Source organism: Dendrobates tinctorius, unplaced genomic scaffold, assembly GCF_039654945.1.
Source record: "Dendrobates tinctorius isolate UK_male_01 unplaced genomic scaffold, ASM3965494v1 ptg000470l, whole genome shotgun sequence".
Classification (NCBI taxonomy): Eukaryota; Metazoa; Chordata; class Amphibia; order Anura; family Dendrobatidae; genus Dendrobates; species Dendrobates tinctorius.
In genome coordinates this window covers 324,419-468,597 of record NW_027362132.1, presented here as the reverse complement: position 1 = coordinate 468,597, position 144,179 = coordinate 324,419, and the positions used below count along the sequence as shown (strand labels likewise).

The window sequence follows — 144,179 nt, the reverse complement described above, 5'->3', positions numbered from 1 at the left end:
AGAAAAACGTAATTCTGGCGTTTTGATTTTTTTCTTGTTACGCCGTTTAGCGATCGGGTTAATTCTTTTTTATAGTGATAGATCAAGTGATTCTGAACACGTCGATACCAAATATGTATATGTTTTCTTTTCTTTTTATTTTGAATGGGGTGAAAGGGGGGTGATTTGAACTTTTATATATTTTTTTTATATATTTTTAAAAACACTTTTTTCTTTTTTGTCATTGTAAGACATACAGCATTGTATGTTAATTAACCAGACGACTATTTTTAGCAAACAAAGAATAATAGAATGTTATCTGTATGTTGGCTTTCAAATTTAAGTGTTGATTTCTGGTTGGTCAAGAAAACAGACTTTTGTTTGTGTAAGCCGGTGATATTGACTTTTATTGTGCGCTCATCCTTGATCACTAGTGATGATTGCTGATATGCTAATTATGCATTGTGTTATGGAGCCAGTTTGTTGGCTTCTAAAGCAGAGAGGGAAAAACTATGCAAATAGTTAAAATAATCAAGTAATGCTATAATAATCTCATCTCCATTCTTACCCTTTATGTAAATACTGAATGAGGGACACTTGTTAAGTCTAAAAATAGGTTACATACCTCTGTATAAAGAGTAAAGAGACAGAGAGAAACAGCCAGAGAGATTCTGCCAAGACATCCATACATCCTAAAAGGACCAGAGACAGGACAGCAGACATTTTACATCATGGCTACATTATGAGGGACACAGATCTATCATTCTATAGGAAACAACCTAGGGGTTTTCAGCCTGGGTTAGAAGAATACAGGTCTGCTCTATTGACCATTGATAAACCATGGATATGTTTGGAGACGGGTTGTGATCCTCAGATCAATTGGCCTTGTACCTTGTATGGACTCAATGGACTGCCATCTTCCTACACTTGTTGTCACCTCCTCTCTGTGTGTGGGCCACAGGTGGAGTAACCGACCCTGGAAGATGAAGCCAGGTTGTGATACTCGGATCAACTGGCCTTGTATGGATTGTCATCTTCCTACGCTTGTCGTTACCTCCTCTCTGTGTGCCACAGGTGGGGTAGTGACCCTGGAAGATCTGTAGTCACAGCTGCTATTATCCCAGCGGGTCAGTGGAGGGTGAGACTCTGTAATGTGCCCCATCTTGGGTATTTTGCTGGGACTGTTCTATGTGTTATCTGCCTGTTTTGTGGTACAATAAAGCATTGCCCACACTGTTTTACCCTCACCCTGTGTTGTCTGAGTAGCATTTTGACCACGTTAAAATGACAGCGGGAGTTTGGCAGGACGATCTTTGGTCCATGTGGTTTCGGCTAGCGGACCGGAGCACCCACTACTTCCCCATGTCTCTACAGGCATGCTTCAATAGTGTCCATGGGAGATTAGAAGCTGCCATAACCCTATCGGCTCTGCTACATAGAGGCAATGACCAGATCTCCTGTGTGTAGCTCACTTGCTATGAGCGCCAACCATATTGTCAGCGCTCATAGGATCCAGCAATGGCAAAACCATAGAGGTCTTTTGGAGACCTCTAGCTGTCATGCCAACCCAAAGGTGACCCGCGATCACATGACAGGGTCACCGATGGGTGGAATTTCCGGTCCATCATGTGCCGGAAAAAAAACATGGGCTCAGTGCTGGAGCCCACATCAAAGGGAGGGAGTCCGACATCAATGTACATTTACACCCAATGTCGGAAAGGGTTAAAGGGGATTGTTTTTACAGAGACAGAAGTGGTAATTAATCATGTATACATACAAATAATTACAGAAATACACAGCTTCTAATGGTAAATATTATAGAGTTACCACAAGAAAATATAATTTGTGTAAACCATGTGTAGATATAAAAATTCAGGTAAATGTCAAATGTTGTAGCGCCATCTAGTGGCCATGTGCGAAAGTGCCATCATAGAGTAACATGTCTCCTAAGAGAGTGTCACTATCAAGGTAGAGATGAGATAAGTGCACCGTATTTATTGAGTATAAGATAAATCCATACATAGATATATGGAACCGGATTGTAGATCTGTCACTGGATATCAGTGTATAAGGGGAATAGATCCTGTGCACTTCCCAGGTCAATACGATTAGTCCCCAATCCCCACAATTTTAAGCGTGTCCTGAAAACGCATTTATTCAGACTGGCCTATCGCCTCAACACATTAACCTAACCTATCCCTGTGTGGCAGAGCCAAAAGTTTTACCATAACCAGGTTCCCCGCATCATTCTCCCACATGCTTTATGCATCCATTAGCCCTCTGTGTCCGTACTGTCACACACCTAACATTATGGCTGGTCCATACAATCAGGGCAACTGTTACCACCCACCTTTCGTGTCTACCTCTTTCCTCATAGACTGTAAGCTTGCGAGCAGGGCCCTCTTTCCTCTTGGTATTTGCTATAATCTACTGTATGTGATTATTGTTATGCTGTAATGTCTATTGTCTGTACAAATCCCCTCTGAAATGTAAAGTGCTGCGGAATATGTCGGCGCTATAAAAATAAAATTTATTATTATTATTATTATTATTGAGTTAAATTGAGTTCTGTCTATGTTGCATTTTCTTGTTGAAACTTATCTTTTCTGTTCCCTTGAGAACCGAAACCAGATAACAGATAAATTCCTCTCTCAGCCTCCATGGCTTTCTCTGTGATTGAAACAAGCTGTGAAATCATTTTTATACTGCGCATGTCTGTAAATACTAAAATTCTTTGCTATAAAAGATGGAAGCCTAACTGATAAGCCAGAGGCGTCTTGGCAGGCATCCCGAGTTGTATCATACAGCTTGTGTCTGTGTAATTCTTCTCGACGGAGCTGATTTAATCAGAGACATATGGTGTCCTACACCCAAGAACATCGGTCCTTCGGGTGAAAGAAGTATCAGAAGGATCCCGACAGTTTCCTGGCGCCCGAACAGGGACCTGATATAGGCACCTCTCCAAGATTACCCGACCTCCGGACCACACCGGTTATTGATGATATTGTGAACAGCAGACCTAAACATCTGGCCAGGTAAGAGATCATTTTTCTCTTCTCTGCTCTTCATAATATATCATTTTAACTAAGGTCCGTATCAAGGGGAATCTAGTAGAGGAGGGGGCCGTAAAATCGGGTCTGTATAAGAACTCTGAGGAAATCGGGTGTGACATACATATGTAACTTTTGCTCGGATGAGAGGTTATTGCAGATTCTGCCTGTGTACTGCTATTTTTAGGAGAAGAACTGATGCAAATCATAACGGGTATGGTGATTGGACATTTGCAGGGACAATCCCAGACACAAACATAAGAAAGTTTCATTATGTCAAAAAGGGAGAACAGTGGTGGATATTGTTAGCATTAAATACATATATCCCATTGAGTAACACGTTGAGAGGTCAGACATTACGGAACCTAAGACTAGGTGAACAGTTCATACTACAAAGCCCAGACGGACAAGTTTTTCACAATAGACGGTTCCGCATTAGGAATCGAGGAGGTTGTTGAGTGACTACTTTGATTTGAAGGATTGTGGAAAGTAGAAAATAAGCTGCACAGTAGGTATCCGTTCAAAGAGTGGTGATATTGCCTAACTGGGTCATGTGACAGCGTCCTTTCGGGGAGGTCACCGCCTAAGCTTAAATCAACACCCTTTACGAATAAACCTTGTGACAGATAAGAGTATGATTGAATGAGCACAGGATCACAAAATAAGCCTGTGACAAGATATGACTGAAGAAACCCAGTGAATGGATATCCTGTTCACATCCCTGTGTGTTGTGGGAGTGCTTCTGTTTGCAGCATATATAGCGTACAAGTACACGAAACGCGTAGTACAAAGAGGAACAGAAACTCCAGTCAGCACCTTAGGAAGAAGGTAACGAGGTATAGTAGAGCTGAGTCTTGAGCTTACCCAATACACCACCTAAGGCGGGGGACTAACAGAAGGGATAAGTGATACAGGATAAGAAAATGGGAAACAGTCAGGGGAGAACAGCGGAAGAAGGAAAATTGCTATGTGAAATAATAAAAGATAGATGTGGAAGTAGTGCAGCAAAAGACTTAAAGGTGGTACTAAGAGTTTTTAAGCTAAAAGGTAAAGAAGCTTTAGACGAAGAAAAATGGAAGGAGATAAAAGACACAAAATCAGGAAGAATTGCAGACAACGGGTGGGGTGAACAGGTAGAGGCATGCATTAAAGTATCACAGGTCGCTAAGCGAGAAAACTGGGTGTATAATGAGAAAACAAAAAGATGGATACGCCCCAAAGAATTTAGCCCTGTGCCTGAGAAACAGGAACCACCACCCTATCCTGCCCCAACCCGTATAACAGCCCCACCTACAGTGCCGGTTATACCACCGTCCACCGGACTGTGCCCTGATGTACAATCACCATCACCTGATAATGGCAATCCAGGATGGATTTGTAGTAATTGTGGTCAACAAAATCCAGACTGGAGAGATACTTGCCTAGCCTGTGGAGCACCCCGTTATCACCACCCTAGCAGGTTAGCCCCTGTTAGGACTCAAACACGCCCTTTTAGGGAAGTAGATGAACAGGGTGTTACCCACACCAGACAGATTCAAACTAATCTTTATACTCCATGGTCTGCCCCAGAATGTATGGCATTATTGTCCAATGCTCCAGATCCAACTACCTTTCCTATGGGGTTTGCCCGATACATAAGACAAGTACTGACCGTACACAGAGGGACCTGGTTGGATGGGGAAGACCTATGTAGATTAAAATTACCTATAACTACCCAAGGGGAGTTTTCACAGACTATTGGACCAAATAGACCTGCTGATAATGACCAAGAGGGTAATCCTCGAACTCAGGCTTCAAGAGAGCCCTTTTTAACTGCCCTTGACAATTTTATGCAGACAAAACAGACAGAGAGGTAACATGACAGCCATACCGCAGAAACCGGGACAATCAGTAATCGATTTCTTCCGGATATTGGAAACGGCTTTCCAAGATGAGGGTCTTGATACAAATAATGAGGGAGTATCAAGACTATTGGCAAAAGCCTTCATGGAAGGGTTACTCAAAGAAATACGAGATCCCCTGAAAATAAGCACCCCTGATTGGAGGTCAGTACCTGATGCCCATGGATTAAGACAAAAAGCTATGGGAATCGAATTAGATGTGCAGGAAAGGAAGAATGCACCACCAGCAAAAACAAGGGTAGCGGTGACCCAATTTGACAATCAAGGAAATCCAATCAGTGAGGTTAGGAGGAGAACTTTTACATGTCACTATTGTAAGAAGCCAGGTCATTTCCAGAGAGGTTGCCGTAAGAGAAAAGCGGATAGAGAATCTCAGCCTAGAAGGGAGGAATCCACTGACTGACTAGGTGCAATTAGAATGCAACTTGACTCTAGGGAACCAGTAGTTAAAATCAAAGTCAACGGGAAAAAGGTACCCTTTCTAGTAGATACCGGAGCAACCTCTTCGGTGGTCAATGACAAGGTAATAACTCCAGATCTCCTTTCAGAATACTCAACCTTTGTTTCAGGATTTAGTGGGCAATCTAGCTTAATCCCTTTTAGCAAACCTCTGCCAGTTAAAATAGGACCTAAAATGTTCCTGAATAAGTTTTTATTTGTCAAAAGAGCACCAATTTGCCTATTAGGAGTAGATGTACTAAAGAAACTACAGGCAGATATCAAATTTGCAGAAGACGGTACAGTGCATCTTACTATCCCAGATGGGGATGAGGACACTCTTGAGGCTTGCATGATAATTCAAGCCCTTGAGTCACAAAGTCCTGATGACACTTGTGACACTACACCACATCCGTGGGACCCAGCCTTAGATAAATTGCCCGACACCCTGTGGGCAAAAGGGAATGCAGATATTGGTTTACTTCCCGTATCGCCAGTTGTGGTGGAGGTACCCGTGGACACAAGGTTGCCTCAGCTGCAGCAGTATCCCATTAGTGCCCAACAAGAGGCTGCCATTGAAGCACAAGTCACTGATCTTGTAAACAACGGAGCATTGGTACCGATCAAATCACAAGCTAATACGCCATTGTTTCCTGTCAAAAAGAAAGGAGGACCGGGTGACGCTCCAAAATATCGCATGGTTCATGATCTGAGAGAAATAAATAAAATCCTTGTTCCTTTGACACCTGTAGTACCTAACCCACACACGTTATTGGCGAAAATCCCTAGCCAATCAAAATGTTTTTCAGTAATTGATTTGTCAAACGCATTCTTCTCAGTACCTCTTCACAAAAACTGTTGGCACTTATTTGCTTTTACGTTTAAAGGCAAACAATATGCCTGGACCAGACTGCCACAAGGCATGCAGCATTCACCCACATTATATACACAAGCATTACAGTCTGTGTTGGCCGGCTGGCCACACCCACCTGACATTGCGCTCCTACAATACGTGGATGACCTATTGCTTTGTGCACCTGATGAGCCTAGCTGTAAAACCCATACTCTATCATTATTGATATTTTTATCAGACAATGGGTGTAAGGTCAACAGAGAGAAATTACAGTTCTGTCAACCAAAAGTTGTATTTTTAGGACATTGTCTGTCTCATGGTACCCGACACTTAACCAATGACAGAATCACAATTGTCCAACAGATGAAAGAACCAAAAACTCATAAGCAGTTGAGAGCATTTTTGGGCTTAGTTTCTTCCTGTCGCCAATGGGTCATACATGCTAGTGAACACATGCAGCCACTGTATGATTGTATCAACACAACACCCTTTCAACTGACTGATACCGCACAAACCTCATTTCAGTATCTAAAGAAGGCCATAATATCAGCCCCAGCATTAGGTATACCCAATTATGACATGCCCTTCCAACTTATGGCTGCTGAAATCAGAGGGCATGCTACTGGCATTCTGACACAGAAACATGACAAAAAGAATAGACCCCTTGCATACTATTCTGCTAAGCTAGACTCTGTAGCACAAGGAACACCATCCTGTGTCAGAGCAGTTTCTGCAATCGCATTACTACTTGACAAGGTTTCTGATATTGTATTGGACAACCCACTAACTGTCTGTACCACACATGATATATACAGTATCCTGAATCAGGTTTCTGCTAAACATATTTCTATGGCCAGACAACTCAGACTACAATGTGCCTTGCTTATGCCACCTAATGTTACGTTCACCAAAACTCAGAATCTGAATCTGGCTACACTGTTGCCAATTGCGGATTCTGAAGGGGGGATAGATGAGGTAAATGAGGAACAATTGTCACTTTCTTTTGAACCCCCACACGAAGTTGAACATGAACATGACTGCATAGAACTGATGCAGCAAGAAGTTGTTGGCTTGCCCAATGTCACAGACACACCACTGCTAAATCCAGATTTTGTACTTTTTGTGGATGGCAGCAGATATGCCGATGACACTGGAAAATTCCACACAGGATATGCTGTGGTGTCACCACATGAGATTATTGTAGCAAAGGCACTTCCACCCCATATGTCCGCTCAGGAAGCTGAGCTAACAGCTCTGAATGAAGCATTAAAACTTTCCAAAGGAAAAACAGCAAATATCTACACTGACTCAAGATATGCCTTTGGGATAGCACATGATTTTGGGGTTTTGTGGCGCACAAGGGGTTTCATGACAGCAGCAGGAACACCCATAAAACATGCCACACTGATCAGAGAAATCCTCGAGAATGTGGCCCAGACACAGGAGGTGGCCATTATGAGGGTGCCAGCACACACCAGAAAAGACAACATGGAAGCGAAAGGCAACGAGAAAGCAGACCAGGCGGCAAAGCAAGCTGCTTTGGGAACTCCAGAAAAGGTAAACATAGTGCAACAGGATGCATTGGGATTGTTTACAGACCTACAAAAGTTCCAAGAAGACTCCGCCCAGACAGACAAGGAAACTTGGGAAAAGATGGGTGCCGAAAAAACGGACGGAATGTGGAAGAAAGATCAGAAGTACTGTTTGCCTAGGGTTTTATATCCGAGGATGGCAGCAGTTCATCTTCCAACTCACATGTCCGCCAATGGAATGACACGCCTAGTCACGAACGTTTGGATTGCTCCTGGGTTTGGGAAGATGGCGCAGCTACACTGTACCACCTGCCCCATATGAAACAAAAAGCAAAAAACACACAAATATAACTAAAAAGTAAAAAATATACTGCAAATAATGCACAAAGGTAATGATAATAATAAGGGTATTTAGTAAACATAATTTTGATCAAAATAATGTACAAGCCATCCCGCCACGTCACGGCAACCCTTGTGGGACAGTCCCTACTCTAGTATTTAAAACCTTTTCACTTGCCAAGTGGCGTGAATGTGAATAAGGGTCGAGCGACTGAACCACTAGTAACAGCTTAGGCCAGACTGGATGGCTTTCCCAGCTCAGAAAGAGGGCGGTCACACCCATATATGCACTGAATGCACAATGAAATGAATAAAAAACAAATCTGAACTGAGAAAAGTAAGTTAATGTGTATGCACAATGTAATGCATATTAACACATGACCATTAACCAGAGAAAACAAAAAGCAAAAAACACACAAATATAACTAAAAAGTAAAAAATATACTGCAAATAATGCACAAAGGTAATGATAATAATAAGGGTATTTAGTAAACATGATTTTGTGTGTTTTTTGCATGTTTTTTATTCATTTCATTGTGCATTCAGTGCATATATGGGTGTGACCGCCCTCTTTCTGAGCTGGGAAAGCCATCCAGTCTGGCCTAAGCTGTTACTAGTGGTTCAGTCGCTCGACCCTTATTCACATTCACGCCACTTGGCAAGTGAAAAGGTTTTAAATACTAGAGTAGGGACTGTCCCACAAGGGTTGCCGTGACGTGGCGGGATGGCTTGTACATTATTTTGATCAAAATTATGTTTACTAAATACCCTTATTATTATCATTACCTTTGTGCATTATTTGCAGTATATTTTTTACTTTTTAGCTATATTTGTGTGTTTTTTGCTTTTTGTTTTCTCTGGTTAATGGTCATGTGTTAATATGCACTTACATTGTGCATACACATTAACTTACGTTTCTCAGTTCAGATTTGTTTTTTATTTGTTTTTTATTCACCTGCCCCATATGCCTAGCACACAATCCCGGACAAGTAGTGAAGACTCCACGGAAACACAGTCCTAGGCCGTTATATCCTTTCCAGAGACTGCAGATTGACTACATTCAGCTCCCCAGAAGTGGACCATATGAATATGTTCTGGTGTGTGTTGACATGTTCTCTGGATGGCCAGAGGCCTACCCGGTGAAAACGGCTACAGCTCGAGCCACTGCAAAGAAACTAGTGATGGAACTAGTACCACGATTCGGTGTACCTGAAACAATTGAATCAGACAGAGGCACACATTTCACTGCTGAGGTAATGCAAAATGTCATGCAAATGATAGGTGTAGAACAAGCATTTCATACACCCTACCACCCACAGAGTTCAGGGAAGGTAGAGAGAATGAACGGGACACTAAAATTGAAAATACAGAAAACCATGGAGCAGACCCATAGACCATGGCCAGAGTGTCTCCCATTAGCATTATTCTCAGTAAGGTACACACCCACAGGGAAAACTAAACTGTCACCCTTCGAGATATTGTTTGGAAGACCACCAAACACAGGGTTGTACTACCCACAGGTTTTAACACTTAATGTGGATGGTTTGACTAGTTACGTAATCCAGTTACAAAAGCATTTAACTCAAATGCATTCTCTAGTTTTTTCTTCCATTCCAGATCCGGATAGTGTGGAAGGAACACACTGCCTACAACCTGGTGATTATGTATATGTCAAGAAACACTCCAGAAAGACGCTTGAACCCCGATACCAAGGTCCTTATCAAGTACTCTTGACAACGCCTACTTCTGTCAAGTTAGAAGGACGACCAACCTGGATCCACGCATCACATTGCAAACTAGCCACAGGGGTTAATAACACATAAAAGAGCATAATGCTTTGGTTTGGTTTTACATCTTCTATATTAATGATAGTAGCTGCGTGGGACAGTTTAAATTCTCCAATGCCCTTGAATAATAAGTTTATACAACATCATGAAAAATTACTGAATGATTGGTCAAAAGACACTCAATCTCCAGCAGATTGCTGGATCTGCACACATTCACCAGTATCAGCCACTAGTATTCCGTTCCTTGCTATTCCTGTGCCACCCGAGGAATTATTTGCCTGGACCAATTGCTCTGATACACTTGCTAATAATGCCACAAATAATGTGAAGTTATGGAACACAACTGTTGGTATACCTATTGTGGGATGGGTAGGATACCCTTGGTGGCAGGGTAACCTTTCAGGAAGTAGTACACACCTTCAATATTTGGCATATAAAGGAGGAATTTGGGTACCCAGGAATAGAACTCGACTAATCTACCTGGGGCAAATTCCAATGTATGGCCTACAAATTAGTTTTAGTGTAACTTCTCACTCTACTGATGCCTTTTGACATACTACATACATACTACATATATACTACATGCATGCTACATACATACTACATGCGACATACTACATATATACTACATACATACTACATACATACTACATATATACTACATACATACATACTACATTTCCCACACAGCTTTTACCATAAAGTGAGACTAGGGACTTTTTTTTTTTAAGTGGCGGAGGAATACAGTGCGGAAGGATACCTACCTTCCGTCATTGGATTCCTGCAGCCCGTAGAGAGCGGCAGCATCCGCTGATGCTGCAGTTCTCTACCCAAGATCGTCGTGGGACACACTCGTGGACTGCTTCGGATCATGGGTGAGTATTTTTGTGGTTTGTTATGTTAATATTTATTCCGTAAAAGACAATGGCTTCGGGTAACAATGTGACAAGTATTGGTAAGTATGTTACTCTATGTTATATGTACTGTATGTCTATGTATGTATTGTATGTAGTATGTATGTAGCATGTATGTAGTATGTATGTAGCATGTAGTATGTATGTAGTATGTATGTAGCATGCATGTAGTATGTATGTAGTATGTATGTAGCATGTAGTATGTATGTAGCATGCATGTAGTATATATGTAGTATGTATGTAGCATGCATGTAGTATGTATGTACTATGTATGTAGCATGTAGTATGTATGTGGCATGCATGTAGCATGTAGTATGTAGCATGCATGTAGTATGTATGTAGTATGTATGTAGCATGCATGTAGTATGTATGTAGCATGCATGTAGTATATATGTAGTATGTATGTAGCATGCATGTAGTATGTATGTAGCATGTATGTAGCATGTAGTATGTATGTAGCATGCATGTAGTATATATGTAGTATGCATGTAGTATATATGTAGTATGTATGTAGCATGTAGTATGTATGTAGCATGTAGTATGTATGTAGCATGCATGTAGTATGTATGTAGCATGCATGTAGTATATATGTAGCATGCATGTAGTATATATGTAGCATGCATGTAGTATATATGTAGCATGCATGTAGTATATATGTAGCATGCATGTAGCATGTAGTATGTATGTAGCATGCATGTAGTATGTATGTAGCATGCATGTAGTATATATGTAGTATATATGTAGTATGTATGTAGCATGTATGTAGTATGTATGTAGCATGCATGTAGTATGTATGTAGCATGCATGTAGTATATATGTAGTATGTATGTAGCATGTAGTATGTATGTAGCATGTAGTATGTATGTAGCATGTAGTATGTATGTAGCATGCATGTAGTATGTAAAAAAGCATGTAGTATGTATGTAGCATGTAGTATGTATGTAGCATGCATGTAGTATGTATGTAGTATGTATGTAGCATGTAGTATGTAGCATGCATGTAGTATGTATGTAGCATGCATGTAGTATATATGTAGTATGTATGTAGCATGTAGTATGTATGTAGCATGTAGTATGTATGTAGCATGCATGTAGTATGTATGTAGCATGCATGTAGTATGTATGTAGTATGCATGTAGCATGTAGTATGTATGTAGCATGCATGTAGTATATATGTAGTATGTATGTAGTATGTATGTAGTATTTTTTTATTTTTTTTTTAACATTTAACACATTAGCCGGATGATGGGACTACTACTGTCCCATCATTGGCTAATGTGTCAATCACTGTCATGGTAGCAGGCATCGCCCGATGGGACTTGTAGTCCCATCGGACGATGCCTGCACAGACCCCCGGACATCAGCACAGCCCCCCGGCAGGCCGGTACAGACCCCCACAGGGTGCACAGCCCCCCGGCAGGCCGGCACAGCCCCCTGGCAGGCCAGTACAGACCCCCACAGGGTGCACAGACCACCGGCAGGCCTGCACAGCCCCCCGGCAGGCCGGTACAGACCCCGGGCAGTCCACACAGCCCCCCGGCAGGCCGGCACAGCCCGCCGGCAGAGACCCCCGGAAGGCCCGAAATGACGGCGCATCATGATGCGCACACACCGCGCATCATGATGACGTCATTTCGGCTGTCAATCAACTTTGAACTTGCGATTCCGATGCCCGATATTGAAAAAATATCAGATGTCGGTATCGGAATTCCGATACAGCAAGTATCGGCCGATACCCGATACTTGCGGTATCGGAATGCTCAACTCTAGTGAAGACGCTCCATGGAGGCTTCTCCTCAGTCAGTGACATTCCCGCCATTATTCGCCCCTCACTACTGGCACAATTACCCCGCGCCGCCTTCTCTACACAGTGTTATGTGTGGAATGTAACGTGTGATTTCTCTGGAGGGAAATAGACCCCACACATGAGGGAATTCTCACCAGTTACCGGCCGTCTACTATATGGCGGCATATGATTGTGCTATCGACTCCACACCAGGAGCTAAAATGCCCAAATCTCGGTTATGTCTCTGGAGTGAAAAAAAGCCAACAAAGCACAAAATGTCAAAGTTCATGAGAAAGTCCGTCACACAAAGATAAATTATAGATCATGAGAAAACAGAACACACTTACATACAATAATTATATTATAAAGTGCCTATGAATGAAGTGCGGTCACCTAAAAGAATGAATAAAGATATACTGTATCTTCGGACTATAAGCCGCACCCCAAAGTTTCAGGAGGAAAATAGGGAAAAAGTTAATGTGTCAAATGGGGGTCTGTCCCACAGTCCGAATTCAGTAAACCCGGGGGGGAAATCGGCAGCGCTGGTGGAGCCGGGTCACAGGAGGTGTTCGGGGATCCGGCGATGGTCTGACTTACCCCAGGCTGGTGCAGCAGGAGCCTCTGTAACATCTGTGATCTCACTGAGGCCATTTGGAGTAAGGGGGTTTAGTTTATAAATCCAGAACATTTCTTCCCGATGTAGTTGTCCAATGCGATTCTGACCCTGTGGGGGAATCTCCTCTGTGGGGAATATTCTCAGTTGTGTGGAATCTTTCTTGTGTTTGATGGTGCAGTGACGTGAAAGCCCATGTTGGAGAAAACCCTATGGAGTATTGGAACGGTGTGAGTTCAGCCTTTTGTGGAGGGGTTGGGTCGTCCTTCCCACATATAATTTCTGGTAAGAGCATATAATCACGTGTGTAACATAACTGGTGGAACATGACATGGGGCTTTTGATCGGGAAAATTTCACCAGTAGAAATAAGGGTGAGATCAGAGAGACCATGGCAGATCGAGTCACAACAGAGGCAAGTTTTCAGATTGCATGTAATGATTTTATTCGGGAGACAGGCGATTTTTAGCAAATCTTCCTTCTTCTCTTCTATGTTTCTTGGTGCTAGAACATTTTTCAATGATGGAGGTCTTCAAAATGTCAAAAAGGGATTGCTGGGTAATGTTTTTCCCACTCCAGCTGTCTGACATGCTCATGATGCTCCTGCAGAGGACGTGAGTAACTCAATATATCATCCAGGTAAACTACCGCAAATCTACCCATCGGGGAGAAAAAAAATGACATTTTCAAAGACTGCCGGAGCATTGTTTAATCTGAATGGCATCACCAAATTTTCAATATGCCCCTCCGGTGTATTGAATGCGGCCTTCCATTCATCACCATTGTGTATACGTATAAGAGTAATCATAAGGAATTGAAAGAATTGTCACCCAGATCCTTCTTACAATTTTATTCCATGGTGAAACGTGACATCAGACCATATTAGAGTGCGGCGTGCAGGTAGCAGGGAGCTATACAGATGAGAGAGCCTGACGACTACGGCCGTTTCGCACTTAGCGCTTCTACCGGTCCATGCTTGTCAGGGGGTTACACCACTTCCTTATAACAAGGGTTAGGGAATGGTTAACTGAGAAGTGTAAAACATTTACAGTGAGTACAGTGAAACAATTAATATAAAAAATTAAAAGAAATATAACATAGATCACAGCCACACAGACATATTCAATGTATCATTGAGGCCAAGGGGAACTTGTGCATCGCAATCCACAATCCATGCTGCTTCTCTTGTTAGTAGTAATCTATTCTGGTCACCGCCTTGTACGGGATAATCACCGGGCTCAGTTCCTGCAGATCTCAGCACATCGGGGTCCGCATTATGGACCTCTCTTATATCATTAATGTCACAGATCCTTTTCCTGTGTGACTGAATGGAAATGTTCTCTGAGCCTGATGTGCCGCGGTCTAATAGTCTGGGCAATATAAGAATCGTCCTGGGCAGTATATGACATAAAGCACTTGCTCTGTGCGGCCCGTGATTAGTTTATCTACCGTCATCGCCCCGATCCTCAGATTTCTCCTGTAAGATGGAGATGACAGAAGGAGCGATCCCCACAATGGAAATGGCCTCTTGGACGTCTTCCATGTAACCAGGTGACTTTATTGTTCTTCTCCTGGAATCTTTCCTGTAGCGATAAGTCATCTAAGTCACCGCTTCTTCTAGAAGCAATCGAGGGTTGTTCTTTGCTGCTACGGCTAAATCTTTATCTCCTCACAAATGCCAATTCCTGTTTATCGCTGATTTTATTACATTCATATTGGGATTAGGTGTAAAAGTAACAATAAACCTTTTATTATCTCGTCCTTCTTTCTGCTCTTCCTCCTGGATCCTGTAACTAGACCCACATGGGTTCCTCCATCGCTCTAGCACAGTGTAATAATGTTGGCGGATAACCTCTGTGTAATAAGTCGTCTGTCAGGTCATCCGCTTGTTGTAGGAAACCTTCTTCTCTACTATTCATTGTTCTCAGCCTCAGATACCGGCTGTATGGTCGGCCTCTGTTAGTATGTTCCAGGTGCGCATTATTAGAATGGAGGGACATATTGGTGGCTGCAGGTTTTTATAGGTGCTGGTTATTATTCTACCATCCACTATTTTATTATTCACATCTGAGAAATCTAAGTTATTCTGTCCAAATTGTGAATAAATCTCATATTAACCTTATTCTCCTCATTCATATATGTAATGAAATCATTAACCCCTTTCTGTCCCAGCCCACACCAGAAACACATCATCCACATACCGGTGGTCCGCACGGAGGTGTCAGGTGGGTTTACACCATAAATATATTTATTTTCACAGTCTGGGAGGAACAAATTAGCGAATCTGCAGCATCTGGCGCCCCCATCGCTGTCCCCGTCATCTGGGTGGACCAGCTGCCCCCAAAAGAGAAGGCCTTATGGGACAATATAACATTCAGGCTTTCCAGGATGATATAGTCATCTGTTTCAGCAGTTTTTTCCATAGATTTTTTATTGCTTCCAGTCCTGTGATTTGTGGAATTCGTGCGTACAAGCTCCCAACGTCGATCAAAGCCAATTTATAACCCTCCTGCCAATCTATACCGGACACAATTCTCTATAAATCTCCGGTGTCCTTGATGTGAGCAGGTGCTATTCTCAGTAATGGTCTCAGACACCGGTCTATAAATGTAGATAAAGATTCTGTTACTGATCCGACCCCGCACACTATCGGGCGGCCTGGTGGGGGCGCTGCGTCTTTGTGGACTTTAGGAATATAATACCAATGCGGCTTGTGTGGAAATTCAGGGAAGAGTTTCTCTGGTATTTCTTAGACAATCGTCCCTTCTCTATCTGAAATCTCAGAGAAGATCTTAGTTGTTCCTTCTCGTTATTTGTGGGATCAGCGCTTGTTTTTCTCTGTGCTGCTCTCTGATCGCTGTCTTTCTGCTCCTTACTATATTCTCCATTGCTACTAACACTACATTATTGCCTTTATCGGCTTCTCTAATAACAGGATCTTGGCAGTTTTTATCTCCTTCGGTGCTCGCTGTTCTTTTTTGTTACATTATCTGTTGTTTTTGTACAGCACTGCCTGTGTGTCTTTTACCCCTCTGTAAAAAACATAAAAACAATTAACCCGATCAGTAAACACCGGAAATAGAAAAATGTGAGAATGACAAAATTACGTATTTATGGATGGCACAATTCCACAAAAAATGCTGTAACGAGCGATCACAATTGTACTAATAAAAACGTTATCTCGTCCTGCAGAAAATAATCCATCATACAGCTCCACCGGAGGAAAATAACAATGTTACGGGGCTCGGGAAATGGAGAAACTGCTCCAAAAATGTTTCTTTCCAAACCTCAGATTTTTTTTCTCCACTAAAAGAATAATAAAAACTGGACATGTTCGGTGTTGCCGTAATCATAGTGATGAGGAGAATCATATTACATGGTCAATTATACCACAAAATGTACAAAAACAATTCACAATAAACAATGTCAGAATTGTTTTTTCACAATTTCACCGCACTTGGAATTTTTTCCTCGTCTTTGAGTACACTATGTGGTAAAATTAAGGGAGTCATTGAAAAGTACAACTCGCCCCGCAAACATCAAGCCTCATATGTCTATGTGGACAGAGAGAAAAGAGTTATGGCTCTGGGAAGAAGGGAAGGAAAAAATAGAAACAACAAAAGGAAAATGGGCCGCAGCATGAAGGGGTTAATTGCGTCTTTCTGCCACTTACAGGGAAAGTTAGAAATTAGTTGTGTCAGGTCAGCGTTATGGTCATGGCTCCTGATTTAGAGGAGTTGACTATAAAAACACATACCTGTGATTCCAGCTTACTCTGTGTCTCTGGCACCGATAGGGTCCTGGTTACCAATAGGGGGGCGACTGGGAAAAGGTCTGGTCACAATTAGAGACTAAATGGATCCGGCAATTAAATCCCTGACATCCCAATGGTGTAGATGAAGTTCTCTGCTTCTCCCCTTTCCTATAGGGGGTTTGGTGGAATTCGTTCTCTACACTCTTTATTACATAGAACAGTTTTCTCTGATCTCAATGTGTCTTATTTGTTTCTTATCTCCCCATAATACAACGGTCACAAGATCGCCGATCTGCACTTTACTCTCCGATGGTGACAATCCTCTAGACATCCGGACAGTCAGGAGCATTGGACCCCACCTGTGTCTCCCCACTATTCTAACAATGGACGCTCTCTCCGCGATCATTTCCTCCTCTATACGGTTATTACGGGGAATGACGCTGTGATGACTTCTCTTCTGGGAGAGACACAGATCACAGGTGACTAATATTGCAGTGTGAATAGAAACTTATATTTCCGGTATTTTTCTGCCCTTACATTGTGGGTTATGAGGTGTTTGGGGCTTGTTTTTTGTTCCGCCCTTTTCCCTTTGTTGTTATCTTTCCAGTTGGTAATTGGGATTCTAATATAAGCCCATATATCCCGGGAAGTGTCAGGTGCTGGGATCTCATTATATTATTAATAACAATTTCATTCCCGATTATTCCCGTCATTTATTGCTCGTTACATTCTCTCTATATAATAACAGATTCCTCTTTGTTACACGTCCTAATACTGATCATTTATATCTCTATATTGTAGAGGAAACATTTCTAGGAGTGTATACACTTCACCACAAACACTTCCCATAGATTTTATTATCATCACTGTTATTAAGCTGCTTTTCTCTTTATATCTTTACCATATCACTGTTTATTCTCTTTTCTTACCCGTTGCACAGTTGCACTTTCACTGGTCACTTGGTGGGGTCACATTTGGCTCTTTTCACCTGCATTGTTTTGTTTCCGGACCCCCCTCACTATCACTTTACCTGACTGATCGCTACCAGGTGGCTCTATGCAGCATTATTCATCTTGGTCTTACCAACAGGTTTTCATCCTGAACCTCCTGCTTCACTGGGGAAGATGTGACCGGGGAACAGCCCCAATTCCTTTAGGAGCACCCCCACTTTACCCCAGAGTTACTCCCCTTGCCTGGATTCGTGCAGGACCTTGGTGTGTTGGAAACACTTATCCGTACCCTCTGAGGAAGCTGACGGGGCGAAACGCTGGTAAGAGGGAATAGTGGTGAATCTGCCATCTTTCTCTGTACACTCCCGGCATGTCGTCTGTAGGATCTGTAATCTCTTGTTAGGATGGTTCCTCCTTTACACTATATGGGCTGTGCTGTATTCCTGGGATATCCCATATAGCACTGGCTGCACTTTATATCTCCTCTCTGTACTCCAGGGATGTAATGCGCTGTCAGCTCTTTATTCTCTCACTATTTATACCCTTTGCTCTGTGTCCTCTCATTATATAAGCTATTCATCTATAAGTGCACAGGATCTATTCCCCTTATACACTGATATCCAGTGATAGATCTACAATCCGGTTACATATATCTATGTATGGATTTATCTTACACTCAGTAAATACGGTGCACTTATCTCATCCCCACCTTGATAGTGACGCTCTCTTAGGATACATGTTACTCTATGATGGCACTTCTGCACATAGCCACTAGATGGCGCTACAACATCTGACATTTACCATAACAATTTCATGGAGACAAAACCCATTAAAACAATTGTAACAAATTGATTATAAAGCCAGGGTGGACCTCTCCCTTATACCCGGACAGGCAATAATTTTCATTCTATTGCTAAGCTTATTGACTATTATATGTTTGTATATCCTGTCTGGCTACTTGGATTAGGGATAAGTGCGATATATCTTTGATCTATGCCATTATGGCAATGTTACACTACCGCTATCCCTTGGGTCTTTCTTACCCTTGGTGTGTCCCATTTTTGCCCATGTGCTTTTGTGGTCAATTTCACTCTTTTCCCATTGTTTTCTTGTTTCCTGATATATCACAATAAAATTGTATTTTATATTTTCCTATATATGTGGTTTTGGACTCTTTGATCGCTTCTTTTCTCTGATATTTCTAACATTTGACATTTGCCTGAATTTTTATATCTACACATGGTTTACACAAATTATATTTTCTTGTGGTAACTCTATACTATAACATTAGAAGCTGTGTATTTCTGTAATTATTTCTATGTATACATGATTGATTACCACTTCTGTCTCTGTAAAAACAATCCCCTTTAACCTCTTTCTGACCTCGGGTGTAAATGTACTTCCTCCCTTTGATGTGGGCTCCGGCGGTGAGCCCACATCTTTTCTGGCACACGTCAGCTGTACTGAACACCTGCCATTTGCCCCGAACAGCCTCTGACAGCGGCATTTAATGCGCACTTCCAGCAAGCACCGGAAATCCCGCCCATCGGTGACCCCATCACATGATCATAGGTCACCGATGGGTTGGCATGACAACCAGAGGTCTCCAGCAGACCTCTATGCTTGTCACTGCCGGATTGCTATAAGCACCACCCGCTAGCCAAAACCACATGAACCAGTGATCGTCCCACCGAACCTTGCTCTCCTTTTAACATGGGCAAAACGCTACTCAGACAACACAGGGTGAGGGTAAGACAGTGTGGGCAATGCTTTACTGTACCACAGAACAGGCAGATAACACATAGAACAGTCCCAGCACAGTACCCAAGATGGGGCACATTACAGAGTCTCACCCTCCACTGACCCGCCGGGATAATAGCAGCTGTGACTTCAGATCTTCCAGGGTCACTACCCCAGCTGTGGCACACACAGAGAGGAGGTAACGACAAGTGTGGGGAGATGACAGTACATACAAGGTACAAGGCCAGTTGATCCAAAGACCACAATCTGGCTTCTCCAAATGTATCCATGGTTCAGCGATGGTCAATGGAGCAGATCTGTATTCTTCCAACCGAGGCTGAAAACCCCTAGGATGTTTCCCATAGAATGATAGATCCGTGTCCCTTGTGATGATGTTGTGGCTGCTGTCCTGTCTCTTGTCCTTTGGATGTATGGATGTCAATATTACTGGCTTACACAAACAAAAGTCAGTTTTCTTGACCAACCAGAAATCTACACTTAAATTTAAACCCAACATACAGATAACATTCTATTATTCTTCGTTTGCTAAAAATAGTTGTCTGGTTAATTAACATAGAATGCTGTATGTCTTCACAATGCCAAAAATAAAAAAAGTTTTAAAAAATATTAAAAAAATATAAAAGTTCAAATTACACCCCTTTCAAAATAAAACAATAAAAAAATCACACATACACATATTTGTTATAGCCGCGTTCAGAATCGCCCGATCTATCAGTATAAAAAAGAATTAACCCGATCACTAAATGGCGTAACGAGAAAAAATGTCAAAACGCCAGAATTACTTTTTTTGGTCGCCGCAACATTGCATTAAAATGCAATAAAGGATGACCAAAAGATCGTATCTGCACCAAAATGGTCTTCATTAAAAACGCCAGCTCGGCACACAAAAAATAAGCCTTCACCCAACCCGAGATCATGAAAAATGGAGACGTGACGGGTATCGGAAAATGGTGCAATTCTTTTATACTTTACCTAATAAAGATGAGTTATTTTTACTGATTGTCACGCGGGGCTTAGGTCAACTAAGGCAGAAATACCCGGGGCCCCTGTGATGTCCCTTTAACTAGGGGAAACCCTGTCTGACCCTCAACCCAGGGTTTTTGCTGATGGTGCAAATGCCTGAGCCTCCACCCTTTCCTTATCTCCTGCTCAGCCCTAAGCTTAACCCTCCACCCTCCACCCAGTGAGGAGACAAACCACCAAAGCCCCAAACAATAAAGACAGACAGGGAGAACTTAAACTGCACCGCGCCGCATACACACAGGACTATACAGTAATGTGAACAGGGCACAACAAAACACAAATATGGGAAGGCGAGAAGGTAACAATGGATCATACGACACCAGATATGAATCTCTCTCTCTCTCCAACACCTCCACTCCAGACCGGAACCACTTGGTATGACACACAAGCTATAATCGGCGACGCCCATAGGCCAGCACGACTATTTAAAGACCGTGGGCGTGACCAAACATCCAACCTGATCTTCAGCTAGATTAACCCCCGATAGCCTGAGAAACTCAAGCCGGCGCCACTGAGGCTATAGTGGACGGAGGTGGAACTACCTCTGCCTGCCGGACGCTGTGGTGTGAATAGCGTCCGCCATGAGAGTACCCCGTCTTCTACGAGGGACCCCAGGGCCCTCAAGACTCATAGGACCCGGCTTGTCCGGATGACGACGGTGAAAAGAACTGACCAGCCGATCTGCATGTATGTCCGAGGCTGGTACCCAAGACCTCTCCTCCGGACCATACCCCCGCCAGTGTACCAAATACTGAAGAGTACGGCGCACTACTCGAGAGTCCACTACCTTGGAGACCTCAAACTCTAAATCGCCATCCACCAAGACTGGAGGTGGCATCGGCGTCGTGTCCACAGAGCCTACCACCTTTTTCAATAAAGCCCTGTGAAACACGTTGTGTATCTTGTATACTGCAGGGAGTTCCAACCGATAAGCAACTGGGTTAATGATGGCAGCAATCTTAAAAGGCCCAATAAACCTTGGACCCAATTTTAAAGATGGAATTTTGAGTTTTATATTTTTAGTCGCTAACCACACCCATTCACCCACACACAGGTCCGGACCTGGCACGCGTCTACTGTCAGCCACCCGTTTGTACCTCGCACTCATGCTCAACAATCGCTGTCTCACCCTCCTCCAGACCGATGATAATTGAGCTCCTAGCTGGTCCTCCTCCGGGACGCCCCCCGAGTCACCCTGACGTAAGGTACAAAATTGAGGATGTTGACCGTAAACACAAAAGAACGGAGACTCTACCGATGACTCTTGACGGTGATTATTTAACGCGAACTCGGCCAGGGGAAGGAAAGTAGACCACTCCTCTTGGTTGTCGGACACAAAGCATCGTAAATACTGCTCCAGATTTTGGTTCATGCGCTCAGTTTGACCATTTGACTGTGGATGAAACGCCGATGAATGTGACAACTTGATCCCCAAACGTGAGCAAAAAGCTTTCCAAAACCTCGCAACAAATTGAGTTCCCCTATCAGATACTATGTCCGACGGAACTCCGTGGAGTCTGACCACCTCCTGCACAAACACCTGAGCCAACGTCTTCGCATTGGGCAAGGAGGGCAATGAGACAAAATGCGCCATCTTTGAAAATCGGTCAACCACCACCAGGATGACCGTGTTCCCCGCCGAGACTGGCAAGTCAGTGATAAAATCCATGGAGATTTCTGTCCATGGCCTATTAGGTACCCCCAGAGGCTGTAGCGTGCCAGCAGGACGGGCTCGGGGCGACTTGGCCCTGGCGCATGTGATGCAAGCTGCCATGTACGAGACCACGTCCTGCCGGATTTTGGGCCACCAGAAACGACGCGATACCAGCTCCAAGGTGCCCTTAACCCCTGGATGACCAGCCAGTACTGAGTCCTGATGTTCCCTCAACACCTTAAGACGAAGATGAAGGGGTACAAATGATTTGCTGGTGGGAAGTCCTGGCGGTACCTCCTCTTGGGCCTCGGCAATCTCCACCTCTACCTCAGTCGTGAGAGCCGAAACCACTACACCTTCCTGGAGAATGGGTACCGGCTCTTCCCGAGGTTCTCCGCCCGGAAAACACCTGGACAAGGCATCCGCCTTGGTGTTTTTAGCCCCGGGACGGTAAGTCACCAGAAAATTGAAACATGTAAAAAACAATGCCCAGCGAGCCTGCCTAGGAGACAGACGCTTGGCCGACTCCAGATAGAGCAGGTTCTTATGGTCGGTGATAACTGTGACCTGTTGAGCCGCCCCCTCCAAGAAGTGTCGCCATTCCTCAAAAGCCAATTTGATGGCCAACAATTCCCTGTTGCCGATATCATAATTCCGTTCGGCCGGCGACAGCTTCTTGGAGAAGTAGGCGCATGGATGCATATCGCTCAAAGATGAGCCCTGTGACAGTACTGCCCCCACTCCCACCTCAGACGCATCAACCTCCACCACAAAAGGTTTAGACACGTCCGGTTGCACCAGAATGGGGGCTGAAGCAAAACTGTTCTTCAGACGCTCAAATGCACGCATCGCCACCTCAGACCAGCTAGTCAGATCGGTACCTTTTTTTTGTCATGTCCGTGAGCGGTTTGGCTATAGTAGAAAAGTGTTTTATAAATTTCCTATAATAATTAGCAAACCCAAGGAACCGCTGGAGCGCTTTCAGATTATCAGGCCTTTCCCATTGTAGCACCGCTTGCACCTTAGCGGTGTCCATTTTAAACCCTGCGGCGGACACAATATATCCCAAAAAGGCAACTCCTGAACAAAAAATAAGCATTTTTCCAGCTTAGCATAGAGCTTATTCTCACGGAGCAACTGTAACACCTGCCTAACATGCTCTAAATGAATGTCCCGGTCGCTCGAATAAATGAGGATATCATCCAGGTATAAAATCACAAATTTCCCGAGGACATGAGCAAACACGTCATTAATAAAATGTTGGAAAACAGCAGGCGCGGTTGTCAACCCAAATGGCATAACCAGGCTCTCAAAATGACCCTCAGGAGTGTTAAAGGCCGTCTTTCACTCATCCCCCTGACGGACCCTTATGAGGTTATACGCCCCCCTGAGGTCAAGCTTGGAAAACCACTTTGCCCCCGCCACCTGGTTGAACAAATCAGGGATCAAAGGCATCGGGTATGGATCACGGATCGTAATCTGGTTTAACTCCCGGAAATCCAGACACGGCCGTAACCCCCCCATCTTTCTTCTTAATGAAGAAAAACCCCGCTGCTACAGGCGAGGACGAAGGCCGGATGTGTCCTTTGCTCAGACTCTCCGCGATGTAGTCTTTCAGAGCTTGTCTCTCTGGACCAGAAATGTTAAACATCCTGGCCTTAGGTAATTTGGTCCCGGGTTTTAACCTAATCGCACAGTCATAGGCTCTATGTGGAGGCAGTTCTGAGCAACCCTTCTCAGAGAAAACATCCGCAAAATCCTGCAAAGCCTCCGGAAGGCTGGGCATCACGGCGGACACACATGTGGCCAAGCAATTGTCCTGGCAAAAACCACTCCATTGGACTATGTCCTGAGTTTTCCAATCAATCACCGGGTTGTGCCTGGACAACCATGGAAAACCCAAGACCATTTGTGCTGGGAGATTACGGAGGATCCTACATGTAACCCACTCCGAATGTAGGACCCCAATGTGGAGTTTCACCTCAGCCACAAACTCCGTAATCTCCCCCTGAGGGAGGGGAGCGGCATTAATGGTAACCACTGAATAGGATGAGGGAGTTTTTCGATCTTAAACCCGGCAGTGCGTGAAAACTCCTCATCTATGAGATTGGTGGCGGAACCGCTATCCACAAACACTGATATTGGTAGCTCTCTGCCCGCGATAATAACCTTGGCAGGGAGCATACATTGAGATACCATCATGGAGGATATGCATACGCTCAGTTGGGTCTCCTCCATACCCACTGAGCTTAGTAGTTTTCCGCCGGTGTGACCTTCTTTGGTAGCACAGGACAAGCGTTAACATAATGATTCCTTTTACCACAGTAAAAACATGCTCCGGGCTTCGTGAACCCAGGGACGCGACGCTTAACCTGTGACACCCCTGCAATTTGCATAGGCTCAGTGGGCTCACCTGCAGCAACCACACTTGCACCCCTGCTTTCCCCCAGGGGTAGCGTCTCCTGTGCCCCCTGACGCAAACGGCGATCAATGCGTATAACCAAACTCATGGCAGACTCCAACGATGCAGGAGTCTCATACATCAGGAGGGCCTGTTTAACTCTTACTGAAACCCCCTGAATAAACTGACTCCGCAGCGCTGGGTCGTTCCACTGTGTGTCTACTGCCCAACGGCAAAATTCGGAGCAATAGTCTTCCGCCATACGTTCCCCCTGACGGAGGGCGCGGATTTTAGATTCTGCTAGAGCTAATCTGTCGGGATCATCATAAATGAGCCCGAGTGCAGAAAAAACATTATCGACAGAATGAAATGTAGCAGAGTCAGCTGGTAAGGAAAATGCCCATGCTTGGGGGTCCCCACTCAGTAATGATAACACCAGGCCCACCCGCTGAGCCTCATTACCTGAGGAGACCGGGCGCATGCGGAAGTATAACTTGCAGGCCTCCCGAAATATGACAAATTTGCTGCGTTCCCCCTGAGAATCGTTCTGGCAGCGGGATCTTCGGCTCTGCACCGACACCTGCAGATGCCGTTTGCACCTTTGCTACTACCAGGCCCTGCTGCTGAACTGCCCCTTTTAACTCGGAGACCTGTAAGGACAGCGCCACCAACTGGCGGGTTATGGAATCCAAGGGATCCATGGACTCCTGAAAAATGTGGGCCGATTATAATGTCACGCGGGGCTTAGGTCAACTAAGGCAGAAATACCCGGGGCCCCTGTGATGTCCCTTTAACTAGGGGAAACCCTGTCTGACCCTCAACCCAGGGTTTTTGCTGATGGTGCAAATGCCTGAGCCTCCACCCTTTCCTTATCTCCTGCTCAGCCCTAAGCTTAACCCTCCACCCTCCACCCAGTGGGGAGACAAACCACCAAAGCCCCAAACAATAAAGACAGACAGGGAGAACTTAAACTGCACCGCGCCGCATACACACAGGACTATACAGTAATGTGAACAGGGCACAACAAAACACAAATATGGGAAGGCGAGAAGGTAACAATGGATCATACGACACCAGATATGAATCTCTCTCTCTCTCCAACACCTCCACTCCAGACCGGAACCACTTGGTATGACACACAAGCTATAATCGTCGACGCCCATAGGCCAGCACGACTATTTAAAGACCGTGGGCGTGACCAAACATCCAACCTGATCTTCAGCTAGATTAACCCCCGATAGCCTGAGAAACTCAAGCCGGCGCCACTGAGGCTATAGTGGACGGAGGTGGAACTACCTCTGCCTGCCGGACGCTGTGGTGTGAATAGCGTCCGACATGACACTGATACAGTGGCTATGGAAAGTATTCAGACCCCTTTAAATTTTTCACTCTTTGTTTCATTGCAGCCATTTGGTAAATTCAAATTCATATTATCTATTCCTGGCACTGGAGGGGCTTATAAACTTCCGAAGTATATAGTTTGAGGTCTGGGATCTGACAATATGGGGCTAGTTTTCTGACTGTTTCGGATAACATGATACATGATTTTAGTTTTCTTTTTAATTTAGTCTCGTTTGAATATAGGTCAATATTAAATAGTCTCTTGATGAGTCGTCTTTGGTGTGGATGATTAAACCCGTAGAGATGAGAGGCTTGGAGAGTGAGTGTGTACACGTCACCTCACCCTATATACTGAACTGTGGGGTACATGTTTTTTCTATTAGTCACCTTCTGACTAACCTTCAGGGGGTGAATTATGGGTACAGTTTTATATTTGGAATTAATAAGGTTTAGTTTTATCCTTTTGTCAGCAAACATGAGGAATGACAAGAGGCAACCCATTTAAGAAGATTCAATTTTGGTTAAAATTATTCAAACATGAACATAAAAAAGTCTTCTCCCCTATGTGACGTCTCTGATGTTTATTAACAGTTGATTTCCAAGTAAAATATTTCCCACATTAAGAAAATGAAAATGGCTTCTCCTCTGTGTGACTGCTCTGATGTCTAACAAGAAGCACTTTCTGGTTAAAACATTTCCCACATTCTGAACAGGAAATAGGCTTCTCCCCTGTGTGAGTTCTCTGGTGCTTAACACAATTTTATTTATTGCTAAAACATTACCAAAATTCTGAACAAGAAAAAGGCTTCTCCCTTGTGTGAGTTCTCTTGTGGGTAACAAAATTTGATTCATCTGCAAAACATTTCCCACATTCTGAACAAGAAAAAGGCTTCTCCCCCATGTGAGTTCTCTGGTGCTTAACACAATCTGATTTATTGCTAAAACATTTCCCACATTCTGAACATGAAAAAGGCTTCTCCCCTGTGTGAGTTCTCTGGTGGGTAACAAAATTTGATTTCTGTGCAAAACATTTCCCACATTCTAAACATGAAAAAGGCTTTTCCCCTGTGTAGATTCTCTGGTGCTTAACACAATCTGATTTATTGTTAAAACATTTCCCACATTCTGAACATGAAAAAGGCTTCTCCCCTGTGTGAATTCTCTGGTGCTTAACACAATCTGATTTATTGCTAAAACATTTCCCACATTCTGAACATGAAAAAGGCTTCTCCCCTGTGTGGATTCTCTGGTGCTTAACACAATCTGATTTATTGTTAAAACATTTCCCACATTCTGAACAGGAAAAAGGCTTCTCCCCTGTGTGAGTTCTTTGGTGGATAACAAAAATTGATTTCTGTGCAAAATATTTCCCACATTCTGAACATGAAAATGGCTTCTTTGCTTTAGGAGCAGTTTGTTTTTTATTGCCTCTTTGGCGAATTTGATTTTCCTTAGTAGTCGGATCTTTGCTGTAAATGGATGATGATATATCTGGAGTAATGGCATTCACTTCAGTTGTATCTTGTAGGATCTCAAGATCATCAGATTTAAAAATTGAAAATGTCAGCTGTCCCTCTGATCTCTTGGTACAGTTATCTGATAAGATAAAAAAACAATTATTTTTTAATAAAATCTCCTTGAGTTTTATATTTTTGAACATTTCTACTTAAACTGTCCATAAAAATGTCAAGCTATGTAAAAAACTTTAATTATTTACCAAGACAATGACAGTTCACAGTCTAATAGAAAACCTTGTTGGATGAGCCAGTAGTGTGCGGTGTTCAACTGTTTGTTCATTCTGCCTCCCAAATATCGAATAAAAAGAAACCAATCAATGTTATGTAGGCGAAAATAATACCAATTCTCATCTCACAAAAAACAAGTCCCCACTCAGGTCCATCATCTGTCAATGGAAAAAGAGGTTCCCGCACTATTAGTGGCTCAAAGGCTGTTGAAAAGCAACAAGGTTTCTATAAAGCAATCCAGCAAAATCCGCTCTCACTTCGGAGTCTTGCAGTGTGCGCAAACAACATTTAGGATCCCTGTATTTAGCAATATTATAGTGAGAAGAATCCACTTAATATTTGGTGTGTGTCTCCTGGAACACAATCTGGGCACTATGTGCTGGGTAATAAAATGGCAAATGTGTAATTTTCACTCTCCAACATCCACTGCATGTTAATTTCCATAAAGTGGCTGTGGAGTCAAAATATTCACTGCTCTTAAGGATTATAACCCTCAGTGAATTAATTTATAAAATGGAATCACTTTATGGGGATTTCTACTATTCTGGTTTTCTGTCATTTAGTTACATTAGGGCTTCTGCATATGGTGTGTCCAATCTCATCTGGGATCTGTTCCTGCTGTCCAGTTGGAGTAATCTGCTCCCTACTCCAGCCAATTGGAAAGTACTATAGTGAGAAGAATCCACTTAATATTTGGTGTGTGTCTCCTGGCGCACAATCTGGGCACTATGTGCTGGGTAATAAAATGGCAAATGTGTAATTTTTCACTCTCCAAGATCCACTGTGTTAATTTCCAGAAAGTGGCTTTGGATTATAACTGTCAGGATCCTGTCAGCGTCCTACAACTGCAGATGATGTGATGTACCTACTGCAGGAATACTTTAGTAGAGGAAAGGAAAACGCAGGTCAGACAAGCAGATGTCATACACGAGAGGGCGGTGCGGTACCAAAGGGACGAGCAGAGAATAGTCAAGTCACAAGCCGAGAGTCATACACGAGAGAGAGGTGCGGTACAAAAGGGACAGGCAGAACTCGTAACAGGGACAGAACCGGATCAAAACCAAACAAGCAACAAGTTATCAGGCAAAAGGCATACGTACACAAGGGGTCAACTAACTCAGCAGAGGGCAGGAGTATAACTGACAACGGACCTAGGTCAAGTGAGCATTAAATAACCGCCCTCTGCCAGATAGGCAGAAACAATTAACCCCCTGTCTGACCAGGACGGGCCAAAGCGAAACCCCGTCATGGATCATGACAGTACCCTCCTCTCAATGGGGGGCCACTGGACCCCCAGGTCTCTTAGGATACTTGGCGTGAAAGGCCTGGACCAACCGATCCGCATGAACCGATTGAGCAGGAACCCACGACCGTTCTTCAGGACCATAGCCTTTCCAATGTACCAGATACTGAAGGGCATGACGGACCAACCTAGAGTCGACAATTCATTCCACCTCGCACTCAGACTGCCCGTCTACCAAAACCGGTGGCGGGGAAGCTGATGATCCCTCCCCACCGGACCTCACAGGTTTCAAAAGGGCCCTATGGAAAACATTGGGGATCCGTAGAGATGGCGGGAGACGCAACCGAAAAGCCACCGGGTTAACCGCTTCTATAATTTCATAGGGACCAATAAATTTAGGTCCAAGCTTCACAGAGGGGACCTTGAGCCTTATATTATTGGTAGATAACCATACCTTATCCCAATCTGAAACACCGGTCCCACGGATCATTTTTTGTCTGCAAAAAATTTAAATTTATCCTGGGCCTTCGCAATGTTACTCTGGACCTCCCGCCATACCTCCCCCAACCGCTGGATAGTCTCATCCGCCCCAGGACACCCAGCGTTCAAACGGGAAAATTCTCCAAAATGTGGATGAAACCCATAATTGCAGAAAAAGGGAGATGTACCCGTAGACTGGTTAATGCGGTTGTTAAACGCAAACTCGGCCAACGGTAACACAGAACACCAATCATTCTGTCAGGCTGAGGTCAAGCAACGCAGAATTTGCTCCAGAGACTGATTGGTCCTCTCGGTCTGCCCATTAGTCTCTGGATGATAAGCGGATGAAAAGGACAGACTAATACCCAACCTCTTACAAAAAGCCCTCCAAAATCAGGAAACAAATTGCACTCCTCTATCAGACACCACATTCAAGGGTACACCATGCAACCGCACCACATGCTCAACAAACAATCTGGACAATGTTTCCGCATTAGGTAGAGCTGCCAAAGGTACAAAATGTGCCTGTTTACTAAACCTGTCCACCACAACCCAAGCGACGGCATTACCCTTGGAGGGGGGAAGGTTGGTGATGAAATCCATGGACAAATGCGTCCATGGTCTCTCAGGAATTGGCAGTGGTACCAATTCCCCGGCCGGCCGGTTATGGGTGGTTTTTGCACGGGCACAAACATCACATGCAGACACATATTCCCCAGCATCAGAGGCTAAAGAAGACCACCAAAATACTCTAGCAATGGCCTTCTGGGTAGCCAAGATCCCTGGATGTCCACCCAGAACTGAGTCATGGAACTCCCGGAGGACCTTGAGACAAAACCGAGCTGGCACAAAAAGTTTATCCACCGGCTTAGCCGGAGGTGCAAGAGACTGGACTTCCCAAATCTCCTGTTCCAACATATTAGAGACACCTGCCACCACCACCCCAGGCTGAAGAATGGAGGATGGGGGTTCGGGGGGGACACCGGATCTAGACTGCGTGACAAGGCATCAGCTCTGACATTTTTGGATCCTGGCTGAAAAGTGATCGAGAAGTTGAATCGGGAAAAAAAAGTGACCATCTAGCCTGTCTGGGAGTCAACCTTTTAGCTGACTCAATGTAAGCTAGGATTTTGTGATCTGTAATTACAGTTATAGGATGGACAGCCCCCTCCAAAAAATGCCTCTATTCTTCAAAAGGTCAACTTTACGACCAGAAGTTCTCGATTCCCAACATCATAGTTCCTCTCCGCGGGGGAGAATTTCTTCAAGAAAAAGGCGCAAGTTCTCAAATTGGTCAAAGTGGCGGGTCCCTGGGACAATACCGCCCCCACCCCCACCTCTGAGGCATCTACCTCAACAATAAATGGTTCAGATGGGTCCGGTTGAATAAGAACCGGAGCAGACATGAAACATTTTTTCAAAAACTGCGGCTGACCAATTCTTGATATCGGCCCCCTTTTGAGTCATGTCTGTGAGGGGTTTAACCACCTGTGAGAACCCCCTTATAAACTTGTGATAATAATTGGCGAATCCTAGGAAATGCTGCAGAGCCTTCAAATCACAAGGTTGAACCCACTCGACAATGGCCTGCACCTTATTAGGATCCATGCGAAACCCTTCAGCAGACACAATGAACCCCAGAAAAGACAGCTCCTGAACAAACAATAAACATTTCTCCAGTTTAGCAAAGAGACAGTTCTCCTGAAGTCTTTGGAGAACTGCCTGAACATGACCAATGTGAACCTGTTTATCAGGAGAGTAGATCAATATGTCATCCAAATACACCACCATAAACCATCCAATAAAATCAGAGAACACATGATTTATGAAATTTTGGAAGACCGCTGGAGCATTGGTCAGACCGAAAGGCATGACCAAATTTTCAAACAACACTTCAGTAGTGAGAAAAGCAGTTTTACACTCATCTCCATCTCGGACTCGGATAAGGTTATACACTCCCCGCAGATCTAATTTCGAAAACCACTTAGCTCCGGACAACTGGTTGCATAAATTAGGAATAAGTGGGAGGTATACGTATTTCTCACATTTATCTTATTTAACTCACAGAAATCGAGGCATGGGCGTAAACCACCGTCTTTTTTCTTTACAAAAAAGAACCCCGCTGCCATGGGAGAAACAGAAAGACGAATGTGTCCCTTACGGAGACTCTCGGAAATGTATTCCTTCATCGCAGCCCATTCTGGACCCGAAAGGTTATACAAGCGGGCCTTGGGCAATTTAGCACCTGGAACCAGGTCAATGGCACAATCAAAAGGGCGGTGTGGTCGTAAAACCTCAGCCTCTTTTTCGGAGAAAACATCCGTATAGTCTTTTAGGCACTCCGGAATACCTTCCAGACCCACGGACGACACAAGACACAGTAACCAGACATTTTTCAGAACAATAGGGACCCCATTTAACAATGTCCCGAGATTCCCAATTAATCACAGGATTATGTAATTGTAACCAGGGGAACCCCAACACCAGTCCAGCAGGCAGGTTGTCCATAACAAAACATGAAATATGTTCCTGGTGTAAGGAACTCACTTTAAGGAGAAACTCTTCTGTACGAAATATGACATCATTTTTAGCCAGTGGTGTTTTGTTAATGGCAACAACGTGGATAGGAGTCTCCAGCCTAACTGTCCCTAACTTACACCTGGACATCAAGTCAGAGTCAATAAAGTTCGACGACGATCCGCAATCCACGAAAGCAGAAGTGGGTGTGGAGACACTCCCACAACAAAGTTCCACTTGCAATAACATTTTTGAAAATGGAGAAAAAGATACCTGAGAGCCTGAGTGACCTCCACGACAATCACCCGGGCTCAGGTTGGTGGACAAGAAGGGCAATCCTTTTTCCAATGTCCGGAATCCCACAGAAAAAAAAGCACTTTCCCAAGTGCCGTTGTCTCTTTCCTTTCTCCTTGAAGTCGATGGTTCCCATCTCCATGGTTTCCAATGTAAGACTGGCTCCCCTTCCTTGAGAAAATAATGGGGTTTGAACCTGCATCATTCCCCTGGCCCGTAGCCTGCGATCCATTCAGGCGGCTTGTGTCATAGCCTCCTCCAGGGAATCAGGCGGAGGGTGGAGAGCCAAGGCATCTTTCAGATGTTCAGACAGGCCTCTATGGAACAAACCCTGGAGGGCGGCATCATTCCAGCAGACCTCAGCAGCCCAGCGTCTGAACTCTGAGCAGAACCACTCGGCTGAGTGCTTCCCCTGACACACGCTCATCACCCTGTCCTCAGCCATACGCATCCGATCAGGCTCATCATAAATATGCCCCAAGGCCTCAAAAAATTCATCCACAGTCATACACTCAGGGGCAGTGGTAGGAAGGGAGAAAGCCCAAACCTGGGGAGCTCCCCTTAACAGAGACATAATGACCCCCACTCTCTGACTTTCATCCCCAGAAGAGTATGGTCTCAATGAAAAAAAAACTTACAGCCCTCCTTGAACACTTTGAATTCCCTTTTATCTCCAGAAAAAGAATCCGGTAACTTAATCGGAGATTCAGGGGAAATTACTGTAACCTCCCGAGCCCCTGATGACAAAACCCCCTGCACAGTGTCAGCGATCAGCTGCTGAGACTGAGCCAGGGCTAGTTGTTACCCCAGGAGTCTCTGAGACATCTGAGTCAGGTGCTTTAACTGCTCAAAAAGAGCATGCATAGGATCCATCACACACATAGGAGAAAGGGAGCAGAGAACAAAAATGGTAACGGTCAGTTATAATGTCAGGATCCTGTCAGCGTCGGCAACTGCCACGGCTGAGCAGGCTGACTTACCCACACTGTGGGAGAGCACGGGGACCAACACGGGAATGAAGGTTTAAACAGACAGGACCTGAGGCACGGAAAATAGTAAGGAGTACCAGGACCTACGATCATGTGACGGTAGGGTCGGGGCTTAGCGTCCTAATACTGCAGATGATGTGCTGTACCTACTGCAGGAATACTTTAGAAGAGGAAAGAAAAATGCAGGTCAGATAAGCAGAAGTCTTACACGAGAGGGTGGTGCGGTACCAAAGGGACGAGCAGAGAATAGTCAAGTCACAAGCCGAGAGTCACACATGAGAGAGAGGTGCGGTACAAAAGGGACAGAACTGGATCAAAACCAAACAAGCAACAAGTTATCAGGCACAAGGCACACGTACACAAGGGGTCAACTAACTCAGCCGAGGGCAGGAGTATAACTGACACCGGACCTAGGTCAAGTGAGCATTAAATAGCCGCCCTCTGCCAGAGAGAGGCAGAAACAATTAACCCTGTCTGACCAGGACGGGCCAAAGCGAAATCGTGTCCTGGATCATGACAATAACCCTCAGTAAATTAATTTATAAAATGGAATCACTTTATGGGGATTTCTACTATTCTGGTTTTTGGTCATTTAGTTATATTAGAGCTTCTGCATATGATGTGTCCAATCTCATCTGGGATCTGTTCCTGCTGTCCAGCTGGAGTAATCTGCTCCCTACTTCAGCCAATTGGAAAGTACCACACTCTACTAAAGCTCAAAGCACATGGCCAGAATCTGCCAAATACAGCGCTGTTCTCCTCAGGTTCAGTCCTCTGTGCTCAGCTTGTGGCTTGTGTATTTGTTTCCTGTTGTGACCGTGGCCCGTTTACTGACTACTCTTGCGTCTTCTGATTCTGTATTCTGTCCTTCTGGTTCTGACCCAGCTACGTGACTATTCTTCTTGCCATCTAACACCACAGAATAGCAGGTAACACCATGGTCCAAGCCTAGGGGTCCCTGTGTAAGTCCAGATTCATGTAATGGCGTTAAAGGGCGATGAGCAAGGCAATCCTTGGGATATGGAAAGCAGAGAAGATAGTGCCAAGCATGTTCATGGAGGACATCTTTTGAGCTGCCAGGTGGCCATGAACAGTGCTCCCAATATATTGTGTCTGCAAATTATTCCAGCTAGATCTGCATTCAAATAGCTAAATGGCGCTCCTTCCCTTCTGAACACTGCCATGTGCCCAGACAGTAGTGTACAACCATATATAGGGTACAGTGCGAAGCTGGAAAATAATTTGTAACATCCATTTGTTTTCTATTATCCTTTGTGAAGAATTCCAAAGTTACCACCACATAAAGTGACACACGTCAGATATTAAAAATGGGGCCTGATTAGGAACTACTGAAATGATCAACCTCAACAGTCTCCATCAGTAATAAATGAGTAACTAGTGGTGAAACCTCTCTGGTGTAATTAGAGTATGGGGCTCGGAGACTTCACAATCTATACTATCCTAAGCTCCAATATTTTCTGTCAGATGAGTTTCAAGAAGAAATATTAGGAATTTAAAGAGAACTGTTTATAAGGCCGGGTCACACGTCCTGATACTTCCAGTACCGATTTTTCTGGTCCATGTGCATAATACTTGGGCACATGTCTGACAACAGTGTGCAGCATCAGTACCACATGTACAGCCGGCAAGGAATAAGCACTACAGTAAGTGCTGTTCCCCGGTGGCAGGTGCTGAAGACGCTCTCATCATTCTCCCCTGCTCTGCCGGCGGGGGGAATGATGAGAGTTATATTAAGGTCAGAATGATGACCGCAGGTGGAGGCTTTTGGGAGTATTACTCTCATCATCCTACACCTGCTGCTAAGAACAGTGACAGCAGGAGCGGATGATGGGAGTATTCCTCACCCGCAACTTGTGCTATAACTAAAAAAATAAATGAAAAAACGGCGTGGGTCCTGCTGTATTTTCAATAACCAGTCTGACAAAACTCACAACTGGGGGCTGCAACCCTCAGCTGTCAGCTTCAGCAAGACTGGTTATCAAGAATAGAGGGGTCCCCACACTGTTTTTTTAATTATTTAAATAAATAATTTAAAACAACGGAGTGTGTGCCCCCCATTTTTGAGAACCAGCCTTGCTAAAGCTGAAAACTGGGGGCTTGTATTCTCAGACTTGTAAGGGGCCATGGATATTGACCCCCCAGTCTAAAAAAAGCAGCCTGCAGCTGCCCAGAAAAGGCACATCTATTAGATGCGCCAATTCTTGCCCTTTTCCCAGCTCTTCCCACTTGCCCTGTAGTGGTGGCAAGTGGGGTTCATATTTGTGGGGTTGATGTCACCCTTGTATTATCAGGTGACATCAAGCCCACGGCTTAGTAATGGAGAGGTGTCTATAAGACACCTATCCATTACTAATATTATAGTTATATGGTAAATAAAGACACAGCCAGAATAAAGTCTTTTATTAGAAATAAAACAAAACACAGTTTTCGTTTTTTATTTAAAGATAACAGAGAATTCTCACAGTGATCTGCTGTGAAGTCACTTAGCTTGAACTGTGGTGACCTCATCACTGACTTTTTACCACGGTCCTGAGGTCAATGCGGTTCAGCCTGGCTGGAAACCTCGATGATGTCACTGCTGGTCAATGATGCTGCGCTTGCTCATTCACCAGTGGCTCTCAGCCTGGACAGTTGCATCTTGGCACCGTCCAGGTTGGAAACTAATTATCCCCCAGACATAGATTACGGCGTGGGACAGAACGACAGACAGGAATGGTATATTGTTTTTTTTTTTATTTTTAATACAGGAGAACGAGGTCTTCGGTGGAAGTAGGCATTAGGTGAGTATAACTGTGTTTGTTATTTTTAATTAAAAAAGAAAAAACGTTTTATTTCTAATAAAAGACATTATTCTGGCTGTGTCTTTATTTACCATGTAACTATGAGGTTAGTAATGGATAGACACCTCTCCATTACTAAGCTGTGGGCTTGATGTCACCTGACAATACAAATGTGACATCAACCCCTCAAATATGAGCCCCACTTGCCACTGCTACAGGGCAAGTGGGAAGACCTGGGAAAACCATTGGAATTGGCGCATCTAATAGATGTGCCTTTTCTGGGCAGGTGAGGGCTGGTTGTTTAATCTGTATTTGTAGTTTTCAGTTAATGAGATTCTCGTGCTTCGGGGTGGGGTGTGGGAGTGGCTGTGGGCGGGGCCTTGTGTGTTGCTCTGTGTAAATAATCATCTGTATTGGCTCATGACACTGATCCTTCAGTGACCTGCCCCCTATTTTACATAAAAAATTACATCCAGAAAAATGTCACTGGCGATGGCGGCACCTGCACAGTAGCATCTATAAGTAAGAGATAGATGTTACTGGACAGGCACCGCCAGTGTCATATGCAAATTTTTTCTAAGATTCACAATAGCCATAGTATTATAGGCTGTTATGAATGCGTGACCGAGGAGGACAACAAAAAGCTAAGTCCCAGAAAACCAGAGAGGTTGGTAACTATGCAGATTGCAGATCCCTGCTCCTAACCACACAACTAGCAGTAGCAGTGGAGCGTTCCTACGATGATCTAGATGCCTCGTCACCGCCGGAGGACTACATAAGCCTAAAGCAAGAAAAGGGAAAAAATAACTGCCCCAGAGCAGACACCAAAGGAATAGACAGCCCCCACACATGTATTGACGGTGAAACAAGATGAAAACACAAACACAGGCAGGAAAATAGGCTGAGCAAACGATGGGGCCCAAACTAACTATAAAGGATATGAAAGGAAAGACACTGTCTGCAATCTGCCAAAAACCCTACAAAAATAATGTCCAACACTTCTAATAACAAAATTAACCCAGAAGTCACTAGACTTCTCCCACTATATCAGCACTCTGAAATATTCTGAGACAGAGCAAAAAGATGCCAATCTAATAAGGGACTAAAAAGCAAGTTGGCAAATACAGATAAATAGGAGTAGAAATTCAGCACAGCCCCAGCCGGGGCTGGCTGAACACACAAAAAACTGAATAGACCAACAAAATCAAGTGTGAACATTAGCAAAAACACTTAGCTTGAAAAGGCTGGAACAGAGCTGAAAACCAAAACCTGGAAAGCAGAAGCCATCACCAGCACAGACTAGGGCGTCGGCTGTCTTAAATCCAGTCTGATTCCTTAGCTCCAATTGTCATCCTCATTATCAGGTGGCAGATCTCTACTGATAAAATCAGCCTCACTACCTCCTGTTACCACCAGAGGGAGTCTGGAAGGAGAACTCACTGCTGGTGGACCAGAGAATGAACTCACAACAGTACCCCCCTTGAGGAGGGGTCACCGAACCCTCATCCATGCCACCAGGCCGATCAGGATGGGCCCGGTGAAAAGCACGAACCAATCTATTGGCATGAATATCAGAGGCAGAGACCCAAGAATTATCCTCCTGGCCATAACCCTTCCATTTGACCAAATACTGGAGTCTCCATCTAACCAAACGAGAATCCAATATTTTCTCTACCTCATATTCCATATTGCCTTTAACCAATACAGGGTCAGGAGGTGCTGCCATAGGAACCACAGGCTCAACAAACCTCTTCAACAGTGATTTATGAAATACGTTATGGATCTTGAACGTAACTGGAAGAGCCAATCGAAAAGAAACAGGATTAAGAATCTCCAAAATTTTATAAGGTCCAATAAATCTTGGCTTAAATTTTGGAGATGCAACCTTCATAGGAATATTCTTAGATGACAACCAAACCATATCACCCACTTTAAACCGGGGACCAATGGTCCTACGTCGGTTGGAAAATCGCTGGGCCTTTTCCTGAGAGAGTGACAACTTATCCACTACTTGGTCCCATATCTGCTGCATTCTCTCAACCACAGTGTCCACACCTGGGCAGGACGAAGCGTCCACTTGCCCTGAAGAGAATCGAGGATGAAACCCAAAACTACAGAAAAAGGGTGACATAAAAGTGGCAGAACTAGCTCTATTGTTCAGCGCGAATTCGGCCAAGGGCAAAAATGAAACCCAATCATCCTGATCAGCAGATATAAAACATCTTAAATAAGACTCCAAGGTCTGGTTTATTCTCTCAGTCTGCCCATTAGTCTGGGGATGAAACGCTGAGGAGAAGGATAACTGAATTCCCAGATTGGAACAAAAGGCTTTCCAGAATCTGGAAACAAACTGGGCTCCTCTGTCCGACACAATGTTCTCAGGAATCCCATGTAACCGAACCACCTGTTGTAAAAACAAGGGCACCAACTCAGCAGAAGATGGCAACTTTGGGAATGGTACAAGATGGACTATCTTCGAAAATCTATCACAAATCACCCAGATAACAGTCATTCTCTGAGAAACAGGAAGATCAGAAATAAAATCCATTGAGATAAGGGTCCATGGCCTCTTGGGCAATGGCAGGGGCATCAGCAACCCACTAGAACGAGAACAGGGTTTAGACCGAGAACAAGTCCCACAGAACTGCACAAAATTCCTGACATCACGAGATAAGGCGGGCCACCAAAAAGACCGACTCACCAAATCTCTGGTACCAAAAATACCTGGATGACCAGCTAATGCGGAGCAATGAACTTCAGACATCACTCTCTTTCTCCACTGGTCAGGAACATACAATTTTCCCATAGGGCAACGCTCAGGTTTATCCTCCTGAAATTCCTCCAGGGTGTGTCTCAAATCGGGCGAAATGGCAGAAAGAACTACCCCCTCACCTAGGATGGTAGTAGGCTCAGTCACATTAAGAGAATCAGCAAAGAAACTCCTAGAAAGAGCGTCTGCCTTAACATTCTTAGTGCCCGGAAGAAAAGAGACCACAAAATTAAAACGCGTGAAAAACAAGGCCCATCTAGCCTGTCTAGGATTCAAGCGTTTGGCCGACTCCAGATAAATCAAATTCTTGTGATCGGTGAGGACCACAACTTGATGTCTAGCTCCCTCCAACCAATGTCTCCACTCCTCAAATGCCCACTTCATGGCCAAGAATTCCCGATTCCCCACGTCATAGTTGCGTTCAGATGGGGAGAACTTAGGAGAAAAGAAGGCACAAGGATTCATCTTAGAAGTCACAGGGTCTTTTGGGGACAACACAGCTCCTGAACCAATCTCAGAAGCATCTACCTCCACCTGAAATGGAAGTGAGACATGAGGTTGCCATAAAACTGGAGCTGAAGTAAATCTCCGCTTAAGCTCCTGAAATGCTGAGACAGCCTCAGGAGACCAATTCAGCACATCAGCGCCCTTCTTGGTCAGATCAGTCAGTGGTTTGACAATACCAGAAAAATTACCTATAAATTTACGATAGAAATTAGCAAAACCCAAAAACTTCTGGAGAGCCTTCAAAGAAGTAGGCTGAACCCAATCATAAATGGCCTGTACCTTGGCCGGGTCCATTTCAATAGTCGACAGAGACAAGATAAATCCCAAAAATGAAATCCTCTGTACACCAAAGAGGCATTTCGATCCCTTAACAAACAGGGAATTCTCCCTCAAAATCCGGAACACAGTCCGGACATGTTCCACATAAGAATGCCAATCACTAGAAAAAATCAATATATGATCCAGATAGATGATCAAAAACTTATCCACAAGGTCTCGGAAAATATCATTCATAAAGGACTGGAAGACAGAAGGGGCATTAGTGAGCCCAAAAGGCATCACCAGGTACTCAAAATGTCCCTCCGGAGTATTAAACGCCATCTTCCATTCATTCCTGTGCTTGATGCGAATAAGATTATACGCCCCCCTGAGGTCAAGCTTAGTAAACCAGCAGGCACTCTTAACTCTGGGGAATAAATTAGACATCAGAGGTAACGGGTACTGATATTTAACCGTCATCTTGTTAAGGGAACGATAATCAATACACGGTCTTAATGAACCATCTTTCTTGGCCACAAAAAAAAACCCAGTACTTAAAGGTGATGAGGATGGTCTAATATGACCCTTCTCCAACGACTCCTTAATATAGGATCGCATAGCATCATGTTCGGGTACTGATAAGTTGAAAAGCCGACCCTTGGGAAATTTACACCCAGGCATCAACTCAATTGCACAGTCATAACTCCTATGAGGAGGCAAAGACGCAGACTTACTCTCACTAAATACATCAGAAAAATCGGCCAGATAATCAGGAATATCATGAGACTGAGGAGAGGTGGAGAAAACAGGAGCGTCCCTAAGAACACATTGACAGCCCCAACTTACCACAGACCCAGATTTCCAATCCAAAACAGGATCATGAGTTTGCAACCAGGGAAAACCCAGAACAATAGTATCATGCAAATTATGCAGCACCAGAAATTTACAATTTTCTTGGTGGTCTGGGGCGACCCGCATTATCACCTGGGTCCAAAACTGAGGTTTATTCTCCACCAAAGGAGTAGCATCAATACCCCTCAAAGGAATAGGCGTCCGCAGAGGCGTCATGGACAAACCACAATGTTTAGCAAAGTCCAAATCCATCAGATTCAACGCTGCTCCAGAATCCACAAAAGCCTTAGTGGAAAACGTGGATAAGGAGCAGATCAGAGTAATTGCCAAAAGGAACTTAGGTTGTACACCACCCACATCAAATGTGTGTGCAAAACGTTTCTCTCATTTAGGGCAGACAGAAATAGTATGAGAGGCGTCTCCACAGAAAAAAACACAGCTTAGTACGCCTTCTAAACTCCCGATGTTGCGCCCTAGACAAAACCCCATCACATTGCATAGGTTCAGACATTTGTTCAAAAGGTGGCAGCGCCTCCCGTTTAGTTTTACGTTCACGTAAACGCTGATCAACTTGAATGGCTAATGACATAGAATTATCCAGACCAGAGGGAACAGGAAATCCCACCATAACATCTTTTACGGTCTCTGATAAACCCTTCCGAAATAGAGCTGCCAATGCACTATCATTCCATGCAGTGGGGACCACCCACTTTCTTAATTTTTGACAGTATAACTCTGCAGAATCCTGACCCTGGTTTAATGCCAACAGGGTTCTCTCAGCTTGATCAACAGCATTAGCTTCATCATACAACAACCCCAAGGCTTGAAAAAATGCATCCACATTAGTCAAAATAGGATTTTCAGGTTTCAGAGAAAAAGCCCAATCCTGGGGATCGCCGCGCAGCAAGGAGATGACAATTTTAACCTGCTGCACAGAGCTCCCCAATGAGTTAGGCTTCAAGGCTAGAAATAATTTACAATTATTCTTAAAATTCAAAAATTTAGACAGATCCCCAGAAAACACATCAGGAGTGGGGATCTTAGGTTCAGCAGCATGTGACTGAATGAGGTAAGTGGAAATTCCCTGCACTTCAGCAGCAAGTTGCTCCACACGATCAGACAATTGCTTAATCTCCATTAGGAAAAAAAAAAAAAATCCTCCTACGGCCCCAAAAAAAAAGGAAAAAATATATATAAAAAAAATTCTGACACTTTTTTTTCTTTCTTTTTTTTAAACAATTTTTTCCTGCTTTTGAGTTCCTTAGAATCTGCGGTATGGCTGGTGATTCTGTTATGAATGAGTCACCGAGGAGGACAACAAAAAGCTAAGTCCCAGAAAACCAGAAAGGTTGGTAACTATGCAGATTGCAGATCCCTGATCCTAACCACACAACTAGCAGTAGCAGTGGAGCGTTCCTTCGATGATCTAGACGCCTCGTCACCGCCGGAGGACTACATAAGCCTAAAGCAAGAAAAGGGGAAAACTAACTGCCCCAGAGCAGACCCCAAAGGAATAGACAGCCCCCACACATGTATTGACGGTGAAACAAGGTGAAAACACAAACACAGGCAGGAAAATAGGCTGAGCAAACGATGGGGCCCAAACTAACTATAGAGGAAAGGAAAGGAAAGACACTGTCTGCAATCTGCCAAAAACCCTACAAAAATAATGTCCAACACTTCTGATAACAAAATTAACCCAGAAGTCACTAGACTTCTCCCACTATATCAGCACTCTGAAATATTCTGAGACAGAGCAAAAAGATGCCAATCTAATAAGGGACTAAAAAGCAAGTTGGCAAATACAGATAAATAGGAGTAGAAATTCAGCACAGCCCCAGCCGGGGCTGGCTGAACACACAAAAAACTGAATAGACCAACAAAATCAAGTGTGAACATTAGCAAAAACACTTAGCTTGAAAAGGCTGGAACAGAGCTGAAAACCAAGACCTGGAAAGCAGAAGCAATCACCAGCACAGACTAGGGCGTCGGCTGTCTTAAATCCAGTTTAAGATTCCTGAGGTCCAATCGTCATCCTCATTATCATGTGGCAGATCTCTACTGATTAAATCAGCCTCACTACCTCCTGTTACCACCAGAGGGAGTCTGGAAGGAGAACTCACTGCTGGTGGACCAGAGAATGAACTCACAACAATAGGCATTATCAACAATAATATCAACACTATTATATGCATTATGAAATAATGGGGGGCAGGTCAGTGAGGGATCAGAGACCTGTCAAAAGCCAATACAGATGAATATGTAAATCAAAAAGAAAAAAATAGAATGGCACTAAGAAACAGTCTACTTACTGGTGGAGTGGGTGGACTCTGAGTCAGCAACACTTTGCATGGTGAAAGCACGGTAGTGAAGGTGCTTGCTTGAAGAAGCACACAAGACAATCCAAAAAAATATGGAAAAAAGCAGCACACGCCGTTTACCGTATCATAAAAAACCCTTTAAAGTCCTTTATTTCAGAAAAGCATACATGGACAAGGTTTGTGAGGGCAGGATAAGTGCAGGCAAGAAACAGGACTATGGCCGTTTTGTGCTGCTTTTTTCCTTATTTTTTGGACAGATGTGATGATTACATATTCATCACATAAAGCCGCGCCCCGAAGCAGGAGAATCTCATTAACTGAAAACTACAAATAAAGATTAAACAACAACCACAAGACGGATTTCATCACCAGGTATCACTGTAATCAGTATAACGGCACTGACCTGACAGTGTCTGTAGGTTACTGTGCACAATCCTGCTGACAGGGGCACTTTAAATTTAGATCTTAGGCATTTGGAAGAGGTGATGGAGAGATTTTTTTTTAAGACTATCAGGGAGTTACAGACTCACATTTGGCAGGAAGGCCGATCCCACCACAATCAAACTATCATACAGAATGAACAGGTTAAAAAAGACATAGAATAAAAAAATATGTTACATCCCCAACAACAACGTATGTACGAGTTGCCCTCATTTATGGTGGACCATTGGAGCTACTATGAATCCTGACCAGAAGATTAGAGAAAATAATATTGCTCCCCATTTCAGGAGAGATTGTGCAGTAATCTGAATTCCTTAGGATCAGAAACAATGTAATTTATGACGTGGAGTGACTCCATGACACCAGGGCTGGAGCCAACACATCTCCTGCAGGCGGGAATAAATGTATATTCCAGCCATCAGCCACGCACAGCTTAGAGATCTATCATGGCACAGGTGGAATGTTTGTCCTGGAGATTATCACAATCCTCCTTGAAATTACCGTATTTTTTGGACTATAAGACGCACCTAGGTTTTACAAGCAGAAATTAGGGAAAAAAAATGAAGCAAAAAATGTGGTCAATTCTGTACTTAATATCCCCTATCCTGGTATATATGGCCCCCTCATCCCCATTCTGATACCAATGGTCCCCCTCATCCCCTATCCTGGTATATATGGCCCCCTTATCCCCTATCCTGGTATACATGGATCCCTCATCCCTATCCTGGTATGCATGGCCCCCCTCATCTCCATCCTGGTATACATGGATCCCTCATCCCTATCCTGGTATACATGGCCCCCTTATCCCCTATCCTGGTATACATGGATCACTCATCCCTATCCTGGTATGCATGGATCCCTCATCTCCATCCTGGTATACATGGATCCCTCATCCCTATCCTGGTATACATGGATCCCTCATCCCTATCCTGGTATGCATGGCCTCATCCCTATCCTGGTATGCATGCCCCCTCATTCCTATCCTGACAGGAATGATCACCCTCATCCCTATCCTGGTATACATGGCCCCCTTATCCCCTATCCTGGTATACATGGATCCCTCATCCCTATCCTGGTATGCATGGATCCCTCATCTCCATCCTGGTATACATGGATCCCTCATCCCTATCCTGGTATACATGGATCCCTCATCCCTATCCTGGTATGCATGGCCTCATCCCTATCCTGGTATGCATGCCCCCTCATTCCTATCCTGACAGGAATGATCACCCTCATCCCTATCCTGGTATACATGGCCCCCTTATCCCCTATCCTGGTATACATGGATCCCTCATCCCTATCCTGGTATGCATGGATCCCTCATCTCCATCCTGGTATACATGGATCCCTCATCCCTATCCTGGTATACATGGATCCCTCATCCCTATCCTGGTATGCATGGATCCCTCATCTCCATCCTGGTATACATGGATCCCTCATCCCTATCCTGGTATGCATGGCCTCATCCCTATCCTGGTATGCATGCCCCCTCATTCCTATCCTGACAGGAATGATCACCCTCATCCCTATCCTGGTATGCAGGGCCCCATCCTCATCCTGGTATTGTGAAGTACAGTATTTAGATGTATGGGACATCTTGTTCTCAAAGACTCCATTTTTGTGTTTGCGACGCCATTTTGTTGTTCAAGAGTTAAATTTTGTAACTAGGGGAATGTTCAAGGCTGTAATGAAACCAGACTGTTCCAGCTTGCACGAGATATGAGACCCTGATGAATGTGCTATTGTTCTATTCTCTACATCATGTAACTAGGGACACATTCCGATTTTCTTGCAAAACTATTGGCTTATAAAGTAAATGTATTACGACGATGCTATTGGTAGCTGAGTATTTTGCATAATTAAGCAAAATACTATAAAAGGGTGACATAATAAACGGGTTTAGTGATCTGCCTTGATCCTCCCATACAGAGGCATATGTCTCCGTCTGGCCATTCCCAGTTGCTAGCAATGCCCCGTGGATTAATTTGGAAATCACTTGGTCCACCGTGAAGGGTTAATTTAGCCCTCCCTCTATAGCTCCCCAACAGCAGGTATGCATAGCCACATCTCATCCTAGTATGCATGGTCCCATCCCTATCTTGGTATGCATGGTCCCATCCCTATCCTGGTATGTAGGGCCCCCATCTCTTCCTGGAATGCATAGCCGCATCTCGTCCTAGTATGCATGGTCCCATCCCTATCCTGTTATGCAGGGCCCCAGCTCATCCTGGTATGCAGGGCCCCAGCTCGTCCTGGTATGCAGGGCCCCATCCTTATAAGTAGCCCCCACCCCCATCCTGGTATGCAGGGTCCGCCATCCCTATCCTGGTATGCATGGACCCCCATCCTTATCCTGGTATGTATGGGCCATTCTCATCCTGGTATGCAGTGCCCCATCACAAAACATTAAAAAAAACAAACCATTACACTTACCTACCCGGCGCTCCCTCACAGCGTCCTGCTCCGGTGCCAGCAACTGCTATATACTTGTAAGCAGTGCTGAGAACAGTGAATATTCATGAATATTCATTTCTCTTAAGTAGCGGCACACGTGACCGCCGGTAGCAGCAGGAAGCCGGTGGCTGACACTGCGCGCTACTGAAGAGCAATGAATACTCACTGCCCTTTGTGTGCACAGTCCTGGCAGCTGTGCTCTGCTTGTGAGCAGCACATGACGTCCCTGCCATGTGCTGCTTACAAAGATATAGCAGTTGCTGGCACCGGAGCAGGACGCTGAGAGGGAGCGCAGGGTAGGTAAGTGTCATGGTTTGTTTTTTAATGTTTCCTGATGGGGCCATGCATACCAGGATGGGGATGGGGGTGTGGGCCAATTATAAGGATGGGGCCACGTATACCAGGACCGGGGTTGGGGGCTAATCATATCAAGATACTATTATTAAAGAGAAATGAATATTCATTGCCCTCCAAGCCCATGGGCGTGGAATGCAGTGAATATTCATTTCTCTTTAGCCACAGCAACAGGAGTTAGCCGCAGCCACTGGCTCCAGCCTTGTGTGACCCGCTGCTCCGCCGATGCCGTTCCCCCACCTCCCCACCACAGCCAGAGCCAGTACATCCGGACTATAAGACGCACCCCCCCATTTTACTCCACATTTTTGAAGGAAAACAGTGCGTCACATAGTCCGAAAAATAAGGTAGATTTTATACAAATTGAAAAGTCAGGATAAAGGGAAACTCTGCTGTTATTGGACAGAAATTCACACTTGGCCTCACTGCACATTTACTGTTGTCGCTCATAAAAGGGAAGTTTGGCCAGAAAGACTGGACCTGGTCTTGTAGGGACCATGAGACATTCAGCAGCACAGAAGGGAGAGAAGATTCATCCGATAAGATCTCAGGGATCTAGGAAGCCAACAGCATCATTACCCTCCGCTTTCTCTTACAGGCCCAGCATAATATTTTTCTCCAAGTGATTTTCTATCTTGTCAGCACATTCTACGTACGCTGTCATTTGGCTTTATAGTTACAGATCTGGGCAGGTAACGGTCAGCGTCTCCTAATGTGAAGTAGAGAATGGCTAATGAAATCAATTATTAAACCTTATATAAGTCAGTTCAGATATGGTGTACCAAGATGGCGTCTGTGTCTTCAGACAACACCCTGGAAGGAATCCTTGGAATGCAGAAGCTGAGATACTGGATACCATATATGGAAGTGAAGCTGAAATGGACCTATCATAGACTGACACTGGCTACTCAGGAGATTGTGTGACACCCATTTCCTGTCTCTCTGTCATAAGAATAAACTTCAGTTGTGTGCAAGCCTTTGCTGAGAAAGGAGTAGACATCTAACTCTGTGTTCAGTGTGACTCTTTAAGCGCGCACTCGACCTATATAGGGTCAGGAACAAGCAATCATATAGATCTCGCTTTAAGGGATCACCCTCACACTAATCCCAGGGGGTAGGTGGATCCACCAGGTTGTAAGTTCTATAGAAAAGGGCTTTCAACGCCCAAAGTCATTAGAACAGTTTTGGGTGGAGGAGAATATTGTGGTCTAGAGGGAAAATGGTGATCATGGTAATACGGCCGGACTACACCACCGATAAAGCAGCCACAGCCGGTGACTGAGAGGAATATGTGACTTCTCTGCATTCAGTGGTTACTACTCACCTGGGTAGTCATATGTGGGAATCTCCTCTTTACACCACTCATCACCCCTCACATATGTCTCTGTAGTATTAATATGGGTCAGATCTTCACCCTGAAACAAATATTGTAAAAGTCACAGACAGATGGAGAAGTCCCATCTATGATCAGCTCTAATCCTGCCATCTCCACCGTTCTCATTACACAAGTATAACACATATAATACTGGTGGATAAAACAAGACTGGGCACAAGACCTTCAGAGCCATCTACACTTCATAGGGGAGATCTCCTGACACCTTCTCTCCATCTACCTGATGATCCTGAGGAGCACTGGGATCTTCTTGGTTACAGTCCTGTGGAAGAAGAGGACGGGGACATCTCTCTGGTGTTGTCCTCTTACTGGATAGATCTGGAGGAAACACATACAGGGACTGAATTCATTCTCTACATACAGATAATTATAGGCCGTGTCTATTTAGTCCTGTCTATTACCTGGAGATGTGAGGGGCTGGGGAACCTCCATTATGACGTTCTTGTACAGATCTCTGTGTCCTTCTAAATACTCCCACTCCTCCATGGAGAAATAGACAGCGACATCCTGACACCTTATAGGAACCTGACACATACAATGATACCGTCATCCCCCCGATCCCTTCATAGTGTTACTGTATAATGTCCCAGCATTCCCAGCAGTGTCACCTCTCCAGTCAGCAGCTCAGTCATCTTGTAGATGAGTTCTAGGATCTTCTGGTCATTGATGTCCTCATGGATCAGGGGGTGAGGTGGAGGCCCCGTGATTGGGCTCAGGGGTCTTCCCCATCCCTCAGACACAGGGTCCTGACAGCGCTCACTAGAGGTCTTCTTCACCACTGTGTAATCCTGGTAATGGAGAGACACATTAATAAATCTCACTACAGACATTTCCAGAGTCCTCACCTCTCCAGTTCTGTCCATCTGTTATTCCCATAGATAAGAATGATGTAATATGACGTTATCAGATTCTCTCACCTCTCCAGTGAGACGGAAGAGGATCTCTAGGGTGAGGTGTAATATCCTCTCCGCCATCTTGTCTCTGTCCATATCCATCTTTGATGGGTAAATCAGGAAAATTCTCTTTTGTAGAAGACCTTCACTGAGAGGATCCGATATTGTAGAGACCTGAATGAGAAGAAGATGATCCGTTGTAACATCATAAGAATCCTGTGTAATAATACACTTACTGGAGATAATAAGGGAAACATATGAGGAGATTTATTATCTTACAGGGTTTAGTTTTCTTCCCTGACATCTACTAATAAAACCTATATATTTAGGCCACAGACAACAAGCAGTTTCCTCCTCGGAGTCGGCAGCTGAACACGTTCCTCATAGACTCCTCTTCCATAACGCTAATTCTCGTCTCTGTGAAGGGCCGTACAGTCACATAATAGAAAACATTAGCAGAATTGCTGTCTTTTTTTACATCCTACCTCACAAACAGCAGAATAAAAAGCGATTAATAACAAGTCCTACATGTCCCCCAAACTACTCTGCTAAATCCCCTCTGGCTCCGTGGCTGATGGTTCGGGGGCCCTGATGGTTATTATTCACTTTGCTGCTATAATATAAGGTGAAGCCACAAGACCCTTGCAGACCAGTGCTGAGGCTGACGGAGACCCCCGGAGCCACAACACCCCTACAGCCCAGTGCTGAGACTGACGGAGACCCACCGAGCCACAAGACCACTGCAGCCCAGTGCTGAGACTGGCAGAGACCCCCGGAGCAAAAATATCACTGCAGGCCAGTGCTGAGACTGACGGAGACCCCTTGAGCCGCAAGACCACTGCAGCCCAGCGCTGAGTCTGGCGGAGACCCGCGGAGCCACAAGACCATTGCTGCCCAGTTGTAAGACTGGCAGAGACCCCCCGGAGGCACAAGACCACTGCAGCCCAGTGCTAAGACTGGCAGAGACCCCCGGAGCCACAAGACCACTGGAGCCCAGTGCTGAGACTGACGGAAACCCCCGGAGCCACAAGACCATTGCAGCCCAGTGCTAAGACTGACGGAGACCCCAGGAGCCACAAGACCCCAGCAGCCTAGTGCTAAGACTGAAAGAGACCCCCCGGAGCCACAAGACCACTGCAGCCCAGTGATAAGACTGGCAGAGACAACCAGAGACACAAGACCTCTGGAGCCCAGTGCTGAGACTGACGGAGACCCCGGGAGACCTAAGACTATTGCAGTCTAGTGCTCAGACTGGCAGAGACCCCCGGAGCCACAAGACCACTGCAGTCCAGTGCTGAGAATAACAGAGACCCCAGGAGCCACAAGACCTCGGCAGCCTAGTGCTAAGACTGACAGAGACCCCCCGGAGCCACAAGACCACTGCAGCCCAGTGATAAGACTGGCAGAGACCCCCAGAGACACAAGACCTCTGCAGCCCAGTGCTAAGACAGATGGAGATCCACCGAGCAACAAGAACACTGCAGCCCAGTGCTGAGACTGGCAGAGACCCCCGGAGCCAAAAGACCACTGCAGCCCAGTGCTGAGACTGACAGAGACCCCTTGAGCCACAAGACCACTGAAACCTAGCGCTGAGTCTGACAGAGAAGCCTGGAGCCACAAGACCATTGCAGTCCAGTGCAAAGACTGGCAGAGACCCCTGGAGCCAAAAGACCACTGCAGCCCAGTGCTGAGACTGAGGGAGACCCCAGGAGCCACAAGACCCCTGCAGCCCAGTGCTGAGACTGGCAGAGACCCCCCAGGACCCACAAGACCACAGCAGCCCAGTGCTGAGACTGGCAGAGACCCCCGGAGCCACAAGACCCCTACAGCCCAGTGCTGAGACTGGCAGAGACCCCCGGAGCCACAAGACCATTGCAGCCCAGTGCTGAGACTGGCAGAGACGCCCAGAGCCACAAGACCATTGCAGCCCAGTGCTGAGACTGGCAGAGACCCCCGGAGCCACAAGACCACTGCAGTCCAGTGCTGAGACTGGCAGAGACCCCCGGAGCCACAAGACCATTGCAGCCCAGTGCTGAGACTGGCAGAGACCACCGGAGCCACAAGACCTCTGCAGCCCAGTGCTGAGACTGGCAGACACCCCCAGGAGCCACAAGACCACTGAAGCCAAGTGCTGAGACAGGCAGAGACCCCCAGAGCCACAAGACCACTAGAGCCCAGTGCTGAGACTGACGGAGACCCCCGGGAGACATAAGACCTTTGCAGTCTAGTGCTCAGACTGGCAGAAACCTCCGGAGCCACAAGACCACTGCAGTCCAGTGCTGAGATTGAGAGAGACCCCAGGAGCCACAAGACCCCAGCAGCCTAGTGCTAAGACTGAAAGAGACCCCCCGGAGCCACAAGACCACTGCAGCCCAGTGAGAAGACTGGCAGAGACCCCCGGAGACACAAGACCTCTGCAGCCCAGTGCTGAGACAGACGGAGACCCACCGAGCCACAAGACCACTGCAGCCCAGTGCTGAGACTGGCAGAGACCCCCGGAGCCAAAAGACCACTGCAGCCCAGTGCTGAGACTGACGGAGACCCCTTGAGCCACAAGATCACTGCAACCTAGCGCTGAGTCTGACAGAGAAGCCTGGAGCCACAAGACCATTGCAGTCCAGCGCAAAGACTGGCAGAGACCCCTGGAGCCACAAGACCACTGCAGCCCAGTGCTGAGACTGAGGGAGACCCCAGGAGCCACAAGACCCCTGCAGCCCAGTGCTGAGACTGGCAGAGACCCCCCCGGACCCACAAGACCACTGGCGCCCAGTACTGAGACTGACGGAGACCCCCGGGAGACATAAGACCATTGCAGTCTAGTGCTCAGACTGGCAGAAACCTCCGGAGCCACAAGACCACTGCAGTCCAGTGCTGAGAATAACAGAGACCCCAGGAGCCACAACACCCTGGCAGCCTAGTGATAAGACTGACAGAGACCCCCCAGAGCCACAAGACCACTGCAGCCCAGTGATAAGACTGGCAGAGACCCCCGGAGACACAAGACCTCTGCAGCCCAGTGCTGAGACAGACGGAGACCCACCGAGCCACAAGACCACTGCAGCCCAGTGCTGAGACTGGCAGAGACCCCCGGAGCCAAAAGACCACTGCAGCCCAGTGCTGAGACAAACGGAGACCCACCGAGCCACAAGACCACTGCAGCCCAGTGATAAGACTGGCAGGGACCCCTGGAGACACAAGACCTCTGCAGCCCAGTGCTGAGACAGACGGAGACCCACCGAGCCACAAGACCACTGCAGCCCAGTGCTGAGACTGACAGAGACCCCCGGAGCCAAAAGACGACTGCAGCCCAGTGCTGAGACTGACGGAGACCCCTTGAGCCACAAGACCACTGCAGCCCAGTGCTGAGACTGGCAGAGACCCCCCGGACCCACAAGACCACTGCAGCCCAGTGCTGAGACTGGCAGAGACCCCCGGAGCCACAAGACCCCTACAGCCCAGTGCTGAGACTGGCAGAGACCCCCAGAGACACAAGACCACTGCAGCCCAGTGCTGAGACTGGCAGAGACCCCCGGAGCCACAAGACCCCTGCAGCCTAGTGCTGAGACTGGCAGAGACCCCCGGAGCCACAAGACCACTGCAGCCCAGTGCTGAGACTGGCTGAGACCCCCAGTGCCACAAGAACACTGCAGACCAGTGCTGAGAGTAGCAGAGAACCCCGGAGCATCGGTGCTGGAGACACAGGGAATGTATCAGTTCATGCTAATTATTTATACATTCTTAGAAATCCCCTGTAGTGTCTGTTCACACCCGCCATTTTTGCTGTGGATTGATCTACAGTGTTGGCAGGAAATATTCTGCTTTTTTGCAGCCTTTTCACTTGCATTTTTGTGTCCCATTCATTTGAACAGGGAAAAAAACGCTGCAGAAATGCTGAATGATGATGTGCAACGGATTTATAAAAAAAGTATCTTCTGGCCGGTGTCTGTGTCTGGCCGCTGTCCGTGTCTACCCAGTGTCTGTGTCTGGCCGGTGTCCATGTCTGCCCGCTGTCCGTGTCTGCCCACTGTCTGTGTCTGCCCGGTGTCCGTATCTGGCCGGTGTCCGTGTCTGGATGCTGTCCGTGTCTGGATGCTGTCCATGTCTGGCCGGTGTCCGTGTTTGCCCGGGGTCCGTGTCTGGATGCTGTCCATGTCTGGCCGGTGTCCGTGTCTGCCCGGTGTCCGTGTCTGGATGCTGTCCGTGTCTGGATGCTGTCCATGTCTGGCCGGTGTCCGTGTTTGCCCGGGGTCCGTGTCTGGATGCTGTCCATGTCTGGCCGGTGTCCGTGTTTGCCCGGGGTCCGTGTCTGGATGCTGTCCATGTCTGGATGCTGTCCGTGTTTGGCCGCTGTCCGTGTCTGCCTGCTGTCCGTGTCCGTGTCTGGCCGCTGCACTGGGACAGGCCGGAATAGTATAGTAGACGGCATTATTCCACACAATAGGATATTAAGCCCTGTTCACACTGCGCTTCTGCAGTGCATCCGGGGGCTCTGCCTGAATACATCTAAAATAGGATTCACATAAATCCCTGTTGGGGCCACAGACGGCACTGACACCAGCAGAGGTCAAAGGAATTTGCTTTTTTTCTGTAATTGAATGATTTATTTCCTTAGGCCGGTGCACACGATCAGGAATTGGCAGCGCTTTGGACGCAGCACATGTCCGCTGCCGGCTACTGAACACAGGTGACTCCACATGTGATCCCTGAACCGTGTGGATTCTCCGCATACAATACATTGTACGGGTGAGGTTTATTGCGTCTCTGCAAGATAAATAGACATGTTGTGATCTGGAAAGACGCCGCCGCATGTCCGTCTCTAAGGATAGGGAATGTAGATTGTGAGCCTCATTGGGGACAATGCCACTAATGTCTGTAAAGCGCTGTGGAATTAGTAGCGCTATATAAATGAGTAAATATAAATATATAAACTGCGGGGGTTCTGGCCTTTCACAAAATGTCAGCAGAGCCCCCGCAGCACCGTACACCTGCAGCGACACTACACCTATTATGGCGACACTACAATTACAGAACTATACAGTTGTGGCCAAAAGTATTGACACCCCTGCAATTCTGTCAGATAATACTCAGTTTCTTCCTGAAAATGATTGCAAACACAAATTCTTTGGTATTATCTTCATTTAATTTGTCTTAAATGAAAAAACACAAAAGAGAATGAAGCAAAAAGCAAAACATTGATCATTTCACACAAAACTCCAAAAATGGGCCAGACAAAAGTATTGGCACCCTCAGCCTAATACTTGGTTGCACAACCTTTAGCCAAAATAACTGCGACTAACCGCTTCCGGTAACCTTCAATGAGTTTCTTACAATGCTCTGCTGGAATTTTAGACCATTCTTCTTTGGCAAACTGCTACAGGTCCCTGATATTAGAAGGGTGCCTTCTCCAAACTGCCATTTTTAGATCTCTCCACAGGTCTTCTATGGGAATCAGGTCTGGACTCATTGCTGACCAACATAGAAGTCTCCAGTGCTTTCTCTCAAACCATTTTCTAGTGCTTTTTGAAGTGTGCTTTGGGTCATTGTCCTGCTGGAAGACCCATGACCTCTGAGGGAGACCCAGCTTTCTCACTCTGGGCCCTACATTATGCTGCAAAATTTGTTGGTAGTCTTCATACTTCATAATGCCATGCACATGGTCAAAGCAGTCCAGTGCCAGAGACAGCAAAGCAACCCCAAAACATCAGGGAACCTCCGCCATGTTTGACTGTAGGGACCGTGTTTTTTTCTTTGAATGCCTCTTTTTTTCTTCTGTAAACTCTATGTTGATGCCTTTGCCCAAAAAGCTCTACGTTTGTCTCATTTGACCAGAGAACATTCTTCCAAAACGTTTTACGCTTTTTCAGGTAAGTTTTGGCAAACTCCAGCCTGGCTTTTTTATGTCTCGGGGTAAGACGTGGGGTCTTCCTGGGTCTCCTACCATACAGTCCCTTTTCATTCAGATGCCGACGGATAGTACGGCTTGACACTATTGTACCATCAAACTGCAGGGCAGCTTGAACTTGTTTGGATGTTAGTCGAGGTTCTTTATCCAACATCTGCACAATCTTGCGTTGAAATCTCTTGTCAATTTTTCTTTTCCGTCCACATCTAGGGAGGTTAGCCACAGTGCCATGGGCTTTAAACTTCTTGATGACACTGCACACGGTAGACACAGGAACATTCAAATTGCTTCCTCACAATCGTCACCTTCCCACTCACTCTCAACTTCTAACCTGACTGTAGGCAGATAGAGAGAGAGAAGGGGGGCTGGAGGGGGGTTTGGGAGAGACGCTCCGGGACTACAGAGGATGCACAGCCTTATTCACTGCTGTACACCCTCTACTATAGAGCAAAATTGGGATTTATATCATTGTAACCGGTTGTTGTATTGTTTACTGGTTTTTATTTTCTATTGTTTTTCTCACAATGTTTGTACAAGAAAAACAAAATGTTAGTAATTCTTTGTTTTGTTCAATAAAAATGATCTGATTGAAAAAAGAAAGGCGATAAAGTTGCTAATAGATGAAACGTATAGAAAATACCAAGATCACATGAGAAGGTGCTCGTATGAATTCACTGATAAATATGGTCGCTCATTGGCAAGGAGGTTATATCCATGCATGCAAGGGACATACATATCCAAAATAGAAGGGGCACCCGGGCCAGAAAAGCATAACCCCTCTGACACAGCTGAGGCATGTTGTTGCTATTATAGCTCGCTCTATAATATCCATGGACAATACCACGACATGCCACCTAATATTCTGGAAAGACAAATTGACAAATATATTATGGACGCTGCTCTTCCTTCCTTACAGACCCCTGAGCAGGAGGAACTAGACAAAGCTGTCACTGAGGAAGAGATCGGAGAGGCCATTAAATCATTCCCTATCGGGAAGAGCCCTGGGCCGGATGGAGGCAATAATAGATTTTATAAGATGTTTGCACCCCAGTTATTACCATTTTAGGAGAAGTGTTCAGTAATATCTCAGAAGACTCCCTCTCTGCCCCTTAATTACTTGAGGCTGACATAACATTGTTACTGAAAGCCTGGAGAAGAAACAAATGTCCGCCCTAATTTTCATCCAATATCACTAATTACTGTAGAGGTGAAAATATTCTCTAAAGTGATTACAGCCCGGCTCTCCCACTACCTGCCCCCAATTGTTACCAACCATCAGGGTGGCTTTATTAAGGACAGAGAAGCTCGTGAGAAAACATTGTTATTAATGTCACATGCGGAAACCCCGGGGATCCCAATGTGCCTTGTTTCTGCCGACACTGAAGAAGCGTTGGACACAGAGCCCGGACTTTCTTGAAGGTCACCCTACGACATATTGATATCATCTATCATTCTCTCCTTATACACTGACCCTAAACTGATAATTAGGGGAGACGGCCTTCTATCTGACACATTCTCTATTAATAATGCGACGGGGCGAGGGCGCCCCTCATCACTTCTCCTATACACACCGGTGATGGAGCAGTTAGTGGTGGCATTACGTATAAATCCCGATATTAGTGGGTTACTATAGGCTCACAGCTCTATACACTCGCTCTATACACAGGTGACTTGTGGCTCTATGTTTCACCCTCAATGGTCTCATTTCCCTCTGTAATAAAGGAATTCGGAGAATTCGGCCATGGAAGGAATTTTATAGTCAACTACTCTAAATCAGAAGCCATGAACATAACGCTGAACTGACAAAACTAATTTCTAACTTTCCCTGTAAGTGGCAGAAAGGCGCAATTAACCCCTTCATGCTGCGGCCCATTTTCGTTTTTTTGTTTCTATTTTTCCTTCCCTTCTTCCCAGAGCCATAACTCTTTATCTCTCTGTCCACATAGACATATGAGGGCTTGATGTTTGCGGGGCGAGTTGTACTTTTCAATGACTCCCTTAATTTTACCACATAGTGTACTCGAAAATGAGGAAAAAATTCCAAGTGCGGTGAAATTGTGAAAAAAACAATTCTGACATTGTTTATTGTGAACTGTTTTTGTACATTTTGTGGTATAATTGACCATGTAATATGATTCTCCTCATCACTATGATTACAGCAACACCAAACATGTCCAGTTTTTTATTATTCTTTTAATGGAGAAAAAAAATCTGAGGTTTGGAAAGAAACATTTTTGGAGCAGTTTCTCCATTTCCCGAGCCCCGTAACATTGTTATTTTCCTCCGGTGGAGCTGTATGATGGATTATTTTCTGCAGGACGAGATAACGTTTTTATTAGTACAATTGTGATCGCTCGTTACAGCATTTTTTGTGGAATTGTGCCATCCATAAATACGTAATTTTGTCATTCTCACATTTTTTCTATTTCCGGTGTTTACAGATCGGGTTAATTGTTTTTTTATGTTTTTTACAGAGTGGTAAAAGACACACAGGCCGTGCTGTACAAAAACAACAGATAATGTAACAAAAAAGAACAGCGAGCACTGAAGGAGATAAAAAACTGCCAAGATCCTGTTATTAGAGAAGCCGATAAAGGCAATAATGTAGTGTTAGTAGCAATGGATAATATAGTAAGGAGCAGAAAGACAGCGATCAGAGAGCAGCACAGAGAAAAACAAGCGCTGATCCCACAAATAACGAGAAGGAACAACTAAGATCTTCTCTGAGATTTCACATAGAGAAGGGACGATTGTCTAAGAAATATCAGAGAAACTCTTCCCTGAATTTCCACACAAGCCGCATTGGTGTTATATTCCTAAAGTCCACAAAGACGCAGCGCCCCCACCAGGCCACCCGATAGTGTGCGGGGTCGGATCAGTAACAGAATCTTTATCTACATTTATAGACCGGTGTGTGAGACCATTACTGAGAATAGCACCTGCTCACATCATGGACACCGGAGATTTATAGAGAATTGTGTCCGATATAGATTGGCAGGAGGGTTATAAATTGGCTTTGATCGACGTCAGGAGCTTGTACGCACGAATTCCACAAATCACAGGACTGGAAGCAATAAAAAATCTATGGAAAAAACTGCTGAAACAGATGACTATATTGGATTCATCCTGGAAAGCCTGAATGTTATATTGTCCCATAAGGCCTTCTCTTTTGGGGGCAGCTGGTCCACCCAGATGACGGGGACAGCGATGGGGGCGCTGGATGCTGCAGTTTCACTAATTTGTTCTTGCCAGACTTTGAAAATAAATATATTTATAGTGTAAAAGCCCCCCCTGACACCTCCGTGTGGACCACCGGTACGTGGATGATGTGTTTCTGGTGTGGGCTGGGACAGAAAGGGGTTAATGATTTCATTACATATTTAACGAGGAGAATAAGGTTAATATGAGATTTATTCACAATTTGCACAGAATAACTTAGATTTCTCAGATGTGAATATTATCTGCCATGGTCTCTCTGAATTCACCCTTATTTCTACTGGTGAAATTTTCCCGATCAAAACTCCCATGTCATGTTCCACCAGTTATGTCACATACGTGATTATATGCTCATACCAGAAATTATATGTGGGAAGGACGACCCGACCCCTCCACAAAAGGCTGAACTCACACCATTCCAATACTCCATAGGGTTTTCTCCAACATGGGCTTTCACGTCACTGCACCATCAAACACAAGAAAGATTCCACACAACTGAGAATATTCCCCTCAGAGGAGATTCCCCCACAGGGTCAGAATCGCATTGGACAACTACATCGGGAAGAAATCTTCTGGATTTATAAACTAAACCCCCTTACTCCAAATGGCCTCAGTGAGATTACAGATGTTACAGAGGCTCCTGCTGCACCAGCCTGGGATAAGTCAGATCATCGCCGGATCACCGAACACCTCCTGTGACCCGGCTCCACCAGCGCTGCCGATCCCCGCCCCGGGTTTACTGAATTCAGACTGTGGGACAGACCCCCATTTGACGCATTAACTTTTGCCCCATTATCCTTCTGAAAATTTGTGGTGCGTCTTATAGTCCAGTGCGGCTTATAGTCCAAACCAATGAAGGGACTGCTGGGACCGTAACGGGGTCCATCTGAGACCCCAATGCAGAAGCCTAATGTCCTGAGAATTGGACCTGCTGGACCACAAATTGTCATTTCTCCAGGTTACCAAATAAATAGTTGTCACGTAGAACCCGGAGAACCTGTCTGACATGCTCAGCATGCTCCTCCAGAGGACGGGAGTAACTCACTATATCATCCAGGAAAATTACCACAAACCTACCAATCAGTGAGAAAAAATATAATTACTGACATTGTCACAGACTGCCGGAGCATTGGTTACCCCGAATGGCGGCATCAGGTTGGGTTTTCTTACAATGAATATTGGATTTATGTTGGGGCCCCCTGTCCCTGACAGCCGGTGTCGTTCCCCTACAGAGGCTAATCCACAAGGGCCCTGAGGTGCGAGACTCGGGCGAGTTTCTCCCAAGTGTGACCCCGGCCTCAGCCGGACTCTGGAAGGGGGGAAATAACCAAGATTTGGGCATTTTAGCTCCTGGTGTGGAGTCGATAGCACAATCATCTGCCGACATATAGTAGACGGCCGGTAACTGGTGAGAATTCCCTCCTGTGTGGGGTCTATTTCCCTCCAGAGAAATCACACGTCACATTCCACACATAACACTGTGTAGAGAAGGCGGCGCGGGGTAATTGTGCCAGTAGTGAGGGGCAAATAATGGCGGGAATGTCACTGACTGAGGGGAAGGCTCCATGGAGCGTCTTCACTTCGGAGATCATGTGACCCCTGACTCCTCCCCTCCAGTGACCTCATCACAGGTCCTGTGCACAGAGCAGCCATATATGTGGAGTGCGGCTCTGCAGGTTAGTGATGGGCAGTCCGGCTCTTCTGGCTCCTTTCCCCACTTTTCTCCCTCCTGTCCCTTCACTATAAAGCCTGGGCCTCATTATACAGCTGTACAGGGGTCTAGTGAAGGCATTTTAGCCCTTTCCTCAGACTGTAGCTCCTGGGCACAGGCCCTCACTCCTGTCCCTTCACTATAAAGCCTGGGCCTCATTATACAGCTGTACAGGAGTCTAGTGAAGGCTTTTTAGCCCTTTCCTCAGACTGTAGCTCCTGGGAACAGGCCCTCCCTCCTGTCCCTTCACTATAAAGCCTGGGCCTCATTATACAGCTGTACAGGGGTCTAGTGAAGGCTTTTTAGCCCTTTCCTCAGACTGTAGCTCCTGGGCACAGGCCCTCACTCCTGTCCCTTCACTATAAAGCCTGGGCCTCATTATACAGCTGTACAGGGGTCTAGTGAAGGCTTTTTAGCCCTTTCCTCAGACTGTAGCTCCTGGAAACAGGCCCTCACTCCTGTCCCTTCACTATAAAGCCTGGGCCTCATTATACAGCTGTACAGGGGTCTAGTGAAGGCTTTTTAGCCCTTTCCTCAGTCTGTAGCTCCTGGGCACAGGCCCTCACTCCTGTCCCTTCACTATAAAGCCTGGGCCTCATTATACAGCTGTACAGGGGTCTAGTAAAGGCTTTTTAACCCTTTCCTCAGACTGTAGCTCCTGGGATCAGGCCCTCACTCCTGTCCCTTCACTATAAAGCCTGGGCCTCATTATACAGCTGTACAGGGGTCTAGTGAAGGCTTTTTAGCCCTTTCCTCAGACTGTAGCTCCTGGGATCAGGCCCTCACTCCTGTCCCTTCACTATAAAGCCTGGGCCTCATTATACAGCTGTACAGGGGTCTAGTGAAGGCTTTTTAGCCCTTTCCTCAGTCTGTAGCTCCTGGGCACAGGCCCTCACTCCTGTCCCTTCACTATAAAGCCTGGGCCTCATTATACAGCTGTACAGGGGTCTAGTGAAGGCTTTTTAGCCCTTTCCTCAGACTGTAGCTCCTGGTCACCATGTGATCTCACCATAACCCTAACAAGCTAATTAAGGTGTGAAATCTTGGTCAAAATTATCTCAGTACACAAATCTCCCAGGATGCCCAAAGTTTTGCATCGCCCTTTTTCCTTTTTGTAATTATGAAATTGTAAAAAAGTCTATATATATATATATTTTTTTATTATTGTTGCCTAAAATACAAAGGCCATGTGTCATCTTAGAGGTTCGGCCTTTTAGAGATCATTTCATCTTCATCTTACTACTGCTCACAATAACGGTCATTTTGACCAGGGGCGCCCACACTTTTACATGCCGCTGTCAATGCCTCATCCCGCTGGTGCTCAATATTTAATAGGGTCTCGCTATTAAACTTAATGAAAAGTTTGGTGAATTTCTTTGAGCTGTTATTACTAGAGATGAGCGAATATCGTCGGAGAAGTTGTTATTGGCTAATATCACTTACCGAATAGCTGCATCGGGACCCCGGATCCCTGGAGCGCTCCCGATAATCAGCTGCATGTGTCGCCCTCCATGCAGGTGCTGTGACTATCACACAGCGCGACACACGCAGCTGATTATCGGGAGCGCTCCAGCACACTGAGTCCTGCACACACTGAGGCCCCTGATCATGTGACCCCTGACTCCTCCCCTCCTGTGACCTCATCACAGGTCCTGTGCACAGAGCAGTCATATAAGTGGCGGACACTCCTGGATCTTCTGCTTTCTGGGCCGGTTCCTCCTGTGAGTCCTATTAACCCTTTCGCTCCCTGTATTCTCCTTTCTGACAGGACAATATCTGAATCCGGATAGTGTGACAGGAATTTAAGCAATGTGGAAGGAAAAAATGACAATTTTATTTTTTTTTCCTCACAAAAATGTGACTTTAGCCCAAAATTGTCAGCGTAACAAATCCTTATTTTCCCCACTGTAGTTTCTAGACTCCATATACAGATCCCTTAAGTGTGAAAAGAGCTGAATTCCCCACTTAAGTTATTGCATTTTGGAAATTGCCCCCACTGGGAATTTATCTCCAGGTAAAGCACAATTGTGTCTCCATGGGGGTTGTGCTCACAGCCCAACATCGTGTGGCCTCCAAAGAAATGCCACCCCGCACCATTACTGACCACTGCCAAACCGGTCATGCTGAAGGATGTTGCAGGCAGCAGATCGCTCTCCACGGCGTCTCCAGACTCTGTCACGGCTGTCACATGTGCTCAGTGTGAACCTGCTTCCATCTGTGAAGAGCACAGGGCGTCAGTGGTGAATTTGCCAATCCTGGTGTTCTGTGGCAAATGCCAAGTGTCCTGTACGGTGTTGGGCTGTGAGCACAACCCCCATCTGTGGACGTCGGGCACTCAGACCATTCTAATGGAGTCAGTTTCTAACCGTTTGTGCAGACATGCACATTTGTGGCCTGCTGAAGATCATTTTGCAGGGCTCTGGCAGTGCTCCTCCTGTTCCTCCTTGCACAAAGGGGGAGGTAGTGGCCCTGCTGCTGGGTTGTTGCCCTTATATGGCCCCTCCACATGTCCTGATGTACTGGCCTGTCTCCTGGTAACACCTCCAGCCTCTGGACACTACACTGTCAGACACAGTAAACCTTCTTGCTACAGCTCGCATTGATGTGCCATCCTGGATGAGCTGCACTACCTGAGCCACTTGTGTGGGTTGTAGAAGTCCGTCTCATGCTACCACAAGTGTGAAAGCACAACCAACATTCAAAAGTAACCAAAGCATCAGCCAGAAAGCATTGGTACTGAGATGTGGTCTGTGGTCCACACCTGCAGAACCACTCCTTTATTGAGGGTGTCTTGATAATTGCCAATAATTTCCGTCTGTTGTCTATTCCATTTGCACAACAGCATGTGAAATTGATTGTCAATCAGTGTTGCTTCCTAAGTGGACAGTTTGATTTCACAGAAGTTTGATTTACTTGGAGTTATATTCTGTTGTTTAAGTGTTCCCTTTATTTTTTTGAACAGTGCATATAGAGAGATAGATTTTTTTTTCTTTGCGTTGGAGGGTCCAATTCCAGCTATTGCTGTGGGATCTGTGATTTCTATCTACTCCACTGTGTACAGGATAATAGAGTATAATAAAGTAGTTATGGACGTGACGTAACTAACATTGTGCAGTGACTCTGCTTTCCATATAGTGATGGATATTTCTTGTTGCTGAAACTGTGATATTTTCCCCACTTTAAACCTTTTTTAAACCCCTCTGATCAGTGCGATCATACAACATACAAGCCTCTGATGGCTCCGGTGACGCCCTGTACTACTGTAGTGCCGTGTATCATCACTGCCTGTCAGTGTAATACTAACGGCCCCATACACATGAGATCAGAGTTGGCTGAACGGTCATTTGGCAGACGGCGATCTCTCCCGACTCCCCCATACACACAAATATTCCAGCTTTCCTGTGGTCTGTATGAGAGAGTCGCCTCCAGACTCCTCTAGAGGAGGATTATCTACAGGAAGAGCAAACAGATTATCCTCTGAAATTCATTATGTCAGATCCTTCTCTGCCCTGACATCTGTCGGGAGGCCCCCAAATACATTATATGGTCGGCCAAACCCCCCGAATACAGTGCTTTCATGGAACTTTAGTCTACTGTGTATGGGGGAGTTATAAGGTAACTTATTGGACGCTGCCTCTGGCCCGGCCTAATAGACCTTCATACATTGCAGCCCAGACCCCATTATTAGGCATGTAAGTATCGTAGTAACTAGGCCGCCCCATACTATCGAGTACTTGGGGGCGGGGGGCATTCAGCCGAACTCTGTCACACCTTCTTAGATGCCATGTTTGCTTTTCACAGCAGCAAGTGGTTAAACTGTCAGGGTTTTTGTTGCAGCCTCATCTGTGCCATCCCTGTGGTGTACATCTATGTTCTGGGGACCAAAAAGATTAATTTATTTTTAATAAATGTTTAACATGTTAAAAATTATAAAATGTGTCTTCTGCTTTTTTGTTATTTTTTTCTTCTTACAAGAATTGTTGGAGCCAATTTTCTTTAGAAACATTTTAATATCGGCTTTTTCTGGAGTTTTTCTTGTAATATAGGAAAGCCTAAGGCCAGAAATAATCCCCATAAATCACTGTACATGGAGACTTTGGCATCAGATCATTTCTATCCGTTGTGTTTGCGGAAACAAAAAATCTTTTCTAAAAGCCTCAAACTTCTGTGTGTGATCTAACGTGATAGAAGATTCCAGTGCGGGGAAGACGGGAAACCTTCATATAGACGGCCGGTGGGGATGGAGGCAGTGACCGACTCTGGCCAAATCTGTCTCTAGAGCCGCAGTAGAAGATGAAGATGTCGTCCTCATCATGAAGGAGTTATTTCTCATGTCGCGTGTAATGAATATCTCCTGCAGTATTGCTAATGCCGATTCCAGTGTCGGTAATGAGACGAGAATTAGCGTTATGGAAGATGAGTCTATGAGGAACGTGTTCAGCTGCCGACTCCGAGGAGCAAACTGCTTGTTGTCTGTGGCCTAAATATATAGGTTTTATTAGTAGATGTCAGGGGAGAAAACTAAACTCTGTAAGATAATAAATCTCCTCATATGTTTCCCTTATTATCTCCAGTAATTGTATTATTACACAGGATTCTTATGATGTTACATCGGATCATCTTCTTCTCATTCAGGTCTCTACAATATCAGATCCTCTCAGTGAAGATCTTCTACAGAAGAGAATTTTCCTGATTTACCCATCAAGGATGGATATGGACAGAGACAAGATGGCGGAGAGGATATTACACCTCATCCTAGAGATCCTCTTCCGTCTCACTGGAGAGGTGAGAGATTCTGATGATGTCACATCACATCATTCTTATCTATGGGAATAACAGATGGACAGAACTGGAGAGGTGAGGACTCTGGAAATGTCTGTAGTGAGATTTATTAATGTGTCTCTCTATAACCAGGATTACACAGTGGTGAAGAAGACCTCTAGTGATCACTGTCAGGACCCTGTGTCTGAGGGATGGGGAAGACCCCTGAGCCCAATCACGGGGCCTCCACCTCACCCCCTGATCCATGAGGACATCAATGACCAGAAGATCCTAGGACTCATCTACAAGATGATTGAGCTGCTGACTGGAGAGGTGACACTGCTGGGAATGCTGGGACATTATACAGTAACATTATGAAGGGATCGGGGGATGACGGTATCATTGTATGTGTCAGGTTCCTATAAGGTGTCAGGATGTCGCTGTCTATTTCTCCATGGAGGAGTGGGAGTATTTAGAAGGACACAGAGATCTGTACAAGAACGTCATAATGGAGGTTCCCCAGCCCCTCACATCACCAGGTAATAGACAGGACTAAATACAAACGGCCTATAATTATCTGTATGTAGAGAATGAATTCAGTCCCTGTATGTGTTTCCTCAAGATCTATCCAGTAAGAGGACAACACCAGAGAGATGTCCCCGTCCTCTTCTTCCACAGGACTGTAACCAAGAAGATCCCAGTGCTCCTCAGGATCATCAGGTAGATGGAGAGAAGGTGTCAGGAGATCTCCCCTATGATGAGTAGACGGCTGTGAAGGTCTTGTGCTCAGTCTTGTTTTATCCACCAGTATTATATGTTTTATACTTGTGTAATGAGAACGGTGGAGATGGCAGGATTAGAGCTGATCATAGATGGGACTTCTCCATCTATCGTTGACTTTTACAATATTTGTTTCAGGGTGAACATCTGACCCATATTAATACTACAGAGACATATGTGAGAGATGATGAGCGGTGTAAAGAGGAGATTCCCACATATGACTACCCAGGTGAGTAGTAACCACTGAATGCAGAGAAGTCACAGATTCCTCTCAGTCACCGGCTGTGGCTGCTTTATCAGAGGTGTAGTCCGGCCGCATTACCATGATCACCATTTTCCCTCTAGACCACAACATTCTCCTCTACCCAAAACTGTTCAAATGACTTTGGGCATTGCAAGCCCTTTTCTATAGAACTTACAACCTGGAGGATCCACCTACCCCCTGGGACTAATAACAAGATTCCTATGTAAAATGCTAAAATGCCTATGGATGATACCAAAACAGTTTGTTCACCCTAGGCACAAGCCAAATCAGCTCCTATAAACATGGAAACACCGGAGAAAAAAGGGAGCAAAACGACGACTGCAAAAATATTAATAATTTTTATTAACTATCGTACAAAGAAGTGCACAAAATCATGATGAGGTGCCAATATAAAGCAGATGAACACATACCCGACCATCCCCCCGTCCATCCAAGATGGAAATAATGTCCTCATATATGTATTTTAGACATCATGCCCAAGTGGAAGCCCAAAATATAATACCGCCCTACAAAAATCAATGGCCATATGGCCCAGATTACTTCAAGTAAATCCCCTGAGCAAAGCTCAAAAAGTAAGGAGGAGAGACATATAATGTCCTTAGGGTGCAATGAATCTGGACATAAACAAGGGCGACCACCAGTGAAAGACAGAAATAAATGTCAGATCAAAATCTTACCAGAGGATGCAGGAGGAAGAGGGGAAGCGTCTGGCAGTGACCCCTGACGCACGTTTCGTGGCGCAGAAAGGCCGCTTTATCAAGGAGATAGTAACCATATCTCCACAGGACCTTCATATACCCTGTGACCGCAGTCACGTGACCGAGATCAACCAATCATCGCGGCCTCATCGGCGCATGCGCTCTGAGGTCGGCAAGCACCGCTGCACAGAACAGGCGTCATGCTGAACACAGGACACAGGTCAAAAGACCAAGGCGCCCGTGTACAACATAAAGACGCCCATCTGTCAGCAGCACAATTACCACCGCAGAGATATGCGCACTGCTGCCCATAATTGTATCCCATATATAGCGTAAATGGAAATCCCAAAAATCCATACCGGGAAGATGAATGATTTTTAAAGGGGTCATGGCCATACAAAAGAATCATCACATACATACATGGATATGCATCACATATAGCCCAGGCGATAAAGAGTCTCATATATTAAATACATCAAATGCATAAAATGAATATATGGTCATGACACATACAACTATAAAGGCCACTAGATCCGATTCACATGTTTGATATAATATGCTCATAATTATATCCCATACATGGGAAGAACCGTAAGGTCCATGCAGACAATAATCCTAAGCGGGTCATGACCGTAAAAAAAGTCATCACATGTATATAAATGTACATCGTATATGACATAAACAGTGAAAAAATCTCACATACTAAGTACATAAAATACATAGAATACAATATATGGTCATGATTCCCACAACTGTAGAGACTGCTGGATGCGGTTCACATAGATATGGTACAGGGTGAGGGTCCAAGGAGATATATGGTGTCCTCAAGGTCACTAACTATAAATTATTGACATACAAGAAAAGATTAGTGAAAATAAAGAGTAAAAATTAAAAACAATATAAAAACAACACACTGCCAGAAAAAAGGAGGGAGTGTGATATAGACCTGTGGAGGAAAAGGGACAGGAGGAATTCTCATTACCTATATATTATATGCCTATAAATATACCCATATCTCCATATGGAATATACTATAAAGAGAATAATGCAAATCATCCCATTGGGAATCCATTAACAAAAAAGAAAATAATATCCGGGACCAATTGATGCATAATTGTTAAATCCCCAAAGACTATAGGAATGGGGCCACGCTCAAAACTTCATTGAGTCCATTAGGGGTCATGGTGTCCAGTTGAACGAACCACCTGAGTTCCATCTGTGATAAAAAATGTTTGTTGTCACCACCCCTAATCCCCATATAAAGCGCATCCATCCCTCTAGTTCTCTTCTCATCAGATGGGACAAGGGAATTCCAGATTAGACAGAGAATTTCCTGTGGAACTTCAAACGTGATTTACTATGCCACGTGCCCTTGTCCCAAAATATATGTGGGTCTGACAACGAGAGAACTCAGGATTCGAGTGCGCGAGCATGTGCGGGACATTGGCGCGGCCAAGACAGTGTCCGATATTGGGGATCTGAAAACCATTCCCCAACATTATAGATCATGTCATAATAGCGATGCGACCTTATTGAAGATTAGAGGGATTGATGCGCTTCATATGGTTTATGCGGCTTCATACTCTAATTACACCAGAGAGGTTTCACCACTAGTTACTCATTTATTACTGATGGAGACTGTGGAGTTTGACCATTTCAGTAGTTCCTAATCAGGCCCCATTATTAATATCTGACGTGTGTCACTTTATGTGGTGGTAAGTTTGGAATTCTTCACAAAGGATAATAGAAAACAAATGGATCTTAGAAATTATTTTCCAGCTTCGCACTATACCCTACATACGGTTGTACACTACTGTCTGGACACATGGCAGTGATCAGAAGGGAAGGAGCGCCATTTAGCTATTTGAATGCAGATCTAGCTGGAATAGTTTGCAGACACAATGTATTGGGAGCACTGTTCATGGTCACCTGGCAGCTCAAAAGATGTCCACCATGAACATGCTTGGCTCTATCTTCTCTGCTTTCTATATCCCAAGGATTGCCTTGCTCATCGCCCTTTAACACCCATACATGAATCTGGACTTACACAGGGACCCCTAGGCTTGGACCATGGTGTTACCTGCTATTCTGTGGTGTTAGATGGCAAGAAGAATAGTCAGGTAGCTGGGTCAGAACCAGAAGGACAGAATACAGAATCAGAAGACACAAGAGTAGTCAGTAAACGGGCCACGGTCACAGTAGGAAACAAATACACAATCCGCAAGCTGAGCACAGAGGACTGAACCAGAGGAGAACAGCGCTGTATCTGGCAGATTCCGGCCATGTGCTTTGCGCTTTAGTAGGGTGTGGTGCTTTCCAATTGGCTGAAGTAGGGAGCAGATTACTCCAGCTGGACAGCAGGAACAGATCCCAGATGAGATTGGACACACCATATGCAGAAGCCCTAATATAACTAAATGACAGAAAACCAGAATAGTAGAAATCCCCATAAAGTGATTCCATTTTATAAATTAATTCACTGAGGGTTATAATCCTTAGGAGGAGTGAATATTTTGACTCCACAGCCACTTTCAGGAAATTAACACACAGTGGATGTTGGAGTGAAAATTACACATTTGCCATTTTATTACCCAGCACATAGTGCCCAGATTGTGCTCCAGGAGACACCGCAAATTAAATGGGTTCTTCTCACTATAATATTGCTAAATACAGGGATCCTAAATGTAGTTTGCGCACACTGCAAGACTCCGAAGTGAGAGCGGATTTTGCTGGATTGGTTTATGGAAACCTTGTTGCTTTTCAGCAGCCTTTGAGTCACTAATAGTGCGGGAACCTCTGTTTTTCCATTGACAGATGATGGACCTGAGTGGGGACTTGTTTTTTGTGAGATGAGAATTGGTATTATTTTCACCTACATAACATTGATTGGTTTCTTTATATTCGATATTTGGGAGGCAGAATGAACAAACAGTTGAACACCGCACACTACTGGTTCATCCAACAAGGTTTTCTATTAGACTGTGAACTGTCATTGTCTTGGGAAATAATTAAAGTTTTTTACATAGCTTGCCATTTTTATGGATGGTATAAGTAGAAACGTTCAAAAATATAAAAAACTCAAGGATATTTTATTTTAAAAAGTTTTTTTTATCTTAGCAGATGTCTGTACCAGGAGATCAGAGGGACAGCTGACATCTTCAACTTTCAAATCTGATGATCTTGAGATCCTACAAGACACAACTGAAGTGATTACTGTTATTCCAGATATATTATCTATTCACAGCAAAGATCTGTCATCTGATCCTATGAAACAGGTCCCATCTTCTGATTCATTACTGACTACTAAGGAAAATCAAAGTCACAAAAGAGGCATTAAAAAACAAACTGCTCCTAAAGCAAAGAAGTCATTTTCATGTTCAGAATGTGGGAAATGTTTTAACAAGAAATCTCATTTTGTTACACACCAGAGAACACACACAGGGGAGAAGCCTTTTTCATGTTCAGAATGTGGGAAATATTTTGCATCAAAATCAAATTTTGTTATCCACCAGAGAACTCACACAGGGGAGAAGCCTTTTTCCTGTTCAGAATGTGGGAAAAATTTTGCACAGAAATCAAATTTTGTTATCCACCAGAGAACTCACACAGGGGAGAAGCCTTTTTCCTGTTCAGAATGTGGGAAATGTTTTAATAATAAATCTGATTGTGTTAAGCACCAGATAATCCACACAGGAGAGAAGCCTTTTTCGTGTTCAGAATGTGGGAAATGTTTTAATCTGAAATCGGTTCTTGATAGACACCAGAGAGCACACACAGGGGAGAAGCCTTTTTCCTGTTTACAATGTGGGAAATGTTTTAACACTAAATCTGATTGTGTTAATCACCAGAGAATCCACACAGGGGAGAAGCCTTTTTCCTGTTCAGAATGTGGGAAATGTTTTAACACTAAATCAGATTTTGTTAAGCACCAGAGAATCCACACAGGAGAGAAGCCTTTCTCATGTTTAGAATGTGGGAAGTGTTTTAGACAGAATTCACATTTTCTTACCCACAAGGGAACTCACACAGGGGAGAAGCCTTTTTCATGTTCAGAATGTGGGAAATGTTTTATGAATAAATCATATTGTGTTAGGCACCAGAGAACTCACACAGGGGAGAAGCCTTTTTCCTGTTCAGAATGTGGGAAATGTTTTACCACTAAATCAGAATGTCTTAAGCACCAGAGAATCCACACAGGGGAGAAGCCTTTTTTATGTTCATAATGTTATAATGTTAGAATAGTTTTAACCAAAATTGAATCTTCTTAAATGGGTTGTCTCTTGTCATTCCTCATGTTTGCTGACGAAAGGATAAAACTAAACCTTATTGCAAATGTAAAACTATACCCATAATTCACCCCCTGAAGGTTAGTCGGAAAGTGACTAATAGAAAAAACATATACCCCACATCTCAGTATATAGGGTGAGGTGACGTTTACACACTCACTCTCATTTCTATGGGTTTCATCGTCCTCACCAAAGGTGACTCATTAAGAGACTATTTAATATTGACCTATATTCAAGAGAGACTAAATGAGAAAAAAAAAAACTAAAATCATATATCATGTTATCCGAAACAGAAAACTAACCACATATTGGCAGATCCCAAACACCAAACTATATACTTCGGAAGCTTATAAGCCACTCCAGTGTCAGGAATAGATAGTATGAATTTGAATTTACCAAACGGTTGCAATGAAATAAAGAGTGAAAAATTTAAAGGGGTCTGAATACTTTCCATACCCGCTGTATCAGTAAAAATAACTCCTCTTTATTAGGTAAAGTATAAAAGAATTGCACCATTTTCCGATACCCGTCACGTCTCCATTTTTCATGATCTCGGATCGGGTGAAAGACTATTTTTTGTGTGCCGAGCTGACGATTTTAATGGAGACCATTTTGGTGCAGATATGATCTTTTGGTCATCCTTTATTGCATTTTAATGCAATGTTGCGGCGACCAAAAAAAGTAATTCTGGCGTTTTGACATTCTTTCTCGTTACGCCATTTAGTGATTGGGTTAATTCTTTTTATATTGATATATTCTGAATATGGCTATAACAAATATGTGTTTGTCTGATTTTTTACTGTTTTATTTTGAAAGGGGGTGACTTGAACTTTTATATTTTTTTATATTTTTTAAAACATTTTTTTTACTTTTAGCATTGTGAAGACATACAGCATTGTATCTTAATTAACCAGACAGCTATTTTTAGCAAATGAAGAATAATAGAATGTTATCTGTATATTGGCTTTAAATTTAAGTGTTGATTTCTGGTTGGTCAAGAAAACAGACTTTTGTTTGTGTAAGTCGGTAATATTGACTTTTATTGTGCGCTTATCCTTGATCACTGGTGATGTTTGCTGATATGCTAATTATGCATTGTGTTATGGAACCAGTTTGTTGACTTCTAAAGCAGAGAGGGAAAAACTATGCAAATAGTTTAAATAATCAAGTAATGCTATAATAATCTCACCTCCATTCTTACCCTTTATGTAAATACTGAATGAGGGACACTTGTTAAGTGTAAAAATGGGTTACATGCCTCTGTATAAAGAGACTGAGAGAGAAACAGCCAGAGAGATTCTGCCAAGACATCCATACATCCCAAAAGGACAAGAGACAGGACAGCAGCCACAACATCATCACAAGGGACACGGATCTATCATTCTATAGGAAACAACCTAGGGGTTTTCAGCCTTGGTCGGAAGAATACACATCTGCTCCATTGACCATCACTGAACCATGGATATGTTCGGAGAAGCCAGATTGTGATCTTTGGATCAACTGGCCTTGTACCTTGTATGGACTCAATGGACTGTCATCTTCTTACATTTATTGTTACCTCCTCTCTGTGTGCGTGCCACAGGTGGAGTAGTCGACCCTGGAAGATGAAGCCAGGCTGTGATCCTCGGATCAACTGTCCTTGTATGGACTGTCATCTTCTTATGCTTGTCGTTACCTCCTCTCTGTGTGTGTGACACAGCTGGGGTAGTGACCCTGGAAGATCTGAAATCACAGAAGCTATTATCCCGGCGGGTCAGTGGAAGGGTGAGACTCTGTAATGTGCCCCATCTTGGGTACTGTGCTGGGACTGTTCTATGTGTTATCTGCCTGTTTTGTGGTACAATAAAGCATCGCCCACACTGTTTTACCCTCACCCTGTGTTGTCTGAGTAGTGTTTTGCCCATGTTAAAAGGAATCATAGAATCATAGAATCATAGAGTTGGAAGGGACCTCCTGGGCCATCTGGTCCAACCCCCTGCTCAAAGCAGGATTCGCTAAATCATCCCAGTCAGATGTCTGTCCAGCCTCTGTTTGAAGACTTCCATTGAAGGAGAACTCACAACTTCTTTTGGCAGCCTGTTCCACTCATTGATCACTCTAACTGTCAAAAAGTTTTTTCTAATATCTAATCTGTGTCTCCTCCCATTCAGTTTCATCCCATTGCTTCTAGTCTTTCCTTGTGCAACTGAGAATAACGATGATCCTTCTACAATGTGACAGCCCTTTAGATATTTGTAGACAGCTATTAAGTCTCCTCTCAGTCTTCTCTTTTGCAAACTACACATTCCCAAATCCTGCAACCTTTCCTCATAAGACAGGGTTTGCAGACCGGTCACCATTCTGGTCGCTCTTTTCTGTACTTGCTCCAGTTTGTTGATGTCTTTTTTAAAATATGGTGCCCAAAACTGGACACAATATTCCAGATGAGGTCTGACCAAAGAGGAGTAGAGGGAAATAATGACTTCACGTGATCTAGACTGTATGCTTCTGTTAATACATCCTAGAATTGCGCTTGCCTTTTTTGCTGCTGCATCACACTGTTGACTCATATTCAGTCTGTGATCTATTAGTATACCCAAGTCTTTTTCACATGTGCTGTTGCTTAGCCCTATTCCTCCCATTCTGTATATGCTTTTTTCATTTTTATTGCCCAGATGTAGTACTTTGCATTTTTCCCTGTTAAAAAACATTCTGTTAGTTGCTGCCCACTTCTCCAGTTTATTTATATCTTTTTGAATCCTCTCTCTCTCTTCTCTAGTATTAGCTATCCCTCCTAGCTTTGTGTCATCAGCAGAGCGATCAGGAGAGCGGGAGTTCGGCGAGATGATCCTTAGTTCATGTGGTTTTGGCTAGTGGGTGGCGCTCATAGCATTCCGGCAGTGACAAGCATAGAGGTCTGCTGGAGATCACTGGTTGTCATGCCAACCCGTCGGTGACCCATGATCATGTGACGGGGTCACTGTTGGGTGGATTTCCGGCGCGCTTGCTGGAAGTGCACATTAAATGCCGCTGTCAGAGGCTGATAGGGGCAAATGGCAGCTGTTCAATACAGCTGACATGTGCCGGAAAGGATGTGACATCACCGCCGGAGCCCAGATCAAAGGGGGAAGTACATTTACACCCGATGTCAGAAAGGGGTTAAAGGGGATTGTCTTTACAGAGACAAAAGTGGTAATCAATCATGTATACGTACAAATAATTACAGAAATACACAGCTCCTAATGGTAAATAGTATAGAGTTACCACAAGACAATATAATTTGTGTAAACCATGTGTAGATATAAAAATTCAGGCAAATGTCAGATGTTGTAGCGCCATCTAGTGGCCGTGTGCAAAAGTGCCATCATAGAGTAACATGTATCCTAAGAGAGCGTCACTATCAAGGTGGGGATGAGATAAGTGCACCGTATTTACTGAGTGTAAGATAAATCCATACATAGATATATGTAACCGGATTGTAGATCTATCACTGGATATCAGTGTATAAGGGGAATAGATCCTGTGCACTTATAGGTTTTTTGGCGAAAAGAAAAAATATTCTGATACTAGAAAATCTACAATAATTTTTTCAACACAATATAGTACAGATTTTTATAATATCAAGAAAATTCTTCTGAAATATTTACCCATTCTTAATCAGGACCCAAAATTAAGGGAAATCTTGAGAAATAACAAAATTGAATTTATTGCCAAAAAAGCACCTTCTTTAAGGGATATCCTTTCCCAGAGTTATTTTTCTGAAAAATCCACCACTCCAACAACGTGGTTGGATATGAAAGGGTTTTTTCCATGTGGTGCAAGAAAGTGCAAGTGCTGTCATTTTGCGAAAAAATCGAAACTTTTTTCTTCATTTGCTTATAAAGAAACCTATGTAATGAACAACTTTATTAATTGTAGTTCTGACTATATCATATATTCAGTAGAATGCACCGTTTGATCCAATATATTGGTTGTACTTCAGGACCCTTAGGCGTATTCGTAAGCATCTGAGCGATATTGAGAGCACTATGGCACTTACTATTTCTGCTGCATCTAGACATTTTGTGACAGTCCATGGAAGAAACACAGATTCATTTTCCTTTATGGGCATTGAGAAGGTTTTTCCACCTCCACGTGGCGGTAATTATAAACGCAAATTATTAATTAGGGAGAGTTTTTGGATTTTTACTTTAGGTAGTCGTACACCAGATGGCATGAATAAGAGACAGGACCTTATTACTTGTTATTGAATGTGTTTCCGTTTGGGTTTTTTTTTTGTTTTTTTTTTTCAGAAAGAAGGATTAAAGGGAATCGAATAAGAAATAATAAATTTATAATTAAAATTGATGATCTATCCATCTGGTGAATGTATATTTATGCAATTATATATATATATATCTTTTGTTTGTTGTATTTTTGTGTCAAGATATTTATTTAGTGACATTATTATGACGTAGAATACTGGAACAATTTTTTTTCCCATATATATATTTGTATACTTGTTAACTGATTTTTCATATGCTCTTTCCATGTATCACTATTGATTGGGGTTTTGTCATCATAGGGTTAAAGTATGGGAGGACTTACTCTTGATTTTAATTCCCCTTTTTTTTTCATCCCTTCCCCCCTCTTCCTTATATATTGGTAGCTTAATTTTCAGTTGGACAGACCATGTAGAAGGCGTTAATTCGCCGAAACGCGTAGTCTGAGAGGCTAACCCCCCTTCCCCTAATCTATTTATCTACTGTCCAGAAGTGTGGATTTATTTTATGATGGACTTTAATAATAAAAATCTTTGCTAATGCAAGAAAAAACTTTTTAAACAAAATTTTGCATCCTGGATTTTGTCCGCTGGAGTTTAAAGTTACATTTCTTCATTTGAATCTTTCGTGGCTGGCTCCTGCTCTGGTCTCCGTGCAGACTTTCTCCTGGATTGATATTGGATCTCACACACCGGGGTGTACGGGTAAGCTGGCTTTGAAAATCTGGAGTTTTTTTGTATAGATGAATAGCTTATATAATGAGAGGACACAGAGCAAAGGGTATAAATAGTGAGAGAATTCAGAGCTGACAGCGCATTACATCCCTGGAGTACAGATAGGAGATATAAAGTGCAGCCAGTGCTATATGGGATATCCCAGGAATACAGCACAGCCCATATAGTGTAAAGGAGGAACCATCCTAACAAGAGATGGGGATTACAGATCCTACAGACGACATGCCGGGAGTGTACAGAGAAAGATGGCAGATTCACCACTATTCCCTTTTACGGGTGTTTCGCCACGTCAGCTTCCTCAGAGGGTACGGATAAGTGTTTCCAACACACCAAGGTCCTGCACTAATCCAGGCAAGGGGAGTAACTCTGGGGAAAAGTGGGGGTGTTCCTAAAGGAATTGGGGCTGTTCCCAGGTCACATCTTCCCCAGTGAAGCAGGAGGTTCAGGATGAAAACCTGTTGGTAAGACCAAGATGAATAATGCTGCATAGAGCCATCTGGTAGCGATCAGTCAGGTAAAGTGATAGTGAGGGGGGTCCGGAAACAAAACAATGCAGGTGAAAAGAGCCAAATGTGACCCCACCAAGTGACCAGTGAGAGTGCAACTGTGCAACGGGTAAGAAAAGAGAATAAACAGTGATATGGTAAAGATATAAAGAGAAAAGCAGCTTCATAACAGTGATGATAATAAAATCTATGGGAAGTGTTTGTGGTGAAGTGTATACACTCCTAGAAATGTTTCCTCTACAATATAGAGATATAAATGATCAGTATTAGGACGTGTAACAAAGAGGAATCTGTTATTATATAGAGAGATTGTAATGAGCAATAAATGACGGGAATAATCGGGAATGAAATTGTTATTAATAATATAATGAGATCCCAGCACCTGACACTTCCCGGGATATATGGGATTATATTAGAATCCCAATTACCAACTGGAAAGATAACAACAAAGGGAAAAGGGCGGAACAAAAAACAAGCCCCAAACACCTCATAACCCACAATGTAAGGTCAGAAAAATACCGGAAAATATAAGTTTCTATTCACACTGCAATATTAGTCACATGTGATCTGTGTCTCTCCCAGAAGAGAAGTCATCACAGCGTCATTCCCCGTAATAACCGTATAGAGGAGGAAATGATCGCGGAGAGAGCGTCCATTGTTAGAATAGTGGGGAGACACAGATGGGGTCCAATGCTCCTGACTGTCCGGAGGTCTAGAGGATCGTCACCATCGGAGAGTAAAGTGCAGATCGGCGATCTTGTGACCGGTGTATTATGGGGAAATAAAAAACAAATAAGACACATTGAGATCAGAGAAAACTGTTTTATGTAATAAAGAGTGCAGAGAACGAATTCCACCAAACCCCCTATAGGAAAGGTGTTAAAGAAATGGTTAATCTTAGTTCTCTAAAATTCAGAAAATAACTGAAAAACAACTTATAACCCATGACACTATTTAATTGTTATCATCTGTCTACGTGGTTAGATAATTCTGCCAGTGGTCAGTTCCAAATTTCCCTCTCATTCCCAGAATGTCAAGGCCAACTATTTATCTGGCCAAAAAGTACTAACGGATACGGTTCCACGAATTGTTAAATTGACATAAGGGAAATGCCATAAATCCCACGTACTCCCCACACCCTCAATTAAATATATCTTATAACACATAATATACTCTGACATTTCTGTTATATAACTATCGTTCTTGCCAATTATTGTGTAAGCTATCCACCATTTTGTTAATTATTACACAACGTTACGGAAGTATCCATATTTGTTCATTTCCTCCTCTGTGATCCTATAAAAGATGCACCCATCTTAATAAAGGATGAGATTAACTTGAAATACAAGCAACCTGTGTCTCTCTTTTTATTTCTCCACTCCTAGGATCCTAGGTAAGAGAAGCTCTATGTGAGCTTTACCCGAGGTTGGTGACGAGAGAAAAAATCCCGATGCTGACAACTTGGAGGCCCACAGCGGGATTGCATTCCCCTTTAACTATCGATTTGGACTGAAAAAGATTGCCTTGCTTTGTCGGAGGGAGAGCAGAAAGGAGGACCCGGGTAAGTGAGCATTTTTGCTCGCATCCTTTCTTGTCTCCCTCGGACAAGGTAGGTAGGTCAGTCTGTCTGGATCTTTGAATGGGAATCCCCTCGGGTAGCAAAATTTAAATTTATTTTATATTTGTCTCTTTGCTTTAAACTATTTTGTTTTGTGTTTTTGTTTGTTGTTGCATATTTGCACTTGTTTATCTGTCTAAAAATACTAACCAGCTTAACATTCTAATATTGTGTGCTTAATTGTTGTTGCAAAGCAAAGACTGGGCAACAGACTAAAAGTGCTGCTAAAAATTTTCCTTTTCTAGATAATGTTAAATCTTAAAAAGGAGTGTGAGAGTGTGAGTTGTATGTTGTATGCAGTATGCAGAATTGAAAATAAAAAGTTATGTTGTGTTATACATGTTCCACCCTTCTCACTTTGATTGCTATTTTGGATTTTCCTTGGTTGGTGGATTATGTTATTATGTGTTTCTGTTGCTTTACCAGTTGCTAAGTAGTAAAAGGATAAGTAAGTAGTAAAAGGATAAGAATTGGTTGATTTTTTGGTGTGAATCTGCAAAAATAAAATTAAAGGATTATCAAGGGAAATTTGATAAATGTCCTGTGCTCAGTGTGTTCAAAGCATAGTTATAAAGAGTTTGCAGACAGAGGCGACCCCACGTTATTGGAAGTCTGAGGAAAAGATCACTGGAGGAGTCGGCTGGTGGGCAGCCATAACGTGGCTTGGATCTGTGAGAGTGTATATATTGACTATAAATATTCATTTTAGAGTGCCTCGAGATATCCCGGTCAATTGTGAGATAGCAGAGGTATTGCAAAGATTTGGAAGTGCAGGAGCCAGTTACTGCCCGGTGGCTTTGAGACAGTTTGAGATGAATACTAGTCTGTGAAGTGTACGTATTACATGCCATGTGAAAATTGTTTGTGTTCGGTTACTATAGTTGAAAAAGAGTGAGAAGATTAAGGTCTGATTGGTTTTTGGAAAGAATACATTTGACGCCAGTTGTTCCCCATCAGTACAGAAGAGCAAATAAGCTGTATAGAGTTTTCTCTTGTCATGTAGTGCCACACCCACATGCACTATTGAAAAGTTGGTCATACATCTTAGAGACTAGATGGTACATGCCAAGTTGGCAAGATATAGTTTCACATGAATATTATTTTGATTTCTTTGAAACAGATTCAGGAATAGATTTGGCATGCTCAGAGTCTAGTGAGAATTCAGGTTCTGATTCTGATCTATGAGGAATATGTAGGGCTTGCTTTTGGAATAATATTGTTTGTAGCGACATAGTTACCTGTTCTACAAGGTGTGTAGTAGAATCAGGACAGAACAGAAAGTACAAGTTCAGCTTGTTACTTTGGAAGCAGAGATTGCTGGGTATCATAACCGTCCAGTGGGATCCTGCTAAGTATAGATATCGGAGCTGAAGATAGGAGTAGCTAACCTTGACAGCTTCCGATACAGATAGTCAGAGCTGAAGATAGGAGTAGGTAACCTTGACAGCTTCTGATACAGATAGCCAGAGCTGAAGATAGGAGTAGGTAACCTTGACAGCTTCTGATACAGATAGCCAGAGCTGAAGATAGGAGTAGGTAACCTTGACAGCTTCCGATACAGATAGTCAGAGCTGAAGATAGGAGTAGGTAACCTTGACAGCTTCTGATACAGATAGCCAGAGCTGAAGATAGGAGTAGGTAACCTTGACAGCTTCCGATACAGATAGCCAGAGCTGAAGATAGGAGTAGGTAACCTTGACAGCTTCCGATACAGATAGTCAGAGCTGAAGATAGGAGTAGCTAACCTTGACAGCTTCCGATACAGATAGTCAGAGCTGCAGATAGGAGTAGCTAACCTTGACATCTTCTGATTCAGATAGCTTTTTGCTATGGGTATTAAATTTACCAGGCCAGGATGAAACATGGATCCAAGATATAAAATGAGGGATCTGGTATGCTTGGGCAAAAAGTGGTGAGAAATGCTACAAAAAAAAAGAATGGGTGTTTGGATGCAGAGAGATGGAAGCAATTTAGCAGAGAACATGATAAATGGATTGAGAAACATGGTTATGAGGAGCAGGTGGCCGCATGGATGAGAACAGCTGAGCAGCATGAATCATATTTTAATACTGATAATGATGATGATGAGAGGGAGTTCACCCAGAACAGGAGAAGGAGAAATCAAATAGCGCAGGGACGAGCAGCAGCCCCTCCTTTACAGCAACAGCCTGTGTCCGCAGCTCCCTCAGCCCCTTTGAGTGAGAGTAGGGAAATCTCTCTTAGTGACTCAAATGTTACCAGTAGTTGCAGTCCTACAAGGGACAGAATCGTTAGTGAAAAAGGCATAGAATCCATGTCCACTGAGGCAGCAGTTTCCACTCCAATGGCTAGTACTGTGCCTTATGTTTCTTCACCATCATTTTTGTCCCCACCAGACCTTCACATGTCAGGACTCTGTTCTGGTCAGATACCGGTGATTTACCAGACACCAGGAGCCCCATTCATTCAGTATGTGGTGGAGAGAATGATTTCTCCTGCATCTCAAAAGCAGATGCGGTCGAGCCCCCTTACTTTTGAGTCTTCTCCTCCTACATATTCGGTTACCAGTCAATACCCTGCGCTACCAAGGGGGTTCCCAGATAGTTTTTAGACCTCAATAAAAAGTTCTGGACAGGGGGAGCTGGAGGTCTCAAGGAGAAGTGGGGATGATTTTAATTTACAAATATCACCCAGCCCCTCCCAGAGTAGCCCCCAGGTAGCAAAGTTAAAGCTAATTAGGAAAAATAATGAGTGGAGATGTGAGGACAATCACCAACAGTAAGGATACTCAGGGTTATTCAAATAGAGCTATGAGATCCCTTACTTGGATTTGTAATAGGTGTAATAAACCGCAGGAGAAGGGAAAGGCAGAATGTGATTTTTGTAGTAGGGCTGAGAGAAATACTACAGTCAGCAGCTTCCCTGTGATAACTCAAACTACAAGCAGACCAACAGATGACGGAGATGATGAGGCAAAGATAGATACCACTACTTGGTATAAGCCATGGAGCAGATCTGAACAGTTAGCCATGGCAAACAGCTTCCCTGATCCCTATAAGAATCCTTTAGGATTCTATAGAGCAGTGGAAGGGGTCGCTGATAATTATGACGCAGCTTGGAATGATCTGGAAATATTGTGTCGAATATCTGCTGGAGTGCCTTTGCTTGAGAACATAAGGGCAGTCCCTGCAGATACTAACATAATTCAGGAAGTTCCAGAGGATAAGAAAACTAGAGAATCTGGGCGACAGTTTATAGCAAGGTTACATGTGGTAGCCAAGAAGCTAACAGAAGAGTTGACTTCAGGGTTACCTGAAGTATTTCAGGAATCAGAAGAACCTATTGACAAGTTCCATGCCAGGTGTGCAGCAGTGTTCACAGACCATGACTATGACCTGAAAAATCCTAGGGAAGCTAGGTTTCTAAAAACATGTTCCTAACAGGATTGAGAGAAGACCTGAGAGCTGAAGAGATGAAAGTAAGACCTGAATGTGTATTTGCCACAGTGGAAAATTCTCTTCCCGTATTCCGGGGGATAGAAGCCCAAATTAATAATCGTAAAGTAAAAAACAGCAGAAACCAGTGCCTGTCATGGTAAATATACCTGTTATTGATCCCAGCAATGCCTTCTTCTCGGTGCCAATTGATGAGGAGAGCCAACTGCTGTTTGCTTTTACACATGCTGGCAAGCAGTACTGTTGGACACGGTTGCCTTAGGGGGGAGCTACTTCCCCCTCTGTGTCCTCTGAGGCAATGGCTGGAATCCTTCTTTCTTGGCACCCTGAAAGGGAAGATGTGCAGCTGTTATAGTACGTAGATGATTTACTTCTTTGTACCCCAGATAGACAGGTGTGTCTAAAGGAAACTGCTTCATTACTGATATTTTTATATCATGAATGATGCAAGGTGTCAAAGGACAAATTACAGGTAGCAAAGGAAAAGGTCATTTTTTTAGGACATTGCATCTCACCTCAATTAAAACACATAACACCACAAAGGAAGCAGGCCATAAGCCAAGCCATTGAGCCCACTTCGGATACTAGACTGAGAACATTCTTGGGATTGATTGGTTACTGCAGAGAGTGGGTTCCTGCTGCATCACAAATGATGCAGCCTCTCTTTGATGTGCTATCTGCATACAATAAAGGGCAGCCATATCAGCTGACCCCGGAAGCCAAAGAGGGGTTCAGAAAACTAAAGGAGGCCATTGTCTCTGCACCCGCCCTTGGAATTCCAAATTATGACCTGCCTTTCCGTTTGTACTGTCATGAATCGGGGGGACATGCTAAGGGGGTGCTTACACAACAACATGGAGGGAAGCATCGCCCCCTAGGATACTATTCAGCCAAACTTGACACGGTAGCACAAGGAGCACCAACATGCATCAGAGCAGTCGCTGCTTGTGCAATACTGAAGGAAAAAGTTGCAGACTTGGTGCTGGACAATCCTTTGGAAATTCTAGTACCACACTCTGTGCAGGAGCTGCTGCTCCAGGCAAGGACAAAACATTTGTCCATGAACAGGTTAACAAAGTACGAAGTGGCTCTGCTTACACCCCAAATGTGACTATAAAAAGGTGTACAGTTCTGAACCCCGCTACTTTGTTACCAGACACTGAGGATTCAGAATTAATTGAAGCTCAGCATGACTGCTTTGAGCTCATGGAGGCAGAGACACAACCACTTGCCAATGTGCAGGAGACACCAATTTCTAATGCAGACTTAGAGCTGTATGTAGACGGATCACGGTTTTACCAAAATGGTGTACCTCACACAGGGTATGCAATTGTAGATCAGCATGAGGTGGTGAAGAGTGAAGCACTGCCAGCCGAAATGTCTGCACAGGAGGCTGAAGTGAAAGCGCTCGCTGAGGCGTGTGTAATCGCTGAACATTTGACAGCAAATATCTTCACAGATAGCCGCTATGCATTTGGCATCTGCCATGATTATGGTCCCATATGGAAGAGCAGAAATTTTGTTGGTTCCTCTGGTAAGTCCATTAAAAATGCAGAATTGGTGGCCCAGCTCCTTAGAGCATTGGAGCTGCCAAAAAAAGTTGCTATAGTGAAAGTGCAAGCTCACACTAAGGAGCGCACTAAGGAAGCCGAAGGCAACAACCGAGCTGATATTGCAGCCAAGGCTGCTGCTTTGTTCCCTCTTCCCACAGGAACATACATTGTACAGGTGTCGGGGGAGGTGGATCTTCAATTACTCCAGAGCCTGCAAGAACAGGCCTCTGCACCAGAAAAGGAGGAATGGCAAAGGCACGCAGGCGTGAAGTAAGATGGAGAGCGGATGGTAGGTACTGTTTGCCCAGGGCATTGTTCCCTATGGTGTGCTCCCTCTCCCACGGACTGACACACCAATCCAAGGATGGAATGGTAAGCCAGGTAAAAGCAAGTTGGGTCGCACCAGGGTTCCATTATGCTGCTACAAAATTCGTACAGGGATGTGTAATCTGTGCATGCCATAATGTGGGAAAAACAGTGAAGGTGCCACCAAAGGGCGCCCCCAGGCCATTGCACCCTTTTCAGCGACTGCAGATTGATTTCATTCAGCTTCAAAGGGAAGGCAACTATGAATACGTGCTGGTATGTGTGGATCTTTTTTCCAACTGGCCAGAGTCATGGCCCTGTGCTCATGCAAATGCACGTACTGTGGTTAAAAAGCTAATGTCAGAAGTTGTTTGCAGATTTGGAGTACCAGAGGTAATTGAAAGTGACCGAGGTAGTCATTTCACGTCACAGGTGTGCCAAGGAATCACCCGAGCCTTAGGGATGGAACAATCATTTCACACTCCCTATCATCCTCAGAGCAGTGGCAGGGTGGAAGGGTTAAATGGTACACTGAAATTGAAAATTCAAAAAGCAATGGCAGAAACAGGTAAACCATGGACTGAGTGTCTTCCCATTGCATTGTACACTGTTAGGGTAACTCCCAACAGGAAGACAAGTTTAAGTCCATATGAGGTATTGTTTGGGAGCCCTCCCAAGACAGGATTGTACTTTCCTCAGCAGATGCAGGCCTCTCATTCAAATATGACGGCCTATGTGGGAGCATTGCAACAGGTGTTGCAGCAAATTCATATGCGTGTTTTCAGTTCCCTTCCAGATCCGTCCTCCTTATCAGGCTCGCATGACCTAAAGCCTGGAGATTGGGTGGTGACGTGAAAGCACCTGAGGAAAAGTCTGGATCCTCGCTTTGAAGGACCCTACCAGGTCCAGCTGACCACGCCTACATCTGTTAAGCTGGAGGGAAAAACCACCTGGATTCACGCTTCTCACTGCAAGAAGTTCCACAGGAACTAAAAAGGATGGAATTTGGGAAGTACTATCCACTCTTGCTTCTCACTGTGATATTATCTATACAATGTAAAAACGATAATGATGTCTTTGATTTATGGGATAATGAGGTATCAAAACAGTGGGCTAATAAATTTGTCCAGTACCATAACTATATTGCACAAGTCCGAAATTTATCCAACTGTTGGATTTGTTCACATGCTCCCATTGCTGCAAAAACTATGCCATATTTCGTAACTCCACTAACAGAGGAGGAGCTGTTCAGAGGAAAGTGTTGGGAAATGCGGGCCCTCAATCTGGCTGAGCAGCAGAGTCAGACCTCTGCTGCCTTGCCTATTACCGGTTGGACAAAACAGCCGTGGTTTAAAATCAATCTTACTAGAAAGCAGGAACATGTAAATAAGCGACCAATCAATTTGCTTGAATGTAAGGAATATGATGGAAACTGGGGAAACAAGGCTACTGATAAAAATTATATAGGAAAGGAGCCCGATCAGGAGCTAAAACTTAGTTTCGTGGTAAAAACCCCTTTTTCTTTGGGAGATAAGCAAATTTGTAGTGACCAAGTGTGTTTAGAACGATTCCTACATGATACTATTTGGACCAGGAATCATTTTTTTCTTTATGGTAATACAGCACAATGTACAGCAATAGAGGCGGTTCATGTAGATGAGGAAACCGGAGAAGGTCATTATGGAGATGGGGCAGCTGAGATGTCCATAAGCATTAATACAGACCCAGAATGTCAGCCGTTACGATATTATAGGGCAGTCACTACAGATTTAGACAACTCCTGGTGCCTCTACACTGCCACCACCCGGTTGGTTTCAATAGCAATAGCTTTTCTTAATGAATTTCAGTTTGAATTACCAAAGGGGGTTTATATAGTCTGCGGGAGCAATGTGTATAGGTGGATTCCTAAAGGAGCTGAAGGTGCATGTACACTGGCTAGGTTAGAGCCGGCCACCTGGGTATGGGATGAGAATGACTTCCCTTATAAAAATGTCCCTGGTCACATGATAGCAAAGCGTAGTGCACCTTCTCCTAGCCACCCAAGCATTTAATGCACACCCCATGGTATCTTAAGACTGGGATGGTCCTCACTGGTCCTCTGGGAGTTATGTTCGGAACTCTAAGAAATGCTCAGATGATAGAAGAATTGGGTGATATTTTTGATAATGTGACTGAGTATTTATTTGATGCCATCAATGTAGGATCTGCTTATATGAGACAGCTCATTGTTATAACCAACCAACACTCTATGGTGCTCGACTATCTCACAGCATCTCAAGGGGGATTCTGTCAGGTAGTGGGACCCGCCTGCTGCCACTATATAGATCCATCCGGACTGATGAGAGTCACTCATGACATAGAACAAGCTAGGCTGATAAAGGAAGGAATACGGAAGGTTAATTCCCTGGAGGACCTGCCCCTCCCTGAATGGCTCGCATGGTTAAATCCTTTGAATTTGTTTAAAGGAATAGGCGGATGGATATCAGGAATAATTCATTTCCTAATTCAAGCAGTTTTTGTAATATTGGTTATTGCAGTAATGATAAGAATATTTGTTTTACTCATAAAGAAAATTATTGGCTCTAATTGTAAATGTTTTCCAGGTAAACGTAGTGATTCAGAGATCAAGCAAACCCAAGTGCTGACGACCTTCATAACCACCGTTCAGCGTGAATGTACATTCTGCAACAAGCAAACTGCAGTGGACCTGGCTGATTGTCTGCATTGTGGAAAACCGCTGGTCTGAACAAAGCCAAAGACAAGAACTTTACAAAGAACTACAACAATGAAGATTACATGCTTTATGGATTTTAAATGACTAACACTTTCTGATGAATAAAGATATAAGAATACATATATACTAATATATCAAAATATACGTTACCATGTATTACAGTAATTATGTATTCGCTATATCTTAACATATTACACACAAGACAGACATAACTCCCCTAATAAAGTCTGTATTCCTCTGAGATAGGGCAATAAGTAGAAGAGAAGTAGGGAAAGGAGGTCTGATTCTCAAGTATAATCTGAATGGATACACAGCAGGACTGGTGTCCCATGATATACATAGGACAAGCCGTGTATTTTGTGAAGTAGGGTTATCTTGCAGGCCTCGGAAAAAGGCAAGGGCAGATAGAGGTAGGTAGGCAGATAATAAAAAGAGGGGAGTTGTTAAAGAAATGGTTAATCCTAGTTCTCTAAAGTCTCGAAAAATATCAGAAAAACAACTTCGTAACCCATGACACCATTTTAATTGTTATCATCTGTCTACGTGGATAGATGCTTTTGCCAGTGGTCAGCTCCAAATTCCCCCTTCTATATTTCAATGTCTAAATATGCCGAGGCCAAGTATCTTCTTGGCCAAAAAGCACTAACAGGATATGGTTCCACGAATTGTTAAATTGACCTAAGGGAAATGCCAAAACCCCCACATGTTCCCGTCACCTCCAATTAAATTATATCTCATAACTCATGATATAGTTGACATATCATTATAAAACTTATCTTTCTTGCCAATTATTGTGCAATCTTATCTGTATTTTGCCAATGGTTACACAATGTTACGGAATTGTCCATATTTGTCCATTTCCTTTTCTGGTTTACTATAAAAGATCAAGCCTGCCCCTTTAATAAATGAGATTTACTTGATAGACAAGCAACCTGTGTTTCTCATTTTATTTCTCCACTCCTAGGTTCCTAGGTATGAGAAGCTCCACCTGAGCTCTACCCGAGGTTGGTGACTAGAGAAAAAATCCCGACGCTGACAATAGAGACCCACATTAAATTGCACCTGAATGAAGGTAACCCAGTCTGATATATGCTGCAGGTAAAAGTAAATGATCTCAATGTCAGCACGATTAAATAATATCACGGCTGAGAAAGTACTAGAGGATTGCTGCATAAATCCATAAAGGTTCAACACAAAGGTAAAAAAGGGTAATACCTATGAAAACGCTGATGCCGGGTCTCTGGTGAATGTGAATGATGCGACCTCCCTCACCCCAACACGTGTTTCGCACTAGCTTCTTCCAAGGGTGTGTCTATGTGGTGGGCCTTGTGGGTTTAACTATACCCGGGAACCAATCAGAGAGCATCATAAGGTAATGAAGGCGTGAACTATCTGTGACATCACGAAACACCTCTTATGGCCCATGCCTAGATCTGCCCTGATGTATGAATCACTTCCCAATGATGCGCTCCCTTAGACTCCAAGCTGACATGCAAGAGGTCTAAGTGTGGAGCACTCATGGAAGCGAGCACCAATGCCTAAACTGTGCAGGCGCACCTAGTGTTCGAGATACAGTGATCACCAAAACATTGTGTCTAATAAAATGACTAAAAAGAGGGGTTTATAAATTTCATATATAATGAATTATGTGCTCTTATTGACAGGCTCAATCAAACTGAGATCAATGTGAAACCTTTAAATATGGAAGAAGTCTGGAATTTCTAGATATTTTTATTTCTGCCTCTCCTGACGGTCATCTGAATACCGATATTTTTCGTAAGCAAACAGCAACTAATTCCTTTTTGCTGGCACAATCTTCACATCCGAGATCTATGATAAATGGAATACCGATTGGTCAATTCCTTCGGGCATAAAGAATGTGCTCAGATGATCAAGCATTTGAAAAACAGTCTGAAGATCTTGTCAGAAGATTTCTAGAAAGAGGCTACAGCAAGAGATCAATTAAGCGGGGATATTGGAAAGCTTCAAAAATGAGCAGGGACCAACTTCTCTATGGGCAATCCAAAAATAAGAATCATCAAACATGGATACGGTACGTTTTATCTCTACTTTTAATGGCCAATGGAAAGGTCTCACGGAGATAGTCCATAAACATTGGCACACTTTACTAATAGATCCGATTCTGAAGCAATTACTTCCATCTACCCCGAATTTTGTGGCCAGAAGATCTAAAAGTTTGAAGGACATCTTGGTGCATAGCCACTACGTTTCAGACACTAATAAAAAAAGAGCAAAGAAAAATACGGGTAAACCCAGTTTTGTCCCATGTGGCATTTGCAAGGGATGTCTTAATTTGGTGAAAACAAGCACTTTTCAGAATCAGGATGGGTCCAAAACTTTTGAAATAAGAAGGCATATCAATTGTTCCTCCCAGGGTGTTATCTATCATGCCCAGTGTCCGTGTGGGAAGATCTAGGTGGGTCTTACTACACGTGAACTTAAGATCAGAACCCGTGAGCATGTGAGGGACATTGAAAAAGCCAAGAACATTCCAGATGACTCCCTTTTGAAAACCTTGCCTAGGCGTTTTAAAAGTTACCATCAATGCAATGCAAGTGGTTTGATGATTAAGGGAACAGATCAAGTTGTTTTGGATATCAGAGGGGGAGATCTATCTAAGATCCTTGCCCAAAAAGAAAGCCAATGCATACATCGGCCGGGCACGAGGAGTCTGTTGGGCCTTAATGAAAATGTAGGTTTTGCCTCTTTTTTTTGTAGAGATCTATTGTTTGCGGCATCTCTTTATGGGGTGGGGTTTATTTTATTTGGCTTTCATTATGCCTGTGCTTGTTCCTATCTGTTCCCTTTCTTCCACATGATCTTTTCCATTGGGATATTCCACACTTTAGAGGAGACCTTTCCTGTTATAAGAAGAATCGTTGAGGGAAGAACAATTATACTATGTGGACTAATAATTGCTCTGTGCATTGCGCATGCTCATTCCAATGTACAGGACGATATCCAGGCTATATTTGATATCCTTTTGGCCTGCTTTTCAGGGATTCCAGCTTTATTATATGTTTTGTACTATTATTCCTATTCTGCATTTGATGGAGAATAGGGAATCATTAGTCTAATTTTTACATCCTTTCATCAGGGTTTTGGTAGATGCTGTGAGAGCATGCTTAGATAAGTGTGAATTCTATCACTAGGTTTTTCTAGTCTCCTTTCTACCCAATTTTTTCCTTTCATTTTTTCTTTTTCTTCCTTTTTTTGCTGCGTGGAATATTTGTATTGGAATTTCCCTGTGGTCATTCTAATTATTGATATAGGGTGTTAGTTTTTTTCTGTGACCATTCCACTCCTTCTTGTGACTATCTTTGCACCATAAACACTATTGAATATATAACATTATAGAATTATCACATTCATGGTAAAGGAATAAAGATGAATTCCGAGTCATTATACTGCGGTTCTAGTTCATTTTATTATAATTGCACTATAGGCACTTTTACACTTTAATAATTATAATAAATTATTCCTTTACTAAAATCATTATATATGAAATTTATAAACCCCTCTTTTTAGTAATTTTATTAGACACAATCTTTTTATGATCCCTGTGTCTCGAACACTAGGTGCGCCTGCACAGTTTAGGCATTGGTACTCGCATCCATGCATGTCAGCTTGGAGTCTAAGGGAGCGCATCATTGGGAAGTGATTCATACATCAGGGCAGATCTAGGCATGCGCCATGAGAGGTATTTCGTGATGTCACAGATAGTTCACACCTTCATTACCTTATGATGCTCTCTGATTGGTTCCTGGGTATATTGAAACACACAAGGCCCACCACATAGACACGTCCCCGGAAGACACTAATGCGAAACACGCGTTGGGGTGAGGGAGGTTGCGTCATTCACATTCACCAGAGACCTGCAGTTTTCATAGGTATTACCCTTTTTTACCTTTATGTTGAACCTTTGTGGCTTTATGCAGCAATCCTCTAGTACTTTCTCAGCCGTGATATTAGTTAATCGTGCTGACATTGAGGTCATTTACTTTTACCTGCAGCATATATCAGACTGGGTTACCATCACTCAGGTGCCATTTAATGTGGGTCTCTATTACATTCAGAGTGAGCTGCCTGTAGTGTTGTCACAGATTATTTCCACACAGTATTTTTTTTTTCAGTCACGATATATTCAGTTATTTTGACACTGAGGTTATTTAATTAAGTTACATATATCGGGCCTGATTTATATTCAATGTATTTTTTAATACTGTGGTGTGAATATTCTCTACATTTATAGAGATATTATACTCCTGTTGGAAATTATTTATAATTACTTATGTGCAAGCATTCACATTTGTCTGTGCGACTATAATAACTAATGGCATGAATGTTTTGAGCGCCTCCTGTTGGGCATTTTTGTAATTTTTTAAATATTTTTAATGTTTTTTCAATAAAATTTGATATTTTATTTTCATACTGGATCTCTTCATGATTTTTGGTGCCGTCATGGTATATTGGCCCGAAAATGTTTGTTTCAAAGAAAATAAGACATATACATATTTGGTATCGCCGTGTTCTGAATCACTTGATCTATCAATATAAAAAAAGAATTAACCCGATCGCTAAACGGCGTAACAAGAAAAAAGTCAAAACGCCAGAATTAGGTTTTTGATCGCTGCAACCTTGCATTAAAATGCAATAATGGGCGATCAAAAGATCGTATCTGCACCAAAATGGTATCATTAAAAACGTCAGCTCGGCACACAAAAAATAATCCTTCACCCAACCCAAGATCAAGAAAAATGGAGATGCGACGGGTATCGGAAAATGGTGCAATTCTTTTATACTTTACCTAATAAAGAGGAGTTATTTTTACTGATAAATGTTTGTTTTGGGTCGTTTATTTTCTGTTGGTATTTGGTTTATCCTATAAATCTCCCATATAATATTCTCACCTTGAATTTATCCTATAAAACTCCCATATAATATTCTCACCTTGAATTTATCCTATAAAACTCCCATATAATATTCTCACCTTGAATTTATCCTATAAAACTCCCATATAATATTCTCACCTTGAATTTATTCTATAAAACTCCCATATAATATTCTCACCTTGAATTTATCCTATAAAACTCCCATATAATATTCTCACCTTGAATTTATCCTATAAAACTCCCATATAATATTCTCACCTTGAATTTATCCTATAAAACTCCCATATAATATTCTCACCTTGAATTTATTCTATAAAACTCCCATATAATATTCTCACCTTGAATTTATTCTATAAAACTCCCATATAATATTCTCACCTTGAATTTATTCTATAAAACTCCCGTATAATATTCTCACCTTGAATTTATCCTATAAAACTCCCATATAATATTCTCACCTTGAATTTATTCTATAAAACTCCCGTATAATATTCTCACCTTGAATTTATCCTATAAAGCTCCCGTATAATATTCTCACCTTGAATTTATCCTATAAAGCTCCGATATAATATTCTCACCTTGAATTTATTCTATAAAACTCCCGTATAATATTCTCACCTTGAATTTATCCTATAAAACTCCCGTATAATATTCTCACCTTGAATTTATCCTATAAAGCTCCCGTATAATATTCTCACCTTGAATTTATCCTATAAAGCTCCCATATAATATTCTCACCTTGAATTTATCCTATAAAACTCCCATATAATATTCTCACCTTGAATTTATCCTATAAAACTCCCGTATAATATTCTCACCTTGAATTTATCCTAAAAAACTCCCATATAATATTCTCACCTTGAATTTATCCTATAAAACTCCCATATAATATTCTCACCTTGAATTTATTCTATAAAACTCCCATATAATATTCTCACCTTGAATTTATCCTATAAAACTCCCATATAATATTCTCACCTTGAATTTATTCTATAAAACTCCCGTATAATATTCTCACCTTGAATTTATCCTATAAAACTCCCGTATAATATTCTCACCTTGAATTTATTCTATAAAACTCCCGTATAATATTCTCACCTTGAATTTATCCTATAAAACTCCCGTATAATATTCTCACCTTGAATTTATCCTATAAAGCTCCCATATAATATTCTCACCTTGAATTTATTCTATAAAGCTCCCGTATAATATTCTCACCTTGAATTTATCCTATAAAGCTCCCGTATAATATTCTCACCTTGAATTTATCCTATAAAACTCCCGTATAATATTCTCACCTTGAATTTATCCTAAAAAACTCCCATATAATATTCTCACCTTGAATTTATTCTATAAAACTCCCATATAATATTCTCACCTTGAATTTATCCTATAAAACTCCCATATAATATTCTCACCTTGAATTTATCCTATAAAACTCCCATATAATATTCTCACCTTGAATTTATTCTATAAAACTCCCGTATAATATTCTCACCTTGAATTTATCCTATAAAACTCCCATATAATATTCTCACCTTGAATTTATTCTATAAAACTCCCATATAATATTCTCACCTTGAATTTATCCTATAAAACTCCCATATATTATTCTCACCTTGAATTTATCCTATAAAACTCCCATATAATATTCTCACCTTGAATTTATTCTATAAAACTCCCATATAATATTCTCACCTTGAATTTATCCTATAAAACTCCCATATAATGTTCTCACCTTGAATTTATTCTATAAAACTCCCATATATTATTCTCACCTTGAATTTATCCTATAAAACTCCCATATAATATTCTCACCTTGAATTTATCCTATAAAACTCCCATATATTATTCTCACCTTGAATTTATCCTATAAAACTCCCATATAATGTTCTCACCTTGAATTTATTCTATAAAACTCCCATATAATATTCTCACCTTGAATTTATCCTATAAAACTCCCATATAATGTTCTCACCTTGAATTTATTCTATAAAACTCCCATATATTATTCTCACCTTGAATTTATCCTATAAAACTCCCATATAATATTCTCACCTTGAATTTATCCTATAAAACTCCCGTATAATATTCTCACCTTGAATTTATCCTATAAAGCTCCCATATAATATTCTCACCTTGAATTTATTCTATAAAGCTCCCGTATAATATTCTCACCTTGAATTTATCCTATAAAGCTCCCGTATAATATTCTCACCTTGAATTTATCCTATAAAACTCCCGTATAATATTCTCACCTTGAATTTATCCTAAAAAACTCCCATATAATATTCTCACCTTGAATTTATTCTATAAAACTCCCATATAATATTCTCACCTTGAATTTATCCTATAAAACTCCCATATAATATTCTCACCTTGAATTTATCCTATAAAACTCCCATATAATATTCTCACCTTGAATTTATTCTATAAAACTCCCGTATAATATTCTCACCTTGAATTTATCCTATAAAACTCCCATATAATATTCTCACCTTGAATTTATTCTATAAAACTCCCATATAATATTCTCACCTTGAATTTATCCTATAAAACTCCCATATATTATTCTCACCTTGAATTTATCCTATAAAACTCCCATATAATATTCTCACCTTGAATTTATTCTATAAAACTCCCATATAATATTCTCACCTTGAATTTATCCTATAAAACTCCCATATAATGTTCTCACCTTGAATTTATTCTATAAAACTCCCATATATTATTCTCACCTTGAATTTATCCTATAAAACTCCCATATAATATTCTCACCTTGAATTTATCCTATAAAACTCCCATATATTATTCTCACCTTGAATTTATCCTATAAAACTCCCATATAATGTTCTCACCTTGAATTTATTCTATAAAACTCCCATATAATATTCTCACCTTGAATTTATCCTATAAAACTCCCATATAATGTTCTCACCTTGAATTTATTCTATAAAACTCCCATATATTATTCTCACCTTGAATTTATCCTATAAAACTCCCATATAATATTCTCACCTTGAATTTATCCTATAAAACTCCCATATATTATTCTCACCTTGAATTTATCCTATAAAACTCCCATATAATATTCTCACCTTGAATTTATTCTATAAAACTCCCGTATAATATTCTCACCTTGAATTTATCCTATAAAACTCCCATATAATATTCTCACCTTGAATTTATTCTATAAAACTCCCATATATTATTCTCACCTTGAATTTATCCTATAAAACTCCCATATAATATTCTCACCTTGAATTTATCCTATAAAACTCCCGTATAATATTCTCACCTTGAATTTATCCTAAAAAACTCCCATATAATATTCTCACCTTGAATTTATCCTATAAAACTCCCATATAATATTCTCACCTTGAATTTATTCTATAAAACTCCCATATAATATTCTCACCTTGAATTTATCCTATAAAACTCCCATATAATATTCTCACCTTGAATTTATTCTATAAAACTCCCGTATAATATTCTCACCTTGAATTTATCCTATAAAACTCCCGTATAATATTCTCACCTTGAATTTATTCTATAAAACTCCCGTATAATATTCTCACCTTGAATTTATCCTATAAAACTCCCGTATAATATTCTCACCTTGAATTTATCCTATAAAGCTCCCATATAATATTCTCACCTTGAATTTATTCTATAAAGCTCCCGTATAATATTCTCACCTTGAATTTATCCTATAAAGCTCCCGTATAATATTCTCACCTTGAATTTATCCTATAAAACTCCCGTATAATATTCTCACCTTGAATTTATCCTAAAAAACTCCCATATAATATTCTCACCTTGAATTTATTCTATAAAACTCCCATATAATATTCTCACCTTGAATTTATCCTATAAAACTCCCATATAATATTCTCACCTTGAATTTATCCTATAAAACTCCCATATAATATTCTCACCTTGAATTTATTCTATAAAACTCCCGTATAATATTCTCACCTTGAATTTATCCTATAAAACTCCCATATAATATTCTCACCTTGAATTTATTCTATAAAACTCCCATATAATATTCTCACCTTGAATTTATCCTATAAAACTCCCATATATTATTCTCACCTTGAATTTATCCTATAAAACTCCCATATAATATTCTCACCTTGAATTTATTCTATAAAACTCCCATATAATATTCTCACCTTGAATTTATCCTATAAAACTCCCATATAATGTTCTCACCTTGAATTTATTCTATAAAACTCCCATATATTATTCTCACCTTGAATTTATCCTATAAAACTCCCATATAATATTCTCACCTTGAATTTATCCTATAAAACTCCCATATAATGTTCTCACCTTGAATTTATTCTATAAAACTCCCATATAATGTTCTCACCTTGAATTTATTCTATAAAACTCCCATATATTATTCTCACCTTGAATTTATCCTATAAAACTCCCATATAATATTCTCACCTTGAATTTATCCTATAAAACTCCCATATAATATTCCATCCTTGAACGCACGCCGCGTGCATCATGTTTTTGTACAATTTGTGAATAATATATATAGGTTCTCCTCATCTGAGTTATTTTTGAAGGTCAACAAAATACGATTTTCCTGTAATGCATTTCTCACACTCTCGGTATAATAATGACTTTTCCCTGTGTGGGGTTTTTGATAAAAAAGGTTGACAACTAGTTGGACAACCCCTTCTCATTCCTCATGTTTGGTCCTGTTAAAATAAAAACACTTACACAAACCTCCCATGCTGGCACCGTGTCATGAGTGTTGGCGCTTGTGTTCTTGGGGCTCTTTTGAGGTTTTTACATCATGTGAGCCCTGTGCCCAATCAGCGCTGACGTCACTGTCCCCACCTTCGGACAAATCAAGCATCATGAGGCCGTCACAGAGCAGCCGCAGCCCTGGCTTCCTGATGATATTCAATACGTCCGAAAGAAGGAACAGTGAAGCTGCTGCTGATTGGGTGCAGGGCTCGTGTGATGTGAGAACCTCACATAAGCCCCAGGACAGTGAGTCTCCACACCGCTGAAGTGGAGCCGGCACGCCAGCTGAGTATGAGTGTTTTTATTTTAATGAGGCCAAACATGAGGAATGAGTTCACTGAGAAAAATATATATATATATTTATCCCTTGATTAGAAGATTCATTGACAAAAGGATAAAGCTAAACTTTATTAATCCCAAATGTAAAACTATACTCACAATTCACACCCTGAAGGTTAGTGTCATTTGGATGTTTTGGGCTGTCATTATGATTTAAAAAGAGAAAACACAGTAGTTTGACAATAAATGGCTTCACCCAACCAATAACCATGAGTGGAGAAAACGTTTTGGTGTTATTATTCATATTCTCTGAAAAAAAGGCCAAGAAAGCAAAAATTCTGCCGGGGTATGTAAACTTTTGAGCACAACTGTATATTCAAGCAAGACTGAACAAAGAAAACCCTAAAATCATGTATCATGTTATCCGAAAAAGTCAGAAAACTAGCCCCATATTGGGCGACCCCAGACCTCAGACTATATACTGTGTAAGTTTATAAGCCCCTCCAGTGTCAGGAATAGATAGTATGTGACAATACCGTATATACCGCTCAGGGAACACTTAACTGTCAGAGATAATTTCCATATTCATACTAAATAATGGCACAGATCTCCCAGACATTATGACTGCACATATCCCTAGTCTGTATAACGATATTGCACTCATTCCCTGACAGACCGCAGCATGGCCATTAGTTAGAAGCTGCTAATGGTCTTTGGAGCAGGTAAGTTTTCCCTGAGTGGTACATATTGGGCCGTCTGAAGACTGAGTTTAGTCTAGGACAATTTGTCTGCACTACTAATTAACAGCAGTTACATTACCAAACTAGGGCAGTCCCTATAGGAGAAAATCACAAGAATTATACTGTATTGTCACATACTATCTATTCCTGACACTGGAGGGTCTTATATACTTACACAGTATATAGTCTGAGGTCTGCGATCTGCCAATATGGGGCTAGTTTTCTGACTGTTTCGGATAACATGATTTTAGTTTTTTTTTCGTTTAGTCTCGCTTGAATATAGGTCAATATTAAATAGTCTCCTGATGACGTCTTTGGTGAGTACGATGAAGCCTGTAGAAATGAGAGGCTTGGAGAGTGAGTGTGTATACATCACCTCACCCTATATACTGAGATGTGAGATATGTTTTTTCTATTAGTCACCTACTGACTAACCTTCAGGGGGTGAATTATGGGTATAGATTTACATTTGGAAGTAATAAAGTTTAGTTTTATCCTTTTATCAGCAAACATGAGGAATGACAAGAGATAATCCCTTTAAAGGTACTGCAATATGAAGCGGTCAGGATTGCTGGTGCATTGCTAAGTGGTCGCTAGTGAGCTGCCACACAGGAAGATCTCACCAGTGACATCGCAGGGGTCGGGGGTCGCTACTTACCTGTAACAGGAAGCGCCGCAGGAAGCTGACGACGAGAAACGTTCCTGGACGTTCTCGCGCGATCAGCGATAACCAGCGGGAGAGCGAGTCGTAGGTAAGTATCAGACACAGCGATATCGCTAGCAATATCGCTATAACGTCACAAGTTATAGCGATATTGCTAGCGATATCGCTAAGTGTGACAGTACCTTAAGAAGATCCAATTTTGGTTAAAACGATTGCAACAATCTAAACAAAAAAAGGCTTCTCCCCTATGTGACATTGCTGATGTTTATTAACAATTGATTTCCAAGTAAAATATTTCCCACATTAAGAAAATGAAAAAGTCCTCTCCTCTGTGTGACTGCTCTTATGTCTAACAAGATTCTCTTTCTGGTTAAAACATTTCCCATTCTGAACATGAAAAACGCCTCTCCTCTGTGTGGACTCTCTTGTGCCTAACCAAATTTGAGTTATGAGTAAAACATTTCCCACATTCTGAACATGAAAAAGGCTTCTCCCCTGTGTGAGTTCTCTGGTGCCTTATCAAATGTGAGTTAAGATTAAAACATTTCCCACATTCTGAACATGAAAAAAGCTCCCCTGTGTGAATTCTCTGGTGAATAACAAGGTCTGATTTCTGTTTAAAACATTTCCCACATTCTGAACAGGAAAAAGGCTTCTCCCCTGTGTGAGTTCTATGGTGAATAACCAATTCTGATTTCTGGTTAAAACATTTCCCACAGTCTGAACAGGAAAATGGCTTCTCCCCTGTGTGAGTTCTCTGGTGCCTAACCAAGTTTGAGTTGTGATTAAACCATTTCTCACATTCTGAACATGAAAAAGGCTTCTCCCCTGTGTGAGTTCTCTGGTGAGTAACAAGCTCTGATTTCTGTTTAAAACATTTCTCACATTCTGAGCAGGAAAAAGGCTTCTCCCCTGTGTGAGTCCTCTGGTGCCTAACCAATTTTGAGTTACACTTAAAACATTTCCCACATTCTGAACATGAAAAAGGCTTCTCCCCTGTGTGAATTCTCTGGTGAATAACAAGGTCTGATTTCTGTTTAAAACATTTCCCACATTCTGAACATGAAAAAGGCTTCTCTCCTGTGTGAATTCTCTGGTGAGCAACAAGGTCCCATTTCTGAGTAAAATATTTCTCACACTCTGAACAGGAAAAGGGCTTCACCCCCGTGTGAGTCCTCTGGTGCCTAACCAATTTTGAGTTATGATTAAAACATTTCCCACATTCTGAACATGAAAATGACTTCTTTGCTTTAGGAGCAGTTTGTTTTTTATTGCCTCTTTTGTGACTTTGATTTTCCTTAGTAGTCAGTAATGAATCAGAAGACGGGACCTGTTTCATAGGATCAGATGACAGGTCTTTGCTGTGAATGGATGATGCTATATCTGGAGTAAAAGTAATCACTTCAGTTGTATCTTGTAGGATCTCAAGATCATCAGATTTAAAAACTGAAGATGTCAGCTGTCCCTCTGATCTCCTGGTACAGTCGTCTGCTAAGATAAAAAAATTAATAAAATATCCTTAAGTTTTATATTTTTGAACATTTCTACTTAAACTGTCCATAAAAATGGCAAGCTATGTAAAAAACTTTAATTATTTCCCAAGGCAATGACAGTTCACAGTCTAATAGAAAACCTTGTTGGATGAGCCAGTAGTGTGCGGTGTTCAACTGTTTGTTCATTCTGCCTCCCAAATATCAAATATAAAGAAACCAATCAATGTCATGTAGGCAAAAATAATACCAATTCTCATCTCACAAAAACAAGTCCCCACTCAGGTCCATCATCTGTCAGTGGAAAACCAGAGGTTCCCACACTATTAGTGGCTCAAAGGCTGCTGAAAAGCAACAAGGTTTCTATAAACCAATCCAGCAAAATCCGCTCTCACTTCGGAGTCTTGCAGTGTGCGCAAACAACATTTAGGATCCCTGTATTTAGCAATATTATAGTGAGAAGAATCCACTTAATTTGCGGTGTGTGTCTCCTGGAGCACAATCTGGGCACTATGTGCTGGGTAATAAAATGGCAAATGTGTAATTTTCACTCTAACATCCACTGCATGTTAATTTCCGGAAAGTGGCTGTAGAGTCAAAATATTCACTCCTCCTAAGGATTATAACCCTCAGTGAATTAATTATTAACATGGAATCATTTTATGGGGATTTCTACTATTCTGGTTTTCTGTCATTTAGTTATATTAGGACTTCTGCATATGGTGTGTCCAATCTCACCTGGGATCTGTTCCTGCTGTCCAGCTGGAGTAATCTGCTCCCTACTTCAGCCAATTGGAAAGTACCACACCCTACTAAAGCGCAAAGCACATGGCCGGAATCTGCCAGATACAGCGCTGTTCTCCTCTGGTTCAGTCCTCTGTGCTCAGCTTGCGGCTTGTGTATTTATTTCCTGCTGTGACCGTGGCCCGTTTACTGACTACTCTTGTGTCTTTGCACAAGAACCGGATCTTATTGTTACGAATATTTCTGCACATAATGAATATAATGGTCTCAATTTCTCTGAGCAGATAGCATTAAAGAATTTGAATGAGTTACATTCCACTAATACCATTGTTTCTAGGGATGTTTTTCAAGCAGAAAATTTATGCATAAAAAATCTGAGTTTTTATCCCATCCAGTCCAGAGCTGAGTGCATGGACAAGTTTCAAAATGTCATGAAGCGGGAACTCAAGAGCTGGACGTAACAATTAAAGCACAGAGGCAAAAAAGTAATTTGAGTCACAAACAGCAGAGAGCCATTGATGAAATTAAAAAAACAACTGAAATAACAATTAAAAAAGCAGATAAAGGTGGTCTGATCGTGATCATGGATACCGCCCAATACAGGGATCAAATGAATGCTTTATTAAGTGACAGTTCTACATACAGAAAATTGCCTCATGATTAGAGTTGAGCGAAACGGGTCGAAAAATTTCAAAAGTCGCCGACTTTTGGCAAAGTTGGGTTTCATGAAACGAAACCCGACCCTAGGATGAGGTCGGCCACGAGGTCGGCGACTTACGCGCCAAAGTCGCGTTTCAAAAGTTTGTTTTGCGCTCTTTTTCAGCCAATCAGGATCCACGGACACTGTGGGCAACGTGATGACATAGGCACGGGTCACCACCATCTTTCAGAAGGGCATGCAAGTGATTGGCTTGCTTTGGTGGGCGTCACAGGGGGTATAAAAGGGCGTGCACGCCGACCGCCATCTTACTTCTGCCGATCTTAGTATAGGGAGAGGTTGCTGCTGATTCTGTAGGGAGAGCGTTAGGCAGGGAAGAAGAAAAAAAAACTGCTTCTGCTGCTAGCGATTTGGCCTGCACAACACACAAGTCACTGTGTGTGCAGTGCAAGGGGAGGCTATATTGTGGTGGATCAGTGGTGTTGGTTGTTGGGCTGCCTTCTAAGGCTTCCTGACAGCTGCATTGCTGTTTACCCACTGCTCTGCAAACTGCTTTTTTAAAAGCAATCCCAATTTTTTTTTTGTCCTGCTGAGGTACTGAGCGTGCATTTTTTCACACCATACAGTGGTGTACGCTCCTCACACAGAACCGTGTAACGGCTGTTATCACAGCCACAGTGAAGCTATCTGTGTCACTCTGTGAGAATAAGTCGAGGACATGTTCCGTTCTTACAGACCTGCACTCTAGGGAGATTCCTACTCTGCCCAATTCTACATACACCTTGTAGTTTGTGATACACTAGCTAATTTCTGCCTGTGACATAGCGCTGTGATATTCAGTGGGCCTCACACAATCCAAAAGTGTCCAGTGTCCACAAGTGTCTGCAGAAATTCAAAATCTCCCTTATCCTCTAGTCACTTTGGTCACAGCTGTGCCATCGAGCCTGTGACATAGCGCTCAGATATTCAGTGGGCCTCACACAATCCAAAAGTGTCCAGTGTCTGCAGAAATTCAAAATCTCACTTATCCTCTAGTCACTTTGGTCACAGCTGTGCCATCGAGCCTGTGACATAGCGCTCAGATATTCAGTGTGCCTCACACAATCCAAAAGTGTCCAGTGTCTGCAGAAATTCAAAATCTCACTTATCCTCTAGTCACTTTGGTCACAGCTGTGCCATCGAGCCTGTGACATAGCGCTCAGATATTCAGTGGGCCTCACACAATCCAAAAGTGTCCAGTGTCTGCAGAAATTCAAAATCTCACTTATTCTCTAGTCACTTTGGTCACAGCTGTGCCATCGAGCCTGTGACATAGCGCTCAGATATTCAGTGGGCCTCACACAATCCAAAAGTGTCCAGTGTCTGCAGAAATTCAAAATCTCACTTATTCTCTAGTCACTTTGGTCACAGCTGTGCCATCGAGCCTGTGACATAGCGCTCAGATATTCAGTGGGCCTCACACAATCCAAAAGTGTCCAGTGTCCACAAGTGTCTGCAGAAATTCAAAATCTCCCTTATCCTCTAGTCACTTTGGTCACAGCTGTGCCATCGAGCCTGTGACATAGCGCTCATATATTCAGTGGGCCTCACACAATCCAAAAGTGTCCAGTGTCTGCAGAAATTCAAAATCTCACTTATCCTCTAGTCACTTTGGTCACAGCTGTGCCATCGAGCCTGTGACATAGCGCTCAGATATTCAGTGGGCCTCACACAATCCAAAAGTGTCCAGTGTCCACAAGTGTCTGCAGAAATTCTAAATCTCCCTTATCCTCTAGTCACTTTGGTCACAGCTGTGCCATCGAGCCTGTGACATAGCGCTCATATATTCAGTGGGCCTCACACAATCCAAAAGTGTCCAGTGTCTGCAGAAATTCAAAATCTCACTTATCCTCTAGTCACTTTGGTCACAGCTGTGCCATCGAGCCTTTGACATAGCGCTCAGATATTCAGTGGGCCTCACACAATCCAAAAGTGTCCAGTGTCCACTAGTGTGAGCAGAAATTCAAAATCTCCCCTGTCCTATAGACACCTTGTACCTTGTTTTACATTACTATATAGTTTGTTGGGTTTTGTCTACATTTCTACCAAAAATGAGGAAGGCTGGTGGAAGAGGCCGTGGAATTGGGCGGGGGGTTGGCAGCTGGTAATGATGGTGTTGGTGGTGGATCTGATGGTAGTGGCAAGAGCAAAATAGGACCGAATGCAGGAGGTGTTGAGCCTGCATCATCCTCTGGCTCCATAAGGCTTCAAAGGCTTAGTTTTCTAGGAGTTGGCAAACCACTTTTAAAGCCAGAGCATCAGGAAAAAGTTTTGTCTTACATTGCTGACTCAGCCTCCAGCTCTATCGCCTCCTCTTCTTCAGTTGTAAAAAGTAAAAGCACTGAGTCGTCATTGGAGGCTCATGTTCATGAACCACACCTTTCCTTGTGTCCTTCAGCCCAACCAAGATTGAAGGATGACGCAGGCCATACTACTGATTACTCCATGGAGCTGTTTTCACATACCATGCCTGGATTATCAAGTCAAATGGTGAATTACCCAGGCCAAGATGAATCTGACATGGAGTGCACTGATGAACAGCCGCTGATGGATGATTCTGCTGGTACATTCACTCAGAGCACTACATTGTCCTCGCAGTGTACAGAGCCAGATTCTGACCCTGATGAGACTCAGGTGCCCCTTCCCGCACACTATACCACCATACACGGTGACACAGAGGAAGGTGCACATGACATTGAAGAGGAGGTGATGGATGACCCAGTTGTTGACCCAGATTGGCATCCATTGGGGGAAGAGGGTGCTGCTTACAATAGCTCAGATGAGGAGCATCCACAGCAGACATCGACATCGCAACAGCTGTTATCTGGCAGGCCCGGAGCACTCCAAAGACAGGTTCCAAAAATCAAAAGAGTTGCTGGACAGCTTGTCCAGAGAGTCAAAAGATCACAGCGTGCTAGGCTGCAAAATGTCTGCCAAAGTAGGAAGAGTGCAGTGTGGCACTTTTTTGAACAAAATCCTCATGATCAGGCCAAGGTTATCTGTAAGAAGTGCGCAAAGACCTTTAGCCGAGGGAAAAATCTGAAAAATTTGAATACCAGTTGCATGCTTAGACATTTAAACACCATGCACTTGCAAGCGTGGACACAACACCAAACCTCAAGTGCCACATGTGCAACTGATCACAACGAAGGTAGTCAGCAACGCTACATTGTTTCCCCCACTGTAAGCCCACCGGTTAGCACAGCAGCAAATGTTGAGGTGTCATTGCAAGGCCACAGCAGTCAGGGAATCCCACTGTTATATCAACGAAAGACTGATTCTAGGCCATCAGAAAGAACACCAACTCCATCACCATCATCAACCCTCTCTCAGTCCGCCCTGTCCACCGCTACTTCCACCATATGCAGCTCTCAAGTCCAGCTCACCCTCCCAGACACTATGAGTAGGTCAAGAAAGTACTCAGTCTCTCATCCGCGTACACTGGGTTTGAACGCCCACATTGCCAAACTAATCTCGTTTGAGATGATGCCCTTTCGGTTGGTGGAAAGCGCAGCTTTCTGCGAACTCATGGCCTATGCAGTACCACGCTATGACCTACCCAGTCGCCACTTCTTCTCTCGCAAAGCCATCCCAGCCCTCCACCATCATGTGAAAGACCGCATTGTCCATGTACTCAAGCAGTCAGTGAGCGGAAAGGTGCACCTCACAACTGATGCATGGTCCAGTCGGCATGGCCAGGGCCGTTACGTGTCCATCACTGCGCACTGGGTTAATGTGGTGGATGCAGGGTCCACAGGGGACAGCGGTGGTGGGACAGTGCTGCCTAGCCCACGGTATAGGAAACAGTTGGCTGTAGGCGATCGACCCTCCTCCTCCTCCTCCTCCAGAAGCGAAAGCTCGTCCACAGAGCGCAGTCGTACGAGCACTCCATCTGCAGCTGCCACTGTTGCACACGAGGTGTCCCCCTATCGAGCAGCTAGTGGAAAGCATCAGCAGGCTGTGTTGCAGATGATGTGTTTGGGCGACAGACACACCGCCGAGGTGCTGGCCGAGTACTTGAAGCGACAAACTGAGTCATGGCTGGGCAGTGTACATCTTGAGGCAGGCAAGGTAGTTAGTGATAACGGCCGTAATTTTGTGGCAGCCATAGCCCTTTCAAAACTCAGCCACATACCTTGCTTGGCTCACACCTTGAACCTGGTGGTGCAGTGCTTCCTCAAAAATTATCCGGAGTTAACAGCCCTGCTCCAGAAGGTGCGAAGACTGTGCGCGCACATCCGCTGGTCGCCTGTACACTCCGTTCGTATGCAGAAGCTGCAGCGATTGCTCCACCTTCCCAACCACTGCCTCATTATCGACATTGCAACAAGGTGGAACTCCACCCTGCACATGGTGGAGCGGCTGTGCGAGCAGAGGCAGGCTATAATGCATTTGTGGGAGGATACACGGCCAGGCACTTTGAGAGCAGACATGGAGTTGACAGGTGTGCAGTGGTCGAAGCTGAAAGACCTCTGTAAAGTCCTTCAGTGTTTTGAGGAATGCAAACGGCTGGTAAGCGCAGACGACGCCATCCTAAGCATGAGCATCCCAATTATGCGTCTGCTCATGCAAACTTTGACGCACCTTAAGGAGCAGGCTTCTGCAGCCAATGTTGATGAGGAGGAAGAGGAGGAGGGAATCCTTGATGACATTCAGCCATTGTCTGCTCAGGGACCTCTCCTGGACGAGGTGGAGGAAGAAGAGGAGGAGGAGGAGGAGGATGATGGGGATGATTACTTAGGGGAGGAGGATGCATCTCGTGGGGCAAGTGAAAATGTTGGCATGGCAAGGTCTGGTACAGGGTTTGTGCGTGACTGGAGGGATGTGGATTTGCCAGAAAGTGCTCCTCCAACCAGCACTCGCAGTGTATCATTGACACCGGGAACATTGGCCCACATGTCAGATTATGCCTTGCTGATCCTAAAAAGGGACCCCCGCATTGCCAAAATGATGAACGATGACGACTACTGGTTGGCCAGCATCCTGGATCCACGCTATAAAGGCAAATTACAAAACATCATGCCACAGGAGAACCTTGACCTAATATTGGCTAATAAACAAGCAACTCTGGTAAACCGGTTGCTTGAGGCATTCCCAGCACACAGCAGCGGTGATGGTTCTCACACGAGCCGTACGGGCCGGGGGCAGCTTGCTAGAGGTGTTCGTGGTGCACACAGCAGAAGTGGCGTTGGAGACAGGGGTTTCATGACAATGTTGTGGACTGATTTTTCAAGTACCGCTCACAAAACTGGTAATACTGCATCGATGGAAAGTGACAGGAGACAGCAGTTGTCAACTATGGTTACAAACTACTTTTCCTCCCATATCGATGTTCTCCCACACAGGTCATTCCCCTTTGACTATTGGGCCGCTAAACTGGACACCTGGCCTGAATTGGCCCAATATGCCTTACAGGAGCTCGCTTGCCCAGCTGCAAGTGTGCTATCGGAAAGAGTCTTCAGTGCAGCTGGATCAATCCTGACAGAAAAAAAGACCCGTCTGTCAACCCAAAATGTGGATGATCTAACCTTCATTAAAATGAACCATGCATGGGTTTCCAAGGATTTTGTCCCACCTTCCCCTGATGACACATAGGGTGACAGAAAAATGGCTTGCTTTGGTCCACCTCTTCCTGGGACTTGACCTATTTCACCTTTTGCATCAGCTGAATGTCCAACATCAACATATGCCACTTTCTAAAACTCCCTAACTGTGCTGGCTCCCCCCCATGGCCGGGGTCACCACCTAGCGCATGACACCGTGCGAGTGCCGTTGCCCTGGACAGGTGGGTAGGCCGACTCTTGGGCGCGGGCACTGGCACAGGGTCCCTCATAGTGCAATCAAGTGTCTCTGACGGTGGTGGTGCACACCCGCCGTCAGACACACCGCCGTACTATGAGGGGCCCAGTGCCAGTACCGACGCCCACGAGTGGGCCCCCCTTGCTTGGGCAGGGCCCCAGCATTTGCAATCTTTACCTCTCCCTGCTCCTCCGCTGTGTAGTCTGGGCCGTTAAATCCATACTGTGCCTGACACCGTTTGAGCCTGCCTCCTGATGTATAGACATATATTTTGAATGTGTACGCTATCCATACATGTTATCCGGGGATACGGTACCCTTTCTAACCTTTGTGCAATCACGTGCAATCCATACTGGGCCTAACACCGTCTGAGCCTGCCTCCTGATGTATAGACATATATTTTGAATGTGCACGCTATCCATACATGTTATCCGGGGATACGGTACCCTTTCTAACCTTTGTGCAATCACGTGCAATCCATACTGGGCCTAACATCGTCTGAGCCTGCCTCCTGATGTATAGACATATATTTTGAATGTGTACACTATGCTATCCATACATGTTATCCGGGGATACGGTACCCTTTCTAACCTTTGTGCAATCACGTGCAATCCATACTGGGCCTAACACCGCCTGAGCCTGCCTCCTGATGTATAGACATATATTTTGAATGTGTACGCTATCCATACATGTTATCCGGGGATACGGTACCCTTTCTAACCTTTGTGCAATCACGTGCAATCCATACTGGGCCTAACACCGTCTGAGCCTGCCTCCTGATGTATAGACATACATTTTGAATGTGTACACTATGCTATCCATACATGTTATCCGGGGATACAGTACCCTTTCTAACCTTTGTGCAATCATGTGCAATCCATACTGGGCCTAACACCGTCTGAGCCTGCCTCCTGATGTATAGACATATATTTTGAATGTGTACGCTATCCATACATGTTATCCGGGGATACGGTACCCTTTCTAACCTTTGTGCAATCACGTGCAATCCATACTGGGCCTAACACCGTCTGAGCCTGCCTCCTGATGTATAGACATATATTTTGAATGTGCACGCTATCCATACATGTTATCCGGGGATACGGTACCCTTTCTAACCTTTGTGCAATCACGTGCAATCCATACTGGGCCTAACATCGTCTGAGCCTGCCTCCTGATGTATAGACATATATTTTGAATGTGTACACTATGCTATCCATACATGTTATCCGGGGATACGGTACCCTTTCTAACCTTTGTGCAATCATGTGCAATCCATACTGGGCCTAACACCGTCTGAGCCTGCCTCCTGATGTATAGACATATATTTTGAATGTGTACGCTATCCATACATGTTATCCTGGGATACGGTACCCTTTCTAACCTATGTGCAATCACGTGCAATCCATACTGGGCCTAACACCGTCTGAGCCTGCCTCCTGATGTATAGACATATATTTTGAATGTGTACGCTATCCATACATGTTATCCGGGGATACGGTACCCTTTCTAACCTTTGTGCAATCACGTGCAATCCATACTGGGCTTAACACCGTCTGAGCCTGCCTCCTGAAGTATAGACATATATTTTGAATGTGTACGCTATCCATACATGTTATCCGGGGATACGGTACCCTTTCTAACCTTTATGCAATCACGTGCAATCCATACTGGGCAAACACCGTCTGAGCCTGCCTCCTGATGTATAGACATATATTTTGAATGTGTACGCTATCCATACATGTTATACGGGGATACGGTACCCTTTCTAACCTTTGTGCAATCACGTGCAATCCATACTGGGCGTAACACCGTCTGAGCCTGCCTCCTGATGTATAGACATATATTTTGAATGTGTATGCTATCCATACATGTTATCTGGGGATACGGTACCCTTTCTAACCTTTGTGCAATCACGTGCAATCCATACTGGGCCTAACACCGTCTGAGCCTGCCTCCTGATGTATAGACATATATTTTGATTGTGTACACTATGCTATCCATACATGTTATCTGGGGATACGGTACCCTTTCTAACCTTTGTGCAATCACGTGCAATCCATACTGGGCCTAACACCATCTGAGCCTGCCTCCTGATGTATAGACATATATTTTGAATGTGTACGCTATCCATACATGTTATCTGGGGATACGGTACCCTTTCTAACCTTTGTGCAATCATGTGCAATCCATACTGGGCCTAACACCGTCTGAGCCTGCCTCCTGATGTATAGGCATATATTTTGAATGTGTACGCTATCCATACATGTTATTCGGGGATACGGTACCCTTTCTAACCTTTGTGCAATCACGTGCAATCCATACTGGGCCTAACACCGTCTGAGCCTGCCTCCTGATGTATAGACATATATTTTGAATGTGTACACTATGCTATCCATACATGTTATCCGGGGATACGGTACCCTTTCTAACCTTTGTGCAATCATGTGCAATCCACACTGGGCCTAACACCGTCTGAGCCTGCCTCCTGATGTATAGACATATATTTTGAATGTGTACGCTATCCATACATGTTATCCGGGGATACGGTACCCTTTCTAACCTTTGTGCAATCACGTGCAATCCATACTGGGCCTAACACTGTCTGAGCCTGCCTCCTGATGTATAGACATATATTTTGAATGTGTACACTATGCTATCCATACATGTTATCCGGGGATACGGTACCCTTTCTAACCTTTGTGCAATCATGTGCAATCCATACTGGGCCTAACACCGTCTGAGCCTGCCTCCTGATGTATAGACATATATTTTGAATGTGTACGCTATCCATACATGTTATCCGGGGATATGGTACCCTTTCTAACCTTTGTGCAATCACGTGCAATCCATACTGGGCCTAACACCGTCTGAGCCTGCCTCCTGATGTACAGACATATATTTTGAATGTGTACGCTATCCATACATGTTATCTGGGGATACGGTACCCTTTCTAACCTTTGTGCAATCACGTGCAATCCATACTGGGCCTAATACCATCTGAACCTGCCTCCTGATGTATAGACATATTTTGAATGTGTACGCTATCCATACATGTTATCTGGGGATACGGTACCCTTTCTAACCTTTGTGCAATCATGTGCAATCCATACTGGGCCTAACACCGTCTGAGCCTGCCTCCTGATGTATAGACATATATTTTGAATGTGTACGCTATCCATACATGTTATCCGGGGATACGGTACCCTTTCTAACCTTTGTGCAATCACGTGCAATCCATACTGGGCCTAACACCGTCTGAGCCTGCCTCCTGATGTATAGACATATATTTTGAATGTGTACACTATGCTATCCATACATGTTATCCGGGGATACGGTACCCTTTCTAACCTTTGTGCAATCACTTGCAATCCATACTGGGTCTAACACCGTCTGAGCCTGCCTCCTGATGTATAGACATATATTTTGAATGTGTACACTATGCTATCCATACATGTTATCCGGGGATACGGTACCCTTTCTATCCTTTGTGCAATCACGTGCAATCCATACTGGGCCTAACACCGTCTGAGCCTGCCTCCTGATGTATAGACATATATTTTGAATGTGTATGCTATCCATACATGTTATCTGGGGATACGGTACCCTTTCTAACCTTTGTGCAATCACGTGCAATCCATACTGGGCCTAACACCATCTGAGCCTGCCTCCTGATGTATAGACATATATTTTGAATGTGTAAGCTATCCATACATGTTATCTGGGGATACGGTACCCTTTCTAACCTTTGTGCAATCATGTGCAATCCATACTGGGCCTAACACCGTCTGAGCCTGCCTCCTGATGTATAGACATATATTTTGAATGTGTACGCTATCCATACATGTTATCCGGGGATACGGTACCCTTTCTAACCTTTGTGCAATCACGTGCAATCCATACTGGGCCAAACACCGTCTGAGCCTGCCTCCTGATGTATAGACATATATTTTGAATGTGTACGCTATCCATACATGTTATCCGGGGATACGGTACCCTTTCTAACCTTTGTGCAATCACGTGCAATCCATACTGGGCCTAACACCGTCTGAGCCTGCCTCCTGATGTATAGACATATATTTTGAATGTGTACGCTATCCATACATGTTATCCGGGGATACGGTACCCTTTCTAACCTTTGTGCAATCACGTGCAATCCATACTGGGCCTAACACCGTCTGAGCCTGCCTCCTGATGTATAGACATATATTTTGAATGTGTACCCTATCCATACATGTTATCCTGGGATACGGTACCCTTTCTAACCTAAGTGCAATCACGTGCAATCCATACTGGGCCTGACACCGTTTGAGCCTGCCTCCTGATGTATAGACATATCTTTTGAATGTGTACGCTATCCATTCATGTTATCTGGGGATACGGTACCCTTTCTCACCTTTGTGCAATCACGTGTAATCCATACTGGGCGTGAGAACGGCTGGCGAGCTGTTAAGCAAGCTAAAGCACCTGTGGTTTGCACACGTAAGTTTTTCATTTTTTCAGGAATGACGGTTAGGCCTAATTCCGGAAGTGCGGTTGACCTGCACTTACTGGGAAATCATTGTTCGCGGGTAATAATTGTAATCAGTGATCCCCATCACTAACGTTGTTCAGCGGGTTATCTGCACCTGTAAGCGACAAACGCTGGCCTTTTCAGTGTAGCGCACATGCAGCCACGGACATGTAAGGGCATGACACACCAGTTATTGGCCAATCTCATGTGCCAGAGCCTCACATGTCCCTCTAGTAAGCCGGACTCGGACCGCGGGGCATGACGTAGTCTCGTTCGTTAACGGAATTAAGCTTGCAATGTGTGCATCTGTTCTGTAGCTGGCATGGTTGAGGTGTCCCAGGTGGAGTCGAATTTAACCGTAGGCTCCACTCCTGGTGGTGCCCTTCTGGACATTCCTTTAAGGTTCAGCTTTGCAACCATACTGCCCACGTAAAACAAACACTTTGCCTTCATGAACGCTGTTTGGAGGGTCATGACTCGTGGGAATAACACCGCCCAATCAGTTAACCTGCTAGAGAGATCGTTCGTTGCTCCCAAGCATGACATCACACTCCCTAGGAGGAAGGTAATGCCACTGTGGCGACCGTACTCCTGGGGGCGACACAAGTGCACTGATGCCCAGCCACTGCTCGATGAATCTGCTGGTACATTGACCCAGACCACTACATTTCCCTCGCACGCTACACGGCCTGAATCTGACCCTGATGAAACTCAGGTTACCCTTCCCATATACAGTTCCATCTTACACGGTGACAAAGAGGAAGCTGCAGATGAAAGTGCAGGTTCGGCCCACCCGCCATCAGACACACCACCGTACTATCAGGGGCCCTGTGCCAGTGCCGTCGCCAATGAGTGGGCCCCCCCTGCTTGCTCAGGATCACAGCACTTGCAAAGTTGAAATACTGTGCAGTGAGATGGAAGATGGGGACGACGAGGAGTCCAGACAAGTACAGGGATTCCCTAGCGAGGAGACTTATTTGATTGTTTTCAATGTTGGGACAGCAATTTTTGGGGAGCACGTTACTCTGGAGAATGATAGATGGGGCCCACCATACACTGGAACATTCCAAAGGTGGACATCAGACACTGGAGCAGCATTTACAGGGCCCATTATACACTAGAGCATTAGAAATGGGGCCCATTATGTTTGGAGCATTATTTGGGCCCATAAGACAGTGGAGCTTCATCCATGGGGACCAACATATACTGTAGCATTATGTGGAGCTCATCATATACTGTTTCAAAACATTATATGGGACCAATGATTCTGTATGGAGAAATAGATGGGCCTCGTCATGAGATGTAAAAAGTGAAGTATTTTTCATTGTACTATACCGCTATTTCTCTGCCGTATCGGAGCATGATGAGTTGTGGTATGTGTTAAAGGGGTGCTCTTTCGCCCAGGGCACATGAAAACCTGGAGCCAGCCCTCCCCCCACAACTGTAGCCAAATAACCCCCATTTTTCAGTGCGTAACTTGTATTATGAAGTTAATTAAGGTTGACAAGCTTAAGTAAGAAGATTTGATGCTTTTGGCATTCAAATGGGCACTGTAGGTGTGTTTCCTGTCCTCCTCTCACTGCCGACTTTTATTCCCCATTGACTTACATTGGGTTTCGTGTTTCGGGACGACCCCGACTTTTCCCTATAATCGGACGATCTTGCTCGACCCGACTTTTGGAAAAGTCGGGTTTCAAGAAAACGAAACGCGACCCTAAAAAACCAATAGTCGCTCAACTCTACTCATGATCCCACAAAGGATTTTCAAAGAAAGGTGTTTAAACTCATTGAGGAGGGGGCAGCAGTGGGTGCTCTAACGAAAGCACAGGTAGATTTTTTGAAAGTTGATTTCCCTATTATTCCTACAATATATGGGTTACCTAAAGTGCATAAAAGTGCATCACCACCCCCCATGCGCCCCATTGTATCGGGCATTGGGTCTCTCACTGAACACCTCAGCCAGTGGGCAGATTCTTATTACAACCACTGGTTACACAAGTTCCGGGGTTCTTGAGAGACTCAAAAGACGTACTACATCAATTTTCAAATGTGGTTTGGAACGGTGAATGTCATTGGATTGGCTGCGATGTCACTGCCCTTTACACCTCTATCCCCCAAGACGTTGCAATTAGAGCACTAGAATTTCACTTGTACAAACACAGTAATTATACTAATGAATTATGTAATTATATTGTGCAGGTTATTCATTTTCTGATGCTTCATAATTATTTCTTCTTTGATGGGGACTTTTTTCTGCAATGCAGAGGAGTATCAATGGGCGCAAACACTCGCCATCGGTGGCTAATCTTGTCGCATTGGGAGAAGGTAATTCTATATTCTGACAACAATCCGCTTTTGTCCAGCATTTTCTGGTATGGCAGATGCATCGATGATACACTCCTTATTTTGAGGGGCGATGTGTCTGCCATACCAGAATTAGTGGAGTATTTTAATTCTAATGATTTCAATCTAAAATTTACATTTGTGACTGACCAACATGTGATTTCATTCTTGGACCTCACACTGAAATGTGTTGCAGGTGCTGTTATCAGCACTGCTACATTCTGTAAACCACGTTCTGGTAATAGTATACTACATGCTTCTAGTAGCCACCCCAGGCATACTATTAAATCCATACCAGTGGGGGAGCTTACTAGAATTACCAGAAATTGTAATGATGACAATATCTTGAAAAAGGAAATGAATTCATGTTGTGACAAGTTGGGAAAAAGAGGTTATTCTAATTGGTGTCTTGATAGAGCAAAGAAAATTGTGCACAAAAAGAAAAGACATGATATGTTGTTACCTAGGGCACATAATAATGATAAAAATCAAGATACAATTGTTTGCTCTGTTCAGTACAGTTCTCAGTTCAATACCATTAAGACACTTATTCTAAAACATTGACCCATTCTATTTGAAGATGACGTTTTATCTAATATTTTGCCCAAAGGTTGTCAAGTGGTTGCAAAAAAAGCCAACACTTTATCGGATATGTTGTCTCGGACATGGTTGCATTGCTGCGCTTTTTATCGTTGTGGCACATCTAAATGCAGAACATGTGCACATTCCGACATTGTCCACTCTTTTTTTATAGCACCAATTGCAATGAACATAAAATAAAACAATATATTAATTGTAATAGTAAGAACGTAATATATTTGTCTGTTCAGAGTGTAATCTGAGATATGTGGGCTGCACACCTCGCACGCTCAAGACTCGCATATCTGAGCACATAACCGATATTTCATCTCCTTCTAGTGCTAATCGATCTATTTCATCTGCGTCCAGACATCTCATTAATGAACATCAAAGAAGTACTGAATCTTTTCGTGTTATGGGTATCGAGAAAATAATGCCACACACAAGAGGTGGAAATGTAAAGAAACGTCTTCTAACACGAGAAGCATACTGGATTTTTTATCTGAACACGTTTTCCCAATGGATCGAATGTCAGAAGAGAAATTATGTTCCATTATTGATGCTATTAATGTAATTATAATCTACAGTGCCTACAAGTAGTATTCAACCCCCTGCAGATTTAGCAGGTTTACACATTCGGAATTAACTTGGCATTGTGACATTTGGACTGTAGATCAGCCTGGAAGTGTGAAATGCACTGCAGCAAAAAAGAATGTTATTTCTTTGTTTAATTTTTTTTTAAATTGTGAAAAGTTTATTCAGAGGGTCATTTATTATTCAACCCCTCAAACCACCAGAATTCTGTTTGGTTCCCCTAAAGTATTAAGAAGTATTTCAGGCACAAAGAACAATGAGCTTCACATGTTTGGATTAATTATCTCTTTTTCCAGCCTTTTCTGACTATTTAAGACCCTCCCCAAACTTGTGAACAGCACTCCTACATGGTCAACATGGGAAAGACAAAGTAGCATTCCAAGGCCATCAGAGACAAGATCGTGGAGGGTCACAAGGCTGGCAAGGGGTACAAAACCCTTTCCAAGGAGTTGGGCCTACCTGTCTCCACTGTTAGGAGCATCATCCGGAAGTGGAAGGCTTATGGAACTACTGTTAGCCTTCCACGGCCTGGACAGCCTTTGAAAGTTTCCTCCCGTGCCGAGGCCAGGCTTGTCCGAAGAGTCAAGGCTAACCCAAGGACAACAAGGAAGGAGCTCCGGGAAGATCTCATGGCAGTGGGGACATTGGTTTCAGTCAATACCATAAGTAACGTACTCCACCGCAATGGTCTCCGTTCCAGACGAGCCCGTAAGGTACCTTTACTTTCAAAGCGTCATGTCAAGGCTCGTCTACAGTTTGCTCATGATCACTTGGAGGACTCTGAGACAGACTAGTTCAAGGTTCTCTGGTCTGATGAGACCAAGATCGAGATCTTTGGTGCCAACCACACACGTGACGTTTGGAGACTGGATGGCACTGCATACGACCCCAAGAATACCATCCCTACAGTCAAGCATGGTGGTGGCAGCATCATGCTGTGGGGCTGTTTCTCAGCCAAGGGGCCTGGCCATCTGGTCCGCATCCATGGGAAGATGGATAGCACGGCCTACCTGGAGATTTTGGCCAAGAACCTCCGCTCCTCCATCAAGGATCTTAAGATGGGTCGTCATTTCATCTTCCAACAAGACAACGACCCAAAGCACACAGCCAAGAAAACCAAGGCCTGGTTCAAGAGGGAAAAAATCAAGGTGTTGGAGTGGCCTAGTCAGTCTCCTGACCTTAACCCAATTGAAAACTTGTGGAAGGAGCTCAAGATTAAAGTCCACATGAGACACCCAAAGAACCTAGATAACTCGGAGAAGATCTGCATGGAGGAGTGGGCCAAGATAACTCCAGAGACCTGTGCCGGCCTGATCAGGTCTTATAAAAGACGATTATTAGCTGTAATTGCAAACAAGGGTTATTCCACAAAATATTAAACCTAGGGGTTGAATAATAATTGACCCACACTTTTATGTTTAACATTTATTAAAATTTAACTGAGCAACATAACTTTTTGGTTTGCAAGATTTATGCATCTGTTAATAAATCCTGCTCTTGTGTGAAGTTTGAAGGCTCTAACTTATTTGCATCTTATCAAACCTGCTAAATCTCCAGGGGGTTGAATACTACTTGTAGGCACTGTATATGCATATGTTTTTTTCATTTTTTCTCTTTTTTATATAAATGCCTGCCTTTTCTTTTTATATGGATTTCATAATTCCTTTCCTTTTTTATGTATATATAATTATTTGTGCACTATAGTTAAATTGTTTCCTTTTTTTTCTTTTCACATCATGTGTTTTAGGGTATGTGACACATAGTTTTTTGTCTCTGCGGATTTTGTAGAGAAAACCGCAGGTAAATCCGCAGGACAAAGACCTGCGGTTTATCTGCGGTTTATCTGCGGTTTTTCTGCGGTTTTGCCCTGCGGTTTTACACCTCATAATGGATGAGGTGTAAAACTGCAGCGTTTCTGCACCAAACAATTGACATGCTGCGGATTGTAAACCGCAGCAAAACTGCGCTGAAAAAACGCAGCATGTGCACAGCTTTATTTTTATTTCCATAGGAAATAAAGGTACTGTACAACAGAGCCAAAAACGCTGCGGAAACACAGCAGAAACCGCAAAGTGTGCACATACCCTTAAATTTGACTTTATTGGGTGAAATGAGTATAAATTGTAGGTAACACCCAGGGGAAGTAGCTTTGAGAAAGAACAAGCTATTGTTCGAAACGCGTAACCCACCATCTGTTACTCATGTGAATGAATTTCTTCTTTTCTGTTCTGGACTTATTTTTAAACAATAAATTAGACTTTTTTTGTGAAGCTGGACCCTTTCTCTTCGTTTTTCTGTGTATTTATCCCCTGCTGTGACCGTGGCTCGTTTACTGACTACTCTTGTGTCTTCTGATTCTGTATTCTGTCCTTCTGGTTCTGACCCAGCTACCTGACTATTCTTCTTGCCATCTAACACCACAGAATAGCAGGTAACACCATGGTCCAAGCCTAGGGGTCCCAGTGTAAGTCCAGATTCCATGTAAGGGTGTTATAGGGCGATGAGCAAGGCAATCCTTGGGATATGGGAAGCAGAGAAGATAGTGCCAAGCATGTTCATGGTGGACACCTTTTGAGCTGCCAGGTGACCATGAACAGTGCTCCCAATACATTGTGTCTGCAAACTATTCCAGCTAGATCTGCATTCAAATAGCTAAATGGCGCTCCTTCCCTTCTGAACACTGCCATGTGCCCAGACAGTAGTGTACAACCGTATGTAGGGTATAGTGCGAAGCTGGAAAATAATTTGTAAGATCCATCTGTTTTCTATTATCCTTTGTGAATAATTCCAAACCTACCACCACATAAAGTGACACACGTCAGATATTAATAATGGGGCCTGATTAGGAACTACTGAAATGATCAAACTCCACAGTCTCCATCAGTAATAAATGAGTAGTGGTGAAACCTCTCTGGTGTAATTAGGGTATGGGTCTTGGAGACTTCACAATCTATACTATCCTAAGCTCCAATATTTTCACACGTCCTGATATTTCCGGTACCAGAGATGTCCATGTGTGCAATACTGGTGGCACACGTGTGACAACCATGTGCAGCATCAGTACCACATGGACGGCCGGCAGGGAAGAAGCGCTACAGTAAGCGCTGTTCCACGGCGGAGGGTGCTGAAGACGCTCTCATCATTCTCCCCTGCTCTGCCGGCGGGGAGAATGATGAGAGTTATATTAAAGTCAGAATGATGACAGCAGGTAGGGGCTTTTGGGACTATTACTCCCATCAACCTACACCTGCTGCTAAAAACAGTGACAGCAGGAGCGGATGATGGGGGTATTCCTCACCCGTCGCCTGTACTATAACTAAATAAATGAATGAAAAAAGCGGCGTGGGTTCCCCTGTATTTTCTATAACCAGACTGGGAAAACTCACAACTGGGGGCTGCAACCCTCAGCTGTCAGCTTCAGCAAAGCTGGTTATCAAAAATAGAGGGGTCCCAAAAGTTTTTTTAATTATTTAAATAAATAATTAAAAAGCCGCGTGGGGGTCCCCCCCATTTTTGACATTCAGCCTTGCTAAAGCTGACAACTGGGGGCTGGCATTCTCAGGCTTGTAAGGGTCCATGGATATTGACCCCCTGCCTAAAAATAGCAGCCCACAGCTTCCCAGAAAAGGCACATCTATTAGATGCGCCAATTCTGGCACTTTGCCCGGTTCTTCCCACTTGCCCTGTAGTGATGGCAATTGGGGTTCATATTTGTGGGGTTGATGTCACCTTTGTATTGTCAGGTGACATCAAGCCCATGGCTTAGTAATAGAGAGGCGTCTATAAGACACCTATCCATTACTAATCCTATAGTTATATGGTAAATAAAGACACAGCCAGAATAAAGTCTTTTATTAGAAACTAGCTGAAGAGCCCGGCACTGCCCGGGCATAGTAACTAACTAGTTATAGCAAATTATAATTATCCTCCATCCCATAGTCCCATGCCCATATACCCATCATACATATCCACGATCCCATAGGCCCGTGCCCATATACCCATCATACATATCCTCCATCCCATAGTCGAGTGCCCATATATCCATCACACATCCTCCATCCCATAGTCCCATGCCCATATACCCATCATACATATCCTCCATCCCATAGTCCCGTGCCTATATACCCATCATACATATTCTCCATCCCATAGTCCCGTACCCATATACCCAACATAAATATCCGCCATCCCCTAGTCCCGTGCCCATATACCCGTCATGCATATCCTCCATCCCATAGTCAAGTGTCCATATACCCATCATAGATCCTTCATCTCATAGTCCCATGCCCATATACCCATCATACATATCCTCCTTCCCATAGTCCCGTGCCTATATACCATCATACATATCCTCCATCCCATAGTCCCGTGCCCATATACCCATCATAAATATCCTCCATCCCATAGTCCCGTGCCCATATACCCATCATACATATCCTCCATCCCATAGTCCCGTGCCCATATACCCGTCATACATATCCTCCATCCCATAGTCCAGTGCCCATATACCCATCACACATCCTCCATCCCATAGTCCCGTGCCCATATACCCGTCATACATATCCTCCATCCCATAGTCCAGTGCCCATATACCCATCACACATCCTCCGTCCCATAGGCCCGTGCCCATATACCCGTCATACTATCCTCCATCCCATAGTCGAGTGCCATATACCCATCACACATCCTCCATCCCATAGTCCCATGCCCATATACCCATCACACATCCTCCATCCCATAGTCCCATGCCCATATACCCATCATACATATTCGCCATACCAGTCGAGTGCCCATATACCCATCATACATATCTGCCATCCCATAGTCCCGTGCCCATATACCCATCATACATATCCTCCATCCCATAGTCCAGTGCCCATATACCCATCACACATCCTCCATCCCATAGTCCCGTGCCCATATACCGGTCATACATATCGTACATCCCATAGTCCAGTGCCCATATACCCATCACACATCCTCCATCCCATAGTCCCGTGCCCATATACCCATCACACATACTCTACAATATCATAGGCCCGTGCCCATATACCCGTCATACATATCCTCCATCCCATAGTCGAGTGCCATATACCCATCACACATCCTCCATCCCATAGTCCCATGCCCATATACCCATCACACATACTCCATCCCATAGTCCCATGCCTATATACCCATCATACATATTTGCCATCCCATAGTCGAGTGCCCATATACCCATCATACATATCCGCCATCCCATAGTCCCGTGCCCATATACCCGTCATACATATCCTCCATCCCATAGTCCAGTGCCCATATACCGATCACACATCCTCCATCCCATAGTCCCGTGCCCAAATACCGGTCATACATATCGTCCATCCCATAGTCCCATGCCCATATACCCGTCATACATATCCTCCATCCCATAGTCCGGTGCCCATATACCCATCACACATCCTCCATCCCATAGTCCCGTGCCCATATACCCGTCATACATATCCTCCATCCCATAGTCCAGTGCCCATATACCTATCACACATCCTCCATCCCATAGTCAACCATTATGACATCATAATGAGCGGCGGCAGGGCTTGCAACCTGTGATTACATCAGCGTCGCCATGGCAACCATTGTGACATCATAATGAGGGACGGGGCTTGATACGCACACACTGTTTCCCCAGTATGCAAATTGGGGCATTATGACATCATAATGAGGGGCAGGGCTTGACGCACACACATTTTTTCCCCCAGTATGTAGAAAGGGGCAAAATTGTTTGGTGAATTGGAACGCGCGGGGTTAAAATTTTGCCTCTCAACATAGCTTAGGATGCTCTCGGCGTCCAGACGTGTGACTGTGCCAAATTTTGTGGCTGTAGCTGCGACGGTGCGGATGCCTTTCCTGGACATACACACATACATACACACATACATACATACACACATACATACACACACACTTTGAGCTTTATATATTAGATAAAACAAAACACAGGGCAAGTGGGAAGAGCATGGCAAAGCGTTGGAATTGGCGCATCTAATAGGTGTGCCTTTTCTGGACAGCTGCGGGCTAGTAATTGTTTAATCTGTATTTGTAGCTTTCAGTTAATGATATTCTCATGCTTCGGGGTGGGGTTGTGGGAGTGGTTGTGGGAGTGGCTGTATGCGGGGACTTATGTGGTGCTCTGCGTACATATTCATCTGTATTGGCTTATGACACTGATCCTTCAGTGACCTGCCCCCTATTTTACACAAAAAATTACATCCAGAAAAATGTCACCTGTGATGGAGGGGCCTGCACAGTACTATCTACACTGTGTTCCAAATTATTATGCAAATTGGATTTAAGTGTCATAAAAATGTAATTTTTTGTTTATCAAATAAACTCATAGATGGTATTGTGTATCAGGGCTCTTTGGATCACTGAAATCAATCTCAAATGCCTGTGATAATTAGTTTACCAGGTGAGCTCAATTAATGGAAAGCTACTTAAGAATGATGTTCTACATTATTAAGCAGGGCACAGGTTTCAAGGAATTTAGGAAATAAAAAAGGATCTCTCTGCTGCTGAAAAGCATCAAATAGTGCAATGCCTTGGTCAAGAGATGAAAACATTAGATATTTCCCAAAAACTTAAATGTGATCATTGTACTGTTAAGAGATTTGTGGTTGATTCTGAGCACAGACTTGTTTGTGCTGATAAAGGCAGAATGAGGAAGGTTTCTGCCAGGCAAGTTCATTGGATTAAGAGAGCAGCTGCTAAAAAGCCATTACAAACCAGCAAACAGATATTTAAAGCTGCTGGTGCCTCTGGAGTCCCTCGAACCTCAAGGTTTAGGATCCTTCAAAGGCTTGCTGTGGTGCATAAATCTACTATTCGGCCACCCCTAAACAGTGTTCACAAGCAGAAATGGTTGCAGTGGGCCCAGACATACATGAAGACTAATTTTCAAACAGTCTTGTTTACTGATGAGTGTCGAGCAACCCTGGATGGTCCAGATGTATGGAGTAGTAGATGGTTGGTGGATGGCCACTATGTCCCAACAAGGCTGCGACTTCAGCAAGGAGGAGGAGTCATGTTTTGGGCTGGAATCATGGGGAAACAGCTGGTAGGGCCCTTTAAGGTTCCTGAAGGTGTGAAAATGACCTCTGCAAAGTATATAGAGTTTCTGACTGACAGCTGTCTTCCATGGTATAAGAAGCAGAAATGTGCCTTCAGGAGCAAAATCCTCTTCATGCATGACACTGCACCATCTCATGCTGCAAAGAATACCTCTGAGTCATTGACTGCTATGGGCATAAAAGGAGATAAACTCATGGTGTGGCCACCATCTTCCCCTGACCTCAACCCTATAGAGAACCTTTGGAGTATCATCAAGCAAAAGATCTATGAGGGTGGGAGGCAGCTCACATCAAGACAGCAGCTCTCGGGGCTATTCTGACTTCATGCAAAGAAATACAAGCAGAAACGCTCCAAAAACTCACAATTTCAATGGATGCAAGAATTGTGAAGGTGATGTCAAAGAAGGGTTCCTATGTCAACATGTAACTTGGCCTGTTAAGCTATTTAACTCCAAAATATCCTTTTTGTTCAGTGAATGTGACCTCCTAATGCTGCAAATTCCACAAATGAGCATTTTCAGTTCTTTAAAACATATCAAATGTTTAGAAATTCTAATGTGCCTAATAATTTGGAACAGTGCAATTTGAGTTTTTATTCATTTTGGAGATTATAATGGAGGTTTCTTCAATAAAATTTGATTTATACTCTAACCGGTGATGACTTTTATTAGACTGACTGTCATTTCTACCGACTATTTAGGAAAATCAGAGAAAAATATCATTTGCATAATAATTTGGAACACAGTGTATAAGTAAGAGATAGATGCTACTGGATAGGCGCCGCCAGTGTCATTTGTAAAAAAAATTTTCTAAGCCTCAAAATAGCCACAATATTATAGGCTGTTGTGAATTCGCTTTCTGGTCTCCCTCTGGTTATTACTGAAGGTAGTGGAGCTAGGCAGATCGACAGAGGGGTTGCGAGTTCTCTTTCTGGGCTCCCTCTGGTGGTTACTGGAGGTAATGGAGCTGATCTGATTGACAGAGGTTTGCCACCTGATATTGATGATGACGATTGGAGATCTGGGGTTTCAGATTGTGATTTAAGACATCCGACTCCCTCTATCCCTGCTGGTGATTTGCTTCCTGTTCCTCCTGAGGTCTGATTTCTCCAGCTCTGTCCCTGCATGTTCAGCTAAGTGGTTTATTTGCTATTCTGTTTGCATTTGATCTGGTTTTGTCTATCTCTTCTTGGTGCGGGTCAGCCAGCTCCGGCTGGGGCTGTGCTGAATCACCGCCTATATGTTACTGCTTGTGCCAGTTTGTTTTATCCCCTGTTAGATTGGTCTCTTTTTGCTCTGCTTTCAGAATATACCAGAGTGCTGATATAGTGGGGGGCGAAGTAGTGTGACTTCAGTGTTTTTTGCATCAGACGTGTTTGACTTTTTGCAGGGGTTTTTTTGCGTGATTGCAGACAGAACCTTTCCTGTCGTGTCCTGTCTGGTCAGTGTGGGCCCCATAATTTCCTCAGTCTATTTTCCTGCCTGTGTTTGTGTTTTCATCTTGTCTCACCGACAATATATGTTTGGGGGCTATCTATTCCTTTGGGGTCTGCTCTGGGGCAGTTTAGTTTTCCCCTTTCTTGCTTTAGGCTTAGTTAGCTCTATGGCTGTGCCGAGGCGTCTAGGATCATCGTAGATACGCTCCATGGCTACTGCTAGTTGTGTGGATAGGATCAGGGGTCTGCAATTTGCTTAGGTACCAACCTCTCTGGTTTTCTGTGGCTTAGCCTGGACCTGCTCTCCTCCTCGGTGACCCATTCATAACAGAATCACCAGCCCAACTGTAGACTCTAGTGTACTCCAAAGAAGGAGGGAATTAAAAAAAAAAAAAAAAAAGTGTCAGGATTTTTTTTTTAGATATTTTTTCCTCTTTTTTTATCTGGGGCTGCAGGAGAAGATTTTTTTTTCTCTAAATGGACATTAAGCAATTGTGTGATCAAGTTGAGCAGCTCGCTGCTGAAGTGCAAGTAATTTCTGCCTATCTCGCTCATTCATCTGCTGTTGAACCAAAAATCCCTACTCCTGATGTGTTTTTTGAATTTTAAGAATAATTGTAAACTATTTTTTTCTTTGAAACCTAACTCATCGAGGAGCTCGGTGCAGCAGGTTAAAATTGTCATTTCCCTGCTGCGCGGCGATCCCCAGGTTTGGGCCTTTTCTTTGACACTGGAGATCTTATTCTTGCTAATGTGGATGCGCTTTTTCAAGCCTTGGGGTTGTTGTAAGATGAACCTAATGCTATTGATCAAGCTGAGAAAACCCTATTGGCATTGAACCAGGGTCAGGATTCTGCAGAGTTATATTGTCAAAAATTCTAAAAGTGGGCGGTCCTTACTAAATTGAATGTTGATGCCCTAGCAGCTCTCTTTCGGAAGGGTTTGGCAGAAACGGTAAAAGATGTTAAGGTGGGTTTTCCTGTTCCCTCTGGTCTAGACGATTCTATGTCATTGGCCAATCAAATTGATCTGCGTTTACGTGAACGTAAAACTACATGAGAGGCATTGCCGCCTTTCGAACGAACGTCTGAACCCATGCAATGTGATAGGGTTTTGTCTAGGGAGCAACTTCAGGAGTTTAGAAGGCGTAATAAGCTGTGTTTTTTTCTGTGGAGATGCCTCTCATACTATTTCTGTCCGCCCTAAACGAGAAAAGCATTTTGCTCACGCATTTGCGGTGGGAAGTGTACAGCCTAAGTTTCTTTTGGCGATTACCCTGATCTGCCCTTGTCTACAAGGAGCAGCTTTTAATCAGATGGATTTGGACTTTGCTTAACGTTGTGGTTTTCCCATGATACCCCTGCGGACTCCTATCCCTTTGAGGGGTATTGATGCTACTCCTTTAGCGGAGAATAAACCCCAGTTTTGGACCCAGATGATAATGCGGGTCGCCCCGGACCACCAAGAAAATTGTAAATTTTTGGTGCTGCACAATTTGCATGATACTATTGTTCTGGGTTTTCCTTGGTTGCAAACTCATAATCCTGTTTTAGATTGGAAATCTGTCTGTGGTGAGTTGGGGTTGTCAATGTGTTCTTAGGGACACTCCTGTTTTCTCCACCTCTCTCCAGTCTCATGATATTCCTGACTATTTGGCTGATTTTTCTGATGTATTTAGTGAAAGTAAGTCTGCGTCTTTGCCTCCTCATAGGAGTTATGACTGTGCAATTGAGTTAATACCCAGGTGTAAATTTCCCAAGGGTCGGCTTTTCAATTTATCGGTACCAGAACATGATGCTATGCGATCTTATATCAAGGAGTCGTTGGAGAAGGGTCATATTAGACCATCCTCTTCACCTTTAGGTGCTGGGTTTTTTTTGTGGCCAAGAAAGATGGTTCATTAAGGCCATGTATTGACTATCGTTCCCTTAACAAAATCACTGTTAAATATCAGTACCCTAGATGTACGGTACATTCTGGTATCAAATCAGTACCCGTTACCCCTGATTTCTGATTTATTTTCCAGAGTTAAAAGTGTCTGTTGGTTTACCAAGCTTGACCTCAGGGGGGCGTATAATCTTATTCGCATCAAGCACGAGGATGAATGAAAGATGGCATTTAATACTCTGAAGGGACATTTTGAGTACCTGGTGATGCCTTTTGGGCTCACTAATGCCCCTTCTGTCTTTCAATCTTTTATGAACGGGACTTTGTGGATAAGTTTTTGATCATTTATCTTGATGATATTTTGATCTTTTCCAGATTGGGATTCTCAAAATCCGGAAGACAGTGTGGAACATATCCGGACTGTGTTCCGGATTTTGAGGGAAAATTCTCTGTATGTTAAGGGATCGAAGTGTCTTTTTGGTGTACAGAGGATTTCATTTTTGGGATTCATTTTGTCCCCGTCTGCTATTGAAATGGACCCGGCCAAGATACAGGCCATTTATGATTGGGTTCAGCCCACTTCTTTGAAGGCCCTCCAGAAGTTTTTGGGTTTTGCTAATTTCTACCGTAAATTTATAAGTAATTTTTCTGGTATTGTTAAACCACTGACTGATTTGACCAAAAAGGGGGCTGATGTGGTGAATTGGTCTCCAGAGGCACTCGGCATTTCAGGAGCTTAAGCGGAGATTCACTTCTGCTCCGGTTCAACAGCAACCTGATGTCTCACTCCCATTTCAGGTGGAGGTAGATGCTTCTGAGATTGGTGCAGGAGCCGTTTTGTCCCAAAAAGATCTGGTGACTTCTAAGGTGCATTCTTTTCTCAAAAATTCTCCCCATCTGAATGCAACTATGACGTGGGGAATTGGAAATTGTTGGCCATGAAATGGGCATTTGAAGAGTGGAGACATTGGTTGGAGGGAGCTAGACATCATGTTGTGGTCTTCACCGACCCACAAGAATTTGATTTATCTTGAATCAGCCGAACGCTTGAATCCTAGACAGGCTAGTTGGGCCTTGTTTTTCACGCGTTTTAATTTTGTGGTCTCTTTTCTTCCGGGCACTAAGAATGTTAAGGCGGACGCCCTTTCTAGGAGTGTCTTTGCGGATTCTCTTGATGTAACCGAGCCTACTACCATCTAAATGAGGGTGTAATTCTTTCCACTATTTCACCTGATTTGAGACGTGCCCTGGAGGAATTTCAGGAGGACAAACCTGAACATTGCCCTAAGGGAAAATTGTATGTCCCTGACCAGTGGAGGAAAAGAGTAATGTCTGAAATTCATTTCTCCGTGTTGGCTGGTCATCCAGGTATTTTTGGTACCAGAGATTTGGTGAGTCTGTCTTTTTGGAGGCCTGCCTTATCTCATGATGTCAGGAATTTTGTGCAGTCCTTTGGGACTTGCTCTTGGTCCAAGCCCTGTTCTCGTTCTAGTGGGTTGTTGATGCCCTTGCCGGTGCCCAGGAGGCCATGGACCCATATCTCAATGGATTTTATTTCCAATCTTCCTGTCTCTCAGAGAATGACTGTTATCTGGGTGATTTGTGATAGATTTTCTAAGATGGTCCATCTTGTACCACTCCCAAAGTTGCCATCTTCTTCTGAGTTGGTGCCCTTGTTTTTACAACAGGAGGTTCGGTTGCACGGGATTCCTGAGAGGAGTCCAGTTTGTTTCCAGATTTTGGAGAGCTTTTTGTTCCTGACTGGGAATTCAGTTATCTTTCTCCTCTGCATTTCATCCTCAGACCAATGGGCAGACTGAGAGAACAAACCAGACTTTGGAGTCCTATTTGAGATGTTTCATACCTGCTGTTCAGGATGACTGATCAGGATGACTGGGTCTCATTTTTACCCTTGGCCAAATTCGCGCTAAACAATAGAGCTAGTTCTGCCATTTTGATGTCGCCCTTTTTCTGTAACTTTGGGTTTCATCCTCGATTTTCTTCAGGGCAAGTGGAATTTTAGGCCTGCCCAAGTGTGGACACTGTGGTAGAGAGAATGCAGCAGATTTGGGACCAAGTGGTGAATAAGTTGTCCCACTCTCAGGAAAGAACCCAACGGTTTTCCAACCGGCATAGGACCATTGGTCCCCGGTTTAAAGTGGGTGATCTAGATTGTCTTCAAAGAATATTCCTATGAAGGTTGCGCCTCCAAAATTCAAGCCAAGATTCATTGGACCTTATAAGATTTTGGAGATCCTTAATCCCGTTTCTTTCCCAGGTACGTTTAAGATCCATAACGTGTTTCATAAATCTTTGTTGAAGAGGTCTGTGGAGCCAGTAGTTCCTATGGCGGCACCTCCTGACCCTGTATTGGTTAAAGGCAATTTGGAGTATGAGGTAGAGAAAATATTGGATTCTAGTTTGGCTAGACGGAGACTCCAGTACTTGGAAGGGTTATGGCCAGGAGGATAATTCTTGGGTCTCTGCTTCTGACATTCATGCCGAAAGATTGGTTCGTGCTTTTCACCGGGCCCATCCTGATGGGCCTGGTGGCGTAGATGAGGGTTCGGTGACCCCTCCTCAAGGGGGGGTACTGTTGTGAATTCGCTTTCTGGCCTCCCTCTGGTGGTTACTGGAGGTAATGGAGTTGATCTGATTGACAGAGGCTTGCCACCTGATAATGATGATGATGATTGAAGATCTGGGGTTTCAGATTGGGATTTAAGACAGCCGACTCCCTCTATCCCTGCTGGTGATTTGCTTCCTGTTCCTCCTGAGGTCTGATTTCTCCAGCTCTGTCCCTGCATTTTCAGCTAAGTGGTTTATTTGCTATTCTGTTTGCATTTGATCTGGTTTTGTCTATCTCTTCTTGGTGCGGGTCAGCCAGCTCCGGCTGGGGCTGTGCTGAATCACCCCCCATATATTACTGCTTGTGCCAGTTTGTTTTATCCCATTAGATTGGTCTCTTTTTGCTCTGCTTTCAGAATATACCAGAGTGCTGATATAGTGGGAGGCGAAGTTGTGTGACTTCAGTATTTTTTGCATCAGACGTTTTGCAGGGTTTTTTGCATGATTGCAGACAGTGTCTTTCCTTTCCTGTCCTGTCTAGTTAGTGTGGGCCCCATCGTTTGCTCAGCCTATTTTTCCTACCTGCGTTTGTGTTTTCATCTTGTCTCACCGACAATATATGTTTGGGGGCTATCTATTCCTTTGGGGTCTGCTCTGGGGCAGTTTAGTTTTCCCCTTTCTTGCTTTAGGCTTAGTTAGCTCTATGGCTGTGCCGAGGCGTCTAGGATCATCGTAGATACGCTCCACGGCTGCTGCTAGTTGTGTGGATAGGATCAGGGGTCTGCAATCTGCTTAGTGACCAACCTCTCTGGTTTTCTGTGGCTTAGCCTGGACCTGCTCTCCTTCTCGGTGACCCATTCATAACAATAGGCATTATCAACAATAATAACAACACTAGTGTTGAGCATTCCGATACCGCAAGTATCGGAATTCCGATACCGACTTTTTCAATATCGGAAGTCGGCATCGGAATCGGAAGTTCAAAGTTGATTGACAGCCGAAATGACGTCATCATGATGCGCGGTGTGTGCGCATCATGATGCGCCGTCATTTCGGGCCTTCTGGGGGTCTGTACCGGCCTGCCGGGGGGGCTGTGCCGGCCTGCCGGTGGTCTCTGCACCCTGTGGGGGTCTGTACCGGCCTGCCGGGGGGGGCTGTGCCGGCCTGCCGGGGGGCTGTGCTGATGTCCGGGGGTCTGTGCAAGCATCGTCCGATGGGACTACAAGTCCCATCGGGCGATGCCTGCTACCATGACAGTGATTGACACATTAGCCAATGATGGGACAGTAGTAGTCCCATCATCCGGCTAATGTGTTAAATGTTTAAAAAAAATATATATATACCGTATATACTCGAATATAAGTCGAGATTTTCAGCCCAAAAAATTGGGCTGAAAGTCCCCCTCTCGACTTATATTCGAGTCATATACAAAGGGGTCGGAGGGGGCGGATGTGTCAGGTCATACTTACCCGTCCTGACGCTGTCTTGAGCCCCCAGCTTCTCCCCGTGCTCTCTCTTCCTGCCTTCAGCGGTCACGTGGTGCCGCTCATTAAAACTCATCAATATGCGCATATTGATGAGTTTTAATGAGCGGCACCACGTGACCGCTGAAGGCAGGAAGAGAGAGCACGGAGAAGCTGGGGGCTCAAGACAGCGTCAGGACGGGTAAGTACAGCGATACTCACCTGTCCTGCGTCCATGGCTGCTTGCTGCTGTCTGTCATCGGTCAGTGACTTCAGACAACAGAGGGTGCGGTGACGTGGTTAATGCGCGCCGCGTCCCCTGCAGTCTGAACGTCACTGACTGATGACGTGCAGATAGCGGTGAGCAGTCATGGACACAGGACAGGTGAGAATCTGACACCCAGCGACGGAGAGGTGAGTATGTCATTTTTTTTATTTTTACATGCAGCAGCAGCGGCAGCACATGGGGAAATAATCTAAGAGGAGCTTCTTATGGGGGCAGCATATGAGGGAATAATCTAAGGAGCTTTTTATGGGGGCAGCATATGGGGGAACAATATGGAGCTTCTTGTGGGGGCAGCATATGAGGGAACAATATGGAGCTTCTTATGGGGGCAGCATATGGGGGAGCAATATGGAGCTTCTTGTGGGGGCAGCATATGAGGGAACAATATGGAGCTTCTTGTGGGGGCAGCATATGGGGGAATAATCTGGAGCTTCTTGTGGGGGCAGCATATGAGGGAACAATCTATGGAGATTCTTTTGGGAGCAGCATATGAGGGAATAATCTATGGAGTTTCTTCTGAGGACACCATATGGGGGAATAATCTATGGAGCATTTCCCACCCTAGAATTATACTCGAGTCAATAAGTTCTCCCAGTTTTTTGTGGCAAAATTAGGGGGGTCGACTTATACTCGGATCGACTTATACTCGAGTATATACGGTATATACTACATACATACTACATACATACTACATGCATGCTACATACATACTACATGCTACATACATACCACATATATACTACATGCATGCTACATACATACTACATGCTACATACATACTACATATATACTACATGCATGCTACATACATACTACATGCTACATACATACTACATATATACTACATGCATGCTACATACATACTACATACTACATATATACTACATGCATGCTACATACATACTGCATGCTACATACATACTACATGCTACATACATACCACATATATACTACATACATACTACATGCATGCTACATGCTACATACATACCACATACATACTACATACATACTACATACATACTACATGCATGCTACATACATACTACATGCTACATACATACCACATATATACTACATGCATGCTACATACATGCTACATGCTACATACATACCACATATATACTACATGCATGCTACATACATACTACATGCTACATACATACTACATATATACTACATGCATGCTACATACATACTACATGCTACATACATACTACATATATACTACATGCATGCTACATACATACTGCATGCTATATACATACTACATACATACTACATACATACTACATGCATGCTACATACATACTACATACATACTACATACATACTACATGCTACATACATACCACATATATACTACATACATACTACATGCATGCTACATACATACTACATGCTACATACATACCACATATATACTACATACATACTACATGCATGCTACATACATACTACATGCTACATACATACCACATATATACTACATACATACTACATGCATGCTACATACAATACATACATAGACATACAGTACATATAACATAGAGTAACATACTTACCAATACTTGTCACAATGTTCCCCGAAGCCATTGTCTTTTACGGAATAAATATTAACATAACAAACCACAAAAATACTCACCCATGATCCGAAGCAGTCCACGAGTGTGTCCCACGACGATCTTGGGTAGAGAACTGCAGCATCAGCTGATGCTGCCGCTCTCTACGGACTGCAGGAATCCAATGACGGAAGGTAGGTATCCTTCCGCACTGTATTCCTCCGCCACTTGAAAAAAAAAAGTCCCTAGTCTCACTTTATGCCATTGCTGCGTGGGAAATTCCCACACAGCAATGGCATAAAGTGAGACTAGGGACTTTTTTTTTTAAGTGGCGGAGGAATACAGTGCGGAAGGATACCTACCTTCCGTCATTGGATTCCTGCAGCCCGTAGAGAGCGGCAGCATCAGCTGATGCTGCAGTTCTCTACCCAAGATCGTCGTGGGACACACTCGTGGACTGCTTCGGATCATGGGTGAGTATTTTTGTGGTTTGTTATGTTAATATTTATTCCGTAAAAGACAATGGCTTCGGGGAACATTGTGACAAGTATTGGTAAGTATGTTACTCTATGTTATATGTACTGTATGTCTATGTATGTATTGTATGAATGTATTGTATGTAGCATGCATGTAGTATGTATGTAGTATGTATGTAGCATGTAGTATGTATGTAGCATGCATGTAGTATGTATGTAGCATGCATGTAGTATGTATGTAGTATATATGTAGTATGTATGTAGCATGCATGCAGTATGTATGTAGTATGTATGTAGCATGTAGTATGTATGTAGCATGCATGTAGTATATATGTAGTATGTATGTAGCATGTAGTATGTATGTAGCATGCATGTAGTATGTATGTAGCATGCATGTAGTATGTATGTAGCATGCATGTAGTATGTATGTAGCATGCATGTAGTATGTAGCATGTATGTAGTATGCATGTAGTATATATGTAGCATGTATGTTACATGTAGTATATATGTAGTATGCATGTTGCATGCATGTACTATATATGTTGTATGTATGTTGCATGCATGTAGTATATATGTAGTATGTATGTTGCATGCATGTAGTATATATGTAGTATGTATGTTGCATGCATGTAGTATATATGTAGTATGTATGTTGCATGCATGTAGTATATATGTAGTATGTATGTTGCATGCATGTAGTATATATGTAGTATGTATGTTGCATGCATGTAGTATATATGTAGTATGAATGTAGCATGTATGTAGTATGTAGCATGTATGTAGCATGCATGTAGTATGCATGTTGCATGTAGTATATATGTAGTATGTATGTTACATGTAGTATATATGTAGTATGCATGTTGTATGTATGTAGCATGTATGTAGCATGTATTTTTTTTTTTTTTACATTCAACACATTAGCCGGATGATGGGACTACTACTGTCCCATCATTGGCTAATGTGTCAATCACTGTCATGGTAGCAGGCATCGCCCGATGGGACTTGTAGTCCCATCGGATGATGCCTGCACAGACCCCCGAAGCCTGCACAGACCACCGGGAGGCCGGCACAGCCCCCCGGAGCCTGCACAGACCACCGGCAGGCCGGCACAGCCCCCCGGCAGGCCGGCACAGCCCCCCGGAGCCTGCACAGACCACCGGCAGGCCGGCACAGCCCCCCGGCAGGCCGGCACAGCCCACCGAAGCCTGCACAGACCACCGGCAGGCCGTCACAGCCCCCCGGCAGGCCGGCACAGACCACCGGAGCCTGCACAGACCCCCTGGCAGGCCGGCACAGCCCCCCGAAAGGCCCGTACAGACCCCAGAGAGGCTGTACAAGGCAAAAATAGGGTTTTTCTTATTCCGATACCGGAAGTCCCATAGACTTGAATGGGACTTCCGGTATCGGAATTGGCGATACCGATACTTTTTTTTTAAGATCGGCCGATCCATTCCGATCCGATACTTTGAAGTATCGGACGGTATCGCTCAACTCTAATCAACACTATTATTGCATCAGGTACAAAGTGCTGCAGTGCAAAAGTAAAGAAGGATAAAGTGCATGGGTTTGTATCACCGAGATAAACAGTGTGCTGCCAGGGACCCATGGACCTGATACTTATTACAGGCACATTGTAGTTATATGCCCCATGATGTGTCTGCACTATGAGCACTTTATCACACAGTGTGCTGCCAGGGTCCCATGGACCTGATACTTATTACAGGCACATTGTAGTTATATGCCCCATGATGTGTCTGCACTATGAGCACTTTATCACACAGTGTGCTGCCAGGGTCCCATGGACCTGATACTTATTACAGGCACATTGTAGTTATATGCCCCATGATGTGTCTGCACTATGAGCACTTTATCACACAGTGTGCTGCCAGGGTCCCATGGACCTGATACTTATTACAGGCACATTGTAGTTATATGCCCCATGATGTGTCTGCACTATGAGCACTTTATCACACAGTGTGCTGCCAGGGACCCATGGACCTGATACTTATTACAGGCACATTGTAGTTATATGCCCCATGATGTGTCTGCACTATGAGCACTTTATCACACAGTGTGCTGCCAGGGTCCCATGGACCTGATACTTATTACAGGCACATTGTAGTTATATGCCCCATGATGTGTCTGCACTATGAGCACTTTATCACACAGTGTGCTGCCAGGGACCAATGGACCTGATACTTATTACAGGTCCAATGTAGTTATATGCCCCATGATGTGTCTGCACTATGAGCACTTTATCACACAGTGTGCTGCCAGGGTCCCATGGACCTGATACTTATTACAGGCACATTGTAGTTATATGCCCCATGATGTGTCTGCACTATGAGCACTTTATCACACAGTGTGCTGCCAGGGTCCCATGGACCTGATACTTATTACAGGCACATTGTAGTTATATGCCCCATGATGTGTCTGCACTATGAGCACTTTATCACACAGTGTGCTGCCAGGGACCAATGGACCTGATACTTATTACAGGTCCAATGTAGTTATATGCCCCATGATGTGTCTGCACTATGAGCACTTTATCACACAGTGTGCTGCCAGGGTCCCATGGACCTGATACTTATTACAGGCACATTGTAGTTATATGCCCCATGATGTGTCTGCACTATGAGCACTTTATCACACAGTGTGCTGCCAGGGTCCCATGGACCTGATACTTATTACAGGCACATTGTAGTTATATGCCCCATGATGTGTCTGCACTATGAGCACTTTATCACACAGTGTGCTGCCAGGGACCAATGGACCTGATACTTATTACAGGTCCAATGTAGTTATATGCCCCATGATGTGTCTGCACTATGAGCACTTTATCACACAGTGTGCTGCCAGGGTCCCATGGACCTGATACTTATTACAGGCACATTGTAGTTATATGCCCCATGATGTGTCTGCACTATGAGCACTTTATCACACAGTGTGCTGCCAGGGTCCCATGGACCTGATACTTATTACAGGCACATTGTAGTTATATGCCCCATGATGTGTCTGCACTATGAGCACTTTATCACACAGTGTGCTGCCAGGGACCAATGGACCTGATACTTATTACAGGTCCAATGTAGTTATATGCCACCATGATGTGTTTGCACTATGAGCACTTTATCACACAGCGATTTTGGCACTGGTTTCTGTATAGCACCTTTGGCACTAGAGCACTTTGGTTATAACACTCTTTACATTCACACAATGCAGCACTTTCCGTTTTTGTGATTTCATAAATATATATATTTTTTATATTTGATTCACTCTATATTAACAATGATAGGGGCAGTTGATATAATGTGCTTTATACTGACAGTGTGTATTAGGATTTTTCTATTCTATTGTGAATATTGTGGCTTTATTTACTGTAATACATTTTTCAGATATTTTCCACACGTGCTCCAGTTTGACTCAGCTGCATATTAATTCAGTTTTTATTTATTATAATTCAATAACAATTATTTTAATATTATCATTATGTTTTTCCTGTAGTTTATTACAATCCTCCTTGAAATTACCGTATTTTTTGGACCATAAGATGCACCTAGGTTTTAGAGGAAGAAATTAGGAAAAAAAATTGAAGCAAAAATTTGGTCAATTCTGGTATATCCTGGTATATATGGTCCCCTCATCCTCATTCTGATATACATGGCCACCTCATCCCTATCCTGGTATGCTTGGATCCCTCATCTCTACCCTGGCATGCATGACCCCCTCATCCCTATCCTGGTATGCATGGATCCCTCATCCCTACCCTGGTATGCATGCCGCCTCATCCCTATACTGGTATGCATGGTCCCATCTCATCCTGGTATGCAGGGCCCCCTTATCCCTATTCTGGTACGCAGGGCCCCCCATTTCATCCTAGTATGCATGCCGCCTCATCCCTATCCTGGTATGCAGGGCCCTCATCTTGTCCTAGTATTCATGGTCCCATCCCTATCCTGGTATGCAGGGATCCATCTCATCCTGGTATGCAGGGCACCATCTCGTCCTGGTATGCAGGGCCCCATCCTTATAAGTGGCCCCCACCCCCATTCCTATCCTGTTATGAATGATCCCATCCCTATCCTGGTATGCATGGTCTCATGTCGTCCTGGTATGCAGGGCCCCATCCTTATAAGTGGCCCCCACCCCCATTCCTATCCTGGTATGAATGATCCTATGCCTATCCTGGTATGCATGGTCCCATCTCATCCTGGTATGCATGGCTCCATCTCAACCTGGTATGCAGGGCCCCCATCTCGTCTTGGTATGCAGGGCCCCATCCTTATAAGTGGCCCCCACCCCCATTCCTATCCTGGTAGACATGGCCCCATCATTAAAAAAAAAAACCCATTACACTTACCTACCCGGCGCTCCCTTGCAGCCTCCTGCTCCGGTGCCAGCAACTGCTATTTGCTTGTAAGCAGCACTGAGAACAGTGAGTATTCATGAATATTCATTTCTCTTAAGTAGCGGCACACGTGACCGCCGGTGGCTGACACTGTGCGCTACTGAAGAGCAAAGAATACTCACTGCCCTTTGTGTGCACAGTCCTGGCAGCTGTGCTCTGCTTGTGAGCAGCGCGTGACATCCCTGCCATGTGCTGCTTACAAGCATAAAGCAGTTGCTGACACCGGAGCAGAACGCTGCAAGGGAGCGCGGGGTAGGTAAGTGTAATGGTTTGTTTTTTAATGATTTCTGATGCGGCCATGCATACCAGGATGTGGATGGGGATGGGGGTGTGGGCCAATTATAAGGATGGGGCCATGCATACCAGGACTGGGGTTGGGGGCTAATCATATCAAGATACTATTATTAAAGAGAAATTAATATTCATTGCCCTCAAAGCCCATGGGCGTGGAATGCAGTGAATATTCATTTCTCTTTAGCAGCGGGAACAGGAGTTAGCCGCAGTCACCGGCTCCAGCCTCGTGTGACCCGCTGCTCTGCGGATGCCATTCCCCCACCTCCCCACCACAGACAGAGCCAATACATCCGGATAATAAGATGCACCCCCCCATTTTCCTCCATATTTTTGAAGGAAAAAAGTGCGTCTTATAGTCCAAAAAATAAGGTAGTTTTAACACAAATTGAAAAGTCAGGATAAAGGGAAACTCTGTTATTGTACAGAAATTCACACGTGGCCTCACTGCACATTTACTGTTGTCGATCATAAAAGGGAAGTTTGGCCAGAAAGACTGGACCTGGTCTTGTAGGGACCATGAGACATTCAGCAGCACAGAAGGGAGAGAAGATTCATCCGATAAGATCTCAGGGATCTAGGAAGCCAACAGCATCATTACCCACCGCTTTCTCTTACAGACCCGTCATACTTTTCTTCAAGTGATTTTCTATCTTGTCAGCTCATTCTACGTACGCTGTCATTTGGCTTTATAGTTACAGAACTGGGCACGTAACGGTCAGCGCCTTCTAATCCAGGTCGTATGTTCTATAGAAAAGGGCTTTCAATGCCCAAAGTCATTTGAACAGTTCTGGGTGGAGGAGAATGTTGTGGTCTAGAGGCAAAATGGTGATCATGGTAATATGGCCGGACTACACCACCGATAAAGCAGCCACAGCCGGTGACTGAGAGGAATCTGTGACTTCTCTGCATTCAGTGGTTACTACTCACCTGGGTAGTCATATGTGGGAATCTCCTCTTTACACCACTCATCGTCTCTCACATATGTCTCTGTAGTATTAATATGGGTCAGATCTTCACCCTGAAACTAATATTGTAAAAGTCACCGACAGATGGAGAAGTCCCATCTATGATCAGCTCTAATCCTGCCATCTCCACCGTTCTCATTACACAAGTATAAAACATATAATACTGGTGGATAAAACAAGACTGAGCACAAGACCTTCACAGCCGTCTACACATCATAGGGGAGATCTCCTGACACCTTCTCTCCATCTACCTGATGATCCTGAGGAGCACTGGGATCTTCTTGGTTACAGTCCTGTGGAAGAAGAGGACCGGGACATCTCTCTGGTGTTGTCCTCTTACTGGATAGATCTGGAGGAAACACATACAGGGACTGAATTCATTCTCTACATACAGATAATTATAGGCCGTGTGTATTTAGTCCTGTCTATTACCTGGTGATGTGAGGAGCTGGGGAACCTCCATTATGACGTTCTTGTACAGATCTCTGTGTCCTTCTAAATACTCCCACTCCTCCATGGAGAAATAGACAGCGACATCCTGACACCGTATAGGAACCTGACACATACAATGATACCGTCATCTCCCCGATCCCTTCATAGTGTTACTGTATAATGTCCCAGCATTCCCAGCAGTGTCACCTCTCCAGTCAGCAGCTCAATCATCTTGTAGGTGAGTTCTAGGATCTTCTGGTCATTGATGTCCTCATGGATCAGGGGATGAGGTGGAGGCCTCGTGATTGGGCTCAGGGGTCTTCCACATCCCTCAGACACAGGGTCCTGACAGCGATCACTAGAGATCTTCTTCACCACTGTGTAATCCTGGTTATGGAGAGACACATTAATAAATCTCATTACAGACATTTCCAGAGTCCTCACCTCTCCAGTTCTGTCCATCTGTTATTCCCATAGATAAGAATGATGTAATGTGACGTCATCAGAATCTCTCACCTCTCCAGTGAGACAGAAGAGGATCTCTAGGGTGAGGTGTAATATCCTCTCTGCCATCTTGTCTCTGTCCATATCCATCCTTGATGGGTAAATCAGGAAAATTCTCTTCTGTAGAAGATCTTCACTGAGAGGATCCGATATTGTAGAGACCTGAATGAGAAGAAGATTTTCCGATGTAACATCATAAGAATCCTGTGTAATAATACAATTACTGGAGATAATAAGGGAAACATATGAGGAGATTTATTATCTTACAGGGTTTAGTTTTCTTCCCTGACATCTACTAATAAAACCTATATATTTAGGCCACAGACAACAAGCAGTTTCCTCCTCGGAGTCGGCAGCTGAACACGTTCCTCATAGACTCATCTTCCATAACGCTAATTCTCCTCTCATTACCGACACTGGAATCGGCATTAGCAATACTGCAGGAGATATTCATTACACGCGACATGAGAAATAACTCCTTCATGATGAGGACGACATCTTCATCTTCTACTACGGCTCTAGAGACAGATTTGGCCAGAGTCGGTCACTGCCTCCATCCCCACCGGCCGTCTATATGAAGGTTTCCCGTCTTCCCCGCACTGGAATCTTCCATCACATTAGATCTCAGCTCTGAGTCACACACAGAAGTTTGAGGCTTTTAGAAAAGATTTTTTGTTTCCACAAACACAAAACGGACAGAAATGATCTGATCCCAAAGTCTCCATGTACAGTGATTTATGGGGTTTATTTCTGGCCTTAGGCTTTCCTATATTACAAGAAAAACTCCAGAAAAAGCCGATATTAAAATGTTTCTAAAGAAAATTGGCTCCAACAATTCTTGTAAGAAGAAAAAAATATGTAAAAAGCAGAAGACACATTTTATAAATTTTAACGTGAAACATTTATTAAAAAGAAATTAATCTTTTTGGGCCCCAGAACATAGATGTACACCGCAGGGATGGCACAGATGAGGCTGCAACAAAAACCCTGAAAAGCAAACATGACATCTAAGAAGGTGTGACAGAGTTTGGCTGAATGCCCCCTGCCTCCAAGTAGTCAATAGTATGGGGCGCCCTAGTTACTCCGATACTTACATGCCTAATAATGGGGTCTGGGCTGCAATGTATGAAGGTCTATTAGCCCGGGCCAGAGGCAGCGTCCAATAAGTTACCTTATAGCGCCCCATACACATTAGACTAAAGTTCCATGAAAGCTCTGATTTCGGGGGGTTTGGCCGACCATATAATGTATTTGGGGGCCTCCCGACAGATGATGTCAGGGCAGAGAAGGATCTGACATCCTGAATTTCAGAGGATAATCCGTTTGTTCTTCCTGTAGATAATCCTCCTCTAGAGGAGTCTGGAGGCGACTCTCTCATACAGACCACAGGAAAGCTGGAATATTTGTGTGTATGGGGGAGTCGGGAGAGATCGCCGTCTGCCAAATGACCGTTCAGCCAACTCTGACCTCATGTGTATGGGGCCGTTAGTATTACACTGACCGGCAGTGATGATACACGGCACTACAGTAGTACAGGGCATCACTGGAGCCATCAGAGGCTTGTATGTTGTGTGATCGCACTGATCAGAGGGGTTTAAAAAAGGTTTAAAGTGGAAAAAAATCACAGTTTCAGCAACAAGAAATATCCATCACTATATGGAAAGCAGAGTCACTGCACAATGTTAGTTACGTCACGTCCATAACTACTTTATTATACTCTATTATCCTGTACACAGGGGAGTAGATAGAAATCACAGATCCCACAGCAATAGCTGGAATTGGACCCTCCAACGCAAAGAAAAAAAAATCTCTCTCTCTATCTGTATACGCTGTTCAAAAAAATAAAGGGAACACTTAAACAACAGAATATAACTCCAAGTAAATCAAACTTCTGTGAACTCAAACTGTCCACTTAGGAAGCAACACTGATTGACAATCAATTTCACATGCTGTTGTGCAAATGGAATAGACAACAGATGGAAATTATTGGCAATTGTCAAGACACCCTCAATAAAGGAGTGGTTCTGCAGGTGGGGACCACAGACCACATCTCAGTACCAATGCTTCTGGCTGATGTTTTGGTCACTTTTGAAGGTTGGTTGCACTTTCACACTGGTGGTAGCATGAGACGGACTCTACAACCCACACAAGTGGCTCAGGTAGTGCAGCTCATCCAGGATGGCACATCAATGCGAGCTGTGGCAAGAAGGTTTGCTGTGTCTGTCAGCGTAGTGTCCAGAGGCTGGAGGTGCTACCAGGAGACAGGCCAGTACACTAGATGTGGAGGAAGCCATATGAGGGCAACAACCCAGCAGCAGGACCGCTACCTCCGCCTTTGTGCAAGGAGGAACAGGAGGAGCACTGCCAGAGACCTGCAAAATGATTTTCAGCAGGCCACAAATGTGCATGTGTCTGCACAAACGGTTAGAAACTGACTCCATGAGGATGGTCTGAGGGCCCGACGTCCACAGATGGGGGTTGTGCTCACAGCCCAACACTGTACAGGACGCTTGGCATTTGCCACAGAACACCAGGATTGGCAAATTCTCCACTGGCGCCCTGTGCTCTTCACAGATGAAAGCAGGTTCACACTGAGCACATGTGACAGACGTGACAGAGTCTGGAGACGCCGTGGAGAGCGATCTGCTGCCTGCAACATCCTTCAGCATGACCGGTTTGGCAGTGGTCAGTATTGGTGCGGGGTGGCATTTCTTTGGAGGCCACACGATGTTGGGCTGTGAGCACAACCCCCATGGAGACACAATTGTGCCTTTACCTGGAGATAAATTCCCAGTGGGGGCAATTTCCAAAATGCAATAACTTAAGTGGGGAATTCAGCTCTTTTCGCACTTAAGGGATCTGTATATGGAGTCTACAGACTACAGTGGGGAAATAAGGATTTGTTACGCTGCCAATTTTGGGGTAAAGTCACATTTTTGTGAGGAAAAAAGTAAAATTGTCATTTTTTCCTTCCACATTGCTTATATTCCTCTTACACTATCCGAATTCAGATATTGTCCTGTCAGAAAGGAGAATACAGGGAGCAAAAGGGTTAATAGGACTCACAGGAGGAACCGGCCCAGAAAGCAGAAGATCCAGGAGTGTCCGCCACATATATGACTGCTCTGTGCACACAGGACCTGTGATGAGGTCACAGGAGGGGAGGAGTCAGGGGTCACATGATCAGGGGCCTCAGTGTGTGCAGGACTCAGTGTGCTGGAGCGCTCCCGATAATCAGCTGCGTGTGTCGCACTGTGTGATAGTCACAGCACCTGCATGGAGGGCGACACATGCAGCTGATTATCGGGAGCGCTCCTGGGATCCGGGGTCCCGATGCAGCTATTCAGTAAGTGATATTAGCCAATAACAACTTCTCCGACGATATTCACTCATCTCTAGTAATAACAGCTCAAAGGAATTCACCGAACTTTTCATTAAGTTTAATAGTAAGACCCTATTAAATATTGAGCACCAGTGGGAAGAAGCATTGACAGTGGCATGTAAAAGTGTGGGCGCCCCGGGTCAAAATGACTGTTGTTGTGATCAGTAGCAAGATGAAGATGAAATGATCTCTAAAAGGCCGAACCTCTAAGATCACACATGGCCTTTGTATTTTAGGCAAAAATAATAATAAAAAATATATAGAGAGACATTTATTACAATTTCATAATTGCAAAAAGGAAAAAGGGGCGATGCAAAACTTTGGGCACCCTGGGAGATTTGTGTACTGAGACAATGTTGACCAAGATTTCACACCTTAATTAGCTTGTTAGGGTTGTGGTGAGATCACATGGTGACCAGGAGCTACAGTCTGAGGAAAGAGCTAAAAAGCCTTCAATAGACCCCTGTACAGCTGTATAATGAGGCCCAGGCTTTATAGTGAAGGGACAGGAGTGAGGGCATGTGCCCAGGAGCTACAGTCTGAGGAAAGGGCTAAAAAGCCTTCACTAGACCCCTGTACAGCTGTATAATGAGGCCCAGGCTTTATAGTGAAGGGACAGGAGTGAGGGCCTGATCCCAGGAGCTACAGTCTGAGGAAAGGGCTAAAAAGCCTTCACTAGACCCCTGTACAGCTGTATAATGAGGCCCAGGCTTTACAGTGAAGGGACAGGAGTGAGGGCCTGTTCCCAGGAGCTACAGTCTGAGGAAAGGACTAAAAAGCCTTCACTAGACCCCTGTACAGCTGTATAATGAGGCCCGGGCTTTATAGTGAAGGGACAGGAGTGAGGGCCTGTTCCCAGGAGCTACAGTCTGAGGAAAGGGCTAAAAAGCCTTCACTAGACCCCTGTACAGCTATATAATGAGGCCCAGGCTTTATAGTGAAGGGACAGGAGTGAGGGCCTGTTCCCAGGAGCTACAGTCTGAGGAAGGGGCTAAAAAGCCTTCATTAGATCCCTGTACAGCTGTATAATGAGGCCCAGGCTTTATAGTGAAGGGACAGGAGTGAGGGCCTGATCCCAGGAGCAACAGCCTGAGGAAAGGGCTAAAAAGCCTTCACTAGACCCCTGTACAGCTGTATAATGAGGCCCAGGCTTTATAGTGAAGGGACAGGAGTGAGGGCCTGTTCCCAGGAGCTACAGTCTGAGGAAAGGGCTAAAAAGCCTTCACTAGACCCCTGTACAGCTGTATAATGAGGCCCAGGCTTTATAGTGAAGGGACAGGAGTGAGGGCCTGTTCCCAGGAGCTACAGTCTGAGGAAAGGGCTAAAAAGCCTTCACTAGACCCCTGTAGAGCTGTGTAATGAGGCCCAGGCTTTATAGTAAAGGGACAGGAGTGAGGGCCTGTTCCCAGGAGCTACAGTCTGAGGAAAAGGCTAAAAAGCCTTCACTAGACCCCTGTAGAGCTGTGTAATGAGGCCCAGGCTTTATAGTGAAGGGACAGGAGTGAGGGCCTGTTCCCAGGAGCTACAGTCTCAGGAAAGGGCTAAAAAGCCTTCACTAGACCCCTGTAGAGCTGTGTAATAAGGCCCAGGCTTTATAGTGAAGGAACAGGAGTGAGGGCCTGTTCCCAGGAGCTACAGTCTGAGGAAAGGGCTAAAAAGCCTTCACTAGACCCCTGTAGAGCTGTGTAATGAGGCCCAGGCTTTATAGTGAAGGGACAGGAGTGAGGGCCTGATCCCAGGAGCTACAGACTGAGGAAAGGGCTAAAAAGCCTTCACTAGACCCCTGTACAGCTGTATAATGAGGCCCAGGCTTTATAGTGAAGGGACAGGAGTGAGGGCCTGCTCCCAGGAGCTACAGTCTGAGGAAAGGGCTAAAAAGCCTTCACTAGACCCCTGTACAGCTGTATAATGAGGCCCAGGCTTTATAGTGAAGGGACAGGAGTGAGGGCCTGTTCCCAGGAGCTACAGTCTGAGGAAAGGGCTAAAAAGCCTTCACTAGACCCCTGTACAGCTGTATAATGAGGTCCAGGCTTTATAGTGAAGGGACAGGAGTGAAGGCCTGTGCCCAGGAGCTACAGTCTGAGGAAAGGGCTAAAAAGCCTTCACTAGACCCCTGTACAGCTGTATAATGAGGCCCAGGCTTTATAGTGAAGGGTCAGGAGTGAGGGCCTGTGCCCAGGTGCTACAGTCTGAGGAAAGGACTAAAAAGCCTTCACTAGACCCCTGTACAGCTGTATAATGAGGCTCAGGCTTTATAGTGAAGGGACAGGAGTGAGGGCCTGTGACCAGGAGCTACAGTCTGAGGAAAGGGCTGAAAAGCCTTCACTAGACCCCTGTACAGCTGTATAATGAGGCCCAGGCTTTATAGTGAAGGGACAGGAGTGAGGGCCTGTGACCAGGAGCTACAGTCTGAGGAAAGGGCTGAAAAGCCTTCACTAGACCCCTGTATAGCTGTATAATGAGGCCCAGGCTTTATAGTGAAGGGTCAGGAGTGAGTGCCTGTGCCCAGGAGCTACAGTCTGAGGAAAGGACTAAAAAGCCTTCACTAGACCCCTGTACAGCTGTATAATGAGGCCCAGGCTTTATAGTGAAGGGACAGGAGTGAGGGCCTGATCCCAGGAGCTACAGCCTGAGGAAAGGGCTAAAAAGCCTTCACTAGACACCTGTACAGCTGTATAATGAGGCCCATGCTTTATAGTGAAGGGATAGGAGTGAGGGCCTGTTCCCAGGAGCTACAGTCTGAGGAAAGGGCTAAAAAGCCTTCACTAGACCCCTGTACAGCTGTATAATGAGGCCCAGGCTTTATAGTGAAGGGACAGGAGTGAGGGCCTGTTCCCAGGAGTTACAGTCTGATGAAACAGGTAAAAAACCTTCACTACACCCCTGTACAGCTGTATAATGAGGCCCAGACTTTATAGTGAAGGGACAGGCGTGAGGGCCTGTTCCCAGGAGCTACAGTCTGAGGAAAGGACTAAAAAGCTTTCACTAGACCCCTGTACAGCTGTATAATGAGGCCCAGACTTTATAGTGAAGGGACAGGAGTGAGGGCCTGTTCCCAGGAGCTACAAACTGAGGAAAGGGCTAAAAAGCCTTCACTAGACCCCTTTTATGATTGGGTCACCGAGGAGGAAAGCAAGACCAAGGTAAGCCACAGAAAACTAGAGAAGTTGGAAAATAAGCGGATTGCAGACCCCTGATCCTATCCACACAACTAGCAATAGCCGTGGAGCATACCTACAATGATTCTAGATGCCTCAAAACAGCTGGAGAACTAAATTAGCCTAAAGCAAGAAAGGGGAAATCTAAACTGCCCCAGAGCAGACCCCAAAGGAATAGATAGCCCCCAAACATATATTGTCGGTGAGACAAGATGAAAACACAAATGCAGGTAGGAAAATAGGCTGAGCAAACGATGGGGCCGAAACTAACTAGACAGAACAGGAAAGGAAAGACACTGTCTGCAATCACGCAAAAAACCCTGCAAAAAATGCCCAACACGCCTGATAGAAAAAATACTGGAGTCACTAGACTTCGCCCACTATATAGCACTCTGGTATATTCTGAAAACAGAGCAAAGAGAGGCCAATCTAATAAGGGACAAAAACAAATTGGCACAAACAGTAACATAAGGATGGAAATTCAGCACAGTCCCAGGCAGGGCTGGCTGACCACACAGAACTGAAATAGACAAAACCAAATCAAATGTGAACAATAGCAAAAGAACACTTAGACTGAGCGTGCAGGGACTGAGCTGGAAGCTAAGACCTCAGGAGGCAGGAAAAAATCACCAGCAGGGATAGAGGGAGTCGGCTGTCTTAAATCCAGTCAGGTGGCAGGCCACTGTTAATTAGATCAGCTCCATTACCTCCTGTAACCACCAGAGGGAGAATTAGCAACCCCTCTGTCAATACAACCATCCCCACTACAAAGCCTTCACTAGACCCCTGTACAGCTCTATATGAGACACAGGCTTTATAGTGAAGGGACAGGAGTGAGGGCCTGTTCCCAGGAGCTACAGTCTGAGGAAAGGGCTAAAAAGCCTTCACTAGACCCCTGTACAGCTGTATAATGAGGCCCAGGCTTTATAGTGAAGGGACAGGAGTGAGGACCTGTTCCCAGGAGCTACAGTCTGAGGAAAGGGCTAAAAAGCCTTCA

At 43.9% G+C, this 144,179-nt stretch overlaps 1 protein-coding gene across 1 annotated transcript; it reads right to left on the bottom strand.

Annotated features, from left to right (window-relative positions):
• Positions 1–26,640: 26,640 nt before the first annotated feature.
• On the bottom strand, positions 26,641–136,959 carry LOC141077905 (uncharacterized). Its single transcript, XM_073564676.1, has 8 exons — positions 136,655–136,959; positions 136,346–136,525; positions 136,139–136,262; positions 135,958–136,055; positions 135,669–135,765; positions 96,880–97,988; positions 47,425–47,512; positions 26,641–27,670 (listed from the first exon to the last, which is right to left on the bottom strand). Exons 1-8 carry the CDS (start codon positions 136,730–136,732, stop codon positions 26,853–26,855), a joined length of 2,592 nt encoding a protein of 863 aa, XP_073420777.1. The 5' UTR covers positions 136,733–136,959; the 3' UTR covers positions 26,641–26,852.
• Positions 136,960–144,179: the final 7,220 nt, after the last annotated feature.

Coding starts and splice junctions, on each gene's coding strand:
- LOC141077905 (XM_073564676.1), bottom strand. CDS start 136,732: ATGGATATGGACAGAGACAAGATGGCAGAGAGGATATTACACCTCACC. Junction 136,526..136,654: donor TCTTCTGTCTCACTGGAGAG/GTGAGAGATTCT, acceptor CTCCATAACCAG/GATTACACAGTGGTGAAGAA. Junction 47,513..96,879: donor GTTTTTCATGTTCAGAATGG/GAAATGTTTTAA, acceptor TTGTTTCAGGGT/GAAGATCTGACCCATATTAA.